This window comes from Pempheris klunzingeri, chromosome 2, assembly GCF_042242105.1.
Source record: "Pempheris klunzingeri isolate RE-2024b chromosome 2, fPemKlu1.hap1, whole genome shotgun sequence".
Taxonomy (NCBI): domain Eukaryota; kingdom Metazoa; phylum Chordata; class Actinopteri; order Acropomatiformes; family Pempheridae; genus Pempheris; species Pempheris klunzingeri.
Genome location: NC_092013.1, coordinates 11700993 through 11831055, shown reverse-complemented (window position 1 = coordinate 11831055; position 130063 = coordinate 11700993). Strand labels below are relative to the sequence as shown.

General features: G+C 42.2%; 6 protein-coding genes across 8 annotated transcripts; 2 read left to right on the top strand and 4 right to left on the bottom strand.

Moving 5' to 3' along the window:
- Positions 1 to 6021: 6021 nt before the first annotated feature.
- Positions 6022 to 10230, bottom strand: LOC139219365 (transmembrane protein 88-like). Its single transcript, XM_070851187.1, has 2 exons — positions 9937 to 10230; positions 6022 to 6810 (listed from the first exon to the last, which is right to left on the bottom strand). The coding sequence occupies exons 1-2, from the start codon at positions 10228 to 10230 to the stop codon at positions 6583 to 6585; spliced, it is 522 nt and encodes a 173-aa protein (XP_070707288.1). The 3' UTR covers positions 6022 to 6582.
- A 4155-nt stretch (positions 10231 to 14385) lies between these two features.
- Positions 14386 to 20149, bottom strand: nbl1 (NBL1, DAN family BMP antagonist). The gene is made up of 4 exons (XM_070851221.1): positions 19688 to 20149; positions 18138 to 18318; positions 16922 to 17033; positions 14386 to 15009 (listed from the first exon to the last, which is right to left on the bottom strand). The coding sequence occupies exons 2-4, from the start codon at positions 18308 to 18310 to the stop codon at positions 14728 to 14730; spliced, it is 567 nt and encodes a 188-aa protein (XP_070707322.1). The 5' UTR covers positions 18311 to 18318; positions 19688 to 20149; the 3' UTR covers positions 14386 to 14727.
- A 2094-nt stretch (positions 20150 to 22243) lies between these two features.
- Positions 22244 to 27434, bottom strand: micos10 (mitochondrial contact site and cristae organizing system subunit 10). The gene is made up of 4 exons (XM_070851232.1): positions 27355 to 27434; positions 22724 to 22771; positions 22513 to 22622; positions 22244 to 22422 (listed from the first exon to the last, which is right to left on the bottom strand). The coding sequence occupies exons 1-4, from the start codon at positions 27413 to 27415 to the stop codon at positions 22414 to 22416; spliced, it is 228 nt and encodes a 75-aa protein (XP_070707333.1). The 5' UTR covers positions 27416 to 27434; the 3' UTR covers positions 22244 to 22413.
- A 1429-nt stretch (positions 27435 to 28863) lies between these two features.
- Positions 28864 to 43487, top strand: capzb (capping actin protein of muscle Z-line subunit beta). Of its 3 annotated transcripts, none has more exons than XM_070843136.1 (10): positions 28864 to 29078; positions 34783 to 34872; positions 37926 to 38047; positions 38595 to 38708; positions 38796 to 38937; positions 39470 to 39586; positions 39678 to 39743; positions 40315 to 40391; positions 40818 to 40912; positions 42370 to 43487. In XM_070843136.1, the coding sequence occupies exons 1-9, from the start codon at positions 29076 to 29078 to the stop codon at positions 40909 to 40911; spliced, it is 825 nt and encodes a 274-aa protein (XP_070699237.1). In that variant the 5' UTR covers positions 28864 to 29075; the 3' UTR covers position 40912; positions 42370 to 43487. The 3 variants fall into 3 exon arrangements, with proteins under 3 accessions (XP_070699237.1, XP_070699228.1, XP_070699246.1); XM_070843127.1 differs by having other exon boundaries at positions 40818 to 40919; XM_070843145.1 differs by lacking the exon at positions 40818 to 40912.
- A 3084-nt stretch (positions 43488 to 46571) lies between these two features.
- Positions 46572 to 108749, top strand: celsr2 (cadherin, EGF LAG seven-pass G-type receptor 2). Its single transcript, XM_070846381.1, has 34 exons — positions 46572 to 50115; positions 68554 to 69261; positions 78572 to 78794; positions 84055 to 84170; positions 84274 to 84362; positions 89961 to 90118; positions 90565 to 90728; positions 91016 to 91141; positions 93629 to 93798; positions 94487 to 94666; positions 94758 to 94871; positions 95443 to 95599; positions 95749 to 95890; positions 95992 to 96112; positions 97024 to 97207; positions 97353 to 97454; positions 97598 to 97692; positions 98378 to 98587; positions 98803 to 98986; positions 99246 to 99564; positions 99736 to 99903; positions 100668 to 100791; positions 100894 to 101094; positions 101183 to 101357; positions 102272 to 102384; positions 102702 to 102784; positions 104188 to 104314; positions 104412 to 104522; positions 105069 to 105199; positions 105290 to 105375; positions 105463 to 105627; positions 106385 to 106600; positions 106753 to 106975; positions 108698 to 108749. Exons 1-34 carry the CDS (start codon positions 46572 to 46574, stop codon positions 108702 to 108704), a joined length of 9036 nt encoding a protein of 3011 aa, XP_070702482.1. The 3' UTR covers positions 108705 to 108749.
- Positions 108750 to 112558: 3809 nt separating this feature from the next.
- On the bottom strand, positions 112559 to 129441 carry dstyk (dual serine/threonine and tyrosine protein kinase). Its single transcript, XM_070849473.1, has 14 exons — positions 129178 to 129441; positions 127298 to 127707; positions 123077 to 123571; positions 122696 to 122891; positions 120284 to 120522; positions 119863 to 119946; positions 119599 to 119775; positions 116572 to 116701; positions 115999 to 116155; positions 115144 to 115276; positions 114915 to 115028; positions 114200 to 114314; positions 113825 to 113959; positions 112559 to 113175 (listed from the first exon to the last, which is right to left on the bottom strand). The coding sequence occupies exons 1-14, from the start codon at positions 129374 to 129376 to the stop codon at positions 112988 to 112990; spliced, it is 2772 nt and encodes a 923-aa protein (XP_070705574.1). The 5' UTR covers positions 129377 to 129441; the 3' UTR covers positions 112559 to 112987.
- Positions 129442 to 130063: the final 622 nt, after the last annotated feature.

Here is a 130063-nt window from a genome sequence, read left to right as displayed (position 1 = left end):
AGCTGTTTTGGCCTTCCTTAAGAGATGTGTCTTCAAAAAGTAGAACTGCTGAACAGTGAGTGCGGAGAGTGGCCTCAAAACTCTGCTGTGTTTGTCACAGTTCACGGTGAGTTCTCCCTTTAAGGCCACAATCTTATCAAGAGTGGACTGTATGGTGAGAGAAACTTACAACTACTCCTCTTTATCTTCAGGCGTACAAGGCGGCCTACGAGACTATTAACTGTGGTCAGAGGCCTTTGAATATCACAAAGGTGTGACCGTCAACACGTCAACACGTGTAGCGCCTGCTGCGTCTCATCTCCTGGACCAATGGGAGTTGTTGAAGTTACACTTCAGCTTCACCAAGGCAAGTGAGTACTATCACATAGGAGGCGTTCTGTACTGATTGTACAGTGACCCACATAGCATCCTGTACTTTTTAAATTATCTGTTCTGATTTTTAAAAAGTGCGTGGGAGAGGACAGAGACTGCAGCAATAGTCAACTCCTCGAATGAGTTTAGGCCACTTGACTGTCTTATTCTTCTAACCAGCTCAGTCTGCAACAACCTGATGGCTAAAACTGATGTGCTCAAAGAGCTCATTGAAGAGCGCATCAGCCCCAAGCTATATTTCGACTACACGTGAGGCCAAGGCAGCAGAACTGAGCCTCTCCCCTGAAAATGAGAGTACGGATGAGATGTGTGGCCTACACCATGTCCTTGGTAAATGAGCGGAAGGCTCGTCTCCCGGACAACATGGAGACATGGCAGCATGTATCTCTCTTTACTGGAATGAGGTTAAGGGAAGCAGCTGGCCTAAACCCATTTTAGGAGTCAGCTACTGCTGCGGTCTCTGTCCTCTCCCTCCCACACTCATGCTGAAGTAGAGAGGCTATTCAGTCAAATGAGCGTAGTGAAAACCAAACTCTTAAGTCCCTGTAGACCCTCTGCTCTGTTCTATGTTCTCTGTTAGATACGGCCTGAAACTGGCTGGGGATGCACACTTTCCACATAATCTGCCAGACAAGGTGCAGCAACTTAACAGAACCTCAGCTGCCTATTTATTCACGTCATGCCCCTCAGGCACTCGCTTTGCACCCAAACTCACCATCCCACAGGAGGGGAGCGCTGAGGATATTGACAATGATGAATTCTATATGTAATACACACACCTTTACATTCCTATAAACAGATACTGATTCATAAATAGTTTTGCTTAAGTAAATGGACAAATAAATGCATGGTTTAATAAATAGTCGGTTCGCTATGATACATAAACAGTATAGTATATTATTTTCTCTGATTCTTCTCTCATATGTAAATAATTCATTTGAGTGTCTCTCTCACTTTTTCTCTCTGGATGTCTGTCTCGATGCTCCTATAGCTCATAAATATGTAAAAACTTCATTCGATCCTCTCCCTCCCTTTAAAGATTTTTGTGATTATTTGGCTGCAGATTTCGCTGTATGCAAATGACATCGCAAAGACATCATCAATATTCAAAAGAGTGGATGGCGACATCTGGCAACTTTTAGTGACTTTTGCCGCTGGTGATGCTGAGACTACTCTCATACCAGCATATTTAATACATACATACACGTATGTGCCCAGGATATAATCTAGTAGTGTATTTTTTGACATTGCATCTGGATCAGCGTAAACAGTTACAACAACACGGTGGTGAAAACTTGGTTTTCTTTTTCAGATTAAAAGTTCGACATCTGGGAAACACTGTCCATCACCTCTGACTGTGTTTGAGCACCAGGAGCCATTGATGTAAACACAGAGCGCACCTCTGTCCTCCTCGTCACGCTGGTGTCTGCAGTGCTCAGATCACTCCGGACCTCCATGTGCAGTAAACTTAATGTCAGCTTGGCCCGGGGTGAGATGAGGCCTGAGTCATTTTGTTTTGTTCAATGCTGTTTTTACACTCAAAGCATGGACAACAAGTGGAAATATTCCATTGTTCAAATGTTGAATATTTGACTCAATAAAAATGTTTTTTCTGGTGTGATGGGAACCAGTGGATAATGATGAAGTTACTTTATAGGGCGTTGTTATGATGTCGTTTTAAAGGGCATCAGTACCAAAGATTCACTCTCACCAGGGCTCACTCTTTCTCTTGTTGAAGTTTCTGGCTTTCAGAGCTCGTTGTCTGCTCCATCCTATTGCAATTTCCTCCCCCATACTCTGCATCTAATCTGTCAACCACTTCACAACAGAGAGCAGTGCTACAAATGATTGACCTGCATTATAAGACAATTTTCCTTTTTAAATAAAAAAAAAAAATAACCCAATTATTTGTCCTCTCTCTGCCTCAGGAGAGCATAATAATGCTCAGCCACATTTTCAACCACTTCACAGTAAACAGTACACATGCAGAGGAAGTCAGACTGCAGGACTAATGCCTATGATGAGACTCACAGTTAGAGGAAACAGCAGTTGACAAAAACAGTCTGCAGCATCCACTCAGTAGCTGATCTGGAGCTTTCAATTGCATCAGCAGACGGAGTTACCAGCTGTCAGAAACAATCTCTCTACGGATGGTAAAGTCCGTCAGATGGCTTGTCCAGACTCAAATATTTCAACAGCTATTGGATGGATTGCCATAGGCGTCGGGTGAGGCTGATGTTGGGGAAGGCTAATAACTATCACACAGTGAAAGAAGGATGACTACAAAATTATATGTATAGTCATTTCAGAAAATGAGCTGGCAAAAGTGGCTGTGGTGTGTGGTTAGAAAATAAGACTCTCCAGCTCATTTAAACACAAGGTTTGGTTACTTCAGCCTATTATATCAGCTCATAGAAATCAGCAGGCAACTGGAAATAGCCAGATATCCTGCTGTGGTCTCAAACGAATCTGTGCTCCATTAGAGCGGTCTGGAGGTGCCTCTCAAAACTAGTGGGGGCTGAGTCCCACACTTATTCAATCGCTGTGGGATGGGTTCAGGAGAGCAAAGGTGAATCTATTCACCTGATAATAAGTGTGCAATGCACACCGTAGTTCTTCGTGAGCGTATGGGACGTTCCTTCACTGAGAGAGGAGGAGTTCCCTCACCAACAGAAGCCCAGAGGTCACTTGCATACTTTTCCTCGGTTCCCCTGATTCCTTGCTTTTCAGTGTGTTTTCAGACGGAGGCTTTCGCAGTTATTTTGTTGGCTCCAAGGTGCACAAGCATGTCATGGTTTCTCACTATGATATAGCTGCTGTTGGGGAAACTATGGAAACTCCCACGGCGCAGCGGGACACTTTCCCAGCTGGGCGGCTCAATCCTACACTTTCCAGTGACGTCACCATATCATATCTAGCTTCATCTCTTCTAGCCAACCGTACCCACTGCCAATGTGAATTGCCATAAACTTCTGTACAGTCAGACATCAATATTCCCTACAGGATGAATCCTACTGACATAGTGATTCCCTTTTCTTTTAATGCCACCATGGGGTTTTTCTGAAAAGTCTTAACAACAATTGGATGGAGTGTAAAACTTTACCTCTGTGTTACCTGGCACCATAACTGTCAAAATATCAGTTTGTTCAATACTTTGGTTTATGACCAAATACCTGCAAAACTAATGGCATTCCCATCAGCCACAGCTGCACTTTGTGTTTACCATAGACTGTATATAAGGAGTGGACGTAACCATTAGGCATGACCCACCTCTGATTGGTTGGGTTTAGGCATGACCCACCTCTGATTGGTTAGTCATGTGGTAGCCCTAAAGCATACTGCAGAGAATCCAATGTAGGAGACCTTTGTCTCAATAAAATAGTCTAAATAACAACATTTTGATTAAAACCATGAATTACCTGGTTGCAGAATATGTAAACAATAATCTGGGCAGGCATCCAATGCTAGCTTTCAGTACTCCACAGTTTCTTATGGACACATTTTTCTGTACCGTAAGAGACCCTTAGTACCAGGCCCTAACCTTTTAATTTTGTATTTTTGTCTGGCAGGCAGAAACACAAGCTTTTGGCCGGCTGACATTGTGAGGAGCTTACACAAATAGCCGAGTAAACACAGCCATCCTACAGAGGGACGGTCCTGAGAGCAGTCACATGTCCACATATGCAGGCTGTCTGCTCAGGAGAAGGATGCTGCATCTGTCAAAACAGCACTGAGCTGGTTTAATGGACGACATACAGCATCAGGACAGACTGGACATCCACATCATCGGAGGCAACACTGTAATTTGCTCTGAAATTTAGGTCATAATGACCTTTCAGTGTGTTTTATTGTGTGTTGTGTGTGTGTGTGTTTGGGAGAGAAGGTCAGAGCTGAATGTTAAGTAATCACTCCTTTATAAACAGGCCACATCACAAAAGAGGCACTGAAAAAAAATCCCTCTTTTTATTGATGGTAGGTCTGAACATGACAATTTGTACGATGATAACACTGAAATGAAAAGCAAATCAAAAAATAAGCCCTGATTTGCTGCTGTAACATTTCCAATAAATTATTTCAGGTGTTATGTTTATCAGCATACACCACGGTGAAAGTTTCATCCTTTTCCTGTACAGATCTACTGTACTAACAGGACGTCATTATTGTCAAGAAACAATTTACATACAATGGAGGATCAGTAACATGACATGACATTAACAGACACATAAATGACATAAAATAAAGAGGTTGCATTTCAGTATGATCACATTGGCACAGGACAAGTGATGACTGCTCCTCATAAAATATGATTCAAGGCTTTCCTCTGAGGTACGAAACCTCAAATCTGAACACTTAATTACGGGGCAGTGACACATAGATAAAAAGGATGTGCAGCGTGTATGTCGCTGATGAATTTAAATGACGAGAAAGCAAAGCGGCAGCAGAATGAGCTCCTGGTCAGATGATTTAAATCCCACTTTACATCACCCTCTAAACAGCTGTTACTTTGTGATGTTTTCATAATGAAGGGCTTGTTTTGCTTTTATGGCACATTGTGATCTGAAAGATCTATCAAAATGAAATATGTTCCATAAACCACCAACCCTCCCACAAGACATGACTGCTAATGATGCTACATCGGATAAACCTGTTTGAGTACAAACACCGTTGTCCATTTAATTCACCTCACAGACAATATTAAAGTCCTTATACGCTGCTTTTTATGATACATTTTACTTTATTCACCCTGTTTTTCAGGGTGTTTGAAGGCCCCGGGGAACATATTGGACCAAGTTAAACTCAACACATCAGCGAATCTATGTTTGCAATTATATTTTGACTTTTTCCTGGACTTCTAATCTGCAACCACGAATAACTTCACAGCAAGGTATTTCTGAGAAAGTCCCACATGTAACCATGTCAACATAGTCAACAAACAGGCAATACAAAATCACAAAAATATTAGTTTTATACACAAAATCTACTTGAATATCGCCATAATAAACGAGTTTGTGATGCCTTACTGTGCTCAAACAAAGGCAGTTCCTTTAAGTCCTGCTTGTGTCAAAGCCACTATTGGAATATTTAGAATATGAAAATCCTATAATTATCCAATTTTACAAAATTGTAATTAGCATTTTTCTGGCCTGTCCACACATACATTTTGTTCCCTCAGATCAAATGAGTGCAGACTGTGTTTTGTGATCTTTGTATGTGAGGATAAAGTACAAAGACGTCACTCCACGAATCACTGAAAATTATTCAGTTCCCAAAATGAAGACAAATAAGACTGAGGTGGAAATTGCTACAATGAAGCATTTAAGCACAATCTCATTTTCTTGTTCTCAAACAAATCACAAACTAAATGTGGAGGTAGACAAAACAATCGAGACACCTTTCAATACACGAACCAGAGCAACAACGCTGCAAACTTTGCATTAAATGAATAGATTTGGAAAACATTTGAGAAGAAAAGTACTTCTTTGCCTTTTTCAGAGACTTCAATGAGAAGAGCAACACAACTCTCATGTCGTTAAGTATAAGTATAGAGACGGGAGGTAATTAGCTTAGCTTAGCATAAAGACTGGAAACAGGGGAAAATCCCGAACCTGACCTACCAGCACCTCTAAACCTCACTGGTTATACCTTGTTTTCTCAGTACAAAAACCGAGGTGTAAAAACAATGCATTGTGGTTTTACAGGGGGATTAAGTGTTACAACAGCTCTGACTACCTGGAGACTTGTCAACACTGTGAGGTTGCCAGGCAACCAGTGCAAACTCCAGCCGAGAAATAGTCCGTAAATCCCATGGATGTATTAAGTGAGCTGGATACAGTGCCGCCACTCAGCCTTACTGGGTTTCCCCCATAGGCCGCCTTTATAAAAGAGACACAGCTCAAGCTCCAAACAAGGTTAATTAGATTTTTTAACATTGGACAACTGCTTACAGACCTCCTGCTGAGCTAAGCTAACTTGTATTTCCGAAAATCTCACACTATTTCTTTAAAACATAACTTCTAGTTGTGTCATCTCTCTGACAGAGTCTCAACTCAACTGAACACCACAAGTTCAGATTTACTGTAGTGCCATCGAAATGATTACACTGTAGGGTGTTTCAGTTTTTTTGTCTACCCCCTGTATCTGGTTATTTTACACTCATCTATCTTTCTGACGCCCCCTGACTGTTGGCATTTCTGACCCTCGGCGTCCTGATCAGACCCAGGCGTGGACGCTGCCTGCCCAGTCTAGCAGCCGCCCTCGGTACCAGGCACGTGTGATTGGCTGAATGAGGAGCAGGAGTCGAAACCTCCGGAGCAGCCCGCAGAAGACGGCGGCTGCCACGACCACGAGTGGCGACATCATCACAAAGCCCAGGATGATGAGGGCGGAGCAGCTGTTGTCGTCAAGGTAACGGCAGATGGCAGAGGGGGCGTCAAGGACCTACAAGGACGAACACAGAGGGGATCGTAAGAGTAGACAGACGGCCTCTATCTGCTTCTTTTCTGTCAAAAAGCAAAAGTAGGATTTGTCGTCAACTAGGTATGTTTAATGTGTGTGTGGTGTGTGTGTGTGTGTGTGTGTGTGTGTGTGTGTGTGTGTGTGTTTGCATATGCCCAGGGTGCAAAAGAGGGACCGTGTGGGTAGCGGGCTGTGACAGAGTTTCTCCCAGCCTCCCTCTACAGTTCAGATAAGAACAGGCTCTGTAGCTGTCAGTAACCCTCTGAGCTGTCAATTACCTCTGACGGAGAGCGAGGGGGAGGAGGTGGGCAGGGGGAGGCCAGGGGGAAAGAGACGGAAAGCAGGAAAAGGCAAAAGAAATGAGAAAAGAGCAAAACCAGGAATGGATACAGAGAGAGAGAGAGAGAGCAAGGGGTGAGATCAGAGTGCTCATGAGGTTAGAAGCTGCCGAGGTACACGCTGACATCCTTCATACACAAGAGCAAACAGCAGGAATAAACACACACACACGACACATACACGAGGACTCGTTATCTTCTTTTCTCTGTCAAAGTCACTCAGACACAATAAAAACGATTTGATTACTTCTGAAGCCATTTTTCTTAACGATTTCCTTTTGTAAGCTTTTTCGAAATGAATTTCAGCTCCAACAAATGTACCATAGCAACAGCAGTGTTTTACTGAGTGCATTTTCCTCTTCGTCGTACTGTTGGAGCCTGTGTGTGTGTGTGTGTGTGTGTGTGTGTGCACAGCTGGTGCTGGCACCCAATCAGACACAGTCTTGTCTTCTCAGTGGGTCTCTCTCTCCGTGTTCAGTCTGTCGCCATAAAAAGAAGAACTCTCTGACTGGCATTGTCTGTAATTGTTTGCTTCGCCGTGACATTTGCTCTGTCCTAATCACGATTACAGTCTTGTTCCACGCACATACTTTGCATGTTCTTCATTTGTCTGCTCTGTCGTAAGCAGCTGCGCCTACAGAAAATCAATCAGGGACTCTGGCAAAAGGACCGGCTGTATCAGAGGTTGGATGTAGTGTTATGGCCTGTCAGGTGAGCCAAGGACAGAGCTGTAGATCTTCACAGCATGATTTGGCATCATGCCATGATTCCCCATATTTCTCCGATGCTTGGCCCTCCCCTCGTGTGACTCACAGAAAACATGAGCCACACCTTTCTCCTCACTTGTTCTCAAAAAACACTGTCTGACAGGCCCAAACATTCAAGTTCAGTCATTATCGCTTTGGATGAGCTTGTTGTTCATAATAAAAACCAACACAAACATGAGGGATAAGTCTGGACACCTTTGTGGAGAAGGTGTGTAACTTGTGCTGCCTAAAACACGTCAGGCCTTTTATTGTGCGTTTCCCTGTAAGGCTCCAGTTGCCAGTGCCGGTGTAAATGGCATGGCTTAACTTGCCTAAACTTCCAGCTAAGTTAAGGGAGACAGAGTGGGTAGGAGATGTGGAGATTCCTTCTTATAAATGATTTGGAAAACATCCTGTCAGGCTGCCACAGACGGCTTTTTAAAGCTTCTCTTTAAAGCTGCACCAGCTGATATTTCAGCCACATGGGAGCAGCAGAAACAAGCTGGAAACACAACGCTGGCACATTACGGTGAACCTGTGAGCAAACAGTTAACTATTTAAACATCCTGCAGTTACGAAGTGACAGTTTTATTCATTTGGAGTCGTATTTCTGTCCACATGATGGATGTGAGTCCAGTGCTCAGTCTCTTTTAGCTCTGTTTTGCTCTGTGTTCACCAGCTAGTTGCTCCCTGTGGCTCACATGGGGGAAGAAGTCATATCAATACAGGGACGTATTTTTTTTGTATAGAAAAGCTAAGTATCTTAGTACTTAGTATCTCAAAACGTACATGACCAGGCACTATTTGTTAATGATAAGACAATAAAAAATAGTTCAACTCTTTCTCATTTCATGAATTTTTGGAAACAAACATAAAACTAATTCTAAAACCTACCCTACCACCAGGATCTCTTCATCCCACTCCTCTGACTCTCCCTAAATAGTTTTAAACTAAATCTTTTCTGTCTCTGTCAGCGCTCTGTTTCCTGAAATATGGAGACTGGTTGAAAATGAGGAGGAAGAAATCCCACTAAGTGCCCCACGAGGGACATTATGGGTTTAAAATGTGTGTTTTGAAAGGCTTAAACTTCACTCACTTCCAGAATCTTCATATACTATAGAAAGACTCTCATAAATAAAAAACATCCTTATGAAGAACAGAAACAAAATATCTTTATAAATTTGATCACTTATCTAAATGATCAAATGTATTACTGCCTTAAAACATGTTTTTTTGTAAATTCTCAACAACATTTTGAAAAGACAGAAGAGGTGCTCTGTTGGCCACAACCCCATGTGTGTCACATCAGTAGAAAGCTCTGAATGTCCTCTTGAGAGCACGGTAGGACTGAAATAGATTGAATAAATGATGCTTGACTTAGAGGTCACAGACCATTGTCCCAACCTCACAAGACAGAAATGAATTACAGGGTCTTTAGAGGATAATGGTACAGTTTTTTTCATACTCTGTACTCTGCATCTTTGCTTCTTACAAATTGCGACATTATAGAGATTTATAGAATAACAGTTGTTCCAGTGTGTGCTGAGACTGCATGTAAATGCTATTCTGGTTTAATTTGTATGATAGCAGATGATTCTCTGAGTCTACTTCACAATCACATTTGCTGTAAGTGTTGAATAAAACAGACAAAATCTTTGGGACGATACTTAGTGGAAAAAGGTCTGGAATAAAGATCTTATATATAAAATATTTATCCTATTATTTTGCATTGTGAAAATATTGTACTCAGAGGCACATTGTGATTCAGTCCGCTGGTCAACAGTATCCTGTGTCAGATATTATAGTCTTGACCCAGTGCCAGTGAATCCGTGTCCGCCTCAGGACATCATCTGACTAATCATCCAGGGGCAGCTGTAGTTCAGATGCGGCTTTACAACCTGAATTTTGGAGCTCAAATCATATCAGTGGATAAGCTGATAGCTGGAAAGTAAAGCTTTCCTCCTGGCTGCAAAGAGAAATAACAGGGAAGGAATAACATCCCCACAGTGCTGCACACTACTCACCCTGGAGTGGCAGAGGAAGCCGACATACAGCAGCAGCATTGCAGGCAGCAGCACCACAGAGAAGACCAGAGCCAGGAGCAGAGCGCTGGCTATCACCACGCACAAGTTCCAGAGGATCAGACCTGCCCCGCAGGCCACGCAGCCGCACCTGCCCCTCCGACTGCCCCACGCACTGCCCCCGCTGTGGGCCACGGGAGGGGGCAGCATCTTCACTCCCTCCCCCATCCAGAACTCCTCCTCTTTCTCCTCCTCACCCGAGCCGCTGTCGTCCAGGTCCACGTCCATACCGCACATACTGAGCCGGAGAGAGACAAAGAGGGAGCAGATTGTTCAGATTCAGACTGACACATGACTTATTATTAATGTTTTAATTTAACGATGGCAAAACATTAAACTGTGTAGGATACTTAATGAAAATTCTTCTTCCACGTTAGGGTTATCACTATGGTGCTGTATCACACACAAAAAAACACTTCAAGTGTATATTTCCATGGCATTTTGGATGCTGTGTGACCGTGCTGATGGAGCTGGATCTCATTTTGCCTGCATGCTGAAATTTAAAACCTTAAATAAGAATACTGAGGCCCTGACCCCCCTATTGTCCTCTTGTTTTTCCCTTGCAAGTAGCCAATAACTCATTAGACTGTGTAAATGAGGAACCTATAGTCTGCTTTGATGTTTCACACACACACACACACACACGCTCGATCTCATCGATCAGGGCTTTGTCACTACACACCAATCGCCAATACGATCCATTTAAAAGTGACTCAGTCTGAAACCTTTTAACCCGTCCAGCATCCCAGCGGACGTCCTGTTCTCTTACTTTTGATGGACAAAACAATGCACATCTACTGTTTATATTTCACTTTAGACTCGGTTTCTGGCTGGAAACTGCCAAATCATGGTGACACAAACATCAGTGCATGTGACGGAGTAGCCCTGTGACAAACAAACAACCAAAGGGTGTTTAAACACGGTGACAGTGAGAAGTGTGTTGCCTACCTGCAGGTAAAAATCCCGTCAATCTCTCTGGTGTGTTTGCTGAATTCTTCTGATCGACCTGCAGCTCCGAGTGTCTCTGCAGGGGGAAATTAAAACTGATGTTTCCTGTAGTTGTGATGAGCAGAGACGCACCTGTGAGTTGAACCCTGCGCTGCAGCGGTGAAGCTGCTCTGAGGAGCCTCGCGCGTCTGAGGCGGAGCGAGCCACTCCGGGACGCGCTCGGCACCGCTAAATGCGCGCGCACGCGAGCGCACAGGTACATTTGTAACGTGGTGTCACACCTCCAGGTCACCGCTTCTCTGACACATGAGCTTTAGTTTTTACATTTTTTTTCCAGCTTTTTTCTACGTCAGGCGTGGAGTCTGTGCATTAATAAGAGCAACTTTTGGGTTGCCAGGTTGTGGAAAATCCTCCTCCATTATGAAAATCAATTTATCAATCAATCCAGCAATTTATTACAAGCTATTAAGACTTCACAAGGGCAGACTTTATGGATTTGTGTAAAAACGCATTAGATTAACAACTAACACTTGATGGTTTATCAAAAAACAAGAAATTCAGGGATTTAAGGATAAGCAGCCACAAAATAATGTTATTTCTAACAACCTGGTGACCATAACGTTGTTTTTAATAGTGGAGTTTTATAAGTGGATAACAACGGAAATAAGAAACTGGTACTACTATTTCTATTTTTGCTTTATTTGATAAATATGCACTAAAAAGCAGTAAAAGCACCAAAAAGACAAATATTTAGATCTGGTGGGATTGTACTTGTAATTCTCTGTTGTCAGTGGGCAGCTTGTTAGCTTTCAGTCTTGTTTTCCTGATCTGCAGAGGTCTAACGAATGCTTGGCCTTGCCACAATGATGCCACTGAACAGACATGAAACTTTCAACCGGAGACAACAGTGAAAAAGTGCTTTTCAGGCTCGTAGCTAATTCTACAGAGCCAATCTTATATTTGTCTGAATAATAACTAAAATAGGTTGTTCTAAATTATTGTTCATCCTGTTATCTGTCCAACCATGTGACCTTTGCTGAGGTTTAGACTGGTAAATCTCAGGAAAATGACATTCGGGTGCCCTTTAATCCATAGAGGTCACAAATGCAGTAAAAAGACGCCTGTAACTCTCCCACAGATCATCAGATCAGTCATCAAAATAAAATGTATTATCAAGAAAAAGATTAAGAGTGTTTAGTAGGAAGGTGAAGGACGGTCAGTCCGCCTGTGTTCATGAGCTTGAGAGGAGAAATCAGTAAAAGTTTAAAGGGAAACTAAATCAAAGTTAATAAATGACAATAAGCTGTAATATGTTCAGAAATGTCTCCCTGAGTTTCTCCTTCTGCAGTCTGCCTCTCACCAGCCTCAGAACATTGTCAGCTGTGCGGCCAGGAGATAAGGGGGATGATCGATTTGTTTTGCAGCACAGACAGACAGTCAACCTTTCCCTGCTCAGATTTAATTACGCAGAACAAGAGAATAAAGATGGGAGGATATGGGACAGAGCTGACGAGAAATAGAAGAAAAGATACCGTCTGGATGTAGAGATGGAGACAAGGGAATGATTGATGACATCAGGAGGGGAAAGATTCTGTGGAGAGTCTTGGGGGGGGGGTGCTGTTGCTTGTTGTCTGGTTTTGAGATGCTGAAAAGTAAGTAAAGACGTGCAGTGAAAATAACCTCTGTAAACTCTACCTGTGACCTGTGCTGACATCTGCTGGACTGACTGTGAACTTTTTAAGATAAACGTGGCACAGACACGTACGATCAATCTGTTGGCAGCCACTTCAAACACTGATCGTCAGCAAACTCCTTCAGCCTTTTCTGTGTTGACTCATGAACTGAACATCTTCCCTTTGTTTCCTTTCAGGACCATTAAGCTTTGCGTGCTCTCTGCCTAGAGCCATGCAAGAGGTCACTCCCCATCCATTTACTGAACAGCATCCTGCAGGTTGCCATGGAAATTCATCTTAGTCCAGTGGCATTTATCCATCCATCCATCCATCCAAGGTCATAATTACAGCAGCTATCATCAGTTACATCATCAAGTAATTATATCATTAGATTAATACTATTTATTACATCCCACAGTAAAAGTGCTATTTAAAGCTCAAACTGAAATACTAATTCAGTGCTATAGGTCTGATTTTTCCCCCCAGAAAACATCCTGAAGAGTTTCTGGAAACAACTGTGTAATTTAGCTTTAAATACATGGGGGAAATGAGGATTTGTTTGGGGGGAAAAAAGCTAATTTAAAACCAAGAAAATCAGAATTTATTATTCACTCATTTATGTTCCTAATACTTTGTATGCTTGTCTGTAGATGCACGTTTTTGCATGTTTAGCTGACCTGCTGTTCACTGATTCCAAGACTCTTTACGTTATATTGTCTATTATATATAAAGTGTATCAAATTATACACATCTTTCCAGAAGATTTTGTGGATGATTTTAGGAGTGAAACAGAGATTACAAAGCTGTAAACTGTCACCAGGATAGCTTTTTGATTGTTGGCACTGTATGTTGTTTATTTTATAGCTCAAAGCATAAAAATGTTCTTGTTGTAAAAACTAAACATTGAATTTAGTGGCAATATACACACTTAAAGAGTCATCGGTTGCTGTCATAATGTCTCTCCGTACCGGCTGATAGCTGCTTCCTAACGTGACTCCAATGTTTGAGCCAAAATCAGCCGTCTGATTTAGCCAAATCGAGTGGATACCATCCAAACTCTCAGCGTTTTGAGTAAGAAATCCCCTCTGTGTGTTATCTCTCCTCTGCAGCTCAGCAAGTAAACATCATCTGTAAGAGGAGAGAATTTAGTTCTAAAGAAGCCGAAAGAAACCCACTTGATATGAGCTTCATCTGGACTTTAAAAGACCTCTTTGCACAGCTTGAGGACCGTGGATCTTGTTCCTTTTACTTTGCAGTCACACTAAGAAGGACAAATTACAGCGGCCGTTAACTCCTTTAACGTCGATATGGGCATGTAAGTATATAATAATGAACCAATTCTTCCCATTTTGCATTATTTTCAAGTGGTCAAAACATGAATAATGAGGATAAACAAGCCAAAATATCTCTGCGGTTTCTCATTACAGCGTCTCATTAAACTCTCTGGCACGGTGAGATCAGATTCAGGCCAACGAAGCAGCGAACAGCAGGGTCTCTTCCCATCATGCAGCTCTTCTGTACTCCACCAAGCAGTACCAACATCTATTAAATATTTGCCCATGACTGGAGTTTTGTGGATCAAAGAAAACAACACCATGTGCCACGGCCCTAACCCACACAGCAGCCACCTGGTGATAAAGGCAGGGCTTCACATCTAGAGACAGTGAGAGGAAGCTGTGATTGTCGCTTTGATTGAAATGTGATAACGACTGTGGCAGCGAAGGACAGAACTAAACTACAACAACAGACAAAAGGGCAGTTATCACAACATTAGAATTTATTGCATTAAAGCAGATTAAAAGTAATGAGATTACAGTTTATAAACAGACTATAGTCGTGTCTGGATGCACACGTATGCAGGTGTAATCAGCAGACAAAAAGAGTGCATAAGGTGGTGTGTGTTTGTACGGGTTTATGTACAAAAGAGTGTAATCTGATGACATGACTCTGTGTGTGTGTGTGTCTGTGTGCTTTTAGAGAAACATTTTAACGCAAAGTGAAGCCATATTTCCAAAGTGCCTTTACAATACTACAGATTGGTATAAAGGGTGGAATGTGGAGGAGAGGGCGGAGGATGACCAAAGTGATGAGCACAGTCTGACGCGTGGCGGACCTACCCTCCATCTGACGTGTGCGGTAGTGTGTGGTGGTCTGTGTGCTGGTGAGCGTGCTTATTGGAGTGTCTGTCTGAAGGGGACAGAGGGTGAGGCTGAGCGCCGCCGACGGGGTCAGATAAAGACGGAGCGTCCAGGACGTTGTCTGCTGGATACAGCTGCATCACCGCCCCCTCCTGGGCACCTTCCTTACTGCAGGACTGGCAGCTGCAGTGGAAGATCCTCTCCACCAGCTTGTCCACGCGAGGAGAGTCCTCGCTGCCCGGGCACTCCAGAGTCACCTGTTCAAACACACACACACACACACACACACACACACACACACAGTTGAGAACTCCATATTTGGACTTGAACCTTCCACCAATGGTGATGGAGTTTCTATTCTCAGCTTGACCTGCTGTTCCACCCAGACATTTTGACTTGTCAAAGCAGGAGAAGCGCAGGTGAAAACAATAACATTAACAATTGACAATGGCTCGATTCCTTTAAGTGTCCCAGTAAGACGTGTCAGTGGGTGAGCACGAACAACACCAGAGCCCTGAAACTGGCTCACCTGAATGGAATGCAGCCATCATTGATCTTATTAATTCCACCTGTGCTCCTCCTGCTTTAGAAAGTCAAAATGTCTGCCATGAAAAGGCTCTGTTAGTGCTGTTCATTGTCATCATTGTATTCCTGAGACCTGTGTGTGTGTGTGTGTGTTCAACGCCTGTCTGCAAACTGAATTTCCTTCTGGAAACAAAACACTAGACAAGACAAAGAACATACATTTTGTGGCTCTGTAACTGTGACTTTGTTAGATATGGCACAGGTGTTTCTTAATAAGATGTTAAATAGATAAATGTGATGTTAAATGTGAAAGTATCTCTGCGGCTTACATACATACATAAATAGATAAATAAATCAATAAACAGCACAGACACATTTTGCTGGCCTTCAGCTTTAAATGACCCCTTAAAGTGATGTGACTATTTGTACTTTCTAGGATAATGTTGCTGCCCAATTTTTGTTTTATTGATGTTTTCTTTTTCTTTTATTTTTATTCTTTATTATCCTGTTGTGTCTTTGTTTCAGTTAGATACAATTTTGATTTAAGTTTGTATAAAGTATTGTAAAAAAAAAAAAGTTGCTCTGCTTTTACATTTCATTGATTTGTATTTGGTGATTTATATACTCACTTTATATACTTTATATTCTGAATATACTAATACAAGCACTATGCCATATGTGGGTGGATGGGTGGATGGCTGTGTGTGTGTGTGTGTGTGTGTGTGTGTGTGTGTGTGTGTGTGTTTAGTCCCACCTGCCGTCACATTCACACTAATTACTTTTTTCCCTTAATTATTTTCCTTAATTTTTCCTGTGTTAAAACAAGGTTGTGTTTTCATGCAAAAAAACTGATTGCGCCACACTTGCCAATGGAAAAAAGAAATATAGAGAAAAACATGAATGTATAATAAACAGAAAGTACACAAACCCCTTGTAAACCTCAGTGTTACACAAGCTCATCTGGCTCTCCAGACCACACACAACTCCCCTCACTGTTTCCATTACCCAGTGAAAATGATCATTCAGCTATTTTATCAGAAATCTACCACAAGAGCCAAACCAGCATGGAGCAGTATCCTCTTTCATGAGAGCTGACTTTGTTTTGTTTAAAAGTGAATTTTGCTTTAAGTCCTGCAACAACAATCACAACCACAGACATAAACATCCATTTTGAGATAATTAGAAGTAAATGCAATTTCCCTGGCCTTTCCCGTGAAACAAAAATAGCAGGAAAATGAATTAATCTATCAGGTAACACCAGTTCACTCCAAGAGATACAATATTTTCCAGTGAAACATGAGGCGGCCTCACCTGTGGTCCCACCCGCCTAGCCTACCTGGCAGCCTTCCAAACTACATACACCTCACTACAAAGCCTTTGTTGTCGCGAGACTGGATTCCTTCTGGCTAAGAAGGACAATGAACTTCAGAGGAATATCAAATGCAGGCTTAAGCTTCAGAGGGAACTTAAATTAACTTAAATTGTGACAGAAATCCCTCCATTTATGTTTTTACCTCTGCTCTGTGTTTGCCAGTGAACAGCGTATGCCATCTTTCATGCTGGAAACTTGTGGTTTGTGTGTGAGTTTAACAAGTCGCCGTTGGTGTGTGCTTGCTACATGAGCTAATGTGAAATAACTCTTACCACTTCCCACTGCGTCTGGGCGGGCATGCAGGAGTCACAGTGCACCAGAGACTCCGTGGACTGTGGGAATGTGTTGGGGACGCTGTAACTGAAACACTGGCCCAGGCAGGCTCTGCGAGGAGGACAGAATACATTATTCCCTCCGTGCCCACAGACACGAGCTGCTTGATTCAAACTGCAAGACATTCATGCCTGTGTAAAACAGAGCTGTGGATGCCTGGCAGCTTAACACGCAGTCACCAAACAGACACTTGATATTCACTAGCGTTGGGTGAATCTCTGGTCAACGTCTGATTATAACTGAAAATCATGATTACAATGATGAGAATGTGTCCTTGTGCCTGAATACTGCTGTGTTAAACAAGGGGAAGGAGTTTTACTAGGATAACTAATCAACTTTAACCCAACTGTACTGTTGTGTTACACCTGCATGTTTATCCATTGACACACTGAAAGTCTCACACTATTCTATTTTGTTCTTATTATCAAAAAATACAATTAAAAGAACAAAACAAAGAATGAAGTGATCCTTCTAACTATTTTCTGTGTCATCAAACCCTGACATAGCTTATTCCTCCATTGTTTTCCAAAAACTATTAAAAACACATATATTCATCCTGTTTTTTTTTTTTAAGATTTTGTCTTCAACAGGAACCAATGAGCCTGTGGCTGAATACCACATACAGATTATTAATGTCAGTAAGTATCGTATGGATCTCCAGTGTTATCCTTCAATACGCTCTTCCAATGAATCGTTAGGTTTTAAATGCAGTTTTCCAACCTGCTGCTGATTTACAGTAATTATGAAAATAAACCAGCATAGTTGAGACTTACTCGGCACACTATAGGGTGAGTAATTAGTTTCTCTTCATACTTTTTGAATTGTCTCTCATGTCTCTAAAGGTTGATTTTCATACTGAACTGAATTCAATAGAAACCAATAACTTCCAGTGAGATAGATAAATAATAAAATCAAAATATATGCTTGTAATAAAGTGACTATAAAAAGTAAAATCACTATAGTGTGGTACTTGAAGTTGAAGCTCCCTGACACCTTTGCTGTACAAAGAGCAGTGAGGCCTAACTGAACGAGGATGCAGCTTAGTGACATCTAGACGTTTCCGGATTATTCGCTTTTTTTTCAGCTGCACTGAGAGATTGTCAGACAGAAGGAGAGAGAGAGAGAGAGAGAGACAGAGAGGGCCTTCATCCTGACCTGTTTTGAATAGAGCGAGGCTGACATCCCGTGTGCCCGACTATCTGTGTGATGTTCTTGGCTTCACACCAGGCGCTCTTGTCAGGGAACAGCGCCAGGCGGTTAATGTGTGCAGGCGGTGCCGCTGAATACAGTGCAAACAGTGCGCAGCAAATCTGAATCCTCTGCCACATGACTGCACCTAAAGGGGCAGAAAACCACAGCATGTTACCGCTCTGTTAACCTTGTTCCAGACAAAAAAAAACACACGCAAAAGAGCAGCCACACAGTCTCTTGATGTTTTCTGATGTCTGCTGCTCAGATATTGTCTGGTTTTACAGTTAAATATGACATTTCAACTTTGCATATCCCTGCAGATGTGGATGGACAACTTCCTGGTGATTAGCAGCTTGAAACGCAGAGGTCCTTATTTTGTCCAGTTATCATGTTTGGCTCATTTGAATGATTAAGAGAGACAACTGCTTAATTATCTGAATGACCAGCTACACAGAGAACGACATCATCGTGGGTTCATATTGTCCCAAAACAGACAAAACAGTGGGGGAGGGAGGTAAATGTCCGCTCAACACCACCTGACTGTAACACCAAATAAGTCTGTCCTCTGCTCTTTCACTCTCTTCTTTAAAAATGCCTCCACCAGTCACGTCATTTACAACCTACAAAATCTTTTTCTCCTGCTGCTAATAAAAAGGTGTCCAGTGATCACCCACGTAGACTCTCCTGCTCCTCCATATGTCTCTGACAGCAGTAGCCTGTCTGCTAGAGTCAACAGAGCTTTGTGCACAGATATTAAAGACACAGACGGTGCTGGGCTGTGCTGTTACCAGAAAAGGAGATGGTTTAATAAATATCTTTCTGTAATAGTTTTTTTGGTTTTGTTTTGAAAGAGTATTCAGATTACTTTCTTTAAACGCAGCACAGCCTCCAGACTGAGCCTTTCACTAGTAACGCGTTACAGCAACGAATTAGTTACTGCTACAAATACAGTAAAGTATGATTAAAAACCATACATCCGTGCTGAAAACTCCTTGTTTGTCTCTCAGCCATTTTAAACACTTAAAAACACTTAAAACACATAAAACTTCCAAAACCTACATTTGAATAACATCTTTAGTGCCGGATCAGTGTCCAGTAACGTAACGTACGTCAACGTCCGTTTAGTTTAACGATTAACGGCTGAAGAAACGTCGACAAATCTTAATTTTCTGGCTTATTTATTTATTTATTTATCACACTATCCGCAACAATCTGAATATGTAGTAAAGGAGAAAGTGATTTCCCTGATTTCTCACTGTTTTTTTTTTTTCTCGAGTTAGGTGGGAGAAGTTTATCCGTCAGTTTTAACTAGTGTCCCGTCAGCAAGCTAACTAAGGGATGAACAGTAACCTAGCTAGTGGTAAAGGTGAAAGTAACGCAGATAGGTTAGCAGCTAACGGAGGGTAATTAGCTGCTGGAGTAACAGGAGTACTAGAAACGTTACTTGTCAAAGTAGTAATGAAGTGCTGTCTGAGTAACAAGCCCCCTCAGCGGTCGTTAGTTGGGACACTTACCACCGCTCAGCGCCCCGGGGAACAGCCCGCCGAGCTCTGCACTACGTCCTGCTGAGTGGAGCCCCCTCACCGAAACCTGGACCCGGGCACCTAAAGCCAGGGGATGCGGCTCGCCGCCGGATATCACCGTGCGCTGATAATTAGAGGAAAATGTGAGCACTCGGTGCGGGGCGAGGATAAATCCGAGCCCAGTCTGTCATAAAATAGTTACATCATCCGGAAAGAAACGGAGCCGTCCGTCCGGCGGGGAAGGATGGGGAGATGGGGCAAGTTAGGAGCGCTGTCTCATCTCCGGGTCCATCGGCTCAGACCGTCCCTCCCCTTTGTTCTCCTTCAGGCCAGCGTTAAACTCCCATGTAACTCCGCTGAAAAACACTTTCCGAGTTGTTGCCTTTTGTTGAAACTCTGTGTGGCGGGGGTGAGGCGGGCTGAGCCCTCAGACTGGGGTCCTGCTGTGCGTTTCTGGACGGAGGAAAACGGGGAGGGAGGGAGGCTGCTGGGAAGGTTTCAAATGTTTCCCCCAAGTGGGAGCGAGGCAGATCGGATTTACTGGACAAAAAAAACCATGCAAATATAACAAGTTTGCACAAATGGGGCATATTTGCAGTCATGCGTTAACTTCACATACACCTGGCATTACTTTACTGACATATGTTATAACTGAAACACTAATAACAGTATCACAATGCAACAGAACTGGAAAACAGATGTGAATCAACACTCTGATCCCTTCAACACTTCTCCCTCAACATTAAAAGGACCCTCAGGAAGGTGAAATGGTATGAATAGCAGGTTGCTTAACCATAAGCTCCTGACAACTTGATTTAATTAAGGCTCCTCTGTATGTTTGGAGTGAATCCACTGACAGACTCATGAGTGCAGGAGTTGATGAAAGGCGTGATGTGCCCTGGTTTAGCTGACCTGTGAGCTGGCTATATATATATTATATTATATTATATATATTCTATAATTTGAACTACAGCAATGCATCATATTATATTATATTACAGAATAGATATTTTATATTGAAAAAATCTGTATCTGCAAAAAAAAAAAAGGAAGTAATAATGACAGTTGTAAATACAGAAGCACATGTAGCCTAATATTGTCCTCAAGTAGAGTACTTAGCTAAACCAGTGTATGTAAATTCCACCTCAAGTAGCATCAGACTCACTGGCTTTTTAAGGTAACATCAGCAGCAGCAGCAGCAGCAGCTCGGAGCTGTTGTCGTGCAGCTGCACACATGGCACGTCTGGTCTTATGTTTCATGCCAGACGTTCACCAACACTGACTGAACAGTTTTGAGCCATTAGCTGAACAAAGGTGATTAGATAGCATAATTAGCCTGGTACATATGATTCATCGCAGAGAATTTTTCACACAGGTACAGACAGGTATGGCCTGTGGGTTTTGGCTGGCCTGTTACACCTCAGCATTGTCACTGGTCCGCCTCTCTCTCACACACTCTCACACACACACACACACACACACTTCCTGAACTTCATCCTACCAGTGCAGCCTTGCGTACAGGTGTTCGCTGCCTGGCTTGTGTCCATAAGCACCCCTATCTGTTTCACGCTTCACTTGCAAACAAATATTTTAATGGACAGGGGATGAGTGACACGGCTTAATTTCTGACATTTCTCATTATGTGCTTACACTGCTGAGAGAACTGTTACTGTGATGGAGAGGGAAAATGCGTGTGTACAAGAGAGAGCGTGCATGCAGCAATGTTTTCTTTGATGTGAGAGTGTAAACCATGTGTTATGTTCAGAGTGCAAAGTGCAGAACTCACCTGTTTGTAATAAGACTGAGCTCCGGTCCAGAAATGGCATTCCTCAGCATTCCACGGATTCTGCTTCACCAGGGGGCTGGATATGGATACGTGCACGCGTGCACACGCTCACACAAACAATCCCTCATCTCTCCTAGCAGGCCCTTGAAACCACACACAAGTAATCAATCTCACTCAAAATAATCTCCCCAAACAGACACGCAGCCAACAAATACACAAGACTTAAGAGATTCCTCCTGATTTGGAGATGTGTGCTTTCCCAACTCCCTGTGACGAAAACAGTCACGGTCACAGGAAACACTCTTGTTCAACTCACGCAACTTAAAACACGACTAAAAAGCATGACACACTGTGCAAATGCTCGGTGTAGCACGAAGGAGGATCGGACTGTGTTACTTCTGTGTCTACAGAGAGGAATCTGCCCATTCATGGTACTCAAAGAAACCTACATCTGTAAATAAAAAGGGAAACTGGTTATTATTACCAATGTCGTATACAAACATAAATTCCTTTCTTCTAAAGTCGCTTTCAACACAACCAATAGTCTTCCACCAACTGGATTTTCTTTATTCCATAATTCTGTGAATTTTTTCTTCCTCCCACTCTCTAACAGAGCTGCAGATGCTGAACCAGGCCCTCATTCCAAAACAGCAGGAGTTTGAGTCTCCCTGCTCATTAACACACAAAATTACCTCCCACCCCCAAACCACATTTCATTCTTCTCAAACATGCGGACAGAAAAACAGAGTGACAGAGAGGGAGAGTTTTCCATAATTACTTTATTAAATATACACCGACTGCTCTATGACAAACACTATTTGGGCATCGATGGACATTAGTGCCAGGACAGAAACGAGCAGCAAAATAACAATGACAATACAAACATGGATGAGTCACTTCATGACACATCCCCATCATCTTCAGTCCTTCGCTACTGGTCCTGTAAATGAACACACACAAATATTATGACGCATGACGTGTTGGTGTGTCACACAAACCTCAAACCTCAAGTTTAATCCCCTGTGCTCACCTTAACCATGCGGCCGTGAATCAGGTATGGTGACCTAAAGTCATGCTGGCAGTTGGCGTATCCCATGCCCAATCCCAGACCTGAGCCAAATGAGACCGGCCATGTGCGACCTGAGGGAGAACAAAAATTCACCCATGATTCATGAATGACGTTTTAAAGTAAAAAAAAAACACCCTGCATTTACTGGTGTACCTTGAGAGAGAGCACTTACGTTTAAAGAGAAGGACGGAGAACACGATGCCCACACCAAGGCCGGTTACTGCAAAGAGGCAGAAAAAAGAAAGTATGAGTGGTGAGATCGACCGGCGCATCCAGATGATTTGACTTCAAAACTGAGCTAATGTGATCACGTCTGATCCAGTATAAAAACTGGCTGGCAACGATGTAAATCTGTTGTAATGAGGTCAGTGGGGTGCCGCTAGTTATGTTTGATGCAAGGGTTGGTAAATAGCTCAAGTTAGCAAAACCCGGCTCATTAGGAAACCAGAGGGAGAGAGAAAGCAGCGAGAGCACAAGCTTCCAAGAAAGACAGAAAACAGTAAAAGGGGGTGCAAGAGAGGGAGGGGGAAGGAGCAATGACAGCGTCCAAGAGGCAGAGGGCAGGAGAGGTGATGGGTCATAGAGTGCACACATATGCAGGTAAGCCATGTTTTGGCTCAGCGTGATGAAGCAGAGGGTTCATCAGTAGCACAGAAGCTGGCTAAGATGTTAAAAGTGCTCAGAGCAGAGTGGGATCTCGAGGAGGAATGTGTTTGTGCGCTTAACTTCACCTCGCTGCAGGCCACACCACACCCAACAGCAGGCCAGCCAGCACAGAAAACACATAAAAACAACCATTTGGGCCCCTCCGACTCTTAATTGGATTCAGGGAGCTATGCAGCATGACCGATCTGCCTGAACCAGAACCCTCAGACTGTTCTCTATTACACAACTTTACAAATGTCATACAGGGCGCACTAAAAGATCCCGCAGACCCTAATCATCAGCACAGATCAAAAACAAATGACTGTCCTCTGTAACCTTTTCAAGCAATGATTTCATTAAATGTAAATTTCTCCGTCTGTTGCAGCTTCAGCTTTTCTTTGCTTTTCGGCCAGAGCATTTTTGAAGCGTCCGATTTTCCCTGTAACACAGTAAAATCTTTGGCAAAATATGAGGGCAGATCAACATCTCGTTTTGGCGTCATTTCTCTTTGTCTGGACATCTCCAAGGGGGATGGATTGTAACAAAAACATTTGTGCTGGATTTCAGAGAAAACTATAACCCACTGGCCAGAACATACTCAGGGTTCTGACAGAAAATAAAGTCCAGACCTGGTAATTGTTCATTATTTCCAGTATTTTCTTGAAATGACATCAATAAAGACGTTCATTGACAATCATAGTGATTTGGGGCAAATGTCTTTTGTTCACTATTGTGATCTTAAAGTGATTGTGAATGCACATTTCTCTGTATGACCAATGAGGGTTCTATGTGTTGGAGACGGCATTGTTTAAGATTTAAACAGTTTGAATGAAATCTTATTGTGAAGTAATTTAAATCATTTTCTTCTCATTGTGCAGCTCTACTTACAACTAACTAATGTCATTTCCAGTTTTTAGCAACACTAGTCTGTCATTTGGTTTGTCCAGACTGACAGATCTCAACATCTACTGGATAGAAATTGTGACATTTTGTATACACACGTTCATGCTCCCCAGAGGAGGAATCCTACAGCCTTTGGTGATCCCCTGACTTTTCCTTTTGTGCCACCATGACGTTCACATCTCTAGTTTTTACTGAATCTCTCAACAGCTGCAGGATGAACTGCCATGAAATTTGGTGAATACATTCATGGTGCCCTTGGGATCATCTGTAACAACCACAGACTGTATAAACGCCTTAAACCTGCATTCTTTTTAATGGCCAGCAGGGGGCGACTCCACTGGCTGTAAAACACAAGTCTGCATGGAAATCTATGAGAAAGTGAGCCTACTTTTCACTTTATTAACTCAAACATTTTGCTAATGAGTTTATGATCTCAGTCACTGCTTTCAAATCTTCTTCAATATAGCATAACTTTCATTTAGTAAATAATGGTCCCATTTGGACTGAAATAGATGATCAAGCAGAGCATGCTTTAAGGCAGGACTACCTTGTGACTAACCAATCAGAAGCAGGCCATGCATAAAGCTAGCCAATGTCACTTTTGGCTCCAAAAACAAGATGGCGGCAAACTCCAGGCTTCAAGGGTGATGTTACGGTGGCTACATCAACTTCGTATATACAGTCTATGGTAACAACTCTGTAAATGCCCTGACATTTCTTCTAGAGCCATCATTAGGCCAAATTTTTTTTTGTACAATAGTGGTACTGGTTTATCACCTCAGCTGTACTTTGTGTTCAGGCAGCCAGCCAACAGACGACCATTTAAATGTGACTTCTGATGATGCAACAATGAAAACAAGGTTGCACTAAAAAGTCAATGTTAGTTAGAAATATCATAGAGATATTCATTTTTATATTTTACTATATAAGCAGACCCACAAACGTAATGTAATATAATATGAATAAATATAATTCATAATTAGCCAAATTCTTAAAAGAATGCCTTTTTTGAGTTATCAAAATGGATGGATCAGAGCCATTTCCAGCTTGGTCCATCTGAGCCTTATTTCTTCTGTTGCACTGAATATTACAAAATATCAAAAAGGTTCACAGAACAAACTGATCACGTTATTTAGTGTTATGTGCAGCCATCGATACGATTGACATGGTTATTAACAGAATCACATGAGACTGTACTGAGGACTACTACTGCTCTGACTCACTCAGTTAACTAGTTCCTCATATTAAATACCATGTTTCCCATTAATGCTGTTGTTTAATGTAATGTAAATTTCCCCGCCATGGGACTAATAAAGGAATATCTTATCTTAACTGTCATAAAGAGGACATTGTGGATCGTAGCACGACATGCACTGTGTTTTTTTCCCCCTCTAGAAAAAGATGTTGGATTTCACTCATGGTATTTTCACTGACATCATCAGCCAGTAAATGGTGACTCCCTTTGTTGTGCAGTGCATATCCTTTGAAGGATATCCAAAGGTTTTACTACATAATCTGAAACTGCGGCTCTGCATATAAAACGTGATGTAGAGGTACCAGAGGGCACTAACCTTTTATGTGGTGATCTTGTTTATGGTAATTAAGATGTCTCAGAATTAACAATTAATTAAATTAAAATGCTTGGAGGCATTAACACACTTACGCAATGCTGCTCAAAACAGGCTAATCAACATCTTCCTGAATGATCATAGAAAAAGTTTGGACAAGCCCCAAAAAATGTTTAAATAACCCCCAGAGCAGAACATGCTGCAGAGTTTCTCTGGCTACTAGAGACACCTTGGCACAGCTGGCAGTTTGCTGCACAGAGTGAGCTCAAAGAAATGCCATGATGCAGATGTTTTTCCTCCCAGCTAGAAACATTTGTTATTGTGCCGAACTTGACGTCATTGGGTGTCTTTTGGGACAGTCAGTGTCTGAGTGCTGGACCAACGCTGTTCCAGATAGCACAGATAAACTGACTGGTTGACTGAAGGCCAGAGCCGATGGAGGAAACAAAAACATCTTAAAATTTTAATACTACGGATTTAAGGGAAAATCCATATTTATGTTGTTACTTAACACATTGTTTTGGCAGTAAACTCAAGCATGTCTGTTTTGAACTTCTGTGAAGTTCATATTAAATATCAAATTGAAATTAAAGTAAATATTGTTACATGTTTCCCGTTTTCAGCGTGAGGTGACTTGCAGTAATACGGGCCAGTTTGTTCTCTTCTGACACCACTTCCCTGAAAACAGGCCAAATATAGCAAAAATATCTCAAATATAATTTTAAATGTAAATATAAGTTCTTGGTCACAGTTAAATGGTGTTTTATCAGTGCCTCTGGGCAAATCATTTTGATTAAAACAATGTAAGGTTTATTTACTCCTGGATCAAATCCCACAGGGGTACTTCAGATTTTAAAAGGTGACGTTTTGTTTATACTTTCCAAATGGTGTCTGAGGGTTATAACTGATAAAACATCATCATACAACACACAAAAAGAGAAAAGGTAACAAACAGGAGCAGTGTCTTAAAGGTATTTGCTATACAACACTATGACCTCTACGCTAAACTGGACAATCTCTTTTTTTCTGTCCTAAATGTTTAGTCCTTTAAAAACACTCTTTCCAGTAGTTTGGTATTTCAGTACTTGCAGGGAAAACTTAAGAAAAATAATATCACGTCCTCCCAAACAGGCTGTGTGGTTGTAAAGTTATGTCAGTTATGTCAGCACAGCTGAGATCATCATACTGTATTTACATTTATAAAACAGGATAACATCACCATTTGTGTTTATTCTGTCTAACAACAGACACAGAACATTATACGAATGCACTTGTAGGCATACTTTAGCTTCAAGGGCTAGAAAATGATGACCTCCTGGCATGTATGCCTAGCATGCCTGGCTGAAAGTTGCCCTTTACAGCCCTCCATACCAGGGACTTGTCCATATAATCCGTACAGTCTGTTCATCAAAACACAGTCTCTAGCTTGTATCCAAATTCTCTGTGTTCTTCTTTAATCATAATTTCTCCAAATATCAAAACAACGTTGACGTTAACGTTGGTCTAATCCATTCAGCGGACAAGTTGACGGCTGACCTCAGTGTGTGTGTCCCGGCATGGCCACACAAATGTCCCCTGGAAAAGGACCTTGACCGGTACAGCAGCTTATTTCGCATGTATAATCTACTACAGAATGTCTCACAATAACATTAAACAAGTACACTACATTTGTGAAGAAGACATTGACCTGTTTTTAGGGCTGTATCAGCAAGACAGCGGTCCCATTTCCGTCCGTACTCGTCGGCCATGATTAACAGTCAGGAAGTGACTCTCAAATATCGCGAGACTTTATAAAGTCACGTGAACTCACTCTCACAGTACTCTCCTTTACTTCCTTTCATTTTTGCATTTAATTAATAATCCTTTGCATTTATGCTGCTGCTTTTCTTTTAAAATTTACTTCCTAAAATAACGTTTATTTTGAGTGAAAATCATTTTTAATTCATTCAATCAATCATTAAACTGTGTGAGGATATAAAGCATTTAATGCTATAAAGGGCAGCAATAGCAGGCTATAGTTTTTAGAAGATAATCTATATACGGCATATTTTGAGAAAGAAAATGAGTCACTTTTTTCTGATCTAAAACACATCTTGTTTTTCAAAAACAGTGTGTTCATAGCTATACTAAGTGGTTTTTTTTTAATCAAAAATGTTATTGTAGCCGTGTTTCTCCTCCTCTTATGAAATTCCAGGAGACTGGATACGGGAAGTGATGCTTCCCACACAGTCAATAATATACAGATGTGGTGAGATTTACAGGCAAGTTTCCTATTTACAAACAATCCAGGATGCTCGCCAGTCTTCAGGGCAGAAAGTACATCTTTACTTTGAAAAAAAATACAAATATTTATAAATAACGGTTAAATATTCATGGCAGTAGGCTGGCATGGCAAACCAAAACAATTAATTTAAGGGCAAAATAACGAGTTGGGTGTTGATTACTAGTGTGATCAGCAGTACACTAAAACACTGCATTAATGATTAATGATCATTGATGCACATAAGTATTTTTAAACATTTACCACATCATTATATAATTCTTGCATCACCTTAATGAACATAAAGGGACGGACATGCTTAATTCAACTGGATAATAAACACTCAAATAAACCCAAGATTGTCCAGTGTGAAATTGTATGAATTGTGGATAATCCTGGTATAAAAAAAAAAATTACAATACAGGCTACAATAAAAAAAGGAAATGATAGTAACCCAATAACAATGATTAAGTGAATATTACACAATATTTTGAATTTCATAATTTATTTTGTCAGAATAACTTTAAAATCATTAATATTTTATTAAAGAATAGAAATTACGTTTACCATGGAAGAATTATCAGAAAATATGTATGTATAAAAAACATTTGAACAGAAATAAACGTAGAACCTAATAAATATTGTAAGAATATATATAAAATAAACGGATCATGTTGATTTTCTAGATTACTTCATTTCAGTTTTAGTTGGAGGCACGACAAACATCACATTTGTAGCAGTTTCATTCATCGCTGGGATTTTGTTGTGTATAACTGCACACATTAGAGCATTAGTCTGACTACTGCCCTCTCTGACTGCATGTTTACTGCACCACTCCTCTCTTTCCATACTTGGCAATGCCTTTCTTGCTCCTCCGCCATTGGCTGCTGCAGAGAAAGCCCGGAGTGACCCGGACATGCAACCGGGGCCTGTTTTCTGACTGCAGCCTCCTTCCTGTAGCCCGGTTGAGGAAGTGAATTTCGCTGACAGGGCTGGGTTCACTGAGGGAGAGGCCAACAAAACATCTTCCGCGGGGGACTAAAAGAGAAAAAACAACAAGAGACGAGAGGAGCGATTTGTTAAACCACTGCAAAGCTAAGTTGTACAGTCATCGGTGCTCCCCTTGCCCCGCTGAGACCGCCGCAGACATGGTAAGGGCCGCGGTGGAGCTGTGGGAGAGATGGGGACGGGCTACGAGGGTTTTGGTGGGGCTGCTGGCTACTGCTAACTAAGCGTTAACGGCTAAGGGTGCTAAGCTAGGCTAACGCTAGCAGGAGGTGCTGGGTGGTAACCTGAGAGCAGCAGCAGCAGCAGCAGCGGGGGACCCAAGTGTATAAACCACCGATGCATATCGAACTTGCACTGTTAGCAAAACTTCTGCTTGCCGGATACCAATGATTTAGCTTCGATGCTAAGCTAGCAGCTGGTTGTTTCAGCTAGTTAGCTAGGAGCTAACTGCTAGCCAAGCTTGATGCCCGGTAGGCACAAAGTTAGCACAGGATGTTTTGGATTTAACACAAGTTCGTGAATAGTATTAGTGAGGGCTCCTAATATAACGTACACACACACAGTCCTCCAGTCGTGCACCACACACACACCCACACACACACACACACACACTCACTCACACACACACACACTCACACATACACACAAGGCTAAAATAGTCAAGCGCCGGGTCGCCTGTAGCTAAAATAAGACTGCTTGCTCCTCCTATTCCCATCCATGACAAGCTGTCAAGCCTAAGTTGTTCCTGCACTGCGAGTTTGATTATGGCTTTACCAATATTGTCTTTAGGGAGTGTGAAGCTCCGACAGTCCCTGCAATTCAAACCAGCAATTGTTGTTTACTTTTTGCCTGCTTTTGAACATGTCCTACCTTTTCTGCTAGTTTGGCAGTAACCTCACTGTAATTAATCATGCAAAAACAAAAACTAATATTTGACTTTAACTGTTCTGTCATAGTGGAGCACCGCCACTGTGCTTCCACACTGATTATAGCAGTGTGTTCTTTAGTACTTCCACATGACCTAAATTGTCTTATGCTTGAGTGGGGAAGAGCAGCTGGTTTTCCTCTGCAGTCGCCTGCTCGCTTCGGCCTCACCTCATCCATCCCGCTGGCTCTCCCCTGACCCCAGGGGTTGTTGGTCTGAGCTAGTGTTTACACGGAGACAGGAGCACCGGTAAACACAGCGTCAAAGAGTGCAGGTGTCTGATGGAGCAGGCTGATTCATCGACTGTGAGAGATTTTAAAATGAGGCAAAAAAAGGCACTCGGAGGACAGGATATGGCATGGGAGACGCTGCCTTGAAACTTCTGTTATGTTCAGGGTCACCCTTGGGGAAAATGTTTATGGAAAGAGGGGTTTCTACTTTATACCATGCCATTGTCCTTTGACCAGCTAGCAGTTACATGAGTATACTCTGTTAGGGTTATGCACTTAAGAGGAGTTAGTTCACAGATAAGCCAAGGCTGTCGTTTTTGTCTGTGAGCAAAATGGGTGTAACAAACAAGTCATGTGGCAATGCATAAAAAGTACTGCCTATGCAATGCATTAATTTTTTCTCATTGGTTCTGGGTGAGCATTAGAAACTCATAAGCACATTTCTATTGGTAATAGTAGACATTAGTGCACTTATCGTGTAAAGACAGACTTTTATCTCTAAGCTTTCATACCATTAATAACGGGTGTAATGATATTTTTAAAGGGATCAGAGTGCGAGTTGGTCTAGGTTGGTAAAAGCAGTTGTATATCACCAACATTAAAGTGAAATCAGGTGCTGTAACATTTTGTAATTACTTGAGTGATGATGAAACCTGTTTAGATTGGTGTCTTAGTAGGGCTAAGGCCAGGGCACTGTCTCACACTGCCCAGATGGAAATGATTGTGAGCCAGTTTCCTGCTCAGGTTTGCTGAAAAACGGGTTTCGTCCCTCTACTATTATACACCTACCTGCAACTTTCCACACATTCCCCAGAGTTTCATGTTGTGGCTGGTCTGTCCTCCCATGCTTACTAATGTTCTGCTGCTCACTGCATATTTAAGGGAGAGACACCCCTATGGGAAGGCTATGCTATTCAGTCCCGTCTATTCCATGTCCCTTCCTCTGCCATTATGAATAAATTCTTCATTTAGTCTTAATTAACTTGTCTGCTTAAAGAAAAGTTAAATGTTTTTTAAGGAATATTACCCACTGGATACAACACACAGGAATGTTGATCTGCAAGAATTAAAAGGCTGCCTGCTTCATAAACTGTTGTGTGGTGGGGCCATTGACCACATTATCAAAAACATGTTGGGTGACCAAGTACGTAAACAAGCGCCAGTAAACAACCCAAACATGTAGCCTAACCAAAAAAAGGAATTGGCTCCAGTTAGGCTGTATTGACAACTCTGAACTGATCATTGGTCCCTGAGACTGTGACAACAGTGCAGTTTTGAGTGTTTGTTACAAAATACACACACTTCACAGTCCTTTTGCTGTTCTACCAAACCAAAATACGTTCAGTTTATCTACATTGGTTGAATCTGTGGCGTTTCATATTTAATCAGTGGGTTTGCCTTGTCTCATGCAGAATAAGGAGCACTTAACTGTAATCTAGTAACTACATTGATAAGGACATGAGATGCAGCAAGATCTATTTGATTCAGCTCTGCGAGTGATTCATCGATCATATCGTGCATTTGCTGTGCAGAAATTAATCAGAGCTTCATGTATCGGGGGGGAAAACAGAAAACCTTGTGAGTTTTTACAAGTTGGGACACGATGGTAGACCAGATCAGAGAAAAAGATCTCAGCGCTGCACTGCAGACCCGACTCCAGGCTGGAGGTAGATAATCATCAGTTTACCAATTTCCGGTGAGAAACGCTGGATCTCGTAACTTACGAGCAGCTGTCTGTGCCATTTATTTATCATGCTAGAAATCCTTGACATTGTTCTTTTGCTTCAAACACAACTGACTGTGGTCATAGGGTAGGAATATGGTGAGGGATCATGCACTGACACCTAGTGTTTGGTTAGGACGTCTTTGTGGAAGGGGAATGCGTCAAGCATTTAAAGCTGTCCCTCAGCCCAGTCAGTGACGTCAGAGCAGTGTTTTTTCCTTTGGGCTCGTTCCACAACCCGGCACGCACAAAGAGCGAAGTTTCCATGCTAGTTAAATTGGTCCACTGAAACAGCACGAGCCACTTGTGCTGACTTGAATTGACAGCTTTGTTCAGCAAGAAAACAAAATGCCACGTGTACCAAGGGCACAGTAAATATCAGGGTCTTGTAAATATCTTTTACAAAGCTTGTCACAGTTGATTCCCAATGAAAAATGTAGTTTACTGTCTTTACTGCCAACATGTAAAACAGATCCAAAGATAAAGTCAAAGTGGTCTGATCGATAGCTGTGTTCCACCTGTTTATAGTTCACCTCATCTCATCCTTGTTAAAAACGCCTCTCTGGACACCCAACCTGCTGCTGTTGACCATTACCTGATTCTGATTCAATCTGCAATATGTTGCATGACCGATATGGTTTTTTCAATGGCTGATGCAGATACATGATAACGATATTCCACACGTCAACTCCGCCAGGCACAGACGGAGAGGATAAGTGGACACACAGGCCTAAGGCGCCACCTGTACTCCATTTAAGCGTGTCTCCCCGCCCTCTCCCCTGCACGACTACATGTGTCATGGCGACATGTAGTGCATGATTTCACTGATGGACAATATCTGTGCTGGCATCACTGATTTGGATATAGTCAGATGTGCCACATGTTTGAAAATTTTAACCACAGAATAGTTGTGTATCTTTGTTATTCAGTTTGGTTAAACTGTTGACTTTTTAAGGCCCAATTACTGTTCATCTCCAACACATTTTTTTTGCTCTGCAAATTCTCACATGACAAATCATGAGTGCCGTTCAGTCTCCGGACCAGGAAATGTGTCTGTAATCTCACAGTGAAAACAGAATTTGCCTGCAAGGATGTGAATATTTCCTGCACAGCAACTCTTCTTGTACTCTCATCCAGAATGTAGCAGGCCTTCATCATTGTGCTGCTATGCAGAAGGGAAGTGTGTTCATTTTTTTTTATAGAGAGCGTGCCAATATTGAGTCCCGATCCCATAGTTACGTATATTTTCCTACCCACGATACAGCTGCACATAGCACATTTAAAGTGAGCCTGTTTTATAGTAGAGAGTTCTGCAGTTCTGCTTTCAAAATGACATCTACATTTGTATAGCAAGGCTTTTCTTTAAAGGTTCTGTCTTTAAACAATGGTCAGGATCCCACATGAACACTGAAACTGTTATTGTTTGCTGTAATCATTCCTCCTGTTCATACTGTCCCGTTAGAAATCCCCTGGTTACATGATACCCATATCCCACATGTCAAGTGTGTGAGGCATAGGTGGAGGGGGTAAGTGGGGACACGGGGGGTCCAGTCAGGACGAGGCCCAGACTGAGGGGGTTGAAACACACTAACAAGGCTGTCTGGTTTTTGTTTATCGGCCTTTTGAGGCATCATAATGCTTATTATCTCAAATTGCCAAATTTTGTACTAAATAGGGCTTTAGCTATGAAGACACTTGATGACTTTGACTGCAACAGACTACAAAAGCCTTGTGTTGTAGTCTGTGGAGACTCCTGCTCCAGTGTTTTGTGGAAGTTTCAGTGCAGAACTGTTACAACGGGAAGTTTAGGATTAGATCACAACAAACTCGGCTTTTTGTCTCTCAGCATGAACACGCTGCAGACGCTTACAATTAAGTTGTCCGCCATCGGCAGCAGTTTTATACACATGCAAAAATTCAGTCAAAGTAGAGGTAAAATCAACTGAAGATAACTTCACCGAAACTGCTTCTAGATTTTTATTTTTTTTTTGTGAATTTCAATTGGCTGCGACACTTAAGCAATATTGATCTATTAAGTTACGCCCTGATGACAAGTTTCTTGCTCAGTGTAGGACATAAAATATTGTTGGTAGGGAGCAGTTTATATTTAAGACTGTTCTCCTGAATGTAAATGTTGCTTTCAGCCAATTAGAATCTACTTGAATATGAATCCATTTTAATTATGATGAAAAGGTCAATATTGTTGTCTTGTATAATTACAGCTTGGTCTGTTGGCTTTCTACTTCAGCTTTAGTTAGAAACACAGCACAAAATAATAGTGTTGTAACTTGGCTTTCATGTAAATTGTATTAATATGCCAGTACAAAAGTATAGCCTAGTTCTATCAGTTGTATATTATGATCAATATTTGATGTTGGCCATTATGACGTAGACTTAGTTACACCACAGATGGTTTTATAGTGTTTAAGGTCTGTACACAAACTTTACAACTCTCTTTACGTATAGTTTTAATAGTAAGTTTTTTTAGTTAAAGTTAAACATGTGGTAAAGTTTTATTTGCATATAGTAACAATTTTCCTGTTAATGATCATCTTTCTTTATAAGTAGCAATGTTATACCAGTTATTTTGCCCCATGAATTGCTGAAAAATGCCTGAACAGTGAGTTGCAGTTGTCTAAAATATGGTCAGATGAACCACCATCATTACTGAGCTCATTTTTATTTTATGATTTGTAAAACTGAAAACACACATTGTTTTTTTTTTTTTAGCTAAAAACAGTTATAAAACTTTTTTGTGTTTCTGTTTATTTTGTAGACAAACTTTGCAAATTGAAACGCAACTCGCTTCCATCAAAGTACTGGTATACAGTAGCACACTGTGTGTGACATGAGCGATTTAGACTGGAGGGAATCTGCCATGTCGTGAAGCTTTGAGCTGATGTGTTCAACTCTAATGTGATAGTACAGAGTAATCAGTGGTGTCTCTGCTGGTTGTGTGTGTGTTTCAGAATGACCAGCAGCTGGACTGTGCCCTGGACCTGATGAGGCGTCTGCCTCCTCAGCAGATCGAGAAGAACCTCAGTGACCTCATTGACCTGGTGAGTTGCTGTCTTTGCTGTAATCCTGTTAGATTTCCTTACAGGCAAAACACACACACAGGTGTTCTAGTGTCCTTTCTCTGAATAATATTTTGTCTGATATATTTTTCTTTTCCATTTAAAAAAAAAAAAAAGAAATGGAAATAGAAATAAAAAAACTCTGAAACCTCATTGAAAAATTCATTCATTACACTTGTATAACTTGGGTTGAATTGAACCCTGGAGCATTTACCCCCGTGGATGAGGCTCATTTGGCGGGGGGGGGGGGGTGTTGTGATCATTGCACTTAGATGTGGATCAGAACAACCAATCAGAGACCTTGTTGAAGAGGTGGTCTTAGTCCGGTTACAAACTAAGTCGGGTAAGGATTATTTGCTGTGGGAACATGATCCGAACCAACAGCAGGACGCATTGCTCCTTTTTGGATTAAATGTAGCCAGCTGCACTGCACATTTATCATTCATACCTTCTCTTATCTGCACGTCTTACAGAAAATAAACTGGAAAATTAAGGCACCTTTTTAAAACAGACAGCACCACAGGAATCAGTAAGATGTTTCTGACTAGAGGAGGTCTTTAATCTAAAATTACTGGTCCGCCTGTGGTATGTTCTAATAGGTTTCCAGGCCTCTATAACACGCTTGTAATTACACTTAAATTGCAGTTCTGCTAATATACTGTGAATGCATCTTTGTGTCTAGTCCTCCAAACATTTGTGTTCAAATACAGTGAGGGATGTGCCCTGGTTTCTGTCTTCTGTACCGTGTTTGGTAGCATCAGAAGAGTGTGTTTGTGTGTGGGGGTGGGCCTCTTGTGGTTTTGTTTGGCGTTTTAAGTGCTTGTTGTTTCGTAAGTATGCAAGTGCAACAGTTGCTGCACATCGCTGTGTCATCTGGGTAATTGGAGCTATTTTCAGCATTTGATATTGGACAGTTATGTTTGTGTTCAGAGTGGAAGTTCAGTTCCCACGATCTCTGTGAGACTGATAGCTGCCGTTTAATCTGTCTCCCTCCTCTTCAGTCTGTTTTTAATCTGTCCATTTTCTGATTTCCTAGTCTGTTACAGTTCCACTGGCACTGTAAACTACTCAGTCTAGGTCACATTAGACTCATTATGGTTATTTCAAACTGATCTTGGTGTTGAGCCTAGTTCTGTTAGCTTAACCTAGCCTAGCTTTAGTTCAGTGTCTTTCCTGGCAGCCAACCCAACCTCGATAACCAGTGTCGTGATAGCTTGTGTTGACTGATCCGCTGTTGCAGACACAGACTGTATGGTTGCAGACAGCATGTCTGTTCCAGAGAGACATGTGAGTTAGAGCAGCTTCTCTCTCTCAGCACTACACTAGATATCGCAGGCACTCTAGCCGCTGGCTTTTTAGCAGGCCTGCTAGCGCCAGCTGCTGTGAGGAGTCCCCTGTAGATGAGACCACAATAGTGTTGGCAGGCCTGCTAACAAGCTTGCAGCTAAAACTATCTGTAGTGCCTGTGATAATGTAGTGCTAACAGAGAGACGCTTCTCTAAATCACGGACACATACATCCAGAAGAGATCTGTCTGTAACAACAGAGCAGTGAACACAAGCTGTTGTAACTGAGGGGAACCGAGGTTGAGTTGACTGCAGTGAAAAGACTACAGTGGTAATGGAAGGTTAGCGTCGCCAGCCACTGTTAACTGCTTTTCCAGAGCCAGCGCCTCTGACATAGAGGCGTTTATATAGTGCTGTGGGAGGAGGAGGAGTCATGCTAAGGAGGCTTCAGTGCGTCATTGAGCCACCAAGTCAGCCCTGCCAAAAAAATCCTGAACAAAAAAGTGGTGAAAAACAGTTTAACGGTGTCAGCCCACAGTTCAGCTCTTCATAGTTCACAATTGCTTCACATGTTTTCAGCAGTCATTTTCTAATATGTATTAATGTAATTAGAAACTAATCTCTGAATTTGCTTTACTCAGACTTTGAATGACTTAAACATCGGCCTGTCAATTAATGATTTGCTTCCTTTCCACTGTTTTCTATAAACTTCTGTTCTGTGGACTTTAACAGAGCGGTGCCAGCTGAGCCTGACAAATTAAGCCAAATCGGACACAAATCAAGTCACACTTTTACCAGTGTTTGCATGGCACCTTGTTTTGTGGGGATATGTGTTCCTTTCCAGCCAGACCCCCCACCTGCTCACCTTCCTCTTCCCTCACCTTTAACCTCTCTCCCCCTGGGAATCTGCTTTCTCCTCACCCATTTCACTGTGTGCAGTAGTTAGTGATTATTATCACAGCTGCCAATCACCTCCCCTGCCAGGCACTTTCATCGTCCACCATCTCCGTTCAAACTCTTAGAAATTCAGAATCACCTGAAATCACCTCTTTCTTTTCCATTTGTCCCACATCTCTTTCTCCTCCTCTGTTCTCCTTTTTTCCCCCTAACACACTCTTCCCACCGCATTTTCTACCCTCTACTCACCTCTTCCCTTGTCTCACCTAGTCTGGGCTGCCAGGTGTGTGTCTGCGTGTGTGTGTGTGTGTGTGTGTGTTTTCAGGGGTGCAGGGGCTTTTTCAGGAACACAGGGCCTCCTTTGTGTTTGTGCACAGATGTAGGAGGACATAGAGGGGGTCCATGTCAGTCTGTGAGAAGTAATTTGTACCCCCTTATCCTCCAGATATTTTGTTTCCTATGGATATTTTATTCAAGGTCCCCTCGCTAACCTCTGCTTATTGAGTGAAGCTGAAATTTGAGAGACGAGACAAGAACTTTTAAGTTCAGCTTTGACCTAAAATGGGGAATGATATACAAGGCTACTTTTGTTTTTGCTGTCTTGTCTGTTCGAACAGCTGCAGGTGTTTTTTTTTTTAAGTTGGCATCTGTAATGGGAAGTCCGAACTGGCAAAATGGCTTCATCTAATGTGTCTTACTTACAACTGAGACTTTCAATCAGGTGTCTGGGCAGCTGATGTGTTACAAACTTCTCTAGAAGTTTCTGCTGCTGAGCTCATCAGCATTTGTAGAAAATGTATAAAATTATGTTTTTTGTATCTTGAGCCTTTTTCACTCTGTGTTTGCATCCAGGTGCCCAGTCTGTGTGAGGACCTCCTCTCATCTGTGGACCAGCCCCTGAAGATTGCCCGGGACAAGGTGGTGGGGAAAGACTATCTGCTCTGTGATTACAACCGAGATGGCGACTCCTACAGGTCGAGTTTAAAACTGCACTTCAGTCAAGTAACATAAAGTACATTATGATAAGTTAGTCTGCCATTGGGAAACAGGCCAAAGTGACTGAAACCAACATTTTAACTGGTTTTTCATGAATAGTATCTGGCTAAAAGACATATGGTGTATAGGGTGAGGTTATCAAAAAGCATTTTGTCCTTGTTGGCAAAGTGTTTTTAGCCACACTGGAAGGTGGAGTGAAATGTCGGCTGTCATGGAGATAAATTTCAGAGTAATGGCGCTCCTTGTCAGGCAGCCTCTCCTGGAAGGATTCATAGTGTTGCACTCAGTTGTTCACATGAGAAGTGACAGAAATTAATGTGTAGTGAATGGAAAAACAAGAACTTGAGACAGAAGTCCGAAACCATTTTGTCTCACCTCCACACACCTGGTCAGTTTTGGAAAGTTACAGAAATTGTCAGACACAGATTAGATGATGTCAACAATAATGCATATTCCACATCTGAAAAGGTCAAATAACAGGGACAAAGTAAACACTGAACTATGTCGTCCTCCCTGATACATCAGATCCCCGTGGAGTAATAAGTATGAACCTCCCATTGAAGACGGTGCAATGCCTTCAGCTCGCCTGAGGAAACTCGAGGTCGAAGCCAATAACGCCTTCGACCAGTACAGAGACCTGTGAGTACCAGCGGTGCAATCTAATGGGAGGTTATAATAAACGGTGAGTGTCACCCCCTTGTGATGTCAGATATATGTGCTTTTTAGGTACTTTGAGGGCGGCGTGTCCTCTGTGTACCTCTGGGACTTGGATCATGGCTTTGCTGGAGTTATTCTCATCAAGAAGGCCGGGGATGGATCCAAGAAGATCAAAGGGTGCTGGGACTCCATCCATGTGGTGGAGGTGCAGGTGAGAATCAGCTGATATGAAACGAGTCACATTTGAACCAGCTCCTGCCCAGTCTTTTGTTTTTTCTTTATACATATTGACAACTGAGAGCAAGTACGTCCTCCATGCAGCCCCAAAAGTTACAATACAATTAGAAATGGACAAAGGGACGTCATATTGCAAACCACCAAAGGGAACAACTGTCAATCAGCAATCAGCAACCTGACTGTACTGAATCAGGCGAATCCAAACATTTGAACAGTAAAATATGTTTTGAATGTGGCAGTTGGGTGTCTGGTATGGTATGGTATGATGTTTGTTTGTCTTGTAAATTGTTCCAAGACTAGTATGAAAATGCAGTTTTGTCAAGTTCAGAACAAAAGCTGGAGACAATGAAGATTCTCTGCTTAGTGTTTCTACTGAGGAGATGTCTTAAATCCAGCATGCATGACTGAAACACTGTCCACTGAAAACTGTGAATAACTGAGCCTGGAGCTTTCCAGTCCGGTTTGGAGCCGTGTCTCATCACTCGATGTGTCTCTTGTGCGAGTAGGAGAAGTCCAGCGGCCGCACTGCTCACTACAAACTCACCTCCACCGTCATGCTGTGGCTCCAGACAACCAAGACCGGCTCTGGTACCATGAACCTTGGCGGCAGTCTCACAAGACAGGTACGGTGTCGAACTGAACAGAAAACCACTGCCGATGCGTCCAGCTTTTCTGTAGTCATCCATAAACTCTGCTTGTTTAATCTTTTCACAGATGGAAAAAGATGAGACGGTTGGAGAGTCCTCACCCCACATCGCCAACATCGGCCGCCTTGTTGAAGTCAGTATAACAGTTGATATTGTGCTGGTTTAGCTGTTGTGACTGCCTACCTGAAGCAGTGATTCCACTAAAATCACTGCTGTGTTTTCTGTCTCAGGAACAGAATTCAGCGTCATTAGGCTTCATATTATATACAAATGAATTTGCCAGATTCATGTGCAGTGCTTTGTAGCAACCCCACCCTTTTATTACAGTGGCAGAGTGGAGCTGAACACACTGACACTTGTCACTTGCGCCCTCCAAAAGCCTGTGATGTCTTAATTAAAATACCGTTTCTGTCTGATCGCCACACAGTGTGGAGAGGAAACAGCTGTGTGGCGCTTTAAACCCCAGTTGGTTTTACTGACATGAATTTAAAAAAACAAGTTTAATCCATTTTTTTTTCCCATTGTAACCAGATGAAATACTTTTAGTTGTCAGTTTATTAGGTACACCTAGCTAGAACTAAGGCAGGACACACACCTACGCCTCCAGTCAATAAAGAAACTGTCTAACAATGTAGTCGTTCTCAAATAGAAAACAGAGGCAGGGATCATGCTAAAAGTTAAGAATGTCTTCATTCTTTTTCCAGGATATGGAGAACAAGATTCGCTCCACACTGAATGAAATCTACTTTGGCAAGACCAAGGACATCGTCAACGGCCTAAGGTAACCTTAAATGAGTGGTTTGGATGTCGTGGTCCACCCTTCCTTCTTTTACAGCGCTGCCCCTCAGCAGAAACTCTGATTGTACCGGTCTTACTGACAGCAGAGTAGGTTTATTTCTGTTGCTCTACAGGTATTTTCTTACCTCTTGTGTCAAGTTCTGTCATTTCTTATCTGACATTTTATTTAAACCTTCCTTTTCTGCCTCTTTTTAGGTTGCATTTTCTTTCCATATCCATTTCATCTCCCTTCCCTATCCCTCTCTTCAACCTCTCCTATGATCTTATTTTGTTTATTGCCTTTCATCCCACATTTCTGCTGCCATTCTTCTCACTGTCTCTCTCACTGTCTCTCCCCCTGTCACTCCCTCTGTCACCTCTCCTCCTCCTCCTTCTCCTCCTCCCCCGCTGCCTCTCCTCTGTGCTCCAGATCTATTGAGTCTTTGCCCGATAACCAAAAGTACCGGCAGCTCCAGAAGGAGCTGTCGCAGGTCCTCACCCAGCGTCAGATCTTCATTGACTAGGGTCAGAGGTATAACCTGCAACCTAGCATGGAGAAGAATGTGTGTGTGTGTGGGTGTGACTGTATAGTTGTATGTGTAAGTAAAAAGTAACGGGAAAAAGTAAAGAGGGTCTTTAACTTCACTTTCATTAGAAACTTTCACTTTCAGTTCAATTTCATATCAGTATGAATCCCCAGATATTAAGAGGTAACAATTTTAACCAACAGATTGTTTTGTTTTTTTATACCTTTTTTTGTATTGGATAGTGACAGTGAAGAGGTAGACAGGGAATGGAGGACAGGGAGAGAAGGGTGTGACATGCAACAAAAGTTGCCCGCTGGAATTGAACCCAAGAGGCCATGATAGCAGCCATTCGGCTACACAGGCACTCCGACCTTTTTAGTTTTGGTGACAAATGGTGATGCTCCCTCTTTCTTCGTCAACGCCTAGCTCCTCCTACTTACTAATATTATAATTCAGGTAATTATCACTGACACCAGCTGACAAATCTGATCTCTGTAGGTTGGTTGTCCTGTATTGACTCGTGTGCCATGTGACCACGGTTATGTAAATAAGATAAGACAGTTTTTTTTTTTTGAGGCTGTTAAAGTAAAGCAAAATGTTTTCAAGTGTCTGTAAGGTTTCAGGTTCGCGTGCGTGCGTGTGTGTGTGTGTGTGTGTGTGTGTGTGTGGAACATATTCGCATGCTCCTCAGAGTGTTGTAGGTTGAGCAGCTGTGTAGGCATGTTGTGCAGGTTTTGTTTAGCTTTGAGTCTAACAGACCATCTGTGAGGGAGCGACACGCTAACCATGTCAGAGTAATCAAAGCAGTCACCAACCCTGATGTTTTGCAGTTTGTTGCCCTAATAAGGTTTTCCAAAGTGGTGTGTTTATCCTGGACACAGCACTTTATCCTATCAGAGGAAAACACATTTGTAGAAGTGTGTGTGAACACTGAGATAAAAATAACAGAGAAATCTAGTTAGCATAAGTATTAACACCCCTCCCCATTTCAGAAACTACAGTTTAGATAGAGAATTAAAGTAAATGGGGGTGAAGATTTTAGTTATATTCATTTCATATTTGCACATAAACGTTTTAGTTCATTGTGCATCTTAAATTTACTTCATGGTTCAAGAAAGTGCAAAACATAAAGATGGTGAATCCTGCTGTTGTAAAACTAAAGCACCTGATTCAACTGCATGACAACAAATAACTGTAACGGATGGTTTAATTTGCCTGATATGAATGTTTCTTGTGTGCAGTGTGCATATTTTTCTCTCCACAGACACGGAGAACTGGACTGTGATGCCTGCATAACTAATACTTTTATTATAGAGATTCAGTTTTTCCCTTGAACTTACAGACTGCGTGTTTCTGACTCGCTGGTGAAACTTTTCCAGTCTCTGTCGCTGTTTTTCATGTTTGATCTTGCACGCACTGACGGCCCCTCCTCTCGTTGTGTCTCCCCCCCCGCAGGAGTGTTCAGACTCTGGCTGACAAGTCAAAGCAGGAGGCTCTGAAGGTCGACCTGATGGTGGCACTCAAACGCAAACAAAACAGCTAGAGATGCTCCTGTTGTTTTATTTTTCTCCTCTGTCTTCTCTCACTCTCTCCGCCTCATTTCTGCCATATTTTCTCTGTTTCTTTACGTCTCTCCCTCCATGCCTGTTTCAGTGCTGCACTCTTGTTTATTTGTGGAAAAACAAAAAAGGAGAAATGCATAGCTTTTATTTGTTTTTGTTTTTTTTCTGTCTGGTTTTTCGTTTTCATGCATCTCATCTGCCATGAAGCCATTCACTCACGCTCCCTTTGTCTCTCTTCACCCCTGTCTCTTCTCTCTCTCTCCTCTCCCATGGTATGAATATAATGATAGTATTACCACGGTTAATGATAATCTTACAGTGTGAGGGTCATTGTAGTAATAATCCCTGATGTTCTCACAACTGATGTGTCCTCGGTCAGTTTCAAACGAGCGACTTTGGCCCCGCTCTTCCTCCATGGCGAGGAAACGGACACTGTAGGTGGTGTAGGCTCGCCGGGCCTCTCATTATTATGTACATCAAATTTAATTCTCGCACCTATTTTTGTCTACGACACCCCCCCGATATATTTGTATAAAATTATTACTGTCCGCGTATAACTGTCATTACTCCGGGCGATGCAAACGGTGTGAACACGAGGACGGCGTGCGGTCTGTGTTGGAAGGTTTTTACTCTTTATTCCACTCTGTCCACGTGCATGTGAGCCTGTGTGGGAGCATGGGGCTGCAGCGAGTGGAAACGTAGACTTATCAAACATGGGGATGGACTGTTATAATCACCGGGTGATTACACCCACGTCGTCGACCCAACCCCGCTACACTGTGTATAACATGACAGTTTGCCTCCCCCCTGTTCTGCTTACTCAACCTTTCTCTCTCCTCACCTACTACGTCTTTGTTGGGGGTCACAGTTTGTCTTTGTGTCTCTGTGGAAACCTTTGTTTCCATTTTGGAGGGGAATCTTTTGTTGTATTTTTGTTTTGTTTTTATTTTGTAAAGCTTATGATTCATATTGTATTAGAGCCTCCAGCAACAATAAAAACAGTAAAAAGCTCCTCGGCTCTTTTTTTTATTTTTTATTCATTTCTTATTGATGTGCAGCTAGTGGAGAAAATAAACTGCTGAATATTACCACTGCGAGCTCTGCTATCCACGTGGGCAACATTTTACTCTGAGTAGGCTTTGAGCATTTTAAGCACTATATAAACATTTAATAAATAGCCTCTAACACATTATAATGTAGTTGTAAGCAGCTGTGAGTGTTGATTTGTGTCTGTAACTCCTGCGGGAGTCAGTTAGCAGGGTAAACGGATAATGAACAACGATATAAAACACTGCTGCAATAATATAAAATGTCTTTCTAAGAAGTTATAGCTATTGACAAATACTTTACATCAATACACACCTCAGAATGTCCCTTGACTTCTAACTACATAATAGTGAGTACATTATTATTGGATTATTAAATGTTTTTATGTCATACTTAAAAATGCTAAATAGCAGGGTTGAAGTTAAGTGTTAGCAGCATTTGTCAGCATCCTGTTCATTTATTTTATGTCCCTTGTATCCTGACAGATACAGGATTTTTTTAGACTGATGGAGTTTAAACAAGACTGAAAGTCTGCTGCTAAGTTACCTGCTGTGTGAGTTTTATTGTTTATTATTTGTCAATTTTATAGTTTGTTAATTGACTGTGTGAGCTACCGGATACCTGAATTTCCCCTAGAGGATGAATAAAGTATCTATCTAGTTAGTTTTAAGTTTTATTTTCTGCAGATATTCACTATGAATCCAGCAGCATCTTCTTGATCAGTTTCCCCCAGCGTTTCAGCAGCAGGAGGACGGCCCGCTCACCTCCACGACCTCAAGCTTAACCACTGGACGCTGACTTGGAGACCATCAACAAATAACAATTGCAATTGTTACAGAGATCGGAGGTACCAACATTTTTTCCCTATGTCATATTGTTTTAAAATGTTTAGCCTCCAATTAAATGTCCATTTTTTCAAATCCAGTACCAAGAGTAACATTTCCAAACTCTAATAATCAGATATAATTTGAGAGGAAGGTGTCTGTTCAATGATCCTATGTGCCTTTATTACATTTGTATGAGATTGAAAAAGACTTCTATACTGGGGGAAAGGGGTGATGCTGTTAAAACAAACTGAAGTAGAAAAATAACATTTTATTTCCTATAAAAAGCACTTTGGTCGCCCTTTGGGCTGTTGGAAAGGGCTATATAAATACATTTTGATTGATTGATAAAAGCTTCAAAGGACATGACTGTGAATAATTGTATCCATGTAAAATAATCTCTAAATGGTGGAGTTGGCCTTATTGTCCTGCCACTTTGAGGTGCTTTTTTTTTTTTTTTTTTTTTTTTTTTTATATCGAAGTCATGTCATAAGTTATTTAACATTCATTTCTCTGAACTCGGGTCAAGACTGTTCTTCAAATCTCAGCTTTTAAGCCAAGATGGTGATGAAATCTTTACAGTGCTCAGAAAAAATGAAAAATTCAACATCTACTCATGACAGTGAGGCAAAATCCACATGCTGTTGCGGATAAAGCGATTTGATTGACGGCTCCAGAAGAGCCACTAAAAGTCACTTGTGGTGAGACTGTTTTCTCAGTTTGTCAGTTATTTTATTCACAATAAGACCAGATGTCTGGTGTGAAGACAGGCTGGCGTATTTATTTTTAACCAGGGATGAGGATCATCAGTACATACATCACAACATCCATTTGGCATGATGGGAATCCCTCAGTGAGGCAAAGAGCAGCACACACACTGCCTGGCCTCCTCTCACACTGTGTGACTGCAGCCTCTCCACTAGGTGTCAGTGACACTCAGCACGTCTCACAGAAGCTCACAGCTTCACCACAGTTTTATCAAATGTTTCACCAAATGTTTGGTCAGTACTCAGTCCATGCATCTGGTGTTTTGTTTTATTGCATTTGGTGTTGTATGTTTTATTACATTCCCGATTTACCCAACACCCCAAACAGAGAGGGAGGTCCATAAAGTGTCAAGAATAAAATTTAGATTATGCCTTTTTTTAAAAACAGGATCTTAATGAAATGGACAAAACCACGAATTAACAAAACCTTCATGAAAACAGAGCCCATCGACTGTTGGCTGTGAAAACAACAGGTGAACACAAATTTAAATTTAAATTGTCCTCTTGTGGCAGATTTTCTGAACAGCCAGTGAAAGTTGTGGTGAAACTTGAAGGGTCTCTGTGTCACTGGGTTGAAACACTAAAGCACCTAAAATCTGAAGAATGTCTGCTGGTTAATGAGTAAACCCTAGTTGGACACGAGTGGTGGATGCACCTGAACATATACTGTTTGTTACTGATTAATTTCTGGGTGGTTTTGTGCTATCACTACATCTTTAAGATATTAATTACTCTCTTGGCAATGTGAAGAGTTAAACTCTTACATACGAAGTAACTAACAAAACCTTTTTATAAAGCCCACCTAGAATAAAGACAGCCTGGCTGTTGCCATAGCTGAAGCACTATAAAGGTCATTGGTGGTTGTCTAAGTAGCATTCAAACATGGCAATGGATAAATAAGATAATTAAACACAATGTTGTCAAGTAAACTAATGAAAGTTGTTGTTTTCTGATAACAAATGAAGCTCCCAGGAAGTTACCATTTATCTCCAGTGGCAGGATTTCTATCAAGTCCTCAGACCCCTAGCAGAGCTGTTTTCCTCTCTCTCTCTCTCTCTCCCTCTCTCTCTCTCTCCCTCCCTCACACACACACACACACACACACACACACACACGCACAGGTTCATGATGAGGAGCCTCAAGGCGCAGGGGGAGCAGGAGCCATTTTTCACCATTCAAGCGGAGTTGCGCGGACGGAGCGGAGGTGCTGCTGCTGCTGCTGATCTTGTTGTTGCCGGCTTGTGTGTGTGAGAGAGAGACAGAGTGTGTGAGCTCCTCCGGCCAAGGTGACTGCGGGTTTACTTCTTCAAATCAGCCGGAAAGACCGGAGCGGAGTGCGCCCGCTGAGAGCATGGCTCCCCTGCAACAAAGGGAAACTCACAGGCGGAAAGTTTAAAGGACAGCGGAGCTGCGCAAATTCCCACTCGGAGAGCCGGCTGAACATAAACTGAGGAGCGATGCACTTCTTTAAATGGGATTTGTTGGTGATTTTCTGGTGGTGTAAACTGGTTTCGCTGGCGCGTTGTTTCACCGTTCACCTCAGTGAGGATGCGGGGACAAGGACAGTGGTTGCCGGCGTGCAGCAGGGCGCACGGTGCACTTTGGATCAGGTGCTCGCTCCCAAATTCACAGAGCGGTTTCTGGACACTGACGCCTCAGCGGGCATTGTGTTTGTTTCGGACTCTATAAAGTGCCCGTCTTTACGCTCCAACCCCTTCACCGTGTACACTGTGGCGGACTGCACCGAGTCCGGCTACAGGCACCTCCTCACCAGCCAGTACGACGTTCATGTTCACGGTAGGAACTGTTCCAACATGCGTAAAAGAAAACCTCAGTGGGACATGGAGGTCCTCAGTTTGTTAAGCACCCACAGCCACTACCGCTCAGAGTGCCACCAAGCAGGCTCTGCTTTATTTTCAGTCCGGGGTCTGCTACCTGGAGCCCCTATCCGCTGCAAAGCCACAAACAGCCATGACTTTTACTTCTCTGAGGGGGACTTGTTTGTGTCTGAGACGCTGTGCTGGAGGCAGGACACCCTCCTGGAGCTAGACCTGCTCTGTGATGTACTCACAGGACATGGACTGAGTGCCAAAGTCAGCCCCATCTCCATCCACTGGCGTGTGGGACAGGGCCCCTTCAGGCAGGGCCACCTGGGGAAGCTGTTGGAAAAGGCAGCTCAGTCTGATTCAGGGATCGTGAGCAGCAGGAGGAGGAGAAGCATCAACAGCAGCCCTCAGTTTCAGCCTCCAATGTACCAAGTGTCTGTGGCAGAGAATCAGCCAGTAGGGACTTCTGTTGTTGTTTTGAAGGCAGTGGATGTGGATGAGGGGGAGGCAGGCAGGCTGGAGTACTTCATAGAGGCCCTCTTTGATAGCCGCTCCAACAATCTCTTTGCTGTGGACCCGGCCAGTGGTACTGTGTCCACAGTGGAGGTGCTGGACCGGGAGACAAAAGACACCCATGTGTTCCGTGTGACCGCAGTCGACCACGGCACGCCTCGACGTACAGCCATGGCCACCCTCACTATCACAGTCAGGGACACTAATGATCATGATCCCGTGTTTGAACAGCAGGACTATAAAGAAAGCATCAGGGAGAATCTAGAAATAGGCTATGAGGTGTTAACGGTGAGGGCCACAGACGGGGACGCACCTGTTAATGGTAACATCCTTTACCGCATCATCAACAGTAATGGGTCCAATGATGTGTTTGAGATTGATTCCAGGTCAGGTGTAATCCGCACCAAAGGGCTGGTAGATCGAGAGCAGGTGGAAGCCTATATGCTGTTAGTGGAGGCAAATGACCAAGGTCGTGACCCCAGGCCCCGCAGCGCCACAGCTACTGTTTACATTGTGGTAGAGGATGACAATGATAACGCTCCCCAGTTCAGTGAGAAACGCTATGTGGTCCAGGTGCCAGAGGACATGGCCCCTAACACAGAGATCCTGCAGGTCACTGCCACGGATCAGGACCGAGGGAGCAATGCTGTGGTTCACTTCAGCATCATGAGTGGAAACACCAGGGGACAGTTTTATATTGATGCTCAGACGGGTAAAATGGACCTGGTGAGTCACCTGGATTACGAGGCCAACAAAGAATACACCCTAAGAATCAGAGCTCAGGATGGAGGACGCCCTCCGCTGTCCAACATCAGTGGCCTGGTCACAGTGCAGGTGCTGGATGTTAACGACAACGCCCCCATTTTTGTCAGCACCCCATTCCAGGCCACCGTGCTGGAGAATGTACCGCTGGGCTACTCCATCATCCACATCCAGGCTGTGGATGCCGACTCCGGAGACAACTCCAGGCTGGAGTATTGCCTCACTGAAACCACACCAAACCTCCCCTTTGCCATCAACAACAGCACTGGCTGGATTGTGGTGGCGGCTGAGCTGGACAGGGAGAGTGTTGACTTTTACAACTTTGGAGTGGAGGCCCGGGATCACGGCTACCCCGTCATGTCCTCCTCAGCCAGCATCAGCATGACTATTCTAGACGTCAACGACAACAACCCGGAGTTCACTCAGAAGGCGTATTACATGCGACTGAATGAAGATGCAGCCGTGGGGACCAGCGTGGTGACAGTGTCAGCCGTGGACCAGGACATCAACAGTGTCGTGACCTATCAGATATCCAGTGGAAACACCCGCAACAGATTCTCCATCACGAGTCAGAGCGGAGGGGGGCTCATTACGCTGGCGCTGCCTTTGGACTACAAACTTGAACGCCAGTACGTCCTCACTGTCACTGCAAGCGATGGCACGCTCTTTGACACGGCCAGAGTGTTTGTTAACGTCACAGACGCCAACACACACCGGCCTGTGTTTCAGAGCTCGCATTACACTGTCAACATCAACGAGGACAGGCCTGTGGGCACAACTGTGGTGGTAATAAGTGCAACAGATGAAGACACGGGTGAGAACGCCCGCATCACCTACTTCATGGACGACAGCATCCCTCAATTTGACATCGACGCCGACACAGGAGCCGTCACCACACAGATGGAGCTGGACTATGAGGACCAGGTGTCCTATACGTTAGCCATCACCGCGCGGGATAACGGCATCCCGCAGAAGTCTGACACCACCTACCTGGAGATACTGGTGAATGATGTCAACGACAACTCCCCTCGCTTCCTCAGAGACCACTACATCGGCTCTGTTATGGAGGATGTGCCGGTGTTCACCAGCGTGGTCCAGGTTTCTGCCACCGATAGAGACTCCGGGCTCAACGGCCGAGTCTTCTACACCTTCCAGGGCGGGGAGGATGGTGATGGAGATTTCATAATTGAATCCACCTCCGGCATTGTTCGCACACTGCGCAGGTTAGACAGAGAGAATGTGCCTATTTACACCCTGCAGGCGTTTGCCGTAGATAAAGGTCTTCCTGCTCTGAAAACACCTGTAAACATCCAAGTAACAATCCTAGATGTGAATGACAACCCCCCAGTGTTTGAGATGGATGAGTTTGACATTTTGGTGGAGGAAAACAGCCCAATAGGTGTTGTGGTTGCACATATATCAGCCACAGATCCAGATGAAGGCAGCAATGCACAGATAATGTACCAGATAGTGGAGGGAAACATCCCAGAGGTGTTCCAGCTGGACATCTTCTCTGGAGAACTGACTGCATTAATAGACCTGGACTACGAGATAAGGTCTGAGTATGTTATCGTGGTCCAGGCCACCTCCGCTCCTCTGGTCAGCCGCGCCACAATCCACATCAAACTTGTCGACAAGAACGACAACGTGCCCGTGCTCAAAAACTTCCAGATCATCTTCAACAACTACGTGACAGACAAATCCAGCAGCTTCCCCACAGGAGTGATCGGACGCATCCCAGCGCACGACCCCGACGTCTCGGATCAGCTCCACTACAGCTTCGAGGTGGGGAACGAGCTGAACTTAGTCCTCCTGAACCAAAGCACGGGGGAGATCCAGCTGAGCCAGGCCCTGGATAACAACCGGCCCCTGGAGGCCTCCATGAGGATCTCAGTGTCAGGTGAGACTGTTGGATAAGTCTTTGTAACTGCAGACTCCACCCAGCAAGAGAAAACAATGTTCAGTGAGAGGAGAGCAGTCTCACTGAGGTGTCCTCCTACTCTATTGCCATTAACATTTCTTGTCCCTGCTTTTACATTTGCGCTTCGCTTCACTGGATAATGGAAGTGATGATGACTTAAGTATGTCTTTCTTTCTTCAGCACCCATGAGTGATCTCCCTATTATAGATATATACATGAAAGAGGATTAATATTCACTGCAGGATATTTGTAAGCCACTCAAAATCACTGCAGAGACACTAAGATGTATTTAAGCATTTGAATTCTGCAAAGTAAATTGTTGCATTTGCTTATTGTAAAGGGGCTTCTTTAATTATTTTGGACCACTCATTAAGGAGCGTTCTCATTTACACAAGTCTGATTTGGCTCTGTCTATTGTCAAGATTTAAATAGCTGTTTGTCCAAGCATGTCTGTATCCTGTGGGATCCACACTCCAGCGGGCAGACTGATCATGCCCCATAATTGCCCATCACACCTCCCCCTCAGCAAACAATGAAAGACCTAATTCAATTATGGTCTATTTCTATAGCTTGTTTAGAGTCAGAATTAAGAGTTGATGTTCTTTAAGTGTTGTATGGTTTGACTGGCTTGTTTTTCTTGAAAGGCTGAAATCTAGTAGCTGTCAGTGTGATTAAGGCTGAGGATGCTGGTTTGATGGTGTATTAGAAGACAGCAGATAACAAGAGTTGGTTGAGATGTGAATCATTGTTTGGTCCACTGTTTTGGACTTTCACTACATGGTCAGAGGGCTGTTCCAAAACAAGCCTGACACTTCTCTGCTGGTCATGCCCACTGCAGGTGTTGTCTTTCCCGACCTGCATGTCTCACCTGTGTCCCCTGCACCTTTTCATTTTGCATGCCTGCACAAATTACATAGTTTGATTTGCTCCAGAAATGTGACTGAACTTGAATGCACCCACAGAGAGTGGGGTTGTGTTGTTGTTACCCTCCATTGGAGCTTATTTGACGCAGTGTGATCTGCTGTAAATCTGCCTTCTTTTTGACCTTGGCGCAACCTTAGAGAGAGGGAAGCAGAACTGGGGAATGTTATTAAGAGATTGGACATCAAGGTTAAAGATGAAATCAAATGCTTTACAAGAACAGTGAGGATTAAGGCTGGTAGGAACGCTGGGATTTCTTTGATTTGACTGAATCAGATGAAAGCACTTTAACAGCGGTGAAGTACTTTAGTATTCATTGATGAGTGAGCAGCACATACTGTATGCTTGGAGTGGGTAGTCGTTATAATGGACTGGATCTGAGCTTTGCTTCCCTGGGAAACAATGGTGAGCTGTCGATTCAGGGGCCGGCACTAGAGCTCATTCCAGGCTGCGGTTGGGGGCAACAGCTGTGACTCCACCAAGGACCAATTAGAGGCTGTGTCTCCCCAGCGCGTCCCGCACCTGCTGGGGTTTATGTGTCAGCACCCCTGCAGGAGACAGAGGGAGATGGAGGGAGGCAGGAGGCCAGAGGGGGGGGAGGGGTGCAGGGCTGAGTTGTGTAAACTGGGAACACGTTGGAAAATACAGTCATACTGTAACAGAGTAGGGAAGTCACCAGACAGGGGCTGTTGGAGGAGGAGATGGGCTATATGACGTGCTCCTCCAATAGAAGCTGCTGACCCCAATTTTCAAAGGCTTCTCCCTCCAGGGACCTCCCAAGTCTTCCCATTATCTTTCTCTTTATGCTGCCGTTTAAGAGGCCCCTTATGATGGACGATTTTTGATGGTCTCTTTTGTATGTTGTTGGACTGTGATTAACGCCGTTTCTGAGCACCGCTCTTCACACTGAAATAGATGTAACGGCTCTAATGTAGCTACACTATACTTCACGTTGTGTTTCCTGTGCAGTAGCTTTGGGAAGGTAACCTTTAAATAATCCACAGATTATGATGATCTTCTTAAAGTTGAATTCAGGAATATAATCCATAGCGTTGCCCCAACTACTTGAGTAACCAGTAGTTACTTTTAAGATTGAACTGAACCCCACTTTGGTTTCAATTTCTTTTAGAAATATGGTGTAAAATGCTGAACTAAAAATCCATTGGGATTATCATCCCATAATCTCCCAAATTTAAATTACAAAATGTTTTAAATCAATTTAAAAAAAATGTATCTGTTAATCCCTATATTAAATTAAATACCACATCAACACCTTCCACATAAAACTATTTATTATCCTGTTTGTGCAGCTGACAAATAGAAGTGTACAAGTCAACATACTTAATTAGATCTCATTTCAAAGATGTGAATGTCAGAGTATTGATAGTTTACTAGTGATATGAGCATCTATAATTATAATGAGTGTTTGCACTGGCACATTCCACCTGAATAAGATGTATATGTGTGTTAGATGGAATATCAATTGAGGTTGTTGTGTTTTCTGTTAGTTCTCTGGAAAACTTTTTAGTGTGTACTTCAAAAGTCTCCTCCTCTTTAGCTTTTATGTTATAATTGTATAATATAAAAGTCAGTGTCTAAGATTTTGTATTTCACAAAGCAGTTTTTGACCCCAAATTAAAGAAAAACACAAATAGAAGAAAACGTATTGTTAATTACAGTCTGAAACAATCAGAGCCAATATGCAGAAAATCTGAGTGGAATAGGACATAAATGCTCAAATAGGGGATAAAGAGGATAAAGAACTCTGAAGAAGAGTTACGTCTACAGAATTGTTATTGCACCTTGTTATTGCACTTACTATGATGTGGTCAGGTGGGTTCAGTACTCTCGTCGTTATCTTTATGAATTGATGGTCATGTAAAGAACTCCTTTGCAACAAATTTCAGGAATTTGAAAATCACCTTCTCTATAAGACTATAAGCTATTTAAGTGGAGTAGATGCATTATTTCTTCAGCAGTGAATATTGCTATGCAGACTGGCACTAGAATCATTCAAAACCATAAGCAGGCACTTAAAAACACATCTGACACCCACATAACCCGGAGATCCTGCTGCCTTATTGTATAATGGCTTTGTGCTCTGGCATAAATTTAGTGATTATAACCATTTAATTATGATAGCCAGTTATGGAGTCAGATTTACAGCCTTGGAGTGCAGCGCTGGGCCTGCTGTCATACTAAATAGGAGGAAGGAAAATTATGAGCTCGTATTAGAGTGGTGTGTCAATTAATTTTGTCTTGTACTGAAACTAATTTCAGATTTTAGGGATCTGTTGAATTCTAGCTCTCATTTCTGCCCTTTTGAGCACTGAGCTGATAAATGTGATGTGTGCATAAAGAGTATGACGATGATACTGGTCATGTGTCACTTCAGCATATGAAGAGATGTGGTCACACTACTGAGAGAGAGGCTGATTGTCGCCTGTAGGATTAAATATGCTGCATCTGTATCCTGAGATCTGTCAGGCCAGTGTTGACATTCTCGGGGGCTTATCTACTGTTTCAAGGCAAGCGTGAGCCTGCATAAATAGGTGTTTGCATTTGATGGCAAACGTCTTTTTACTCCTGCTTTTCTTTCATTCTTAAAGCCCTGTTACTTTACATACAGGAGGTATAGCTAATCCTTCATTACACCTCATTTTGTATGGTTGGTGGTTTGAATATGAGGCTAATTTGTTGCGTCTTTTGTAGTGTTGTCACTGTTATCACTGTTTAAAGCGTGATTTCCTGTATGATTCTTACACTATAATATGTGACACACTTAAATTTGAACCCCCTCTGTTACATATACAATGCCTACATTATTACAGCTCAGGACACTTTGTCCTTGTTATAATCAAATTCTAAGTCCACGCCAATATAGCGCCCCCATGCTCACTTTGCAAACGCCAATGTAGAGATTTAACAGACAAACACGCTTCCACAGCTAATGATGGTACTTTGATTCAGCTCACATCACACTGCAGGTTGTACAGATGCTCAAATTACATGGTGGACAGCATATATTTTCTCCCCCTGGTCACTGTCGGGACTGAGGGAGGGGTGCTTTTAAGTTTGAAGTGTGATTCTGAAGTGGCTTTGGACGCTCCAAGGTTAAACTACTTCACTGTCAAACTTGTGTGAGCCAGACCTGTTGGCATTCAGCCCAACTAACTGGAGCAAACCATGAATACGCTTATATGTATCAAGTGTGTTTCTTATCAAGATTCTTTGCCCCTTTGACAACTTGTTTTAAATATTCAGATGCTCAGTTTGACTGGTGACATTGTTTTTTCCAATCAGACACTGAGTAGATGTCATTATTCTGTGTGGTTGAACGTGTTTTTATGTCGTCTTAGAGCCCCTCTGCCCCTGCCCTTCACCATCCTTGCATAAGATAAAACTGCAAGACAGGAATTTTAATGGAGGAAACTCTGCTCCATCACATACTGTATAAATAGGAGCCAAGACATTCACTGCCAGCTTAATTTCATTATAATGTATTAAACCTTTAAGCTGTCAGTGGAGGGGCTTTCTCAGTAAGACTGGATGAAGATTCACAAATCTAGTATATTTTTGTGTGTGTGTGTGAGTGTGTGTTTGAGTGTGTCCTCCAACAGCTGGACTGTTCTGATTGCTTTTCTCTTCTCTGTCATATAATTATTTCACTCAAGCAGAGTGTTCCACGGCGACGTTTTTTTTTTTTTTATGGTTGATGAATTTGTGTTTGCCTTATGGTTGATTCTCAGAACTCAAAGCCTGTGTTTTGCGCGACCAGAGTCATCCATAATGCGCTCTTTTCATTCTTCGTGCCTCCCTCGCCCTCCCTGGATGGCGTTAGTCACACTTGCAGGCTTGCTTGGAATGTTTGTAGCTCTGTTTCTCCTTTTTTCCCTCCCTTTAACATCACCTATCACCTTGATCCTGTTTCTCTTTCCCTCTTTTTGTTTGCTTGTCACCATTTCCCATTTTTCTCCTATCTGCCCGGGTCTATAGCTCTCACCCCTGCAACCTCCACCGTTCCCTCCCATCATTTCAAGCTCCCCCACCCTCCCTCTTTAGTCCCATACACCCCCCCCCCCCCCTTCTCTCTCTCTCTGTTTCTCCCTCCTTTGACTGTTGTCCCCCCCTCCCCTGTGAAAGGAAGAATGCCTAAGAGAAATGCTTTGTTAAGCACCCAGTTGTCATGGTGAACCCAGCAATGCCTGAGAAATTCCTTGTGGGTGGGGACGTGGGGTAAGGTCCCTTTTGTGGGCTGAAGATGGGGGGGAGGGGAGGCACATAAAGTTCTAAAGAGCAACTGTCCCCCTCTCCCTCTTTCCAGTGAAGCATGTAAGGCTTTCTTTGGACCTGTAATGCTCCGGGACACACTGACCTGTCCTGCATGCTGCTTTCACTCTACAAGCATTTTTACAGGACGCGCTGCAAGTCAGCCAACACCTGACAGCAAATATAAACCTTCCATCTGCTGTGTTTTTGAAGGATAAAGTCTAGTCTTGCATGTGACAGACTTCAGAGGCCCTCTGTTTTGAAAGCACCCGTGAGTTTAAAGCTCATTGACATATGATAGTGTCATCTTTAAGCTCTTGCTCTGACACAGATGCTCTCACAGGGTATCCGATGTCTTGCTACCAGCTTGTTTCTCAGCAGCAGGACATCCTCCTGTGGGCCTTGCTCCTCTACGCTTGCTTGCACTGAAGGTCCGGAGGAGCTGAGGTGGGGTGAGGTTGCGGGTGAGGAGGGGGGAGGATGACATCATCTAAGTGTTAGGAGGGGAAATCGTGTGTAGGATTAGGGCTGGTGCATCGCTGGGGTGAGACCTTGTGGTGCTTGCATATATCTCAGCGTTGTCTTGCATTGTCCTCGCTATCCCAGCAGACAATGGGAGTTTGCTCTGTCTGGGGCTGCCCCCCTCTGTCTTTGTGTCCACTTGTTTGCCCCGGTGCTGCTGTCTTCACGACAGTTTCACCGGGCCTGTTATTCATCCATGAATTATCCTATTTACTGTACAGTCTGGATGCAGGCATTTTTTAAAGTCTTCCCGTCAGTGACTGAGCACATAAAGCTCTGGTACAGTGATCCACAGCCAAGTAGCCTCAGGGGCTACTTCTGCAGTTGCCAGGGTGTACACAAAAAGATAGAAGAGTCACTCTAACTAATTTGAAAAAATTAAATTAAAAGATTAATGGTTGAAATAGCAAAAGGTAATGCATTGATAATGACAAAGCCACAAGTAGTGAATTAAGGGTTAAAATAGCTTAAAGTAATGGTTAAATGTTTAAAATAATTGGCTAAAAGTGATGTATAAATGGTGAAAAGCTAAATGGCTGAAATAGTTTGCTAAAAGTATCCATCTTTGGCCACTAGAAGTGGCAGTGTGAATGCAAACTTGGAACAAATCAACCTAAACATTGACAGACATTTTAACAATATCCTCTTTTTTCTCAATTAACAGTGTTCAATAGCATCATCTTAAAAATCAATTAAATTAAATGCATTAGGAACGTGATGGGTGTTGTTGATGAAGGGGTACAACAAAAGGTTTGGATCCACTGGTTTTGTACAATAGACAAAATATTTTTTTCTGTGTAGTGACAATAAATCCAAACCTCCACCAGAGTACAGAAATCACGCTAACTACATGCCTCTCACGCTGTGAACGTGACAGATTACACTTATTTAACAGGCCGTTACCTTTCCGCTACATTGGGCTCATTTAGTATCGAACCAGACTGAGATTACACACTGACCTGGTTTCATATGCTTTTAATCTCTCATGCAAACTGTCAACACAAGGCTGTTCAGACACGAGGGTAAGAGGTGTGACTGGTGGAGGTGGTGAACCTTAGCGAGCAGGAGTTTGAGATGTCCCATCACTGTCTAATTTATATTAACCCTGACAGGCCAACAAAACAGATAGTTTCCTCATGAGCTACTACAGTGGTGTGTTTGTGCTTTCACAGTTTGGTGGCACTCGTGAATGAGAGCGGCTATTTATACTGTTCTCCCTTAGAAGCAGGTGGATTCTTTCAGATTAACACATTTGTTGATCTGTGCAGACAGTTTCCCAGTTTTCCAAAAATAATGGACTCATGATGGTGCTCACATATTAAACTGTCAGATAAGTTAAAATAATTGCTTTGCTTTTTTTTAGCACCATCATCAAACCTAGAATACAGCTTTGAAATGCTGCCTGGTCCGTTTTAAAGCTTCTTCATTAATGACAAAGTTGGTATTGTGCTGCTGGATGCTAAGTATCCAATATCTATCAAATAACTATTGGTATGTTTGAATAACGGCATCATGCTTGGTCACGTCTCTCTGCATGCTAATGTCTCTTTACTATTGCGCTGACAGCAGTTTTCCTTTTGATATGCAAATGTTCTGATTGGAAGAGTTCAGATCCTTTTCTGTGGCTCTAAAGCCGCTTCACCATAGAGCAAGAATCCGAGGAATGTCCTCATCTTGTGGTTTTCAGATACATCAGAAAAGTGCCATGAGGGGGATACTGTGGCAGGGTCCGCCATTGAGTACGAACGACCGCTTTCCAACGTAGTCAGCTTTCCACCTGACTGGATCAGGAGAGGGATTGTGGGTTTGCTCTGACTCCCCTGGATTGAAATCCTGAGGTTGACATTGAGCTACAAAAGCACTTTCCATCACTGACTTCACAGGCAGTGGAGGAATTAGGTGCTGTGTTGTTGTGGTTCATTCATCATTACAGCTGATCTTTGTTCTTTTTCTCTAAATACTTTAGCTTAATTGCTCTGCAGAAGATAAAACAGACAATTGCAATAGTGCTGGATTCTTTAAAATCATGTGAAAAACAAGGTCGGAGACGTATGAATATTTATTTAACCTTCATATTATTCTGCTTTGAAACAAATGAATGCACACAAACATACAGACACATACTTGCACACAGTGGAATTGATAATTGCTCATCATGATGCTCAGTGTAATTTGTGTTGCCTGATGTAACGGCTTTAACATTGCTCACATTCAAATAGCAGCAAATCTGCTGCGTGGGAGTTTGGGCATGCTGTCCGTTCCCTCCTTTGAGGGTGTGTTTTGCAAGTAGGTTTTCTGTTGTACATGAGCTGTTGGTGTTCAGATGTGTTTAATTTTGTGCTTCAATTTTCCCAACAAAGGAACCAGCAGTTCAGTTCTCATCCTGGTTGAGGTGAGGACCTTTTATCCCAAATCAACCACAAATCCACCTCCGTCTGCTGTCATTGTGTGCTGAAAATTCCCCGAGCTGCAGTTGTTGAAGAGTGTTTTTGGTGATTAGAGGAGCTTTAACGTTGTCCCGGCCCTCATGGTATGTTTTACCCTCCAGGCTACTAATTTCCCAACCACCTTGGCCTCGAAAGCTATCTAATAAAGTACTCAGCAATCAATTTATAGTTTAAATTAGACGGGATAATAGTAGATAGCAATTTTTAAAGACATTAGAAAAGAAGATTTTCACGTTTAAATCCGATGTTCATGTTAAATGTTGATTTATTGCATGCTATACGCTAACTACATGCATCAAACGTCATGTTTTCTTCCCTTAAAACAATTGTGATGACTCATCTTGAACTCGGGGCCATTTGCCTGCGTGTGGCGTTTACGGCAGACTCTATGTATGACTGTGATTGGACTAAATATTGGACTAAATGTATAAAAAAAATAAAACAAAAAAAAGAATTCAATCAAATGTACTATTCTCCACTAGAATTAAAGGTTTAAATAATGATAAAATGAGAACATTTTTTTTAATTCTTTTCAGCTGTGATCAGCCTCTTTGTAGCTCGCTCTGTCAGATGGTTGGCTGACCATAGTTTTTACCCCAAGGAGGGTGAAGTTTGCGATGGAGGTCAAGTGTACATGTTTGTGTTTGTGTTTGTTTGTATGTGTGTGTGTGTGTGTGTGTGTCTTTCTATAAAATCCAGCTATATTGACTGAGACTGTTTATTTAGGTTATGCGGCTGTTTTCTATAGGCCACTCCCACTGCCACACCCCCTTTTAGCCAATTGGCATGAAATATAGACAGACAGACACTTGCATTAGTGATGATTTGCCCTCTTTTCTCAGCAGAGCAGTTTTTCTTTCTTCACTGTCTTTGGCCAAATGACCACAGTAAGAAGTTCACATGGAAACAAGTATATGGTATTTTGCATCACATACTCCGATTAAACTCCTGCAGAGGGAATACATTGCAAGGTTTTGCATTTGTTGCACATGACAACGCAACAAATTAATGTTCTGTTTTACATCCTTAACCAGGCTTTAGTCCACAGGGGCTCCTAAAATTTCTCATGGAAGTCAAGTGTGTGTGAGGTTGAGTGTATGTGAATGCATGTGCTCACAGATGTGTCACAGTGTTATTGCAAATTCTCCCTTATTGTTTTATAATCTTCAAAAAAATTTGGTTGATGTTTGGTCCAAAAATAGCTGGTGGGTCTTTGGTGTCAGAGTTTGGCTGTGGCCCGGGGCAAACACGCCGCAGTCCCTGTAGAGAGACTTCCCCTGATTTCTGATGGCTTGACGATGAGCAGCTGTAGGTGGATGGAGGCCTGGCAGCGGTCGTTAGAGTATTTTACGGAGAGCGTGGTGGTGGCGGTGGCGGTGGCGCTGGGGTGTCAGCTTCGGCCGTTGCTTGTCTAGTGGGGGGTCAGGAAGAGGGGAGAAGTGGGGGGTGGGGAACGGAGTAATGAGATGAAAAATCTGTCCCTCCCTTTGCAATGCAAAGCCTCCACCCCCGACCAGTCTTGAGTCTCCATTCAGGCCGCAGTTGAGTGTGTTTCACCTTTCAGCCCTGGTTAATTCAAGCAAGTCGCCCCGCCGCCACATTTTACTGCATCTCTTTTGATCGCCGGGACTTGAGATTCCAGCTTTTAAATTAAATCGACACCAGAGTGCACTTGGTTTTAATGAAGAAGAAATCTGATAAGCTTGATCTAACAGATATGAGACTATTTTAAACACTGCCGAAGCGGTGAGCCACATACCTCCAACTCTGTGATAAACTTGTGCTCCCACATCAGTCCTCATTAGTGTCTGTCCAGGAGTGATTTTTTTCTTTTCTTTCTTCTTTACTGGGGTGTTAATTAAACCTCGACTCGCTGACTGGTATGAAGGTGGGATTAGGACTGTTGTCCCGCTGGGTGCTTTCAGATCCTGTATGTCCACCTGAGTTCCATTCCCATGAAATCACAAAGATACCTGGCCAACAGACCCTAAATATATATAAAAAAAAGAAAATCTCAAAAAGAAAAACCCCTAAAAACATTTGCTAGCTTTAGTTTGGCATGAGAGCCCATTTATAATAATATTTTGGCTTTTTCCTCAGTGACGCTTCAGGGATTTCACAAGCAAGACTTCCCTTTTGTTTTAAGTTACAGTGTGTGTTGGCTCCAGTTGTCTTCTGTAATTTCAAGCAAGTGTTTCGGCCTCGTTTGATTTCTCTCCCGACCAGATTTACAGTTCAGTGGGGCCCCTGTTGATGGGTCCCAGCACCTGGAGGCTTTAGTCTCAAACTGGCCATAAACATGTCAAGATGACGACACCACTGAGCTGCTGATATCTGAGTGTGGAGGGCAGAAGCTTCAGAAAGACAAGTGAAATGTAATAAATTTGCCAGGGTCACACACACACACACACATACACATACAGCAGCAGAGCTCCAATAATTAATGTGTATGATTGAAGGCTTCTCCAAGGGCAGGGCTCTTAATTTTAATTAAATCAAACTGTGTCCTGTTGTTGGCCCCACAGGGACTGTACTCTCAGGCATCGGCTCTGTGGTTTGTGTGATTGGTGTGTGGTGTGGATGTGTTGTCTCTCTGCGACCTTGTGTCGTGTTTGTCAGCAATATGCAAACATCACACTTCTAACAGTAGTTTTCACACTGGATTATCTCATTAACAGTGGTTTTTGCTGTGTATACCTACAGCAGAGGCTGCTGCTCTTCAAGGCCTGTGTTTATTAAACTGTTACACTTCAATTGTGGATTTATCTGGATTTTTGAAAGATAAAAGTAAAAACTTTTGGGGTAAATGGCTGCCTCTGATCACTTGAAAGGTTAATCATATACTCACTTGATAAATGTGCCCTCCTCATTTTCAGCCAATCTTTTTTTTTATTCTAAGATGTCTCTTTAGTCTCTTTAGAGCAATTTTAAGTGTTATTCTTAGAAGTTTTATAAATACAAGCCCAGATCTCACTGCTCCCTCCTGAAACAAACAACCAAACACTCTGCGTGCTCATTTCCAAACCATAAACTCATTAAAAGCTTGTGAGTTTGCAGAGCTGCGCGCTGGTTCGAGCTGTAAAGGCTGCGAACTGCGAAGACATCCACAGGCTTTATCCCTCCAAAGTGATTTTTAATTTATGATCTCCCTATTGATCTTGGAAATGGGACCCTGGGTTTGCGCTCTTTGATGTAGTGAGTACTCGGTGCGTGCTGCACATACTGTAGTTTACTGATGCTGAACAACCAAGACAGGCTCTGCTCAACCTCATTACCTTCTTACCCGGAGGTTCCCCTCCACATGACACACTTCTGCAGAAGCTGCCTCTGAGGGAGTATCGGCCGCTCCTGATCACAGAATTAACGTGCTTTTGTTTGATTGTGGCGTTCGTAATGTGGTACCATTAGACATGTGATGAATGGTCGCTTTAGAGAGCTGCTTGACTGCGATTATTTATCGGCTCTCCACTGTCATGATGATAAATGGTATTTTTATTGTGTCTCTAATGTGTTTCCCCTCCCCACTAAACCTACAAGGGGTTTCCATTGGCTCTGTGTTTAACCTGCGCATTAGGAGGCGGAGCAGCCAGGTTTCAGCTGCCTCGCTGAGGTGCCTCTGAGCAAGACACCGAGGCAGTGAAGGAGGAATATCTGGTCTGTATTAGTCAGCAGTGTTGCTTCACACTGCTCTGTAGTTTTAACATTCTTTATTTTCATCTCAACCATTTTTAATCAAACCAGTTTTTTTCTCACATTTTAATCGCTGATGTCAGAGTGACGTTCCACTTCCACGGGGTCGTCTGCAGGTTTCTTCTAGTATAGTAATGTTTCACAACAAGTCTGTGAAGCTGTAACTAGGCACAGGTGTGCTTTTGAGCTAAATGCTACCATGCTCACAATGCCTCTGCTAACATGCGCGTGTTTCGCAGATATACTGTGCCAGCATGCTCATATCCACCTGTTAGCTCTAAAAACATGAATAAGAGTCTGTCTGTTAACGCTGGTTATGGGTTAAACAGACCTGGTGGTGGTCATCTGCTTTTCGACCAGTTTCTCAGTCATCAGTTTCTCTCTCTGTGAGAAACAGAAATCGGCACTGATGCTGTATTAAAGTCTTATCTTTAAAGGAGGTGTGAGCTCAGCCCTCTAACCTTGAGTCCTCCGATGGCGACGCCTTCATACGCTGCGTCCTTGGGTAGCTCGCTGCTGGATTTGGCTTATGTGGCCACATTTTCACGGTTTTCAGAGCAGCATTTGTAGCCTGTTGTCCCCACCTGTCTTTCCCTGGTGTTATTTTTGTCTTTAATTATCTCTATTTATACACAGACAAAAAAACAAAAAGAAAATCCCAATATGATCCTCAAACAGAGAGAGAAGAGCATAAATAACTGATGAACTCACCAGCGCAGGCGAAGCTCAGAGGGAGAGGGTCGGGGTTACTGTCGTGGGTGATGTCTCTGTCCTCAGTAATTTGGTCACACAGTCCTTCTGATCTTTATCCACCATGACTTTGTTGACATTTTCTGGGATTCAACCGGGAGATTTGATGGTGACTTTGCGGTCTAATTAGGCCAGTCTCACCGATTTGTTCTTTCTGTCTTTGTATCCGTCTCTCTCCCAGCAGTCTATTATCCAAGCTACTAAAGCTTGAAACAGAAATCAATACATCTTGGTCTGAGTATATGTTTCTCTATAGCAAAACCTCTCTGCGTTCATAAAACATTGTGTCAGTGAAGTATTTGTCGTTCATAATTCTCCTGATGGCTAAAACTGGGCTTCATTAATATTTCAGAGATAAAAAGCTGTACACCTCCCCTCTCCAACCTCCTGGCTGATAATTTATGTTCTCTGAGTGGAGGCCTCAACCTACAGCCAAACACGGCCTTTGTGTCTCTCTGAGAGACTCTTCTCTGTAAATCATAATGAGTCGGCTTCTTTACATGCCTCCATTTATTATCGGAGATGTCTTGTAGGATATTTTGGCTCTGCCTGGTCATATGTTAAGAAAATGAATAGTAACCTTCAGGATATTTTCTTTACGTGCCAGATGATTTAAGTTGAACAAAGATTACTTTCACTTTCAGATGGAAATGGCCTTCAAAACATAAAAAAGCTTTGTTTCTGATTATTTGGTGATGCATTTTTTTATCCAAATTTAACCTTCAAATTGATTTAAAAACACAAAACTCACTGAAATCAGCGAGTTATGAGATTTTAAATACAGACCTTGCTTTTTGTTTTTCTAAACTTCAGTGATTCTGTGATGACTGAACCTCCTCTTCAATGTACGCTCTCTGCTCTGCCTGTATTGACGTATGGATCACCACCACCCACTCACATATATACACACACACACACACACACACACGCACACACACACAATGCCGTATACAGCCTTGGCAGTCCTGCGGCCACAGTGTGTGTTTAATCTTTTCCCTGGCGCCACTTCCTAGCTGAGAGCATTCCTGGCACCCAGAGGCCCAGAGGGGGTCGAACTCTGGGCTGAAAGCAGTGTCACACTTCAGAGCTGGCACCTCGTCTCATTACCAACTAAGCATCCCTCTTTTCCTCCTTTTTGGCCCAAAATGCTCCGCTTACCCTCCGTTCCTGAGTGTAGGATCCTTCCATGGAGAATGACCTCTTTGAAGGATGGTCTGGTTCCTTTCAGGGGAGATTCTCCTCGCGCTCAGTTTCCCAGCGCTGCGTCTACGTCTGGAGCTCTGCCCGAGCTCCCATCCAAGAATGTGAATTGGCAGAGGACATAATTAAGGCGATGTCTGTCCTTATATGTGGCCTAACCTTTAAGAGCCTCTGTTCACTGAGAGCTGTGTTTTTCTGGCTACTGTTGCTGCAGTGTATCAGTTATAATATGAGCCGAACGGATGAGGAGAGAACAGTTTTTATGTGTTTGGCTGAGGTAGAAAGTACAATCTTGTTCACTGGGTTTCTGTCAGGTTAGAGCGAATTTCAGAGTCTACAGAGAGTAAAATGTCACTCTCACAACACTCTGAAAGTGCTTTAGTGTACAGCCCTTAATATTGTGTTCGTCTCCCATGAGGCTCGACAGTTGAAATACTTCTCTGTCTAAAACCTGGAATCATAATACATAAAACTGTCAGATTTCCTCTGATAGATTATAACTGCATGTAGAACTCACCTTGATTTCAATGAGCCGTTTGTGTGTGTGTGTGGCTGCTGTGTTTTTCTTATGTGACTGATGAAGACTCTGCTATGAATAAAAAATCACTGTAAACATGTTGAGGTTATGAAGGTCACTATTTAAATGTATTCAAATAGCTGTTAAAGGCTGTGTGAAGGCTTGTGAAATGTGAAACCAAAGTATTTTCCACAAAGATTTTACACTAAAATTAGAGCCAAAACAATCAGTCAGTTAAGTGATTAGTCAGTCGACAGACATTTTTGATAACTGATCAATTGTTTAAGCCATTTCATAAGCCAAAATACCAAAGAGTCTCTGGTTCCAGAACAGTTTTATTTATTTATCAGTGATTACCAACCTATTTGTCCCTATACCTTTCAAAATAAAGTCTGTCCACTTGCCACAGCTCATAACATGTTACAGCAGATAAATGTCTCAGAGGTTAAATGATCTCATCATTTCATAAGAAAAACAAAGATTCGAGGAAAGTCAGGAAAAATGAAAATAATCTAGTGAAACAGGACAGTATTTATCCCTTGTTTTTTTTTTTTTTATCCTGTTAATCATCTCACAACCACTTGGAAGCATTTTGACCGCCCGGTAGGGATCCACTGTCGTAAAGGATCAATCATAAGAATTCATTGTTTCCATCTGTAGTTGTAAATCTCTTGGAAAGTGAAGAGCCTGAACTATGAGCTGTTCTGCCTTTGTCGTGGCTCCCTGTCTCTTATATGCAAGTGTTTTCTCGTGTACACAGGTGTGTGTGTTTCAGTGTGTGTGTGTGTTTACAGTAAAGTGTGAATTAGAGGAGCGACCCTGCTTGTCTCTGTCCTTTGATTTCTCCCCACTTCCTCTGCTAAGGCCCTGTATTATTACTGTGCTGGAAGCGCTTGACTGAAAGCAGAAGGATTAAAGCCGTGTCAAACATGCTTCTGTCTCACTTCCTCTATGACCCTCCCTCCCCCTCCTCCTTTTCCTCCCCCCTCCCTTGGCACTCTGTGTTTAAACTCGCCCACTGCCAAAACAGGGATCTGGTAACTTTGGGCAGTGCTGTTTGTTTGTGAGTTCTGCTCACAGGTTCTGCTCTCTGGCCGGCGTCCAGACGGCCCCGAACAAAGCGTCCCATTGATTATTTTAAAGGGAGAGGCAGAGGCTTGTTTTCATGACACATTTGATTTGATTAAGGCTGTTTTGTGTTTGCTCTTGAGGCTACAGAAAGCTGCAGGCCAGCGGTGAGATTGACAAAATGACAGTGGTCTTCATACGTGACTTTCAAGTGACACCTTTGAGAGGCAAAATGATATAATCTTCCTCTTATGAATGAAAAGTTAAATTCATAAGAAATAAACGGCACCGTTGCTCAACTCACTTCTCTCAGTGGTTTTCCTGGTATGTCCTTACTTGGTCTGGTAGGAGTATGGAAGCTAATGGTAGCAAATGCTGGCTAGATATTTCTGTGTGACTGACATTACTGAGTCAGTTCATTGACTTCATGACTTTTACTTGTGCTCATGTTTTACTACCTTAGCTCATTCAGATGACATCTTAAAAGTGACTGACTCAAGAGAATCATGGGAAATGAAGGCAAATTCAGATTTTGCATGAATTTATTTATCCTGTATTTACCAGTTGTTCTTTTATTTTCTAATCTATGTTCTATTTTTTCTAGTGTAATCAAAGCACCAAAAGGGCCAAAGACATCTTAGGATGATAAAGTGCATTATGTTCAGCTATATTAGGGTTAGGAAATGTCAGAGCATTTATATCTTGCTTGTTAATTGGTAATACATTTGTTGTCTATAAAGAGGAACATAAAGGTGTTGATTCCACTTTTTCCTCCAGATATTAAACGGTGAAGCAGTGGTTTCTTGTGATGAGAGAATGAAGTGAGAGATCAGTGAATGAAAAATAAGGCCCAACGTGGTTCCAAAATAAAAAGGAATACTCAACAACTGGATTTTATATGAAGTTTGATTTGGTTTCACAATGCAGAGTGTTTGCTATATGACCATGAGGCAGCTTTGACCTCCTGTTGCCGGGCAGAGAGACGAATGATCCAGGTTAAGTTGAACATTTGTCCCAGACTTTGTCTATCTGCTGGATTTAGAGCAGCTTTGAGGCTGTAGCCGACTCTGATCCATAGATTTTGTGCTTGTTAGCAACGTACAGAACGTCCCTTTGTGTTCTCTGCTCTTTGTGATTGGATGGTTTAGGATTCGAGTCTGTTTTCATTATAATTTTACTCCTCAGTGAACAGAGCGCTGACTGCTCCTGTCAGTCCTCCCTTTATTCTAAATGTGGTTAAAGTAGAGAAAATCAGCTTAACAAAGTCATAAGTATGTGTAAATTGGGTACAAAGGCTACAAGCAACATAATGAAACAGAATCATTTACATTTTATTCACCAGCAGCAACATCCACATTTAAAATTCTACTTGCTCAATAAAGGCCCAACAGTGTACAGTCAAGACCTCCCGTATCATAGCAGACAAAACATTACATGTCTACAGTCAAAGCCAAAGAAACAAATGTATAGAAGATAAAACATTAACAGGATCTGCTATCAAAACAAGATAAAAGACAAGAGATTTGCTGAGCTGAGAAATGCTGAATTTGAGACTTAAGGCTTTCATGTATGGCATGTATAATGAAGTAGCATCCCTGCTTCCGGACGAAGAAAAGAAAGGGAGTGTTGTGAATACAGGCATGAAATAGCTGATTAGAAACTTGGAATGTAACAATGTAAACGTACACTTGTTCTCTCTCAGTCCTGGCATACGTCTGTTATCTGTTCTGGCACATGAGGGGGAAAAAAAACACAAAACAACAGTCGTCTGAGCCAAGGGTATCAGTCAAAAGTGTTGATATTCATATTCAAGTGTTCATTTATATACAATTTGTGACATTTTTGTGTTTATGTCCCTCATGAAATTTCAGTTTTAAATTTTCGCTGTGTTTACACGTGTGGGTCTAATGCGAATATCTGAGCCCAGCGATAGCGGAGCAGCTGCTGCTTCAGTCCTCCACCATGCCTCTACCTGCATCTGTCCTACATGCTCTGCTGTTGCAGCTGTTGATGCTGCAGTTGTTTTTCATAGGACTTTATCTCATCTGTTAACACAATATATATAACATGAGAATTTTTGAAGGATGAAAACGGGATACGGGTTTGTCACTGTCAATAAATCCCATCAATGGCCAAAACCAAGAACGCATTCAATTAAATAACATGTATTGTTTTTGTATGTAATGCCTTATGTTTTTAATGTCTTTGTGCCATAGAGCTCCTTTATTGTTCAAACACTAATTAAAACACATTAATTAGCTACAAAAAAATTGTACTGGATGACATCTTCCTTCATTACCATGGACACGGGTACTGTAGTTTATTCTGTAGCTGAAAATAGTCCCTAATAAACGCAGTATTTACATCTGTCTGAGTAATGTTTACTAAAAGCTAAAATGCCTCGCTGTAAACACACATGATTTTAGGAAATTATATAATGCTTTAAAAAATAGGATAAATTCATAACCAGTCAGAAAAGTCAAAGTATTGACAGACAACATCAATAATGTGGTCCACTTACTGGCTATTTCAGCTTTCAACCATATCACACAGCCTTCATCAGTGGATTTGATATGTTTTAAAGCAAACATCTTAAAAGTGCTGTGGATGAACATTATTAATGTTAATAGATCTGTCTCTGATGATGAAGACCATGTTATACGGTTGAAAGCTTCCTGTCATACAGCGTGTTTGTAAAGTCGCTTTAGTCAGATGTTTTGCCTCCTGGTCAGAATAAGAATCATTTTTCAATTTCAATCTAACTTTATTGTCCCCAAGGGGACGTTAGTCTTGCAGCCAATGAAACATGGAGGAATTTAGACTTGAAGAATCATAAAACATGAAAAACAATTACACAAGAAATATGATTAAATATGTGAAAACAAATGTGTAAGCTCATCATGGAAGCTCACATAAACCAGTGTAGCTTAAATTAAGTGACAACATAAAACCTGCGATACATCTTCATCCAAGCCATCATCCATTAGCCTGATGTTAATCACTCTTTTGCTTTTCCTCTGGTCATTTTTTTAGACGGCGTCCACTCCGTGTCGGCCCAGTGCCTTCTCCAAGTCACCATCATCACAGATGAAATGCTGTCCAACAGTATCACGCTGAGGCTGGCCAACACCTCCCAGGAGCACTTCCTGTCCCTGCTGCTCGCCCAGTTCCTGGACGGTGTGGCCCGCGTCTTGTCTGCCGCCCCCGAAGACGTCGTCATCTTTAACATCCAAGACGACACGGACGTCAGCGCTCGCATCCTCAACGTCAGCCTGTCCGTGGCCGTGCCTGTGTTGGGGGCAGGGCACCAGCGGCCTGGAGGGCTCGACCACGCAGGGGACAGGCCTGGGAGAGGGGTCGACAGTGGAGGTGGGGAGTTTTTCGGCTCGGAGGAACTCCAGGAGAGGCTGTACTTGAACCGTAGCCTTCTGGCTAAGATTTCCTCCCAGGAAGTTCTTCCCTTCGATGACAACATCTGCCTTCGTGAGCCATGTGAGAACTACATGAAGTGTGTGTCCGTGCTGAAGTTTGACAGCCTGGCGCCGTTTGTGGCATCAGATACCATCCTATTCAGACCTATCCACCCCATCGCTGGGCTACGCTGTCGCTGTCCCACCGGCTTCACGGGAGACTACTGCGAGACGGAGATTGACCTCTGCTACTCCAAACCCTGCGGAGCCCACGGCGTGTGTCGCAGCAGAGAGGGAGGCTTCACCTGTGAGTGCTTGGAGGACTACACAGGTGAGAGCCCTTACTTTACCTAAATGTAATTACTGATGAAGCTGTGCTGTGTTTTTTTTTTTTTTTTTTACAGTCAGTCTCACCAGACTTCATTAACTACCTGACCTGCCTTAGTTACTGTTGCTATGCCTATCAAGGTTTCCATCGTCATAGACACATAATTCCGTTTTACAATAATAAATAGATTCAACACTCAAAATTAGTTGTAATTTAGTTTAAAATATGTCTTTGATTTCACACAGAGGTCAAGAAAAACAGGCTTCTCATTTCTAGGAGGAAAATGTAGAATTTGTTGGTTGAAATGATAATGGTAACTGTAGCAAATGTTTTAGCTTGCAAAGTATGACGGTAACTGTGTGAGTTAAGTTTGTCTTCGTCTGATTCATTTAAAGCCTGATTTGAACCACATAAAAGGTAACCTGATGGGCCGCATGGTTTGTTACACAGAAAGGTGTAGGTCGTCTGTTTAAACTGTTTGTAAAGGAGCAGGTATGTTCAAAAACAATGTTTGGCAGGTGATCCGTCTATCACCGTCTAATGCAGACTGACTTCCAAAGCTCAGATCAACAAAGCACATAAAGTTAAAACTCAAGGCCAGTTGGGAAAAGTGCAGTTCTTTGCTGTTCTTTTAATCAAGAAATATGCTTCAGATGAGATGTAACTGTTGCTTTAGCAGCATCTGTGCTAACCTCTTTAGGAGCAGCCATTGTTGGTTTTTAATGAACAGTTGTCGTCACAGCTGTCATCTCACTGACACCCTGCCAGTAACTAACTCTGATTGGTCCGAACACTGTGGATCGGCCACAGGAAAATAACTTGGAGCTTGGAAAGATGGATTGGTGTGCGATCATGATCGTGAGCCTCGCAAGGTTATGTGAAAGGGTCTTTAATATACAATTGATGGCTCCATGATATTGTGCCAGCTGGTCCCAATACAAAGGTTAGCATCCTCACCAGCTGATGGTCCATATAGATGATATGGGAATAAAGGAGCAGCATTGTTCTCCTGTTAGTTCTTGCAAGAGCCTCTTATTAAAGTTATGACGAGGAAAAGCTACTTTAACCATTTTGATTCATAGGTTATTTCAGACAAAAATACTTGGTCAAGTAAACAAGGTTAAATTTGTACCTTATTGTTTTTTTCACCACTGCGTTATTAGCCTAACATGCTAACATTAACGCAGATAAACACACCATTAAATCCATTTCTAAAGGTGCTAAAAAAACACCCTCCGAACGTGTCCTTACTCCAGCCGTACTCCAGCCAAACACCTCTTCAGAGTTGGTTTGGCCAACGATTTCTAATCTATTAATGGAGAATCACTCTTTGGGACAGCAGGGGTTTAGCAATCTGTCCCACATGAGTTCCTGCTGGATCATTTTCCCGTCTTCAAATGTATGAGGCACAATTTCTGCAGAGCCGACCACATGTAGCTGTGTTCCTCATCACACAGCTCCCATGGGGGCTTTCATGTCTACATCTGTCCCATTCACTCGCCTCTTTAGCTCTTTATTGAACCTTCATAGACGCAGACTGTCCTGCACACTGATGACCGTAGCTCTGCAGACAAAGGCTGAGTGATGACTTATTGATTTGTGTCCCTGTTGCAGTCAGCCACAGCCGAAGTAAACGACTCACAAAACAGTTGTTATGCGTTTCTGTAAATTTTAGAAGTAGGTTGCCTCAGTTGGAGCTGATCGCCACATTAGTTTAGTCTGTTTGGTTGTTCTATATCTGGTTTATTTACCACGCTGAAGTGACGTGACTTGTCTTTAAGTCACAGTCACCTCTGAATGGTGAAAAGGTCTGTTTACGCTTCATTTTGTTGCATCTTTTGGATGAATATCCATTTAATATAAGCTGTATACCTGCATAGTTATTCACACCTACACTCAAAACTCCATCCTGAGCTGTAGGAGTGGACCATGTATCACAGCTAACATCCAAAGAACAGGAGAAATGATGACATAACAAACCTCTGTATGTCTATTTAAAGGCCCTGGGATCAGCAGAGAAATCTTTACTTTGTGTTGAATGTTTTGCAGTGAAGAAAACAACAGCAGTTTCTCCAGAGTCCAGAGTAATATCGCTGAGTGGAATAAGGGAAGGAAATTATTAATTATAGATGGCTACAGATGGAATGTGTCCCCTGGCTGTAAAATGCCCCGTGGTAAAAATATCTCTGATAAAAAAAAATATATATATATATATTTGTATCTCAAAGCACCCGGTATGTTGAAACGGAGAGGACAGAAGGTTCCTTTTTCAGCATTAATGAAGGACTAATTTATTACTGTTGGCAGCAGAATTACCAACCAGTTACAGGGATTGTTATTCAGTCTCTGCTCCAGAAATTATTCACAACCTCAAAGGGTTAAAGACTGGCTGCTCGCTCATTCTACGGTTGAGGGGGAAAAGGGAGAAGTTGAAAAAGAGTTTAAAGAGGAAGGGAATTAAATATGCTAATTTATACAGTATGAATATTGGGGTAGATGCCCCCTCTTTTTGTTGAGAGGTTAAGTGGGTCAAACCCTGACTTTTTAATGTGATTTAGAGTTTCATCTCGTCCTTGAAGAACAGTGCTAGTTGGTTTGATATACTCAGTGATGCTTAAATAACTTCTGTATGTACATTTACTCAAGTACTGTGCTTGGTTACAATTTTAGGTTCTTGAACTTTGCTTTGCTATGTTATACCTCTACTCCTCTATTCAGAGGGAAATATTGTACTTTTTACTGTATTGTGTATGTAAACTGTGTATAAATAGTTATTGAGTGATTAATAACCCAGCATAACATGAAGCTGTAATCATATTTAATAATACACAGCATCAAGAATCAATCTTTACAGTGTGTTTAAAGATATTTAATCTATTACTGGTCTGTACACATGCAGTAATCACGCACAGACAGGCTCAACACAGTTTATAAATGTACTCAAAAGTTTCACTCATGACCTCTGAAACAGTAACTCAAGGTCCACTTACTAGGTTAACTCCAGGGCTTTCAGACGCATCCTGTGAACAAGAAGTCAGTTGGAAATCAAGAACAAATATGTATTGCATTAATAAATATAGTTAAAAATGTAGTTAATATATTGAATACAATTAATAGATACAATAAATGTTCTGTAATTTATATTCATGTCAATTATAGACATATTTATGATTATTTATCTATGAATTGTGTTACATTGTCAACCATTTATTAAAGAGAAGACTTATAGTTGACAAATTTTTAATTAACACTTGAAATTATGTATGTATGGCCTATAAATGATACACAGGGAAGATTGAACTAAAGTGTTACAGATATGATATGATATGATAACATATTTACTTTCTAATCATTGTCATTTTGAGATGATACTTGAGTTATTTTGGGGCTGAATCCTCACATGTATGTGCAGGTGTTCAGCAGCTGTGCACTCTGTGAAGCTGTTGAATGACCACTTCACTTTCTCCTTTAATAAAATCTGACTTCACATCAGCTGAGACATGATTACTTTAATTAAAACTACAGATCCCATTTGCTGCCAGAAGAAAGTTAAGCTGTTAAAAAAAAAAATGATATTCACGTTGTTGTCTTTGTGCTCTTCAGTAATGGCATTGCTTCCATTATTCCTCATCAAACGTTAAAAGGCTTTTTCGCCTATTTATGCCGCTGTTTATAAAGCCTGAAATAGTGCCGGCATTTGATTGTGTGGGCCCAGTCACTCAGAGTCGAGGTTGAGTGGCACTTACATATTCTTATGCACAGCTGTGGGTGTCGGAGCTGAACTGTAGGTGCTTTTAATGTGAATCAGCAGAGACAGAGAATGAATGTGTGAGTGGTTGAAGTGGGCGTATTTTCATTTGGTTACACTGAAAGCAGCAGAGACCACAGTGAACTACATTAATCTACATAGGTATGGGGTTTAGACCCAGGTGCTGTTGGATCCAGTTTGTGTTACCTGAGAGGGAAAAATGTCATGTAGTTTATGATCTAAGATGTTTGAATCTCGCTGTCAGACTGTCTGATCAAACAAGGTTGTTCAGGCAGGTTTTATTTGATGTATTTTCCTCGATGATCTACAACTCCCCCTGTTCTGCCTCAGTGAGCATTCACCATGCTGTGTGTGTGTGTGTGTGTGCTAAATTGCTCACTCTGTCATTCGGGTGGGTAGCTAAGTGCTGAATAGCTGTGATTATGTGTGTGAGAAAGTTGGATGGACAATCTGTGGTATGTTTATGCGTTAATGGTGCATGGATGGGTGTGTGCGTGTGTGAGACTGTTGGACTGTAGGAGTTGCCAGATGGTGGCAGGAAAGAAAATGAAAAAACATAACAGCCATCATCTTTGCTGTTCTTCAAAAGCACAGAGTGAATGATTTGGCTCGGCTGAGTCATTCTGTCAGCGCTGAACAACAGGTCGTCATCCGCCTTCCCTCTCTGACCTCCGTCTTTCTGTGATGAGAAAGTCTGATTTTTTTTCTCTCGTAGTTCATCCAGTAATCGAGGATGCATTCATGGTGTTTTAATGGGCAGACGAGCTTTTGGAACAAAAACTGGTGAATGTTCGCACTCCCCTTTTTTTTTTTAACACATGCCAAGCGCTGAAAGCCTCTACAATTATCCTCTGAGAGATGGCAGGATTTAAAAAAAAAAAATGTGACCAGACAAATGGGCTGTTTTAAAAATCTGAGTATTTGCGTGTTGTTGTTGTGTTTGGATGATATATCAGTCAATACCTCTTCCCAAACTAATACCAGTGATCTCTGTTTCTTAAATGTAAAATCTGCGTCATTTCTATGTAAGATAATAAGAGGAAAGAGTCACAGTCAGTGTAACTGAAACTGCATAAACACTGCATTTTATTATGCATCTTTGTTGGAGGATTTTATTGCCTTTACTTTGCCTTTAAGATCCCAGACTGCTGTACTTCATAACTGGTGCAGTATTGATTTAGATTATTTGTTGATAATACCAACAAGTGTTTGAAGAAGCATATTTCTATAACAAAGGCCCATAAGTGATTCAGATGAAGTAGAATTATTCACTGTTTTTACTGTATGTATCGCCTTGTGTGAGGTGTTTTGAGTCTATTTGGTCCTTCACGCTCTAGATTAGCTGTAATGAAATGAGAGTAAAGATCTGATCCCTGATGTACTTAAGCTCCAGGTCATGGATCTGTTCTGTTGCTCATCTCATTATTCACCCTCATAATCCTGAGTGGTCTCCTGCCTCGGCTGGAGTTCCCTGAATGTCTTCACATCGTCTCCGTCATGAACGAGGATCCTGCTCTCAGCTCCCCCTCAGCTTGCTGTCTTTGGAGGGATCCGCTCACTAGACGATGCTCGTCTGTTACCTAGCAGCCCCGACTCACCTGTTCAGGCTTGAGGTCTCTGAGGAAACGTCCTCTGCAGGAGCAGTTCGATCACACGGGTGGTGCAAGTCTCTTGTTGGGTGTAATTAGGAGCGCTGCTTTTAAAGCTTTACCGCTCTTTGATAAATAAGAGCTCATGTGGATCTTTAGCGGGAATATCTGCAGCAATGGCTTGAACTTCAGGATGTTGTTCATGCAGCGAGCTACATGTTTATTAGGTTTATTGTCACATTTTGTCCATTTTGTTTATTCTCTCTTTGTGTGAAGATCCTCTGGGATCAATTTATAATGAACTGGAAAAGCTGTTAAAAGCTACAAATCCATTTTGCAGATAAATTAACACCTGCTTTTTTGAATTTATGTTTAGCTAATGTGCAGGCAGAGGTGTTAATATCTTCATTCATGATCCATGTTGTGATTTGCTTTAATGATTGCAATTGCTTTTAATTCAGTTTTACAGTATAGTTGTTGCAAAGAGGTGTTTAGCTAATGTGTGCTGATCTACAGTCAGTGTCTTTTCTTCCACAGATTATATAATGCCAGTATAAGTTCAATCAGGTATATACTGGATGTTATTAACCAGAAAACTGAAGCGAAGAAGCAAAGTGCTGAAGCGTCTCCTCCTGTCCAAATAAAAACAGGATCTCCGAGGTGTGCGGTTTGCTGCCTTAATGATTCATGCTGTCAGCAAACACAGGGTGTGGGCACCAGGATGGACCTATAGAAGCATAAATAGAGCAGAGGAGACGTGTCTGAATTATTGATCAGGATATTCTGTAGAATTGTGATTGTGAGCCCATCCCTGCCCCGCTGTGCCGTTCACCTGGCAACGTAAAGGAGCCCCTGAGGTGGAGATGTCTCACAGGGATGAAGTGAACACCGGAAAGCTGATCTATATAACACTATATAATACAACATAAATACTCTGTTAAATGTGTATTTTCCACAGTAAATCAGACTCTGGTTGTGGTTGAAGTCCCATCATCCCGGCATCTCTGTTTATTACAGCTCTGTTTGCTGATGACCACTGTGGCTTCTTAAAGAAACTCAAGTAGTTTATTGCCTACAGCAAGTTGCTGAATTAATAACGAGGCAGACAGCACTGTTACAGAAAGGCTTTACTTTCCAGCCGGCTGGCCAGCAGTGCCTGTTTGTCATCAGGAAGCATCAGTAAGAACATGACAGCAAATGGTTATGGGCTGACAGGCAGGAGCGACTATTACTCTCCATTTTGTTGCCTCAGAGACAGAGTGGCATCAGGACACGGCACCCTGACATGTTACATGGTTTAATACCACTTTAGAATAGGGCTTACTTATAAAGTTGTCACTGCTGGCTGTAGGTTAAAAGCCAATTTCTTGGTGTCGTACCGATCATGAAAATCATTATATAGCATAAATAAAAAGGCCTTTTGCAGTGCGGTTGTTGTGACCACATGAGTCAAATAAATCTCCATTAATTTATTATTAAAACCTTCAATAATGAAAGGCTGAGGGATTTTCCAGCTTAACAATAAGCCGTCAGTCCTGCAGTTACAAATGTTTACAAATCTTTAACAAAAGGTTTATTCTTGATGCTCTGCAGCTCTCCTCCAGGAGGGGAACAGTCCACAGGAGGAGCTGTTCCTCATGAATCTGAGATCAAAGCAGGCAAAGCAAGTTATATGGCATATTATATATTATATATTCTGTTATATTGGCAGATGGAATAAACTAGCTAAATGTGGGGCCCACAACCTGACAACCCAAAAGTTTGTTTATTTAGGTATTCAAAAAGTTATTACTAAACTGCAAAGGTTATTATAAGTAATTATGTCCAACATTAAGCAACAATTTAAAATCCTTTAAGTATTATTAAGTTTCTTTGTCTCTGTGGTTCACAATAAACTCAACTGTAAATCGACAAATATTCATCAGCAACAACTTTAGCGTCTCATCCATCGTCTCTCAAGTTGACTTTGACTGAATAGACGTACACCAACAAGAGTAGTAAAACAAAGAAACTTGCTTTCAGCAGACTGTGAATAGAGTGATGAATGGTCAAAGAGTCAATAAAAGGCCTGTGTATAAGGGGCGTTGGATGAAGATGTGTGTGTGTGTGCCAGTGTTACAGTAGGGCTGTAGTACACAGCGGAAGTCTTCCACACTGCTGACTGAGTGGCTTTGACACAAATTCCAGCTCACGCATGGGAGCGCGCAGTCTCGCCTGAGCAACTGCAGCAGCCTCCCATCCGGAGGATCCAGACAAACGGCACATGTGAGCTGGACCGCAGGGCCGCCGAGGACCAAGGCCCAATAGAGACACAGTTTCATTGTCTGCGCACGTCAGGCACGCTGCTGTGCTGCTCTTCCCCCTCAAATTGATCACTGTTTGCTTTGTTGGCCTGGTGTGACCTGTCTTATTCTGCCCCGCACAGCTCGGTGTGATCTAAAGCAACGACTAATGATTATTTTTTAGCATCGATTTAGTCTGTTAATTGTTTTGGTCTACCGATTCATTGTTTTGTGTATTAAGTGTCAGAAAATGGTTTTAATATGTTATGTTTTTGCCACTCTATTGTCCTAAACCCAAAGATATTCAGTTATCATAGAAGAAAACTAAACATTCACATTAGAGAATGTCAAACAACCAATAAAAAATCACTGAAATGATTAATCACTCATCAAATATCATATATGTGGATTATTTTCTGCTGATTAACTGTTCCAGCTCTAGTGTGATCAGTGCTGCAGGTCTGCTTTGTGTTGGTTTGCCTCAGAATCATTGAATCAACTCATTATGAAACTCTATGACTTGTTTGTGACTCTGTATACTGTAAGAAAATGGCTCTGAATTCATCGTTGATTCATTGCAAGCTATATATATATAGCTATAGTTTTATTTCATTTTATCTCATGAATTAACACTTGATCTTGTTTTGGAAAATATATTGGAAATATATATTGAGATGTTTTATCATTTGTAATGTTAATTCAGTATGCAGACACCGACATCTGATTCTTTAACCGTTTTTCTTAACAAAGCCAGACCACCTTATAACTAGAGCTGGAACAAGTAGTTTATAAATGAATTAGTTGCTCGTCAGGAAGTTAATCTGCAACTATTCATTCATTTAATTCTTTAAGTCATTTTTTAAGCAAAAGTGTCAGCTTCTCTCACAATTGTGAGGATTTGCTGCGTTTCTTTATTCTATGTCATAGTAAACTGAGTCACATTAAGATGTTAAGAAAGTCTTTATAATGTAAAGCATCAACATAGATTTATTTTGGAAGAGACTGTCTGTATATGAGATTTTGATTGCAGTGTCTGACAGAAAGTTAGGACTTAAATGCTAATTTATATATTTCTGGTTAACTTAAAAATGAACTCATCAATTGTCTACGAGGTGTGAGAAAGCTGGAAGTAATCATTATGAGGCACCACAGTCTTCAGAAACTGCATTCATTTCATTTGACAGCTTCAAGGTCTGAATGCGCAGACGCTTCCAACTCACTGCTTTGAGGCATCACGTTGTCCCACTGAATATGAATGCAGCACAAACTGCAACCGTACTCCCAGAGGGAGGAGGGGGAGTCATGTTGGGTGTGACACAGACGAGAGGGAAAGATTGAAACTGCAGACACGGTCGAAGAGCAGACAGGGTTCATAATTCTTACAGTTGCATCAGTTTTCCTCTCATACAGCTTGTCGACAATGTCATAATTTATTATTCATCAGCTCCTGTATATTTGAAGCAGCACAGCTCTATGTTTCTCGTGGATGATGTCACAAGTCTATAGCAGCACACACAGGGCAGCTAGAGGGACGGAGAGAAAGCTTACAGCAGCTTTGGGGTCCCTGAGGTGGAAGCCACAGGGATGACTGAGTTTACGCTTCTTGTCACAAACAATATTAATCCTCATTTCTCTCCACCTTTCTCCCTCTCCATCCATCTCCCTCTGTCCAGGCGAGCGCTGCGAGCTGTCATCCCGCTCCGGCCGCTGTGCTCCGGGAGTTTGCAAGAACGGCGGCTCCTGTGTCAACCTGCTGGTCGGCGGGTTTAAATGCGAGTGTCCCCCGGGCGGCTACGAGAAGCCCTACTGTGAGATGACCACACGCAACTTCCCCCCACACTCATTCCTGACCTTCAAGGGCCTCCGCCAGCGCTTTCACTTCACCCTCTCTCTCACGTAAGCACCTCCGCCTCCCTGCAACAAGCTGCAGCTCACCTGGATCACCTGCGCCTTCCAGCAATCTGTGATTCACTCTTCATCCACCTACGCATCCTATTTCAGCATGCACACTCTCCAGCTCTCCCCTCCACTGAAGAGTGCCCCCACCCCCACCTCACATTTATGTAACCATAATGGTGTTTAATGGGAATAATGGGCTCACTGAACAACTGCCATCATCTGTAGAGCCACTTTGCCATTAGATTATAGTGCTATAGATACATAACCACTCCTACAACATGCTGGTGTGCACACTGTGTACTGAGGGTGCAGGCTGGGAGGTAAAAGTTGGACAGACGGTGAGCTAAAGGAGCTGTGCTTTTGGAGAGGAGACTTGCATAACATGAGGATGCTAATCCCACAGCCAAGAGTGAGTCTGATCTTATTACAGTCGGTGTCACTGGTCACTTTGAGCTGTGAGTCAGCACCTGGCCTATTACAGCACAGTCTCCCTCATCAAGGTGAAGCCTGAGAGAGGCCGTCTTTAGTGTGCAGTCACTGTGTACATTACAGTATGTACATAATGTTGTTATTGTAGTTTGGGGGTTCTTTTAATAATTAGCATCCCTTTTTAATGTCAGCATCAGGTTAGATTTAATGTAGTTTTGGTCATTTTCCTGTCCATATGTTTTTTTATTTTCAGCTCCTGTTTTATTAGTAGTCCTTGTAACTATGTGGGCAATACAGTCCCTGCATCCTTAGAAATGGTGGTGAATTCATTTTATTCAATAGCCCCAAATCACAAATATGTTGTACCTTCATATTTATCATACAAACACAAGAGTGTCATCAATCTCCTCAGCAAACTTCAGCAAGAAAGTGAATAAACCTATTTCCTAATATGCTGTCTTTAACTACCATACAGTGTGGCTGGACAGGGATCACTTGAGTTTATATTACACCCAAGGAAAACATCAACAGACAGAAAATAAACCTCACTTCAGATTATTTTCAGGCAGAACTTTTCTCTGAAGAATTTATGGCATGAAACGTGTAAACAGCGATGTCATTGCTAAAGCTAGCACTTTCTTTGAGAGGTGGAGGTGCTGTCTCATGCCATAATTAGCATTTAGTAAAAAAAAAAAAAAAGCAAAGATTTGAGCCTAAGGTTCCTTCTTTTTGCTTCACAGCACAAAAGAAAAAGCTAACTTGCAAACGCCTCATGTAATTTTTATTACGTTAGTTTTGGAAAGTAGACGAGACCATTGTAGTTTAGTTTCTGCCTTTATTTCACCTCTTTACATAATCACAGCTCTGGATATCATTGTGAATATCCCATAGACGAGCAACCATCCAACATGTCAGAATCATTCATTATGATTCAGGTGTAGCACGTTTAGAAACTCGCTTTTAATCTGTGTGGTTGATCATTTGGAGGTGGTTTGTGGAGGGGGAGGTGCTTTAGAAATGAGCAGATGAGCTGTGAACACTGAACACATGCAAAGACAGCAGGACCTCCAATCTGCATGAATTCTCTTCGTGATGAAACGTAATCAACGATAAAAGCGGTCCGTTCTGTTTGACATCTGTCACAACAAGTGACAACAAGTATCACCTCTCGGATGGTATCACAGGGAATGCGTCCTGCCATTTTTGCTTTACTCATTGTGATACTTGTCACCTTAGACTTGCTTGGCAGGGGTTGACACTCACAATGGCTGCCGGTGTAAATAATACCCCCCTTGTGAGATTTATGCACTCGGTTCTCCTTAAAGCGAGGTTCAGATGACAGTCTTTTTTGATGGAGAACTGCTCAAACCAGTTTTGAAAGTGGTCTGCATTTCACTGGCAGGTCACAGAAGCTGTGATGTAGCTGCTGCGCAAAAGGTGCCGATACTGAGAGCTTGAGGCAGGTGAGGTCAACAAGTGTCTCTGTTACCTGAACCCGCACCGATCAGGTTCCTCCAGAAAGAGCTTCTGTTATGATGAACGGCTCAGGATGTGGATCTTGTTCACTCAGAGTGACAGCTAATTTTAGGTCTCATTCTATCACATCTCTGGCTGCTCAGCTCTGCAATTAAGGAGATTTCACAAACAGGTACAGAGTGTCATGGGATCAGCACGGAGAAGATTTAACCTCTCTCTCACTGTGATGTCTGTAATATTCACTCTGACTGACGTTATGGTCGTGGTTCATATGTTGAACAAGACAAAGAGGCTACCGCCAAGCCAGCTGCTCTGTGAGGCTCAAAGTTATTACAATTGAGCCTGTGGGTAACATTAACATCTGTATCAAATTTCATGGTAAACCATCCAAAGTTTTACTGACAAATTTGAAATAAAACCACAAATGTCAATCTTGATAGTCAAGATACATTTGAATATCGCATGAATTTTAAACGGAAATGCGAATGAATCCGTGTTTCCATCCATTACTGCAATGAGGAGTGGGACAGATCAAGAAAAACAGCCAGTGGTGGCCAGTCAAGTGCCAGCGAACAAGTCAAACCTCAAATGATAGAAAACAATATGGAAAATGTGACGGAAATATGGCATCTATGTCTGTTTTATGTATTAATATGAAGAACTATAGAGCGTCCACAAAGATCTGATGTTTCTGTCTCTTCAGTGGAGCGAACATTTCAGTGGATCTCATGCTTCATGTATGTCCTGATTTATTTTCTAAGTCTGTATCCATGGCACCTTGTCACATTTTACTATTATCTAGTTCTTTTTTTGCACATATTGAAAATGCACATAGATACAGATGGATGGAAACACACTTGTTGTGGCATTAGAGGAAAAGTCAAGGGAGAACCAGTCTAATTAAAACTCATTATCTGAATGTACTAAATGTCAAGAACCAGTGACCTTTCACTGAAAGACAAAAATGTAACCTGGTTGGTGCTAGTGGAAAAACCTAGAGGATCCCGGAGGAAAATCTGTAGAATAGATCCTCTGGGGACCATGAGTGTTTGCACCAAATTTCATCAGAATCCACTTTATAGTTGTTGAGATAATTCAGTGTAAGTGTTGAAATAACTGTGTATGTATACGTACAGTACATGTTTGTATAGAAGTATTAAATATATTACTATACTGCAACTGTTTATTAATATTAGTATAGTAATATAAGTAGAGCAATAAGGCATCTCCATGTTTTCCAGCAGTTCATGTAAAATCTATCACAGATTTCTGTGTCTTTATTTCACACATGTAGGTTGTAAAATCAATAAGGGCTAATTTTTTCCTCCCCACTGCACACATCCTATTGCAGCATGTTAGCATAGCGTGACAAGGTTCCCCACATAAGGGCAGACTGGTTGTTATTTTTACTGATGGGTGCCTAATGTGTCACGCAGTGATGCCAGTTGAGACGGCATTTAGCTCCGGCTGATTACTCTCATAGTTCAGAGGGCTCGGGGGGGGGGGGCAACGTGGACAAGCCTTTTAAATCGATGCGTCAAAGACTAGAAGCCTACTGAGGAGTAATGGACTCTAGATCATAATTCTACTTGGCGTTCTGTTTTTTTTACTGGATATGTAGAAGCCATCTGACTGCTGTGTCTGTGCTGCTATTATCAGCTGGAGCATCGGCATCCTCTATCCTCTGAGGTCATGATTATCGTTTTCCTCAGTAAGCAGGTCAGCGGTGCCGTGCCCCCTGGCTCCTCTCCAGCTCAAGAATACTGCACAAACAGCATCATTTACAGCATACCCTCAAACCATGAAGCCTGGCAGAGGGGGGTGGGCGGGCGGCTGCTCATGTTGTCTGAGAGCATGTATAGATATTTGGATGTATGAATGACATCCCTCCTCGAACAGCTTAGATGAAGACTGCAGCTCGATTTGGGCTTAGGAAAGGAAGAAGGTCACGCTAACTGTAGTTTTCAGTGTTTAGTCATTAGTCAATTTGTGGAAAATGAAGCTGCATGTTAAAAAATGACCAAAAAATTCAGAAGCCACTAGGCCACACTTGCCTCTCATCTTGGTAGATGTGCACAGGAGACTCATTGTTGGCTCCCCTGTGGGATGGATAATGAATACATCCAGTCGTTAGTGCTAGTTTTTCTGTTGTAACATACTTTCACAGATCACTGTGACCCATTTCCACGGGATCAGATTTACGACCACAGACCACAGCTGACAGGTAAAGCGTGATATTTTTAAACAATGTGCTTCGCTGCATACTTTGATCTCAGATCGAGAGTGAGGCACCATCGACTGTCTGGTCCCAGAGTTTGAACCATTTGTGTGTAGATATATTGACATTTGCATTAACAAGGGAGGATCATGCAGCGCGGCGGCCCTCGGCGATCTGGTTTGACCATCAAGGTGCAAACAGAAATCTGAAACTGTGGCTGTGGTTACAGCTCTGGCAGCTGCTTGTGTTCTCCTCATTGAGAAAATATATTTTGAAGCCATCGTTACTCGGAAATGTCTTCCTGTGTTCCTTACTTGGAGTAATGCGTTCCCTCAGCCCGCTGCTTTGACATTGCCCTAGTTTCCTGTGTGTGTGTCGTTTAATGTAGCTCTGTGATATCTATTCATGGCACGCAGATTCTGTATTCCCTCACTTTTTTTCCCTCTGACTTGGCCTTGTGTTCATGATTAACCTCATTATCTGTTCAGTGATCTTTGAAAAACCTCAGCATTGTTAAATCTTGAGCTCATCCCCTCGATAGAAAGTTACACGTCACACAGAATTACTGTGTAGGACTGGAGCACTCCAGTGTGAAAGGAAAGCAAGGTGGATATAAGGGGATAGTATGGTTATTTTTAAATAGGTCAGTCCAGACGACTGCTCTCTTTCTTTTCTCTGTTAAGGTGGAGCGCAGCATGCACTCTTTTAAAGTACACGTCAGTGCTCATGTCATTTTGTAGGCTGGTGTTACATCATTTTTATTAATTTAATTTTAACAAATCCCATGAAAAGACCAAAATCACCAATGTGATCCACCTCTGACTTCTCTGTCCTGCTTGTTGCACTCAGCTTCAATCTCATTCACATCCCATGAGCTGAAAAAATCAGTTTCATTGTATACAACAGGCTCAGTAAGTTCCTGAAACAGCTGGACACTTAATAGCAAATGTTACTCAAGAAGAGGTTAATATTGGGTCTATACTCTGCCGCGGATTAACACAAATTTTGTAAAAATAAACCCAAATGAATAAGGTAAACACAAATACATGAGCAAAATAATCATGATCAATGCAATTAAATCAAGATAAATGTAAAATAAAATATAAATGATAAAAATGTGGGGTTTTTTTTCAGATTTGCTACCAAAGAGCCGAACGGTTTGTTACTCTACAACGGCCGCTTCAATGAGAAACATGACTTCATCGCCATGGAAATCATCAATGAGCAGATACAGCTCACCTTCTCTGCAGGTAGGGCGGTTACTGAGTTATTCATTATGATTTACGGCAAACATTTCATTCTATTTTTTCCCCACGTGTGCTGCAGTCATTCACCTCTTTGACTGTTTCCCAGGTGAGACCAAAACTACAGTTTCACCGTACATCCCTGGAGGAGTCAGTGACGGCCAGTGGCACGTCGTGGAGGTCCACTACTACAACAAGGTAGGATCCAGATTAAATTAAGAGGAGAACTGCTCTTCAAATACTATTTATTTACAGAGCGTTGTACACGCAGGTTTAAGCCCTTGTACAGTTTTAATTTGTTGTATTATTTCTCTAGTAAGTAGAAGAATAAGTGTAAATGTTTTGGCGAATGCCTCAGTGTTGATTTGGCACACTGGGAAGGACACTGTCCAAAACATTAGTTTGGCTTTTATACTCCTGCATTTTCTATCTTTACATACTACTTAATATTTATATATATAACAAGTGAGAAGTAATTTTGCTTCCATTTGGACATTACCACTTTTGCTGGTTTAAAGGAATAGTTTGACATATTGGGAAATGCACCCATTCCAGTTTTTGTTGATACCACTCTCAGAAGTAAATATGAGGCTACAGCCAGCAGCCGGTGAGCTTAACTGCTAACTCAACAGCTAGCTTGGTTCTGTCTGAAGATAACAAAATCCACAGACCAGCACCTCATGTTATATGTCTTTTATTTAAACTGGCAAAAACTGAAGTGTAAAATCCTTTCCTAATTCCTTATTTTGTGCATTTTGTTGCCTTTGGATAGAGGCATGCTAGCTGTTTCCTCTTGTTTCTAGTCTTTATGCTAAGCTAAGCTAATCGTCTGTTTGTAGCTTCATATGTACTGTACAGACTTGAGAGTTGTAGCCATCTTCTCATGTAACTGTCTGCAAGTGAATAAGTGCATTTCCCACAGAATCAAACTCATTCTTTAAACAAGTGTGAACATGACTTCTATGGTTTCCTGTTTTCATTTCCTTCTTTTAATTACTATACAATAGCTGGCATACCTTAGTCTGTATATCAGTCTGCTTCTCATCAGGTGTGGCAGCACAATACCAGACATGGTGACTGAAGATACAGGCTTGATTTGCTGCAGCCTGTTGTAGTTTTATTGCACTGTCGTCTGCAGTGATAACTGGCAGCTGACGTGGTGTCTCGAATAAAAAGCTTTGTCTTTAGGACATCCATGGAGGAGTAACTTTAGTGGGTGTAAACTAGAGCACAGACAGGAACCCTGAGCTGTATTAGTTTGTTGTATTGGCTCTTTAGTGCTTCTGCTCTGTCAGACTAAAGAATCGCTGCTGACAGGCTGATGATCTGGAAGAGAGCCAACGTGCCAACTAGACACTGACGGAGGGAGAGACTCAGACAAGAGAGGGGAGGAGGGGGGTGAATGAATGAAATGAGTAGGAAAGCAATGTTTATCCAGACATGCTCAGACGGGACTAAATATGTTTTGAGTAATACATTTCTCTATAAGAACATCACAACAACTCAATCAGCGGAGGAATGTATGGAACTGTTGTTTCTGATCTCTCAGTACTTTCCCACCCAGGACCAACACACAGGATGTCACATTTTAGTCTATTGAGGAAGTCACTTTGCATCATAAAGATGTTGCCAGGCAACACCCCCGCTGTTCACATTTTCTATTCAGTGTCTATGATAACATGGCTGTGTCAGATTTTAGCCAGAAGAAGTGATGGAGGAGGAAAATCTTGTCAACTTTAGGATAAAAACTAGTTGATTCTTTGCCAAGAATACATTATAGTGAATTTTATCACTTTGATACAGTTTCATAAGTGTCTTTCTGACATCCGCATGTTTGAAGATGATGTGATTCTGTTAATGTGAGATTTGCATGCACAGAACGAGCAGATTTGAAGAAGTGCGACCTGTAGATGTTTGTGTCTGACTTTCCGGCCGACAAAAACAGCTTCGTATTTCTACATGGAGCGTTTCAGAGGGTCTAATCACACGCATGGGTCTGAAACACCAGTTTCTATGTAACCGATTCTGCTGATTTGGAGGCATATACATTGTTGTGTGAACTGACGTTCTTTACCTGATAATCCATTAAGTTTTAAAGCTCATAAAAAATGGATAATTTGCTCCTTCATTATTTGTTCCCTTATCGTAAAGTGAAACCAGCGTATGAGCTACATGACATTCCTTATCCACATGGCGTAGTTTTAGTCCCACAAGTATCTGGGCTCCGGCCCCCAGCTTCAACTGAACTAATCCTCCCCGTCCTCCTCCTCATGTTCCACATCCTGTGAGTCGCTGAGGTAGAAACATGGCTCCTCCCACTGGAGGTATCCCATGGTGGCCCACTCTGACCTGTCCCTGTCCGCAGGGGGTGGGGCAGGGTGAGGCGGGGAGGGGGCATTTTAGATTGAAATGTGGCTTTCAGGATGGTGGGGGACTGTGGAGAATGGCAATGACCGCTGCCTTTGTGTTTGGCTCTGCTTCCTTTGGGACCATGGGCAGTGAATGATGCGGCCCCGGGGAAGGTGCCCCTCTCTCTCTGTTCTCCAGCGAAGACAGAAAAGCGGAGCAGGAGAGGAGCGAAAGGAGGGTAAAGAAAAGCCGAGAGAAGTATTGACTCGGGCTTTGAACGGGGACGCTGCGCTTCAGGGCCGACCCCTCTTGTTGCTATGGTTTTTCCAGTCAATCTTAGATCCCATATTTATGTTGCTTGCTGCCATGCTCCTCCTGTGCAACCCCTGTCAGCCTCTGTGACAGGGAACTCATATTCCCATAATCCCCTGTCGCGGCGAGTGAGAGCAGTGTTTAATGTGGTCTTGAGCAAATATGTGCGTTCCAATCAACGCTGACAGGACAGGGTTTTGTGCAGCAGAGAGACGTCCTGACAGACGGTCATTATTCCAGAGTCAACAGCCGTGACTGATGACAGCAGAGGTCAGTGAATAGAGCATCCAATCTGGAGCGCTGCCTGTTTCAGAGCTTTCACAGCAAAGGGAAAACCGTGGAAAACAGCATGTCGGATGATTTCACCTTTGGCAATTCACACCGCATGTTTGTTTGTTTCATCATCAACAAATTTGTAATAAATTGGCCTCAAGGAACATCAGCTGAAAAGCAAAAGCCACCTCCAGTGTCCGTTTCCATCTACTTAACATTTCAGTGTTGAACAGGGAGTTTCACAGTCAAATAATAAGTGCTGGGACTTCCTGTGGGAACAGTGCTTTATAACACGGCCTGTTGTACTTAAAAGAAAACTCATTCAGTTCAATCACCTGAACAGCAGACTGAGTGGCTAGCATAGTTAGCATGCCCAGCAGAATAATTACAATAGTGAAACCATCAGTACCTTGACAGTTCTCTTCCTGTATTTATTCGTTCACTCTGGGAGGCGAACTGGCAAGGTGAAATGGAAAACCAGAAATGTTTGCAAGAAGAACTAACTTTACTATTTTATTTTATGCTTTATTTGGTTAAGATTTGTTTTAAGTATTTATATATATATATATACACACTGTTGCCCATAAAGTTGGAATAATTGTTCAATACCCCCAATTTTGTTAAAGCCAGAATACACAGTTTGCAAAGGTTAATTGTGGTTTGAGTTTCACTGTGATATGTTTGGAAGAGTTTGATCAATAAAGTTGAGAAGATATACACTTTATTTATCAAGAATAAATCACATTGTCAGAATAATTTCATGAGAAGAGGTAAAACACATTTTATTCCAACTTTATGGGCTATATATATATATATATATATATATATATATATATATATATATATAGTGACTCTTGCAAGATTTGTCTCTCACCGCCCTCGCCAGGTCAAACATCAGCATCAGTTTGCGTTGTCACTGTTAACAATGTTAGCATGAAGCATTTAGTTCAAAGGACTGTTGTGCCTACATACAGTAGATCCTCACAGAGCTAATAGCATGGCTGTAGACTCTCAGTAATGTTTACTAATGTGCCGTGTTTTACACTTTAATGGTGTATTGTTACTGTGTTTGTTGTTGTTACACGTTCTTGTGCTGCTTTAATGTTTTGGCTAGAGACCGCTCTCCACTCCGGCGGATGATAAAGGCGGATATTTTATCCTTCTGTTTGGCATCACTCATATTTCAGTGTATGTACAAGTCCAGCACAATGAACTGACATTTCTGTTTCCCCATGAATGATCAGGTGGTTTCCAGTAAGGTGCTGTGATGACACACAGACAGATGGTTTAGAGTTATTATTGGTCTCATCGCGTTCACATTACCAACGCACAGTGATCACAAGACAGCCTCTCAGTTACACAGTCATATTGTTTGGAGCTCTTTAATCTAATCTACTCAATGAGAAAATCATGTGAGAGAAATTTAATTGCGGCAGGGCCTAAATGGTGGCCTACAAGTTTTCAGTATTTGGCATTACTGCATTGCAAGAAGTTGCACCAGGCCTTGAAATCAACAGTGTATCTCTAGCTGGGTGCTGTTTTTTTGAGCTTTTAAATGAAGGGATCAGACAGCAAAGAGGAGTCTTCATAACACAGAAGTAGTCAGGATGTTATAATTCCTGAGGCTCATGAGGTCAGCGGGGATCTATTTTAGTTTGACCTCATGGATAACTAAATAGCCAGACAATACAGACTCAGCGATTAGCCAATTCTTCATATCATCCCTGCACATGAGACGAGCTAATTCCTACTAAATCCTGTCTGACCAGCTGACAGCTCAGCAGCCCGTCCCCGCCTGCAGGGAGCCGAGTCGGTCAGCTGTGAGCGAGGGCGGTCAGCTCACGACACCAGCTTGAACCCACACTTAGGGTTAATATGAGCTCTACGTGACCTCAGAGAAACGGCCCGGTTTGAAAAGAGGTCGCAACCTCTTATTGACAGGATCATCATTCTCTCCCCCGCAGACCCCTCCTCCTTTTGTTGCTCCCCCTATTGATTTGTCAGACAATGAAGAAGATCCTTTGTCGACAGGGACGATGTCCTGCAGAGAGCATCTTCTCTACTGTGTGTGTGTGTGTGTGTGTGTGTGTGTGTGCTTGCCAGCCGCTGCCTCTAGCTCTAGCTGTTATGATATGAATTATTAAAATACTCAACAACAGCCAGCTATATGAACGGGGACTGAACCAAGTGTGATGCAAAAGATCATTTATTTTGTTGTTGTTTCGCAGTCTCAAAGCTCCAGTTTATAATCTGGCTCATGAAAGCTACGTACAGCTCAACACTGGTTGAGATTCCCAGAAGTTTCTGTATTGCTTAGTGGATTAATCCTTTGCTAAATGCAGCAGAATAATGAGATATTTTCATAACAAGCTATTTCTGAGTCCTATTTATAAATGCTGCGTGACCAAAATACTTCAGCATCTTAAAATAGCAGCATGGCACTGCTGTTTTTTTTTCTTTTTTTCATTGTTTTAGGATCATTTTACTGACAAACCTTTTGGGAAATTTCACATGAATAGGATACTATAGAATGATGATAACTTCTCTCATCTCTTCATCTAAATCAAGCTATTTTTACTGCCTCTGTCATGTACTCATGTACACTCTGTGTGTGTACTTATTATTCTGTGATGAAAAAGTCAAAAGTAGAAATAACATGGATGGCATTATTAGATCTTCAGTTGGATACAAAGAAAAAATAAAACACACCAAGGAGCCAAGATTTGCTCTCTGGATTCTCAAGTGTCTTCAGTGCGTTTAACACAGACGAGGTGTTATGCATTCGTTATCCTCATTGTGTTTCTCTACAAACAAAAGGACAGCGCGCTGTAATTTATCTCGATATTTTCTCCCACTCCACAGCCGATCTTAAACCAGGCTGGCCTGCCGCAGGGCCCCTCAGACCAGAAGGTCGTCGTGGTGACGGTGGACAACTGTGACACCTCCGTGGCCCTCAGGTTCGGTCACATGATTGGAAACTACAGCTGCTCTGCTCAGGGCAGCCAATCAGGATCCAAGAAGTAAGTCCACATGGAGTACATGAGCAGAATTATGTGTTTCCTCAGTAAGATATGGAAGATAAATCTAAATAAATCTAAATCTGCAGCAGGAATTTCATAAATAACCTTTCATTCTCTACATATTTACCTCATTAATTCTATATTGATGTCTGTAATTTAATTGATTACTTTCTTTGCAGTTGGCTAATTAAGAGAGAGAGTAAACTTGTTTTGAAATGAAGTTCCACATCTCCAGGGTGTTAGCTAAGCTTTACTTTTCTCCTTTATTGGGATGTTTATCCTTTTCTGTTTCCATCTCCAGGGGGAAAAATAACACCGCACAACTATCTCTATGATGAAAACGATCTCTGTGATTAATTTTTCATGCCCCCTCCTCTTAATGTTGATGATATAAAGGCATAGCAGACCACTGGGTGTGTAAATGTTCATGGGTTCTCTGTTTTCAGATCACTGGACCTGACCGGCCCCCTGCTCCTCGGAGGTGTCCCCAAACTCCCAGAGGATTTTCCTGTTCGCAACCGGCAGTTCGTGGGCTGCATGAAGAACTTGCGTATCGACAACCAGCACATAGACATGGCCAGCTTCATCGCTAACAACGGCACTCTGCCAGGTACCGTTTGCCCTGCTGTCATCCATTACTTTATCTCTTAAACCTGTGACTGTTTTGCAGCCAAATACTGTTTTATTGTTAGAGCAGCCAAGTGAGAGAGACTGTCAGAGGAGAGAAGCTAACAATGACTGTAATGAGCACAGCAGGGAAGTAGAGTCAGTGGGAAATGATCATTGTACCTGCTATGAATAGTTAATTACCCCCTAACTCTTTGCTACCTTGATGAAATAATGAGGTAAGGCAGATCAAACGGATAGATCAGCCTCTTATTTTTCTCGCCTTACTAGGATGCTCTGCCAAAAGACATTTCTGCAACAACAACCCGTGTCTGAACGGAGGAACCTGCGTGAATCTGTGGGGCTCCTTCAGTTGTGATTGCCCACTTGGATTTGGAGGGCAAAACTGCGAGAGAGGTGAGTGAGTCAAGTGGAAAACTTCCACACATCAGGCCGTAAACACACATGACATGATAGAAGACCCGATGCGGATTTGTCTGCCATTTTGTCCCGAGACTGTCCTCCGTCTTTGTGACCCGAGACTGAACTTGTCATCGTGTATAAAGCTCTGCCATCCATCAGGTCAGAAGAAGCAGAGTGGAAACAGAAACTCACTAATGCAGAAACTGCATTTGCATTCAAAAATAACTTGAAAATCGACTGCGTGCACTGCAGTTATTGGTGTTTGACAAGCAGCTTTTTGGGAATACCAGACATGCATAGTCATGAAAATTATGTTGATTATACACTACAGTGTTTTTATTACCTGGTTTAGGAGAGAATCACTATCAACTGTGAGAATCAAACTGCTTGAGGTCGAAATGTTTTTCAGGTTTAGATGAACGGTGCTGAAGACCAATAGCTTTTAAACTCTTGAAGACATACTTCTTATGTTTCTGTCCCCATGTTCTCCAGTGTCTGTTTTTGTTCCACCTGATCTGCTGCAGCTGTTGTTCGTGGTGATTTATGGTTTACAGCAATTTGAGAAGAGACAGAGGAAGAGAAACGAGCCATTTAAACGACTGTAGCAAAACAATACAGCTTTGTTTTTAGCTTTAAGTTGTAAAAAGGATTTATTAAGGTGAGCATTTTTTCATAGACAGTCAGATAGAAAAGGGAGGATTAGAAGCAGTGGCAGATATTCAAATAACAACAGATTTGTTGCTTAGAGGAGCTGTAGAGGTGGAACTTAATGCAGTGCGATCACATAATCACTGATCTCAAAATGTGGTTTAATGAGCTTTGATAACTTGAATATATTATAACCAACAAGAGTCTTCAACAATCATTACACGTGCCTTTTAAAATTCAAATGTTTATGTATGTGCATGGGAGTGCTGTAGAGCTGAGACAGGATATGATAAGTGGCTCAACAGCAAATTAACAGCTATTTAAATTGATTTAATATTCACTTCATAGTTTGAGTCAATTTTCAAGTTCAAATGCAAAATATCCAGTAGCTCCAGCTTCTCAAATGTAAATATTCCTGCTATTCTTTTGTCTTCTATTACTGTGGGGTTTGAAGTTTAAGTCAGACATCAAAGGAAATTTGAATCAGTCACTTTCAGCTTTTGGAAATAATGATGTGCATTTTTCACATTTCAGATTCAGACTCGGACAACTTTATTTATCCCCAAGGAGCAATTAATTTGTACCTCTCCCAGTACAATCATCTGTACATACAACAGACAAACCAATAATTAAATCAATGAAAGCATATTAACAACATTGGACAGAGGGAGGACCATTTGGCATTTAGTTAAAAAAAAAACAATAATGAAAATAACAGTTAGTTGCAGCCGTGCAGATGTACAATGAATCAGTCAGAGTTAATCTGCAACATTTTTTGTCTTTTTGTGTAAATTTGAAACATTTTGATTGACATTGCCTCTGCAGTTTCTCCCTTCACTCCTCTCACCAGTGAGAGGACACCAGTCACAGTGCATCAGGTTTATTTGCCGTCTCTAATCGATCATTTCGATCAGGCACTTTGCTTCACATTGCACAGAGACAGTGTAATGAGATGGAAACTGTTTCACATCAGGCACAGAGTCCTTTGGTGTCACTGTGTTGACATGTGAAGGAGCCAGAAAGCTTTTCTTAGACCGCAGAGTCCATGCATGAGTGTACAAACATCATAACTTCCTTCTGGTTCATGAACTACACAAATAAAACCGCAATTTGTGAAATGATTTGAAATTCAGATTTCACTAAAAGATTTAGAGAGGTCTTTTGGGAATTTAAAGATCCCTCACCAGACATGGAGGGGAATCTTTAAGTCATATAAAAATACTTTGAATAATAATTTATGTCTGATATGTTTTTTCCATTTGCCTTATTTAAAACTCCAGCAACTATGAATATGCAGATATGTCCTGTTTCTAGTTGTGAAGTCATAAATCCTGCTGATACACGGCTTAAACTCAGATTTGAGGTGAGCACAGAGAAACTTTCCCCTCTCTGCAGATGAATGGGAAAACAACTTTCTAGTTTCAGACTTTGTACTTACATCATTCTGCACAGAGAAGCTCACAGGTTCTGACTGGAGGGAGACTTTAATCATACGCTGTTTTATATTTTTACCTCAGTGTCCTTTGAATTACCAGTGCAGGTGTTGGTTTGTAAAGCAGATGATTTGAGCTCTCTGGGAACACCTGGTTTGATATCAGACAGCCACAAAAAGCTTGCAGATTACTAAATTACTAAATTAAAGTGTCTTTATGTCTGATAAGCTGAGAGAGAGTGTCTTCAGCCGTGATAACTTGGATGTGATCAGAGAACATCCCGGCCTTGCTGGCTGACAGTAATGACTCACCGTCTCATTTATCTTCATCACTCCCTCCTCCTTCCAACCCCTTACCCTCTCCTCACATTTTATCTGCCTTTTTACTTTTTTCGCTGTAGTTATGGCCAGCCCGCAGCGCTTCTTGGGTAACAGTCTGTTGCAGTGGAACAACCTGGCGGCAGCGGCGACCTCCGTCCCCTGGCATGTAGAGCTCATGTTCCGTACGCGCCAGGCCAGCGCCACGCTGCTGCACATGTCCTCTGGCCTGCAGCACAACCTCACCCTGCAGGTGAGACCAGCACAAAGTTACACCTTTTCTCACACTAACACACTTTCTGGCTACAGTTGGGTCTCCTCCTGCTTCAGGCAAAGTTGCATCATTCATTATTTCACTTCGCAGACAGTTAATCAAATATTGCAATGAACAGCAGTGCCAATTTATCCTCAAGGGGAAACTTTAAAGAAGGATTTCTAGGTTATTTGTCACTAAATCAGAGCAAAATGATTACATTTTGTATCAGTGAGTGAAAATGTATTTCTTAATGTGTGTGAGGGGAGAGCAGCTGAAGTTTTAAAAAGATGAAACCTTGTAGGATTGAAGCTCCACCTGTTGGCCGCGTGAGCTGCAGCACATCACTGAAAATCGGACGACGTTGAGCAAAAAACCCAGCTGATCAGACACTCACTGAGGCGTTTTGAGCCCCGTGTTTGCCTGCTCTTTTAGCTCGTCTGGACGGGTCTCTGATATTACATAACTGTCCAATAATCTATTTCTAGCCATGCGCACTCATCAATTCAAAGTTTGAACTTCCACTGTGGTGTGTGCAAAAAAAAAAAGACTGTCAGAGCTCTCAGTTCTGTTCATCATGAACTGCAGTGCTGATTCTTTTATCTCTTCTGTTATTGAACATCGGTTGAACCTCCCTCCTGCTGTTTCTTCCCTTTTCCCGGCTCTCTCTCTCTCTCTCTCTCTGTAGCTACGTGGGGGGAGTGTGTTGATGGGGCTGCACAGAGGGGAAGACTCGACTCTCTCCCGCGTGGAGGAGGTGCTGGTGAATGATGGGGACTGGCATCATTTGCAGCTGGATATCAGTAATCAGGGAGGAGCAGCGAACCAACACAAAGCAGTGTTGTCTTTAGACCAGGGTCTCTACTTGGTGAGTTGTTGCACTGTAGTTGCAGAAAATCACTATCAGTTACATTCTTGTTGTTCTGCAGCCATAAAGTTTTTGTCGTGCACCTTCTCAGGCCAGTATGGAGGTGGACGGGAAGTTGCGAGACTCCAAACTGAAGACAGTGAGCGTTGGTGGCTTGGCAAAGCCTGATGGGAAAATTCAGCATGGCTTCCGTGGCTGCATACAGGTCCGTCTGTCTTCTGAGGAACCATTCATGTCAGCATCTGTGACCATGTATAACAGCAGATAATATCCAAAGTATTTCAAAGAGCAACTCATTTAAAAAGCACTGACTTGGTGTTTTGCAGATCAAAATAAAACAAAATGTAATAGAATTGTCTTAGATTTTTATATTACATATAAATGTTGTAACAGCATTTCAGTGACTGTATCTGAAGGTGATGTACTGTCATTAAAAAACACTGCCTTAAATCATTCATCGGTCAGATTTGATCTGCTTTCAGTCCCAAGATTTTAAAACCATGCTCCCTCAGCAGTGTTTGAAAGCTTTTAATGGAGCACAGGTAGAAGTCTATTCCATAACACACAAAATTTACACAGATGGGTACCTCAAAATGTTTTTGGACAAACCTAAATAAGCAACCAGCTGTTTCAAACACCAAACTTGAGAGCCAGGTTGAATTTGCAAATTTAATTGCATTTGTGAATGACAGTCATTTGCCATGTAGACATAAGTGTTGCTCACAAACACATAACTGTCCATGGACGTGTGCGTGTGTGTGTTTGTTTACCTGCAGGGTCTGCGTGTGGGCGGAGCTCTCAGTCTGTCTCAGGCGAGGAAGGTGAACGTGGAGGCGGGCTGCAGCGTGCCCGACCCCTGCAGCTCCAACCCGTGTCCTGTCAACAGCTACTGCAGCGACGACTGGGACAGCCACTCCTGTACCTGCCTCGCTGGTCAGTCATGAACAAAACATTTTGCAGGGCTGGAAAGTTGCTTAAAAATTTCACACACAGTGATTTTTTTTTTTTTTACAGTTTACTGGTAATGCCCATGTTTTGAGAGCACAGCAACTTATCCATTGTTTTTTTTTCTTCTTTTACAGGCTACTATGGCAGCAACTGCACTGATGTATGCTCATTAAACCCCTGTCAGCACGAGTCAACGTGCACCAGGAAGCTGAGCTCCACCCGTGGCTACACCTGCGACTGTCCCAGCAACTACTTTGGCCATTACTGCGAGAAAAAGTACAGTTTTCCACCTTAACATTAGACTGTGTGTGTTGATCATGGTTCCTCTCGAATGCTTTATCACTCTGCTGGTAAATTGATCATTTTTATGTCTACAGGACCGACCTGCCGTGTCCCAGAGGCTGGTGGGGTCACAAGACCTGCGGCCCCTGTAACTGTCAGACGGACAAGGGCTTCGACTCTGACTGCAACAAGACAAGTGGAGAGTGCCGGTGCAAGGTGAGTGTGCCGACCTGCAGCTTTGATTCATCACTCAGCAACAAACTGCATGATGTCAGACATTTAAATCTAAAGCTGATTTCTCGATGCCACACAACATATCCGTATCATAAAGTAGCTTCAGTACAGTTGTGGTTACAATACACTGGCTTTACATGAAATATAAACAAGATATCAGTGTACACTTCTGTTGTGGAGAAAATGCTGCAATATGTGCACCCACAGACCTCATTCAAACTGCCAATAAAACTTAATAAAGAAAAATATTTTCCAAAGAGTTTCTGGAGGTACCTCACCATCATCTGCAGTCTGTCGATTTTCCTTTTGGTTTGTGTGAACATGAACAGAGAGAAAACCTCGGGGATTATACATAAATGAATAGATATGAATTAAACACACAAGGTATATGTAAGGTATATGATACATATTAATGTTTGGTCTCAAGGTTGGTTCCCACAATCCACCAATAGTATTTAGTCAGTATTCATTCCTTCCTCTACCTTCAGAGTTTATTTATTTTCTGCCTTTAATCAGTACATCTTTTTACTGAAGACAAAAACAGCGAACTTGAAAATCAAGCAAATTTAGTCTGTATATTGACTGTTTGGAGTGAATTTAATGATGATACTTTTCCAGTGTGAACACACTCTAAACCTTCTTATAGTCTGTATACACTATGGCAATGGTTCATGGCTCAAGTCTGACAAGAAAAACGTAGGTGGAGACATAAATGAGAATCTCATTCTTCAGCAACCAGATGTTCTTGAACGAGCAGCTGCAGCTTGTCACAGCCGTCAAGTGGAAATAATGTGTGGTTGCATGAAAAAGAAGGAGGCTGGTATGGAAAAATGGATGTCAAAGAAGAAAAAATTGTTAATCAGCACTTCCTCTCTCTCCAACCTCGTTTCCAGGACAACCACTACCGCCCGGAAGGCAGCGACACCTGCCTGCTGTGCGACTGCTACCCGGTCGGCTCTTTCTCCAGAGCGTGTGACCGAGAGAGCGGCCAGTGTCAGTGTAAACCCGGTGTCATTGGGCGCCAGTGTGACCGCTGTGATAACCCATTCGCTGAGGTTTCTCCTAACGGCTGTGAAGGTCCGAATACATCAGATTACTCTCAAGTTATTATAATGTTTAATTTATAATACCTGTGTCCTTATTGCTACAAATATATTAAATCCTTTTCCATCCTCATCCTCTCCCTCCGTCTCTCCTCTCCTTCCTGCTCCATCTGTCTCAGTAATCTATGACAGCTGCCCTCAGGCCATCGAGGCTGGGATCTGGTGGCCCAGGACTAAGTTTGGTCTCCCTGCAGCGGTTCCCTGTCCCAAAGGAACGCTGGGTATGATGGTTTTTCAGGCAGCTCATCAAATTACCATATAATAATGGCAATATATGAAACTTGCCTCAAGCCCTCTCTCTGCTGCAGTCTATTCTTCACCCCTCATGTGATAACTCTCTCTCTCTCCCTCGCCTCCATCTCAGGCACAGCGATCCGCCACTGTGATGAGCACAAGGGCTGGCTGCCTCCCAACCTCTTCAACTGTACCTCCATCACCTTCAGCAAGCTCAAATCCCAGGTGTGTAGCTTCTCTCTCTGTCAGTTTTAAAATTAGCCCTGTAACTCTCACAATAACATCTTCGTTTGGCAGGATGGAGAAGAAGAAGCTGATTTAAACAAAACCATAAGAGTATAAACCATCCTAGCGGCTGCACTCAGGCTCAGTGATGCTTGGAGCTAAAAAGCTAACGTCAACATACTAAAATGCTCACAATGGCAATGCTAACATTAGCAGGTGTACTGTTTACTAATGTTACCATGTTAGTTTAGATTGTTAGCATGTTAGCATTTGCTTTTTAGCTCAAAACACAAAGTATAGCTGAGGCTGAAGGGAATATAATTAGTTTTGTAGGTCATAAACCAAAGTATTGAACTTGTTGAACAATTCATCCTGAGGGGAACATGAATGTTTTGGACCAAATTTCAGCCCATCCAGTAGATGTTAAGCCATTTCACACAACATCTCATGGTGCTACCAGAGGAAGAGTGAGAAGATCGCCAAAGTCACGAGGATTTATCCTCTGGGGACCATGAATGTCTGAGCAGAATTTCAAAGCAATTCATTCGATGTTTGTTGAGATATTTCTGATTGACACATTTCCATCCCCAGATTCACATTAAAACACTAAAAATATGGTTCTCTAATGAAGCATCTACAAGTTACTAAACGCTTGTGTGTTTGTTTTTTTTTCTCCCTCATCCAGTCTGAAAAGTTTTCCCGTAATGCATCGCTCCTGGACTCTGGACATGTTCAGCAGATGGCAGCCATGTTGGCCAACGCCACCCTGCACACAGAGAAATACTACGGCAGCGATGTGAAAGTGGCATATCGGCTCACTCAGAGTCTGCTGCAGCACGAGAGCAACCAGCAGGGCTTCAACCTCACGGCTACACAGGACGTCCACTTCACTGAGGTGGAAACTTCTTAACACAGCATTAAACGCAAAAGTAAAAACAGTAGACAGGTGCAGATATTGCAGTAAACAAAATTGGTTTATAAACAGGTCCCAGCAGGGTCCCAGCGGGACTTCACAGCCGCTCATGTTGTATCTGCAGGAGATATATCACACTTCATTTTACCCTCCGCTGTGGCCTCCTGTCACACTGACCTCTCGCTGTTTCCTGACAGAATCTGATCCGTGTGGGCAGCGCCATCCTGTCTCCAGACACACGGCTGCACTGGGAGCTGATCCAGCACTCGGAGGGTGGCACAGCGGCACTGCTGCGCCACTACGAGGAATACGCAAACACACTGGCACAGAACATGAGGAAGACCTACCTCAGCCCCTTCACCATCGTCACACCACACATAGGTGAGCGCTTTCCCCCAGGAGCTCAAGCTGTGACATGCTGATGACCATTAAAGGCTGCTCAGCTTCTTTAATTACTAATCATTTCAGCTCTGAAAGTTTTGGAAAATCATCAAAAGCTGCAACAGTAATCTTGAAAATAGTAAAAGCATCCATCTTGTCAGCGAGCAAATTTTTTTAAAGTCAGAATCAGATTTTACTTAATATATGAAATTTGAGGGCTCCAAGTCACTTGTTAAAGCACCCGCCTGTTGTTTTTCAGTCATCTCTGTGGATCGTCTGAAAAAGATGAATTTTGCCGGGGCAAAACTCCCGCGGTACCAGTCCCTGAGGGGCCCACGTCCTGCGGACCTGGAGACGGCTGTTACACTGCCCGATTCAGTCTTCCAACCGCCTGTGGACACCAAGGGACACAGACACCTGGATGTCTTCCCAGAATCCTTGCTGAGGAACCGCTCAGCCAACAGGAAGAGACGGCACCCTGATGACACCCAGCAGGACGCCATCGCCAGTGTGATCATCTTCCACAGCCTGGCCTCACTGCTTCCAGAGAGCTATGATCCTGACAAGAGAAGTCTGCGGTGAGAATTATAAATAAAAGTATAAACTCTGTTTTAGTTCATTTTGATTTAAAACACCACACATGATGTCCGTGATATCATTAATTTTCATTCTGTCTGGAGTTACAGGATTAAAACTGTTGTTCCCAGAATTTATGCCTTTAATCACGATCATTCATTAATTTTCATCAGGGTGCCAAAGCGTCCGGTCATCAACACACCGGTGGTCAGTATCACAGTCCACGACAATGACGAGCTGCTGCAGCACACGCTGGACAAACCCATCACTGTGCAGTTCCGCCTGGTCACCACTGAGGAGCGCTCCAAACCCATCTGTGTCTTCTGGAACCACACAATCCTGTGAGTACAACAGCACACTGACAGGGTGACCCGCTGCCCTGCTTCGTTCAGGACTTCACTGAATTGTCCCACATGCTGAGACGGTGTCCTGCGTGTTGTTGGGCTCTAGTTTCCAAAAGCACAGACGCTTTTCTGAAATCTTTGGCCTTTATCAAGTGGCTGTGAAGAGAGCACAGATGGCCGTCATCAACAACTGTACCATAATTGTCAGAGATCCTGAAGAATTACGGAAGTGTGCTTTAGGAAACCGCAGCCTCAGCAGTACGCGCTGCACGCTGAGGCCTTCTGTTCCTTCTGACCATCAACAGGAAAGTCAGTACAAGATAAGGTGCCAGTTAGGGCGTTCTCACACTGTTTTCTCGCTGTCAGCCTGATCCAAGGAAAAATATCTCTATAACCTCAACACCTACTGAAATTTTGAAAAAAGTGATCCAACTAATATTATGCACATTGGAATGTATTTTGCAAACATTTATCCTCAGTTATCATCATCACCATCATCGTCATCAGTAATCATCAGTAATCATCATTACCGTATCTAGCTTACATGCTACTTACTGCATTTAAGCAAAAGATACAAATCAAAATTGTTAAAAGTTTAGACTACCTCTCAGCATCGGTAACCCGTCCCACATTGTTCCACACAAACATGCTCTTCGTCTCACATTTGGTCGCCACACACTCTAACACAGTTCTGATGATGAAACTAGAAACTAGATGAAGTTGTTGTCATATCGTCCTCTGGTCTTTGTGTTTTATGTCAGTGCCGGCAATGGCGGCTGGTCAGCGAAGGGCTGCGAGGTGGTTTTCAGGAACAGCACTCACATCAGCTGTCAGTGTTATCACATGACCAGCTTCGCCGTGCTCATGGACATCTCCAGGAGAGAGGTGAGTGGCACTAAAAACTTCCAGCTTCGCCAGAACCACAGATATCACAACTCCGGTCTGTAACTCAAGACTTTTCTCTCCTAATTGTGACATTTGTGTCAGAACGGAGAGATTCTGCCCATCAAAATCCTGACATGGAGCACAGTGGGAGTGACGCTGGGCTTCCTCTTCCTCACCACCATCTTCCTCCTGTGTCTGAGAGCCATGCAGTGCAACAAGACAAGTATAATCAACAACGGAGCCACCGCGCTCTTCCTCTCGGAGCTCATCTTCATCCTGGGCATCAACCAGGCAGACAACCCGGTAATTAATTATTTCCTCTTTTCTGTCTAATTTATCTATTTTGTATTTTTCCATATTTTCACCTCTCTGTCTCCTCATGTCTTTGCAGTTTGTGTGCACAGTCATCGCCATCCTGCTGCACTTCTTCTACCTCTGCACTTTCTCCTGGCTCTTCCTGGAGGGGCTGCACGTCTACCGCATGATCAGCGAAGTGCGAGACATCAACTATGGACCCATGAGATTCTACTACCTGATTGGCTGGGGTGTTCCTGCCTTCATCACAGGTCTGAACTCTCATGACATCACTTAAAAGCACAAAAATGTACCTGCTGTACGAAGGGGTGAAACCGGAAAGTCTCTGAGAGCAGCAGGTCTGATTCATGCCAGTTATAAAAATCAATTTGTAGAGACATGAAATTTACTAAAGTATTATTATCTGTTTTATTTGGTTTGTTTCATGTACCTATGTCAAATGATTTTGTGCACTTTTAAAAAAAAAAAAAGTATTAATTTATTATAATTATTTTAATTACTTAGTGAATGTTACATCATTGTTGCCTGGTAATGCATTTTTAAGCTTCTTTGTTGTTTTGTTCAGAGTCTCTCTGACATCTCTGATGTATCAATCAGCAACGACAATTTAGTTTTAAGTGATAACCAGATACACACCATCCCTTTTATGGCGTCTGTGTATGCTAATGGTTTGTCTTGAGGGTTTAATTTTCTGACAACACAGTTTAAAGCTTTTTATAAGCATGCAAACCTCATCTTGTTCCATCTTGGACGTACCAATCGATGAAGCATGATCACAGTTTTATAGTTTGATATCTGTGGTCTGTACCCGCTGTTCTCACGTCAAGATGAAAATGACAGACGAAAGATGTGAGGCATCGTTGAGTAGAGTGTTATCTAGTCAGCTTTGCCCAACTGAGGTAAAAAGTCAAAATAAGGGCTTAATGGTATTTTATTTTGAAAACAATGCTATTTTATGTAATCTGACCACTTCAGATGAATAACCTCATCGGTATATAAAACGTTTCAATAGAAATTAAGAGAGAATCATGTTGAAAAATGACGTGCGTTGCATGAACCAAAGGAAAACAAGCTTGCAGTTCCCACACTCAAACACACTAACACTGTAAATGTGACAGAGAACTCAGGAGTTGAGTGTCTGACGTTTCTGTCCATCTGTCTCCAGGTTTGGCTGTGGGACTGGACCCCGAAGGCTATGGGAACCCAGACTTCTGTTGGCTGTCTATGTACGACACTCTCATCTGGAGCTTTGCTGGACCCATCGCCATGGTGGCCTCGGTGAGTCCCTGCGACCGGCTCGTGTATCACTATCTACACACCTGACAAAAGCAGCACGTTGTTTGGCAGGAAAGGCACACGGGCGCTAAAAGAACACATGTTTGCATGCAGAAAGTAAAGCCTCTATGCTCTACATTGTACTGACGTGTTAGCTTGTCATCACCAGTGAGGAGGTTCATCTCACAGTCCAACATGCTGACTCACAGTGACCTCATGAGAGATGTTATCACAGTGGACACGCCCGTCACTGTTTGGCTGAATTACTGTTCACTCACCCATAAAAAAATGCTGATGCAGTTTGCTGTTGATGTCCACAGATGAACATCTTCCTCTACATCCTGTCGTCCAGAGCCTCCTGCTCACAGAGACACCACACCATGGAGAAGAAAGAGCCCCGTGTGTGAGTGTCACAGCCGTCATTTCATTTGAACACAAGCACAGTGCACGTGCTGCCCGCTTTAGAGAGAGTCAGCTGTGGGTCAAAGCAGACTTTCCAGTCAAACCAGTAAAACAACCATTTCAGAGCTGTTAATAATGGAATTGGACCACAGTACAGAGGAGCTTTGATCAACACAGGAGGGAAAAGGTATTTTAATTAGACACTAAACATTTAATTTTGGCTTACAGTATTTTAATTTGAAACACTGAGAAGCCGCCACAGTAGCATGAAAAAATGAAAACTACAGAGTGAGTCCAAAAGAAAAGTGTATGATAATCAATCAGAAAAACCAAACATGACAAGTCTTAAGCCTGTCAGAGACTTTGTGGAACCAGATTTTTGTTAACATCACTGAATCAATTGACTTTGGTCTACACATACGGCGTTCTGCACAGAGACGTCCACATGCTTTTTCACTTGTTTAAAAAAAAAAAAAAAACAACTGTGGAAAACATAATACAGTCAATATACAGTACAGAAAATGTTTGAAACCTGTTAAGTTCCTTCTTGATGCACTAAAATGCACAAAATCAGCCGCACAAATTGATTTTTGTAACAAAACTGCAAAACCGTCGCAATCTGAACTTTACATGTTGATTCAGTTTACATTTTTCAAGATTTGAACTTATTTTTGTTTGTGGTGGGATTTTTTTTTTTTTACATGAAACATCACAGCTTAAATGATAAGTTGATTAATCAAATAGTCAGTCGACTGACATAACTATTTTTATATCAATTAGCTGTTTTCGAGCAAATTAGTGAAGAAATGCTGATACCTCTGATACTCCAGATTCAAGTGGAAGGATTTGCTGCTTCTCTTTGTCAGATAAAATAATAAACAGTAAACAGAACTAAATCATAGTAAATTGCAGTTTTGGACTTTTAAGTCAGACACAACAAGACGTCTGAAGAGGTCACATGGGGTTATGCAATGTTGTGACTGTTTTTTGACAATGAATCAATAATGAAAATAATCATTAGTTACAGCCCTGTATTTTGTGTTTTGGCATTTAAAAATTAAAGTGATTGGCAAATATCTGAGACTCTATAATAGAATATCTGAATTAAAAAAAAAAAGTCCTCTTATTGCCTACACTAGATTCAAAGATTTATTTGTCATATTCAGTGCACAATGAAATGTTTTAGTTACCATCTCCATTTCCAAGACATTTAAAAAATGGTTTGAAGGGCAGATTTAGGCAAAAAGGTTCGATCACAGCTCACGGTGAGATGTGCTGCTCTGTCTCTCTCTGATTTCAATGCACTCGCTTATCACCAAGCTCCATCTTCAGATCAAACCGTGCATAGAAATCGTCCAGACAGCTCCTCACCAACCTCTCTTTCATGTGATTTATATTCTGCAGTTCGGGCCTGAAGACCGCAGGTGGCGTTCTCTTCCTGGTGTCGGTCACGTGTTTTCTGGCGCTCCTCTCTGTCAACAGCGACATGATCATCTTCCACTACCTCTTCGCTGGGTTCAACTGTGTGCAGGTGAGCCTCCCCCGTCCACTTCCCCCTGAAACAGTTTGAAAGGCTGATATCAGACTTTTTCCTGACCCTCTTCCCTCTCCTGTCGTCCAACCCCCAGGGTCCCTTCATTTTCTTCTTCCGCATCGTCTTCAATAAGGAGGCGAGGAATGCCATGAAGTACTGCTGCAGCCGCAAGCGCCCGGATCATATGATCAAATCTAAGGCCTCTGTGAGTCCCTCTGAGAAAGTGCTCCATTCAGTCAGACACCTCTGGGACGTGGAGCTCAGCTGAACACTCAACACTGCTGCTGAATGGAGTCACACACTGTAGTGACGTCAGACCAGTGATACTTTCATCTTATTACATCAGCATCTGTCCCCAAAAACATGAAACTATCTCCAGTTAACTTTCTGGACTTTGAGCATCAAGAGTAAAGAAATGTGTCGAGATATCTTGGCGCATGAACCAACAATGAATTGATCAACTTACAAGTTGTCTGTGTAGCCAAAGCCTGAAATAGTTTATCCCACTGAGCAACAGACCTCCATTGTCCTCCAAAAACAATTCTATTCACACAAATGAGCCACATTGTTGCGGGAAATACTCACTAGTGCACCTAAACATGCATTCATCTGCTGGTTAAAATAGTCTCCAACAAATGCACCACTTACAAGTAAAACTTGCCCTAAAACAAGTACAGTGCCCAGCTTGAAATCACTGATCCTTTACTTAAAGAACGCAAGTATAGATTTGTGAGTATTTTGTGTGTTTCAGGGCTACAAATGCAACACAAACTACATGGACGGACGGTTGTACCACCTTCCCTTTGGAGACTCTAGTGTGTCTCTGAACGGCACCATGCAGAGCGGAAAGAGCCAGCAGAGCTACGTACCGTTCGTCCTCAGGTAAGGAAACAATACGAAAATAAAGATGCACATACAGCATCGCCTGACAGAGTGACAGGAGCCGCTGTGAACTGATTTCCTGTGTTTCAGGGACGATGGGTTAAGTAACAGTCAGGCGCACATCGCTCTGAACGACCACGCATCGCTCTTCCATGAATCTAAAGAGCACCTGGATGGTATTTGACTCGTTCAGCCTCTCTGATGTAGTTTAACTGCGGTGCTTTGTACGACTTCATCAACCTCGGCTTTCTGTCTGTGCACAGATCGTGACAGCGACTCGGACAGCGACCTGTCTTTAGAAGACGACCAGAGCGGCTCCTACGCCTCCACACACTCCTCCGACAGCGATGACGAGGAGGGTCCGCTCCCCCCTGAGGAATGCTGGGAAAACCTGGCGTCTAACGTGGCCAAGAAACCACAACCGCACGGTACAGGAGCTCCTCTGAGCCGAGCCCCAGCTTGTGCCTCTCATGTTTTATCACCACAACACTCAGCATCTATAAAACCCAGAAGGTTGTTTGAAATCCTCAAAGACTCTTTTAACCACCAGGATGAAAAAATATTCCCTCTGCTGCGCGACAAAAAACTATTTTTGTGCCTCTGTTTCCTGATCCAATTAGATAAAGGATGATGACACGTTTCCTTGGTCAATTTGACCAAACATTGAAAACGCAATTATTAGTTATATTGGTATATGTAGATGTCTCCAATATTTTAGACTTTCATTCTAAATCATTTATATAATTTATCGTGTTTTTCACAAAACAAGCAGAGACTTTTTCCCACTACCTGGACAGGAAATACTGCAGCAACTTGAGCAAAACTGTTTTTTGAAATTTTTGTTCATCATTATTTATCATCATCAACAGAGGGAATATTTTCTTATCCAGATAGTTTAAAAAACTCTTTGAGGATTCTGGATATACATTTTTAAATGTCACCAGGCATTTATTTTTCAGAAAATTTGATGCTTCACGCTGAGACCCAAATGTAACGGTAATACAAACTGGGTCAAATTAAAACCAGTGAGGACCTCAAATTCACATTCAGAAACCAGGACACCACATATATTCATTAACATACTAGCGGACAGTGAGCTCCTCACAACCACATATTTAAGATAACGTCAAAGTAAATACAGCAGCATCAAGCTGAGTTACATGTATTTTCCTTTGTGTTTTTCAGACAACAGTGTGAGTAAGATGTACTGGCCTGGAGACTACGCAGCAGCACTGAGCGACAGCGAGCTCGCAGGCACAGACAGACTGAGGCCGGACGCTCTGGCCACTCACGAGCCGGGTCTTGGCCGCGACGCTCGGATGTTAACAGACGGCCGGACACAGGACACCATGATGGTGCTGCTGCCAAGTCTGCCAAACCTCAACGCTCACCCTCACAAAGGTAAAGGTTAGCCCCATGCAAACACCTGCAGGAGTTTGGACACCACATACACCTTAATGTGTGTGTGTGTATGTTTTAACATATAAATAATACTGTGGTCTAGTTTCTTCAGGTCTGAGTGTAATTCAGCTTGTTGTCTTCACCCTGTGCAGGAATCCTAAAGAAGAAGCAGCTTTCTCCTATTGTAGAGAGAAACGGTCTCACCCGCATCCACAATGAACTTTGTGAAAACGCCCCCAGCACGGCGTCTCCGCGGGGATCCTCCTCCAGCGACGGACGAGCCGGCCCAGCTAAACCCAGCCTGCCCGACCAGCTGAACGGCGTCGCCATGAGCATCAAGGCGGGGACGGTGGACGGTGACTCATCAGGATCAGAGTGAGTGTTAAAACAAGCTACATAGCCAAAGAAAGAAAAACAATACCAGACATTGGCATGAAAAGTGTCGTTTTCTATGTGAGTCTGTCCAGTGCTGCATCACTGTGTGTCACCGAGGTCATTCAGTGTTTCCTTCAACTGTCTGCGTCAAACTACAGTTTGTGCTGCTGTCCTCAGTGATCGCTGTTTTCATTGCTCGTGGTCCGTCTCATTTCCACCGAATTATCTTAAATGTTGACGTTAAGCCAAATGAAGACAGCATCCATCCTGCTGCTGCCCACACTGGAAACATCCCTATGGAGGGATCCCAAACAGTTTTAACTACACTACGGTTTAACTGGACCAAAACAGCGAATCTAAAAGTAGCTCTGCAACATGAATGTCTGTCGGACTGATTAGTACAGCAGCTGGTACATCCATCCTTGTTAAAGGAACAGTTCAGAATTTTTTTTATCTTTCTATTTTATACTCACTGCTCATGCAGCTCATAGACGTTTCAGTTTTACAGTCGTCCATCTTTCAAAACTGTTAAAGCTTCAAGCAAATTTAACGTTCAGTGTAGAAGAAAGCAGCCAAAGCCACAGCAGCATAGCATAGCAAATATGTGGTTATTAATCAAATGTAAAGTTGATTGATTGCTTCCATGAACAAAAATATATCAGTGTAGGCTGTTGACATGTATATACACACCAAAACAACACTTTTTAATACATTACTATGAGAAATGCAAATATATATTTTTAAAAACAATATATGCATCATGTGAGCAAAGCAGCCAAAAACCTTAAACATTCAAGTTCGACAACAACTGAATGTTCTTCACACATAAATTGGCCAAATTTTTAAATTATGTTCTAAAATTGAGAACGCTTTGAGGTACATTAAGATCATCACCAATCTGATATTTGTTACCAGCTTTATACTTACATTTTTGATACAGTCTTATAAATATATTTCAGTCTATAAAAAAAGTGTTTACACTCAGTCCCCAGCCATTTTCACAGATGAATAAAACGAAATGAAAGCTTAGCTGAATTATTACTGTCTGTTCTACTGCTGCTGAGTGGTGAGCATGAGGAAGAGACAGGAGGTACAGACAGTCGGCCTCTTTATAAACATGACATGTACGTGTATATTTATGTGTCTCTTAAAGGCGTGTATCAAACGCACTTTTAAATGCTTGATTCCTGAAATACAGTCGTTCTTATTCACAGTAGAAAACATAAATTGTAGTTTACTAATGAACCTTCTTTGCTCCTTCTCTCTTTCCAAAAATCATAGATTTTTATTCTTTAATTTTATCCCATGAAGCTCTGATCCTCATTCAAAACAATCAGGATCACTGTCTTCAGATTGGTGCATCATTTTAGCATCTGTCACCCCTCACAGCCCGTGTGTGTGTGTGTGTGTGTGTGTGTGTGTGTGTGTGTGTGTGTGTGTGTGTGTGTGTGTGTGTGTGTGTGTGTGTGTGTGTGTGTGTGTGTGTGTGTGTGTGTGTGTGTGTGTGTGTGTGTGTGTGTGTGTGTTTCATTGCCTCACGTGTTTTTTTTGTTTTTTTCTTTTTGTGTTCTTCTTTCTTGTGTTGTGCTGCATTCCTCTCCATCCAACCACCTCCTCCATGTCGCCGTTGTCCTCTTCCTCCTCCATGCACCACCCTGTTTTCCCAGCAGCCACTGCAACACCTCCATGTGACTGCGCTGACGGAGGGATGTGTCTTTGCAGGTCATAGAGCCTCCTTCCTCAACACTGACTGCAAAAACAGGGAACACCGGACTTCCCCTTTAAAAAAAAAACGTGGAAAAAGAAGGAATTTCCCCTCATCACCATGATCCTCTGAGAAAGTGTGTGTGTTTGTACTGTATGTGTGTATGTGTGTGTGTGTGTGTGTGTGTGTGAGTTCATACATGTGTGCCAAACCTCAGGAGTCACTGCACTGGCCCAGGCTCATGCACACTAATGAGAACAAGTCTCACTCTCCCTTTAAAGAAATCATTTTGTTTACATACTTGAAGCAATGCACTTTTTTTTATTTACTGCCCTGATTTGTTGGCGGTTGAATTTACTTTTTATTTCTTTTGTAGTGTTTTTTTGTTCCAGGTTATATATTTTGTTTTGAAGACTGTGGAACAATAAAGAGGTCATGTTTTTTTGTTTTCTTTGGGTGGGTCATTTAGTTGTAGACTTGTAAGCATTCAGGGAAATTCCTTTTTCATGCATAACTACTTTGTGACGTCTTCCTGGTTCGCCCGCTTCTGTTTCTGTCGGAGCTGTCTGTGTTTGTGCCAGTCTGAGGTTTGAGGGGTTCAGACTCAGGTTAGCGAGTTCCTTCACACGGCTCAAATGTCCAAGAGGCACAACGCGGTCGAGTGCAGGTGGTTCACAGACTAAGAGGCCCTCCGTGGATTTCTGAATCGAGGAAGAAAGAATCGCCGACTCTGCCTGTCGATAGATTCTCTGCATAAGCTATTTCTCATCAATGAAGGATGTTTCCAGAGGCAACAGCTGTTCGCAGCTGCACAGACTGACTGCCCTCTGCACTGCTCAGCCTTTCGGGAGAGGGAAAACCTGCACGTGCAGACCTGAAAAGAACTCAAAGGACTTTTGATACATCTTTTTTTGTTGTTTTTGTAAATCACTGAGAGCACATTTTTTATGGACGCTACAGGCGCTCTCATTTTTCATGGTTTTATCCAAGAGATGGACGCATTCGTTGGAGTTCACTGACTAAACAGCTGTATTTTATAGATTAGCTACAGAACTTTTGTCATTTGTAAAATAATGAAATACATGCGAAATTGTGCTGTAATACTATTTGAGCTGTAATCCATTTTTACTGTACAGAGTGGCCTGTAAATGAATCAAGGAAATATCTTTAAATGTCAGTAAATATGTACGCCTCCTTCACACACACACTGTTTGTAGGAATCACTCTTGATACTCGGGAGGACATATCTTTTATCTTAGTTACAACTCTCAGTCAAATCGATGTGATATCTGTCAGTGCCATTTTACCAACCATGTGAATTTAATGTGTGCATTTCATGCCATAAGAGTAAACACTACCAGGTCAATCATATCACCTCTGGTATCCCAACAGAGAAATGTCTTTTACTCCGCCGCTCCTGTTTTTACTGATTAAACTGTTTTCTACCATTTCAATGTATGTTTTTTTTTTTTTTTTTATTGGTTTCAAGTTGTTTTTTTCCTGCATTAGAGCCGCCTGCTGGTATCACAGCACGTCCTGCAACTGTACAAGTGGAATAATCGCATATGACATAAAGAAGGGACCAGGTTAAATATTTTTGTTATAGAAACCACAGCCAGTTCATGTCCATATACATTAATTTCACTTGAATCTGTTGTTTTGCAGCTGATTGTTTAAAGCAAAAGCTTGATATTTTGGAAAATGAGCTTATTGGTGTTTCCAGTCTTGATGCTAAGCTAAGCTAAGCTAACCAGCTGCTGGATGTGGCTTCATATGTAACGGACAGTTCTGAGAGTGGTTTCAATCTTCATCTGACTTTCTTCAACAGCAACCATATTTCCCATAATGTTGAACTGTTTCAGTTTTTAACATAACTGCTTCCTGCTTTGTCATCTTATATGATGGGTAAAACTTTCAGAGTCACAGCTGTAGACGGAGCTGTGTACAGAGTAGTTTCCAGAAAAGACTGATATTTTTCTTTGTGGAATAACTAACTAAAAGCTTTTACCAAAATTCAGCCAGTAAGAGTTTTAATGGTGGTTTCACTGGGTTTCTGCTCTCTGGTGAGTCGGCCAGTGTCACACTGAAAAACCCCCGATAAGGTCAAATGAAACTTTAATGATCCCTGCAAGAAACTCGGTTTTTGCAGTGGAAAACATATCAATAAATTATAATTGTGAAAAGCAAAAAGCAACTAATGTCCCATCCATAAATGCAGGAGGGGGGTGAAAAAGGCAAGTTTACAAGTTTTAGCATTTCTTTCTAGCAAGTTTTTAAATTCTAGGGGTGGATACGAACTATCAGGAAAATTGTTCCCACTTTCTCAGACAAATGACAAAATGACATGTCCAGGTCTGAAGTTGATGTACAATAACTCAGTGATAGGACTTTTAACCTTCACCATGTGACTCAGATCAAAATATTTTTAAATCATGATAAATCTGTCGTAAGGAAACCATTTATTACTCACTACACAAGATGTGACATAATTGACATTTTGCTCAAATTATGAATTCTAACGATTTTTACAAGTTTTCAAAAAAGAATCATTAACAAAACAAAGAAGTAGTCTTTTGAGCAGCCTGCTCTGCAAACGGTATTTAGATGTAGATCTTTTTAAAGAAGTACCTTTTTACGTTATTCTCAGTCATATGGAGAGGAGAGCGTAAAATATTTATCCACTGGAGCTGGACTGATGGACTGGATCTGGATTTGTAATTATTGGCATTTTCATCAACTACAAAACAAACATTTTAATGTGTGTGAGCTGTAAACAATCTTTTGGACTTATTTTTGAAATAACCTGCAGTGATGCAGGATGTGTTTGGGTTGTTTTGCAGTCGTGCTTTTACGTCTTTGAGCAGGACTTCGTGCTGTGAGTCAGTGATTGGTCAGTGTTGATGCTTTACCTTCAGCAGTGAGCTGCTCCAAACATTCAGCTTGTGTCCAAGAACAATCTGCTCACATTGGACACGACATCAAAACCCAAGAGAGGGATGAGGGGTAAAACTCTCACTAGGTGGTGCTGATGCTGCTCCCCTTTCTTTGACATCTCCAGCCTGCCAGGCCGACAACCAGCTACTTGTCCTGTCTGCTTCCAGCTGAAATAGAAACGCACAGTTCAGTTAAACACTGCTCTCACAAAGAATTAGAGTTAATAGAGTTAATGATTCATTTCACCTATAATTGATTAAATTGTCTTTCTTCGATTAACCAACAAGTTCTTCATCGTTTAAAAAAAAGTTGTATTCAACTTGATTTTTTTAAAACTGTAACAATGTAATAATTAACCATTGTGTATTACTTAGCATGTGAGTTCTAGGATAAGTTTCAGCACTAAATGTTAAAGTAGAAAACCTGCACTTACATTGTAAAAGAGGCTTCAAATCTTCCAGCTTTGCCATTATGAGATTCTAGTACCAATACTAGTACCAGACCACAGTGACTGAATAATATATACCTGTGTACATATTATGCTCATCTTAAGTGTTTCTTTCACCAGCAAAATGTTTCCTGAACTACTTAAAACTACCTCTTGAATTTACAGAACATTGGGTTCAGGACTCCCAGTAAAGATCCCAAGATAATTCTTTTTACTACTTATTTTTGCTTTTTCCTCTCATGAATTAGAAATAAATTTGATGTCTTTGGGCCAATAAAATTAGTCTGACTGAACAAGCAGGGGGGGAAAAAAACCCTTATAGCTTGAACTGATCACAACCAGTGGACGCATGCAACCAGTGATGATGTTTTGGACATGCTCTGTTTTAAGGAGTCACAAGATAAAAATGTTAGTTAAGACTTCTCGGTAAAGTCATAATAATCATAATAATCAGTCATAATCCAACAGCATGACACAACACAGCCATGTGCTGTAACAGATCATTTTATTAAAAAAGATGTATTTGTATAGATACAGACATGTTCAGTTTAAATACAATCTAAAATTAATCTTATATACTTTTTTTCATAATACTGGGAGTGGACTACTTTTAAAACACTTTGCATCTAGTAACAATTCTATGACCAAGTAGCAATTAGCACAGCAGCTACGACAAAAGCGTGATGTAGAGTTTGTATACAAATACACACAGCACAAACAATAAAACACACATATTTGCAAACTTCTGGTCTGTATCAGCTCCTCATAAATAATGTAAATCCAACGACTGTGAACAAGGAAGACAGCGCCAACATTATTCATTATCGGTCGCCTGTTCTTCAGAAATTCTCTGTTCCTCATAAATACAAAATACTTTCCTGATCAGAATCTCTCTCACACGTGTGTTAGTTTGTTTGGAGTGCTTTCAGTTTGAGTCCTCGAGGCTGCTGCTTTTCTGCTCCGAGCCGCAGTTGCACAGCCGGACCATGATGCTTTGCAGGCTGGGCTCCACGATACCAAGCAGGGGCCTCTGGGAAGGGTCCCCGTTCCAGCAGGCCTCCATCAGCTGCCAGCATTCCTCGTCGAAGCAGGGCAGCCGCTCGGGTCTGGCTCCTGGAAACGACACGGACACGAGTGAAACATTCAGAGATCCAAAACAAATGACAACATACATCAAGGTCTCACGTCTGAACGCCGACATCTTCATCAGCCTCAGCTAGACATTGACTGAGGATGTGATTTAGTGCTCATGTAGAACAGAATAAGCCTAACCTGGTGTGTCCAGATACAACTGCCTGGTATCATTTAGTCTGGTTAGTTTATTTTTTATTGGTTAAAATGTTTAGTTTTAGTTGAGTTTCTATTAGTTTTTTATTGTAATATGGAGGGTATTAATCAGGGGCAGATTTAATAAACAGATGCACCTCCTCATCCTTGTCGTGTTGACAGATTACACCAAAAAACTAAAGTAAAATGCATTTCCTCTATATTTTTATTTTATTTCAGGTAGTTTTATAAGTATACAGTACTTTAGTTTTAACTAAGAAGATAATCAACAACATATAACAAGACCTTTTAATAGTAGATAATGTAACTTTAATGTGAGTTCAATAGCTGAACTATTATTAGATATTAGTATTAGTAAATCCATCCTCTGTCCATGAAGAAAGTCATCGTATAAGCAGTTCATATTGGTGGCACATACACTTGGTAACCACGGTAATAGTATGTTCAGGTTCAGTAGTAGTTGGTGTCTGTTTACCTTTTTTAACGTTATTCCAGAGCTGGTCTTTACTGGAACATTTCTCAAAGGCTTCTGGGAGTTTCACTGAGCCAGTGCAGAGGTACCAGAAAAGGATCCCGAAGGCGTAGACGTCCACAGAGTTATCGTACTTTCCTGTCAGGAGGAGGGTCACAGCAGAGAGGAAACCTTAGGCAGTGTGCTGTGTAACATTCCTGTGGTCATGCAACAGATCCTCCTCAAGTTTAATAAATAAAGACCATGAGGTAAGCGTTTTGCGAGCCACTGGTAGCTGCTTGTTCGGACAGTTCTGGCTAATTTAAGTGTTTAAAGTTGTACTTGAGGAGTTACTTGAATGATTAAATTATCGACCGTGTGACTGCTCAGTAACTGTACCTGTAAACAGCTCTGGGGCCATGTGGATGGGGGTTCCTACGATGCTGCCAGACATCATGGCCTCTGGCTTACAGAAGCCCAGGTCGGTGATTTTCGCACGATTTTGTTTGTCTAACTGGAAAAGGAAAAGAGTGGGATGCTCATTAGGTCATACAGCAACATTTTAAAGATGTAAAAAAAAAAAAGTCTTAATATAAAAAGGTGTTGCGAGATTTAAATTTCTTTTTTTTTTTTTTTTACTTTTAAAATAATCAAGCAAAGAAAACGCGGTTGTTGCCATGTTTTGTTTCTGGCTTTCAGATGATGGATTAACGTGCAAGCTGGTATGAATTCGCTGCCACTATTCACTAGTCACTATTGTCTTCACTGCCCACTGGCCCGTTGAAACAGCTGATCACAAACATTTGACTGTTTCCTGGCTGCAGGCTGCATTTTGATTCAGATTCTGGGTTCAGCTGTTGAAAAACCTTTTTCACTGCAGTCGTTTTGATGTCACAGCAGGAAAAGCACAAGTGAAACAGATTTCGTTAATGATGTCTCCTGTTCATTAAGTGGCCCATTGAGCCGTACCATCGAGCCAGCGTAGCAGAAGCCTGAAACCAGCTCTTCTGACTTCTGTGCTTTTCCTGCTCGGACATATCTGCTGTTAAGCAAACACTCTTTACTCAATAGACCTGTTTAAGTTTGCTGAACGTTTGGCTGGTGCTGAACTCACCAGAACGTTCTTTAGCTTTATGTCTCGATGCAGGAGACCCTGACTGTGCAGGAAGCGGATCCCCTCCACCACATCCAGAGCGATCTGAAGTCTCTCCCTCAGTGATAAACCAGCCTAATGGAGAAAGAAATAAACAGATAAGAACGTGAGACATAAGTAGAAGTAGAGAGTGATCAGTGGAAGATTACGTAGCACATCTCTGTATCTAATCACTACATTATCAAGTCACCTTCAAGCCCGTGTAGAGGTCTCTGTGCAGCCGCTCCATGATGAGCAGCACGGCGATGCTGGAGCCGTCTCCGTAGGTGTGATCAATCACAGAGCCATGCAGGTCGACCAGCCGCTCATGCTTTGGCAGGGTCCTGATACAACACGTATCCGAAGGAGAAGGGAGGGAAATAAGATATTTCAGTCCTATGGTCATAAATAAATAATCACTTCTTGTTATTTTGAAGTCACAGCATATTGTAACAACATAATCTATGTTTGTATAGCACCTTCTATACATGACATGCAGCACAAAGAATGACATGTGCCGCTAATAGTGGAGCTGCAGAGTTTTTGAATGAGTATGCCAGTAAAAAGTGCAACCAAATCTTTTTCTTTTTATTTATAAATCATATTATCCAAATTACTGCTCATCCATTTATTTCTTTATTTCCACAGGACAGGCAGTCATGCACGTTGGTGTAAAACTGTGCTGAGGCTGCCTTAATGTGGACAAAGTCCTGCATTCCTCAGATTGTTGGCAGTTGGAGCAGACAAACGTTAATAAGACACTGGCACATCAAACATGCTGACGTGTGCACAGGACAGCCTCAAGGCTTCAACAGTCAAAACTCATTTTTTATATACTGGGTGGAGTTTGGCCTTTATAACAAGACAGCTGTCGTTTCCAAAGAAAGGAGTCCCGCTCTTGAGAAATGCAGCTCAAACCATTAGAAGTTTCCCGTGCAAACCTCTTGAGTGTCAGTAAAATGCACGGCCAGCTGTGATGAGTGATGTATGGTTCTGTACCTGCAGCAGTTTAGTGTCACAAATCGAATTTGAAACTTTGGGACAAACAGACAAACTACTAACTCACCTTGTGTAGTGAAACTCCAAAGCCAGGTCGTTCCAGTGTTTATCATCAGGCGGTACCACAGACTTTAAGGCACACGGGTAGCGTCCTCCCCAACTGTCACACATGTACACAACTCCGTACTGGCCACGACCCAACTCCCGTCCAAGCTTTGGCTTGCCTGTCAGAAAACAACGCAGTCACTTTTTGGCTCCAAGTAGGAAAACGTGTCTGAAAACATCAGCTGAAAAATAAAAGTTTACTCTCCTTGAATGTTTGAGCTTCACTGTACAGAATGATCTATGAGCAGTTTGACACTAGAAGACTTTTTGGACATTCATCCACTGAAGGAGAAATGTTTCTCTTCACTAAATCGAGCTCAAAACTTTAAAGAGAAGTAAACATCTGGATGTTATTTTATTGTTATCTGTTGTTCATGTAAAGCAATTTTTAAAAGGTGCCATTGAGACTAAATATTATTATTACTATCATTACTTACAACTTTTTGAAATATTTGCAGATTCATGGATTCAGAATTTAAACAGTCGTTTTGCTTGATGTGTGTGTGAACAATGGGAGGATTTGGTGTTGACTCACCATGCAGCAGCACATCCCTGAGGGAGCGGCTCTCCAGAGACAGGCGGGCCAGCCGTGGGGCGTGGTCCTTCCTCACACGCAGCCACAGGTCCTCAGTGCGCTCCAGACGCCCGGTGTGCCCTTCCTCCAGCTAAAGACACCAACACATGACGTAGCATCGCATGGTCAGAAACAACAGAACAACTGCTAAATGTTTCTTCATTTTTGTAAAATGTCTATTTAAGCAACGTACTTTCCACCACTGCTCTAATGTACTTTAGGCTGAGACTTCGTTTTTCAGTGTGCTTGAATTGCATCTTGTTGGTTCGTCCTGTTACATCTTATTCAAGAAAAAAAAAAAAACTCTTCTTAAACTACGTCACCATGGAAACTGTTGCAGAGGACGACCGTCCTCATGTTCTCAGTGACAACAGGCCAGCAGCTTTGACCTCTGTGGTGACGTCGTATTTGTCAGGCTGATTAATGTAGAGTTTGTGACCTCACAGAGTCACTACTTGATGTATTTTGCTATTTTTTGAACCAGAGGGGGACAGGAAGCAGAGGTCTGTCTCTTTAGGCAGCTGTTTGCATAAACTCCGTCTACAGGGTTGAGTCTCATCACTGTTTTGTGGAGAACTGATGGTGTAGTGGTGTTATTTCCCTCCATCATAAGACAGATTAGTAAGATATTGATGGCCTGAAAACTGTAGTGTCTTTTTATTAAATCTTCTTAAATTTATATTATTGTTAATTTAATTACTTTTTGCATGGCAAAGGATGCTGAGCTGCAGTCGTCAACTAAGAGTAAGGAATGAAATGTCTGCACCTCTCACTGTTTATGGTCTTCCACTTGCAGGGGGAGAGACCTATGGTTTTTAAAAAGTACATTAGACAAGCTTTTGATATGCAGTGATTTTTAATGTATTAAAGAGAAAGCGTTAATATGAAGAGCTCATCGGATCTTCAGTCGGCTTTTATTTACTCATCTTTTAACATAAACTGAGTCTGCTTTCTCATTTGTCATAAATGTCTAGAACAAGTGTTTGGATCTGATGAAGCAGATAAAGTACAAAACAATGAAATACAACAGCCTGCAGAAAGTTGTGGAGCTGAAACCAGAAGTCTCTTACATGCAGTTGCAGACTGAGCCAGAGGAAAGGGGTAAAGACAGGGCCTGGAAAATTGACCCAGACTGGTCTGTAACCACCAACCCAAACATACTCCACTCAGCAACTCACTGTTAAGACAATTAACATCACACTGTTGATCTTACAAAGTGCCGAATGTCTGTCATGTATTCTTTTCAAGACAGAAAGAGGACCCTGCTTTTAAATTCCTGTGTGACAGGGTAATCTTTCCTCTGATGATACTTTGTTGTCACAGTTAAAAAGTTGATTTATTATCATTCTACAAGAGATGAAGGTTATAGTCCCACTTTGCCACTTAAAAAATAAGTACTTTTATGGGTGAGTGCAGAGGGTTTAGGAGTTAAGGAGTCTTACGGCCTGAGGAAAGAAGCTGCTCTGTAGCCTGGTGCAGCCAGCAGATATATTGTATCTCTTGACAAACAGCAGCTGTCCTTTAATATCCTTTGGGCTCTGAGCAGTAGATGAGAACCAATCATGCATCATGTTTCCAGTTAGGATGCTTTATATTGCTCATCTATAAATGTTAACAAGAACTTTGCATGGAAATTTTCCTGGGGCGGCTGCACCACTTCCCACCGAGTGAAAAATGCCGCGGGCAGTTGTCGTCTGAAGGTGCACTGCTCTTAATCAAAATCTTGGGCTGCTAAATACACATTTAGCATTTTACACATTTTGCATTTGCCTTCACATTCCAAAGACCTCCTCTCTATCAAACTGCATATCAACAAACGACATGCTAGAGTTATCTCTCTCAGTCATGGACGCTCTCCATATCTTTCTAATATACTCTTCCACTGCACTTTAGTTCTGTCTCCGAAGCCACTACTGACCCAGGAGGCCGTCATGCACAGGCAGGCAAGCCATGTACAACTGAGTCCAGGTATACAATGACGTCCACAACAATACACAACAGTAAGATACACAACATTTGTTAGTTGTGTCTAAACAGAGCAAAGGAGATCACACACACATGCACACACACAAGCAGACAGACAGGCAGAGACACTGAGTAAGAGCAGGCACAGATTAGCCTCATGGGCTACTGTCAGGACACAGTGACAGTTTTAGCAAACGTGATAAAAAGATACTTTTATAAAAGTTACCAACTGCTGCTTCATTCACTGCTTTTGTGTAACTGCATTACGAGTGAAGAATTAGCGAGCATGGAAATGCGGTCAGTGATGTCAAGCACACAGTCATGTGATAATTAAAATCAGAGCCGTTTGACTGAAACTGATTTGTCTTGGGACTTCATGGAGGGAGTCGCAGCTATTTGCATAAAACAGGGCTCTAAAAGGAGAAGCAGTTAAAGTGAAGAGGAATGAATTGCTGAAGCATGACCTGTGCAGGGCAGGAGAGCCGCTAACAGTTGTGTAACGAGATGTCACAGAGGGTGTCATAGAGCCGTCACGTGTTTTTTATGTTAATAGGTGTCATTTTAAATGCAAATGTAAATTCAGGTGAGTCAGCAGAGAAGTCACACAAACCTTTTATTCTGGTCAGGTGATTAATGTCACATACATTCAGATCAGCTACATAGCACTAAGGTTAATTCCCTGAGGACGCTCTTTACAGCTCTAACACACTCTAAGCCTCAGAAAAGTGTGTGAGAAAAAGGCTGAAGCTAATAAGCCAATGCTTTATGCTAATTATTATTACAAATTGTGTGCGGAGACAGATTTTCCTGATTGTTGAAAGGGGGCAATACTGGGATACTCTTGACCAAACTGTAACGTGAGCCTGTCCAAACAACCACAAGTTTAAAAGTTAAATGTTGTTCTGTGTTTTTAGCGATAAATTGAAGGCGTACACAGAAACGCAACTGGGCACAATACCACAGACGAGGAGTTGAGAAAGAGACGAGGAGACAAAAAGACACTACGGAAGGGAGAAAATTCACCTGACGCAGAGATGCTGCAAAGGCCTCGTGGGAGCTGTTGAGACGTGTTCTGAACTGGGAGCAGATGCTTCTGGCCAGTTTGGCGGCACTGAGACTTTCTATGGCGTCCTGGGCCACTTTCCGCTTCCACTCTGGAGTGATGGCCGGAGGGTTCACGAAGGTTATCCGGTGGATTATCTAGGAGCAGGACAAAGAGTAAGAGCACTCCTCCGGGAGTCACCATGTGGTTTGAAACTCTTTTTGCTGAAGTCATGGGGCACTGACCTGTTTGATCTGCTCCCAGAAGAGTCTTGTGACAGAGGATCCTGAATGAAAGGTGACCTCCACATGATAGGCGGCATTTAACAACTGTGACAAATGAAAAACGGGAGTAAATGTGCAGGAAAATCTACAAATTATGAAATCCAAAAATGATGTCAGGTCTGGAGGTAACAGAGGGCTAATGAGGGCTGCATACAATGTCACTAGTCTTTATGGTAAAACTGAATTTGTTCTGCTAATAAGCATCTCTCTGCTCCCATGTTGAACCCTCTGCTTTGGTTTGCTTTGGTTTAGATTGCTGAACAAATAGTAGAGGTAGAGATTAATAATACAATCATACTGCTCACATTTAAATACCTTCATACCAAACATTCTTGACAAGCAAATCCAATAAGGTTCCCGTTTTTCACATGCTACTGCCCACCTGTTTTAGGTGATTGGAGGTGATATTGTGGACAGAAGTATCGTTGTGAGACTTCTCCAGGCTGTTGAGACATCGCTCCAGAGTTCCTACGAAGCTCTCCCTCAGATAGTCCACGGAGCTGATCAGCTTATTCGCCACCGCCTGATTCAAACGAACCACTATCAGCTCCTGGATCTGGTGGATGCAAGATTTGATCTCCTTCGACGTAACAGGCTCTCCATTAGTTGTTACAATGATGTCTGCAGTTGAAAGAGAATAGTTTTAATGTGTGTGTGTGTGTGTGTGTGTGTGTGTGTGTGTGTGTGTGTGTGTAACCAGCGAGCGCAGAGAAATCCTGATGAATTAATGCTGCCCCACATTGGTATGAGAAGGTCACTTGGTGTTGAATATGAGAACAAAGACTTTTCGCTAGACAGGTATTTGTATTCTATCAAATGTGCATAATGGAATTAAACTTTATAGATCAAAATAATGAATCAATATTTAAGAGAGATTTATTTGTCCATGAGCAAAAAATTAACAGCTCTTCTTGAGACCACACAAAGTGTCTCTGGAAGCTTGTGGTATCCTGTTCATCCCAGTTAAGAGCATTGTAGGGTTTAGTGTGCATATCTCACCTTTCACATACTTAAACTGACAGAAAGTATCAGCATTGCAGAGAGACATACAGACACTGCTTGACTACACATTTATTTAGCAGAGGTACTAGGAGCTCCTCCCAGGCAACTGGCAAAGTGTCAACAAAAACTGAACATTATATCTTTGTTTTGCTTGTTCTTTGTGCATGTACATCACAGGGGGTGACGCAACACACATTCCTGCTGGTGGTTTTAGATTATTCAAGTGATCTAGAGCTGGTGGTAACATGCCCAGAAATGCAAAGGCAGCTAAGAGGGACACTGCTACCAAGTTAACATGGATGTAAACAATGCAGGTTTCAAATTTTCAAATAATCAGCTATTTTTTTTTTAAATATTTGCTGTTAGGTCTGAAGGATACACACAGATTAACACTGAATGTAAACAGAAACTACGTTTGCTCATGAGAAAATCCACAGGGCGCCTTTAATACCGGAAGGAAGCAGTGCTCAGTAACAAATGAAAAACTGCTCGTAACCACTGCCGCAACATAAGACAGTGCACAATTTTGTGGGTGGATTATGAAATGCAGCCAAGTCTCTGCAGGTGATTAGAGTTTAGAGACGGTAAAGAAACTAGTATTGAGAAGCTCAGGCTGCAGACTAGAAACTCCTGGCCTGTAAAGTTGAGTCAGATGCCAGTTTCTCCCTCAGAGACACATTGGCAATATCACTAATCTAAAATGAGAACAGATAAAATGAACATAATCTGAATAGGCTGCAGTCTGTGTACCACGAGTCAGCCATCTTCTTTAATAAAGAAATAATAAAGCGGGAATCCTTTCTCATTACGTGGATGAAAGATCTGAATAAATGAGGCACATATGTGAGTAATGTGAAACCACAGAATTTAAGTCACTGGGGTCTATTGTCAAAAAGATTGTAGGTTATGATTAAGTATATCTCAAAAGAAATTTGCCATTATTCTATCAGACAGGCTAAACTGAGGAGATTAAATAACTCTGGTAAGGTGCAGTCTTTTTAAGTGAATTAAAACATTTTAAGAGTCACGGCTCCGTTTTCACTATTGGGCTGCTAACATACGCTGCATCACATTTTGGTCACATTTTCATAATCAAGCTTCCCGTCATGGCTGACAATGGAGTTGTGTTCCTTCAGAGAACTCTCCATTTTAGCACTGCTTGGATTTTCACTCCCTCTCCCTCCAAATAACTTAATTGATGGCCCAGTCATCAGACACAGTGTGGGCTCAGTTCAGAAAACACTTTTTCAAGTCGTTTTCTATCCAACCGTCTTAACTTGACTCAGCATTTCAGGAGTGGCAGAGGAGGGGGCAGCACAAGTTTCAAGGTTTTTTTTTGTTAATGGCAGCTTTTTAACATTTGAGTAACCTGCTGGAAAGTTTAATCTTCCACTAATCTTCCACATCTTCCACAACACTAATTTCTTTCATGTATCTGCAAACCACGCCTGACACTTTCTCCACTCAGAGGGTCAGATTTGATTTGAGGTCCAACTTCAATTATCTACAACAAGCTGTCAGGTATAAGACATGCTCCTCTTGATAAAATTAAAACCACAGCACATGATAATGAGCTCTGCAATAGCCATTAACATCACACACAAAGTAGCTGCATTTATAAAATTTCTCAAGTCAACTCTATTATGAAACTATATTTTTATCATGTAATTTATAGGCGTTCCAACACTAATAACGCAGTACAGATTGACAATATCTTCCTTAATTTCAAAAACCACATGAGAGATACGCTGCATGCCTCGGGATCATTTATCCAGCGTTTTTACTCATTCACCTGTAAACTCCAGATTGGCAGCATCTGCCAGCAGCTGCTCCTTCATGCTGCTGAGTGTCTCCACAATCATCTCCTTCATCTCTTCCTGTTTGCGGTTTGCGATGGCCATAAGGGAGGTGAAGAGTTCGCCCTCTTTCTCACGGGTGTACTCCAGCCTGCGGGGTGTTATCTGCAGGTCCCTTTGCATGTCAAAGGCCTGTAGTGAGGTGAAGCGGAAGGGTACAAAGGTGTGTTGGTGATTTCAGGAGCATACTGGGTCAAAGCAGAGAACGGGCAGTTCACGCAGATGTAGTAACAACAGTCACATGAGTACAGAAGCAGTAAAAAAAAAAAAATCGCAGACATACAGATGAACGGTGCTAGAGGGAATCATCCGCTCACCTGGTTGATGAAAAGATCTAGACAGCGACAGTGAAGCCCATTCAGCAGGTTGGCAGCCTCCACCTGCTGGTTTTGAAGCACTTGGCGAGCAAAAGGCACCAGCAACCGGTGCAGTCTTTCGAAAGCCTCACCCAGCATGCTCTGGGGCTTGGCACCTGGGTTGGGCATCTGTGTAGGGGCGCCACAGGAGCAGTTTCCTGTCGGGCTGCTGAGGAAGCCGAGGGAGAGGAGCTGCTTATGGAGAGCGGTCTTCTCCCTCTCCGGACGTTGGCCGGGGTCCGACGAGGCTGCTGGCGTGGTGTCGGGCATACGAACAAAAAAGATGGGAAAGAAGAGCATCTCTTTGACCTTCCAGAGCTCAGCCACCTGCTCTGTGCTTAGGGAGTCCTGGTTGATGGCATAGAGTATGATGGGGGTCACATTGCGAGCGCAGTCCTCCAGGGCCTCTTCTATGGGCTGGACACTCGGACAAGGCACCACCATGACCTTTGCTTCCTGAACCACAAAGAAAGCACAAACATGTTACTTTCATTTTTGGTGAGTTTTATGGTGTCTTTTAGTTCACTGCTCTGGTTTTTACAGCCCACAACACACAAAAGGCATTGTGTAAATGTAATGAGAAGAGCCCAATATTTCCCTCAGGAGTTGGTGGAGACCAAAAACAAAGCTAAAATGTGAGTAAATGTTGGACTTTTATTCACAAAGTGGCCAGAAACATATGAGTGCTAATGTTGCTCCATAACTACTGGACGTGTAAATAGGCAACTGCCACATAAATATGCTAACAAATTTGCCATTTCAACTTAAAAGGTGATGATATAGCAGTGTTGTTTTCACAGCTTATTTCCACTGTCCTGAAGTGTCCAAACAAACAGCAACTGGAGGTTGAAAAAATCAAAAGACCAGCATGTCCTGTTAGACGAATGTAATGGATTCTCTGAGTAATCCATAGGCCTCACTGTGGACAGTCTAATATTTTCTCCCAACATTAGAAAATATCATCAGGTTTATTTTTCTACATATCTAATATGTTTTTTGTAATCTAGAAGGCCTCAATCAATTGGAGCACAGTTCTCAACCCAATTTATGCTAGAAGATGTTCAAACAGATTCCACTGCAAAAGGGAAAAAACACATCCACACAAATCACATGCGCCGTCTATTTCTGAACACATAATGGCAAATAAATATTTGCGGTGGGCTTGGGAATGTCAGCGACAGGGCAGAAAAATGACACAAGTAAAAAGGTTTTCTTAACCCTTGATGAATAACGACATTAACAAAAATAGTCTCAGAGAGAGCTTGAGAGGGACACCATAATGAGGGAAAAGACAGTCAGAGAAAAGAGGCAAAAACGACCAACAGCTACACAAAGGAGGCAGTCAGTCCTGTCTCCAAGAAACAAGAGCTGATCCCATCTGAGCAGTCTCTTTGGAACAAAGATAGCCTGCAAACATTCGCTCACAACCAATCAAAACTGATACAACGTTTGAATTGCCATAATGCAGGGAGTTTTCAACAACAGCTCTTTTAGAAAATGTCTGTGGGCAATTTTGAAGCTACTATGTTGTATTTAATGTGTTTTTTTAAGAGGCGTCAGAATGAATCGGCATAAATTCTACGCCTGACCAAGTTCTTCAAAGTAAAACAGACAAAATAAACGATTTTTCTTCTTTTAGCATATTTTAAGGGTGACTGCTAATATCACAGGCCTCCGCTAACAAGCAGACTTTCTTAGGTGAATTCATGGGGCACTGCCACGAATTAACATAACAGTACCATACATGTACCTGCAAAGAATTTTAGAAACGTGGTGATGGGATAGCACCCTTTCTGTGCTCTGAGTGCTTATGTTGAGGTGGGAGGTACGGTTAAACTCTGGGATGAAGAAAAGGCTAATTAGCACATTGGTTCTTATCTGCTGGCCTCTAAAACAGGTTGCTGTGATTGTGGCAAGAGTGTGTGAATACCACAGTGGGAAGAGAGATTCTGTGTCTTCATTTACTCCAATCTAAACATGTTCATCTCCTATTCATTCAGCAGAGACCTTAAGACAAGTGGCATACTGCTTTAGCTTGTTTACGATTAAAAAAACTATTAAAATGAAATATAAACTCAAGTTGTAGATTATTTAATTTTCTTTGAACATGGGAAAAACAGCAAACTAAAAGAAAAAAATAATCTTTACCATTCTGTTGATCAACTACGATAAAGTCTGTATTAACAAACGTAAAGCCCCTGAGGTCCTCTTAAGTGTGACCAAATAAGGGATCCCATGCCTTTCGGTCACACGTGACATTGTCAAGGGTGTCAAACGACTGGCTTTATTCCAGCAGGGATATTTTCTTTCCAGGCTCTATTAAACTTTTCTGTCTGTGAGATAAAAATCTGATGGGAGCAGCAAAAAAAAAAATCTATAGCCATATTTAGTCACCCAAGCCAACATAACACATTATTTATGACAACATGATGTGAGTCATGCAAACTCCATGTAGTGGGTCTTACCAAGCAATGTTAGAAAATTCAGCATTCTAATATAATAACGTTAACTATTAAGTTATTCCACAACACTTGTGAGAATTAACACATATCTTAAAGATGTAATATGTTTAGCATATCAACATTGGTATAAATTGATTTTTTTTTTTTTTGCAAAAATGTTATATGTTGTCTTATATTGGCCCAGCTGACACAAAATCCTGATTCAGGTGAGTAAAAAACGAAAAAAAGATTTTTGATATTACATGAACAAACAGTGTCCCAGAATTCAGTAGTAACCTTAGCAACTTCATCACAGAAAAGGGTTTGGGAGTTTTTTTACATGACCGAGTCATGTGAATCGCACCAGACCAGTGGCATTACGTAAGGGGGCTGGGCGGGTGGGCTGCTCCGGGGCAGAGCTAGGCCTTGTTTCTGGGGCAGTGTGATGCTCGCTAAGGGGCCTTGGCCTAAAGGATTAAAGACTAATTTCCACGTGTCACACATGATCAGGAATGACTACAATCCTTGCACTGAGCAAAATCAATCCACTCCCACAAGACATTGTGATTTTCAGGTCTCACTGTCCACCGGCCAGCGTGACCATACCACTGTGACACAACAAGTCTCCTACTTTCAACTTAGCTTCAACAGCAACATGTGAATCCATTTTTTTAAAATGCCACAAACCTGAATGGGAGAAAAGCAACTGGAAAAGAATGTTTTTAGGAACAGAAACAAATTCAAGTAAACCACTGAACAACAGAGGGAATAATCAGCTCTGCTCAGTAATCTGTTTGTGAGCTCAGCTATGTGTGAACACAAATGCTTCAGGAGGAAATACCACAGCACAAAGTATAAACACAGTAAGGAATAGGCTGCATGATTGAAATCAATCGCATAATTAAAGAGCTGGTTTCATTTTGATGACCAGTACAACACGATGTGACTTACATGTAGCTTTATGAGGAAAAACAACAGGATTTTGCACAACAACGACACGCAACTACCAGCTATTTGAGCATACTACCAATAAAACGACTCTTCACAATTAGATTCCCATAAACTGTTCCAAACCTCTCTTTGAAAGGTTATTATAATACAAATGGATATTACATAGCAATTTTATGTGATCATTGCAATATGAATTTTCTAATAGGTGACTAATGGCAATTCATCTCTTCCAGGTGTACAACACAAGACTTTTCTCATTAAGACTGAAAAACCTGCAGCCCCTGGATGCTGCCTATCAGTCTGCAGAGATATCCTAATATAAAGATATATGTGCATATCCAGAAATCTAAAAGTATTTTAGACGGTTGATTCCTTGAACACATGTGATTTATTTACCAGTAAATTAACCTACTTATTTCAGAATGTGACACCGTTGGTGCCATCAGCCAATCTAGTGATGTACTGATGCCAACATTTGATGTCATCCACCTGCTTTTGCTTAGTCAGTTCCTGTGAAGGCTTTCTGCCAAAAAAAACAACACCCATTTTTCTTCTGCCTCATTTCACCTTCATCCAAAAATAAAGCAGTGAACAACACGGTCACATCCCATCCCACATTGTATGTATCTGGAAAAAGAGCCACGGTTCACGACGGAGAAACAAGGCAAAGGCCAGTAACACGTAAATGGGTTCATGTCGAACTCCTTATTTAAACTTATGGGACACAACATTGAGGAAGAGGATCCCGTAGGTTTCAAACTGTAACGATGTCCTGTGATTATAAGCCTACCTGTAACAGTGGGTGATGCAGGGTGATCTCCAGCTCCGCTAGCCTGTGGGCCGGGTCCTCACATTCCTCATGGATCTCCAGGTCTTCCCGGGGCACCGTATCCCAGCGGCCACAGTTCGCCGCCAACTGGTGCACCAGCTCATACTGGCCAGGCAGCGCCAAGCTGAGCCGCGTCTGTCTCCCATGGGTAAAACACAGCTTCCGCCTCTTGCAGACGGTGCCCTGGACCCCTTCACAAGCCTCTCCGGCCTCTGGGCCCAGTGGCAACAGCCTCTCCCCAAGAAGGCAGTTGAGCAGCTGGTAGCGGGCAGCACAGTCCTGGCCTAGTACCAGGACGGACAGGGCAGCGCCCACAGTGTTGCGCAGGAACTCTTCCTCATGGGTCGGAAAAGAGATGCAGCCAAGCTGACCTGGGGAGACAGAAGTGGGTATCTGATGTTGAGAGGCTGATTGAGAGGAGAACTTATCAGTGACTCCAAGCAACCTTGTTCAGTCCTGCGATTATTGAGCTTTTTTTTTGAAGAGGAACTTTTGGCCAGCAGTGTAAGCAGACATGGTGTACTCAATGACACATTATCCTTTGGCCCTGAGCTGCAATTCAAGAATAAACAGTAGATCATTGTTTCGTGATAGAGATATTAAAACATTTCAAATCTGATATCATTCCTTGGGCTTTATTTCCTGATCTAGCCCTAAGATGTGGAGCACACACAGAATAACCAATTCAACCTTTGTACTGAGGTTTTCAGACATAATCCTCAGTGATGCTGAGTCACAGTCTAAAACAGTTATATAAGAAAGAGACGAGGGGGAGCAACGGCCTACTTTATATTCACATTCTGGTGCATTTCTTTTTATTTATACACAGTTTTACTGTGGCTGTTACTCTAATCTAGCAATGCCCTACAAGCACTGAGCCTTTGACCTAACATGACGTATCAAAGCCTTCAGTTTCTAACAGATCTGTGCTGCTCATTTGACTGCATGACCTGTGTGCACTGGATAGACGGTGATAAACAGGCAGTCAGTGCAGGTTTATGCATCACCTCTACCAAAATAACAGATCAGGATTCACTGCATTATCTTTCTGCATCATGTAATTCACATTTCTACCACTTAATTGAGTGTAACCAAGACAGTGGTGAGATGTTAGCAGGTGAAGACATGGCTTTAGCTTGCCTATGAAAGGCAGCATTATGTTCCCATTTGTTTCTGTTGATTATAACTAATCTTGAGATTAACATTGTTCATTCAACAGTGAGGGGAAATATTTTGGCCTTCTCCTTGCACAAGACACTCCTGTAGATGTGACGCATTGTGATCACATTTTAATCAGCATGGCATCACTGCTGTGCATCTAATCAGTGTTGTACCTGGATCATACAACATACGTGGAGCAGTGAAACACAGTTTATAAAACATGCTTAATCTGGTTAATTTGGGGTGTTTTCTGTTGGTGTGGAGAAATGTGATGCAACAAGAGCATAATATGATCATTTTAAAGTTGGATTTTCCACAGTGGTTTTTTGTCTCTCTCTCACACACACAATTAATAAAAAAAACATAAGGATAAGTGTCTGATCTACTTGGCTCTCAGCCAGCTAGTGTGTGCACAGATCTCAGCATATTTGGCGCACTTAGTCTGCACATGCTTTTGAGGGGGGGGACTTAATCTCTTTTCCCTAATTAATGCATTTTTTTCACTCTGCCTGTGGGTGGAGAAATCCATTGAAAGCAGCAGTTCTTTCTTTTTGTTTCGGATATATAAGTGAAAACATTGCTGCGGATGTGCTTGTTTGGCAGCCGTCCAGGATGCTTTAAACGTGGTCAAACACTGCGACATTTGGGATGCTGCTGCTGCTGCATGTGTGCAGACCTACCTGCCTCCAGAGAAGCTGAATCTGAGCTCATGGTTGACGCACAGGCATTGCTGTAGTTTTGCCTTATTTCCCGGAAGAAAGCATTAGTCTCCTTCAGGTTCTTCTTCAGCTGCACGGTGTGCTTGTTGTAGCTGTTAAATGTCCTGGTCAGCTCCCGAGCTAGAGGCGTCATTTTCTGTTGCTGTACGTTTCCCTCCATGGCCAACAGGTTGCTGTCTTTTCCTTGTTGAGATTTGTTAGGTAAAGCCCCCAAAATAGTCCAAGCCGAGATGCTCCAATGTCAGTCAGTCCTGTTATCACTCCTCTGTCTCGGCGTGCTAGTTATTTACTCATGTTTGTCCACCCACCTGCCAGACTGTGTTAAATAACCCAAAGAGAAACACCTTCATTCACCTGTAGTCGGTTTTAAAATAAGATTAACATGAGTGCATGTGTGCTGGACAGACAACAGCCCCTGTAGTGTGTAGTGTCAGTGAAGAGGGGCTTGGCATTTGGCTTTTGTTGTTGACACTGGAGCTGACCCGCACTGCTAGCTAGCTAGCTAAACGTAAACTTCAGTGTTACTGAGCCGAGGCAAGATTTTAACAACTAACTACCAAAGTTTCCGCTATCTCGACATCCTGTGCTTGGTGTCTGACTGGCTGCAAACTGTCTTAAAACCAAAGCGAGGCCAGCTGCTAACTAAGCGGTACGAGCGGTGCGACCGAGCTGCGGTCCAGCTGAGGTTAGCGCTGCTAGCCTGAAGGCATCTCCGGTCCGCCCTCTCCCCGGCCTGGCTCCACAGACATAGCCCTAAAGTTCACATCCACTCTCCAGGACACAGACACAGCTTTCACACAGGGGCCCCTCCGTGGACAGCTGCCTCTAAATGACAACGGCCTAAGCG

Bases quoted from the DNA above. Each gene is read 5' to 3' on its own strand.
- LOC139219365 (XM_070851187.1), bottom strand. From the start codon at position 10,230: ATGTGCGGTATGGACGTGGACCTGGACGACAGCGGCTCGGGTGAGGAG. The intron at 6,811-9,936 runs GTGAGTAGTGTG...TCGTCCTTGTAG, and splicing joins GCTTCCTCTGCCACTCCAGG to GTCCTTGACGCCCCCTCTGC.
- nbl1 (XM_070851221.1), bottom strand. From the start codon at position 18,310: ATGTGGCAGAGGATTCAGATTTGCTGCGCACTGTTTGCACTGTATTCA. The intron at 17,034-18,137 runs GTCAGGATGAAG...TCCTCCTCGCAG, and splicing joins CCTCGCTCTATTCAAAACAG to AGCCTGCCTGGGCCAGTGTT. The intron at 15,010-16,921 runs GTAAGAGTTATT...GTGTTTGAACAG, and splicing joins CCCAGACGCAGTGGGAAGTG to GTGACTCTGGAGTGCCCGGG.
- micos10 (XM_070851232.1), bottom strand. From the start codon at position 27,415: ATGGCCGACGAGTACGGACGGAAATGGGACCGCTGTCTTGCTGATACA. The intron at 22,772-27,354 runs GTCAATGTCTTC...GCCTCTTTGCAG, and splicing joins TGATACAGCCCTAAAAACAG to TAACCGGCCTTGGTGTGGGC. The intron at 22,623-22,723 runs GTAAGTGCTCTC...GTTCTCCCTCAG, and splicing joins CTCCGTCCTTCTCTTTAAAC to GTCGCACATGGCCGGTCTCA.
- capzb (XM_070843136.1), top strand. The intron at 39,587-39,677 runs GTACGGTGTCGA...ATCTTTTCACAG, and splicing joins GCGGCAGTCTCACAAGACAG to ATGGAAAAAGATGAGACGGT. The intron at 40,392-40,817 runs GTAACCTTAAAT...TCTGTGCTCCAG, and splicing joins GACATCGTCAACGGCCTAAG to ATCTATTGAGTCTTTGCCCG.
- celsr2 (XM_070846381.1), top strand. From the start codon at position 46,572: ATGCACTTCTTTAAATGGGATTTGTTGGTGATTTTCTGGTGGTGTAAA. The intron at 78,795-84,054 runs GTAAGCACCTCC...GTTTTTTTTCAG, and splicing joins CACTTCACCCTCTCTCTCAC to ATTTGCTACCAAAGAGCCGA. The intron at 97,455-97,597 runs GTATGATGGTTT...CCTCCATCTCAG, and splicing joins CTGTCCCAAAGGAACGCTGG to GCACAGCGATCCGCCACTGT.
- dstyk (XM_070849473.1), bottom strand. From the start codon at position 129,376: ATGGAGGGAAACGTACAGCAACAGAAAATGACGCCTCTAGCTCGGGAG. The intron at 119,947-120,283 runs GTGGGCAGTAGC...CATTTGTCACAG, and splicing joins CCTCCAATCACCTAAAACAG to TTGTTAAATGCCGCCTATCA. The intron at 116,156-116,571 runs GTGAGTCAACAC...GTTTTCTGACAG, and splicing joins CAGGGATGTGCTGCTGCATG to GCAAGCCAAAGCTTGGACGG.